We start from the raw sequence: 142,982 nt of genomic DNA on the forward strand, positions 1-142,982 counted from the left end.
CCTCCCTCCCTCTCTTCCTCCTTTTCCTTTTCCACAGCCATTTCCCTAGCAATAAAAAGCATAGCTTGGCCCTCATTGGTCACAGCTGTCACCTTAGAGCCTCAGTCTCTCCAGGGAGTCTCAAAGACCCAGGATGTGGGGAAGGGTGGGCATCCTTGTCTTCAATCCTAGCAGTTCTGCTTCCTATAAATAAGAATTTCTTATATGCCTGAACAAGACTTTAAAATCTTTTATGTGTACGGCTACGGCTGTTTCCCCTGCATGTATGTCTGTGCACCTCGTATGTGTACTTCTGTTTGTTTTGAAAGTTTAAGAAGCAAGATTCCTTGAGAACTTCCCAATTCCAACAGAATCCATGGTCAAATATTACAAACCCTGCCTACAGTCAGCACTGGGATGCTGGCTACACAGTGAGGAACTGGACTCAGACGTGACAATGACAGGATGCCAAAGGGTCCAGCAATGCAGTTAAGATTGTAGTTTAATGCATTGAGGGTTGGTTGTTTTTATTTTTGTTTTGTTGTTATTTATTAGACAGGGTCTCACTGTGTAGTTCAGGCTAATCTTAAACTTACTATCTAGAATGTTAGGATTACATTACAATGCCCAATCTAAAATCATTTTAAAATTAAAACCAAAGAACCACGATGAACAAAAATCTCAAGATTATTTAAAGACAGGATCTGCACTATTTGTTCTTCCTTTGCCTGGTGCTTTGACATGGTTGGTGTGGCCCTGCTCAAGGGACACTGTGGAGCATTCAGAATTGCCATTCACCCTGTTAGGTTCCCTGCTTCTGGGACACCACACTAGGCAGTAGAGCAAAGTGACTGATAGTACCAAGCCCATGCAGGACTCTATGTGTGTGGAGTTCCCTCTTAGCTTCCTACACAGCTTCTGCTGGGAGCAAGGAGAAAACCTGGACAGAGGGCCGGGGGTAGGGGCACGGGTAATGGGAGGTAGGAGGTGATGGTAACCTTGATGGCATATTGGAGTCATCTGGGCAGCCCCTACCTTGCCCTCTTCTCTAAGTCAGCATTCTGGATGAAGGCCTGGGAAATGGTACTTTTTGACCTTCCCTAGGTGATCATAGTGTGAAGTTGAGGCTGAGAATCACTGTTCCAGAGAGGCATGGATGCCCTTGGATCTCTGTGGCTGGCACATGTGCACAGAGGAATCAGCAGCCTCAGAGCACACCTGCTGCAGAATGCAGGCCAGGTGCTGGCAGCCTCTGCGTCTACAGGCCTCCAGCAACCCACCAGCATATAAGAGATGAGGGTTCTCTAGTTAAAGAGTCCACCTGGCCCCCAAGGACAGTGTTCTACAAGACTTGAAAAGGTCATACCTGCCCTTAGAGACAGTCAGGAGGCCAGGGATGCCATTGCAAGGTTACCATTCCCCAAAGCAAAATGCTAGGAGGAATGGAGGTGCCAGCAGGATCTTTCCAACAGCTTTCTCTTTAGGAGGGTAGCTGTTGACGGGTGGGGAGCACTAACTATCTTCAGGTAACTGCTGCCTGGTAGATTTGCTGCCCACTCAAGAGAGTGAGGGTAAAGGGGGGAGATGGGTGGGGAGAGCACTAACTATCTTCAGGTAACTGCTGCCTGGTAGATTTGCTGCCACTCAAGAGAGTGAGGGTAAAGGGGGGAGAAAAAGGAAGGGAAGTGTCTTAGTTAGGGTACTATTGCTGTGATGAAACACCATCACCAAAGCAACTTGAGGAGGAAAGGGTTTGTTTGGCTTACACTGCCACATCACTGTTCATCACTGAAGGAAGTCAGGATAGGAACTTAAACAGCAAGAACCCGGAGGCAGAAGCTGATGCAGAGGCCATGGAGGAGTGCTATGGCTTGTGTTCTATGCCTTGCTCACCCTGCTTTCTTAGAGAACTCAAGATCACCAGCCCCGGGGTGGTCCCTCCCACAATGGAATGGGCCCTCCCACAGCAATCACTAAGAAAATGCCCTACAGGCCTGCCTGCAGCCTGGTTTTATGGAGGCATTTCTCAATTGAGGCTCCCATCTCTCAGATGACTCTAGCTCATGTCAAGTTGACACAAAACCACCCAGCACAAGAGGAGTGAGGAGAGGGAAGGAGGGAACATTAACAAAAAGATGGATGAACCAGTGGGAGAAGCAAGATGACAAACCGAGTGTGTTTCAGCTCAGGCTACTCTAAGCATGGCTATCAGACACGCAGCATTGACACCACCTGGAACATGTCTACATGCAGGTTCTCTGCCCCACGGCCCCAGACCCACCGAGTCTGTATCCTAACATGATACCCAAGTGGTCTGTGTGTGTGTATATTATCATTTGGGAAGCCCTCTGGTAAAATAGCAGCACATCCTAGGTCAAGCTTGCTCTGTCCCAGTCACACACAGGACTTTATAAATCAGTGTGTAGCTGCATGGCTGTAATCCCAGCACTCAGGGGGCTAAGGCAAGAGACTCTGGAGTTCAAGGACAATCAACTGCAGAGGGAGGCCTTGAATCAAAACATCAGAACTAAATTTAAAATAGAAAAAAATAATAACAATGTCTGGATTTGAGTCTGAGCATGTCTGAAAGTTTAACTGAAGGACGAAGACTCACCCTGAATGTGGGTGGTGCCATCACCTGGACCAGCTGACCAGCTTGAGTAAGACAGGAGAAAGGAGAAAGCTAGCTGAGTGCCAGCATTTGCCTCTCTGCTTCCTGTGAATACAGAGTGGCCAGCCATCTCATGCTCACTCCTGCTACCACTGAAGGGACCAGCTCCCCATTTCAGCAGCCATAACAGCCTAACATGTACTTGCCTGACGCCTTGGTCACTAGGAGGTCAGATGCCTTCCTCGTGGCAAGGAACCAATCAGAAGTTAGATGGTGGCGCTATGCTTTACGGCTCTGGGTGTGCTTTATGGACAAGTGCACAGCAATGATGTGCAGAGCATAGCAATCGCCCTGGGAGGGCCTATGGGCCATAACAACCAGTTGACCAATCAACACAGGGCAAGCCCTCCAAGCCTGGAGGCACACCAATCCTGAGCCTGTGTGTACTCCAGACACTCCCCTTACGCTGCCCTATAAGATCTCTATGCAATGGCTTCTCGGCGTCTTTCCCAGCCATCTGCCATGGTGGGTGGATGAAAGGCTAACATGGGGTTAGCTCATTAAACAACTGCAAGAAAAGACTCATTGCTTTTGCATTGAAATGGGCCTGTTGGTGATTTGGGGATTCAGAATTTGGGCACAACACCACACCCTGAGCTGTGCCAACCACCACACTTGGTGGATTACATGCACACACTGAGGAATTTCACCCTTCTTTCTGTCAGATATTCTGGTTAAGCAATGAGAAAAATCACTGATCCCATGCTCCAATTAAACTAAATTAGAGCTTTTGAGATTCAAGCTTGGCATGATGACCCTAGGTCCCAGGTAGCCTAACGTCCATCTGGGGGTTGAGACAGAACTCTGAGCAGCTTGGGACATCTTTAGAGTGTCGGAGGACCATCACACTGACCTCAGGGCCTCAGCCCCAACAGTGAATTCTGGAATGTGTGGTGAGCCCTGCCCTTCTCACCGCCTCCGAGTGGCCTGCTTCCTGGTCTACTTTGGAGAGACAGTCATTACTCAGTGGAGCATCATGATGACTGAAGAGGCCTGATGTAACTTCTGGTACATTGTCAGCCTCTGCCCAATGTGACCCAGGACTAGGGGACTCCAGCCCAGTCAGTCTCTAGGATCAGTATGACCAGAAGCCCCCATGCTTCCTGGGTATACCAGACTACCTCATCATTCCAAAGCCCAAGCGTGCAGGAATCTGAAGTTCACAAAGAGCCCAGCTTCTGTGAAAAGCAAAAATTCCATTTAATTGAATGTTTTTTCATCCCTTCCTTCCCTCTTCCTCACCCCCCACCCCCAGAAAAAAAGCCAATCAGGAAGCCAGTCAAGATGGGAGGCTCAGGATGCACAGTTCCCAGAGAACTTCAAGGAACAGGCCTTGGGAAGAGAATCCTTTCCAGCTATCCTGGAAGGACATCAGGGGTTGGAGGAGAAAAGGAAGCCCAAGAGGATCCCGTCTAGAACAGTGGCAGACATTAGCAACACCTGGGAATGGGGAGGATGCGTGGTCAGTTTAATTTCATCTTGGTTCTTGGTCAGCTCTCCCTCTAGCCATTGTAGGTGCTCCATGGTCTGTTAGAGACACCGTCCAACTAGAAATTGATGCTTTCTCAGAACTAGAGTGGGAAGTTAGGAAGGCGACAGAGACCAGGCCAGGCAGAGGCAAGGTTGGGGAAGTGAGAACATGAAGGTAAGGGACACAGAGGTCCTTCTTGCCCTGGGGAACATGGTTCCAGGCCTCTAGCTCCAGCTGGGTCCTCCCTTGCCTGGTGATGAATACAAGTCCATGGGTGATGAGTGATTCATGGCTGGTTTCCATGTTCATGTTATATAACAAGGCATAGCTGAGGCCAGGGGTACCCAGGGAATAACCCTTTGCTTATGTTGCGGGCACCTCCGGACATCCTGCCTCCCAGAAGTCAAGGACAATTGGAGGTCAGGGCCCATGGACCAGGCCTCAGAGCCCTGGCTGATTGGCTTCTAAGCAAGGAATTCATCACAGGCTATCTTGGCAGTAGGCTGGGGTTGCATATCAGAGCCCGTACTTCAAGATCCCCTAACTCAGGGGACGGGAGTCAGCAAACCAGCTTGGAGGCTGACATGGAGGTAGCCAGAGAGCTCTGTCCACTCCTCCTTTCTACTCAGGAAAGTATAGGGGGCAGGGGTAGCCAGTCTCCTGAAGGCAACTCCAGACAGTGTGTGACCCTGGGCTGGGTGACAGAGGAAGGGTGTGTTCTGCTGATGGGTGGCCGGGAGGAGCAGGGTCAGTGGCCTGGCTGGATGAGCCTCTCCCTGAGCTCCTGTGGCATCATTATATCGCTGGGATCCATTTGTTGTCCTCATTGTAGAGGAAGGATTGCTTTCCTGGGATCTCTGGCTTGTATGTGGCTGAAGAGAAAGAAAGAAATGGCATCAAAAGAGCGGTAGCTGCAAGGTCCCAGCTCATGGGTCAGGAGGGAGGAGCTAAGTGGCTTAAGAGACTCACTCCCTCAGATGTCTCTGGTGTCCATCACATAGAAGGCACACTGCCTGGAGACTCAGCCCTACCACAAATGCCCAAGCAGTAGGCAGCTTGCCCTTCAGACCTTATCTAGCTTTAAAAGTCCTTGGCCAGTCTAGACTAGAGGCTTAAATATCTTTAAGAACAAGAAGTCTTATGAGAATCTTACAAACGCTATAGCCCTTTCCTTCTAGTACAATGTCTAGGGCTGGAACAATGGGACAGTAAAGAGCCAGCCACACAAGCATGAGGACCTGACTTTAGCTCCCCAGAGACCAGGGGAAAAGCCAGGGTGATGGCATATATCTGTCACCCTAACACTGGTGGCACCAAGACAGACAGATCCCTCAGTCTCACTGGCCAGCTGCCTGGCAGACTCAATGAGCTTTAGGTTCAGGGAGAGACCTTGCCTTCAAAATTAAAATGGAGGTGTTGAGATGACTTGGTGGCTTAAAGCACTTACTGCCAGGCCTGACAGCCTGAGTTCAGTCCCCAGGATCCATAAGTTGTCCTCCTACAGCCACACACATTATGGAATGAGAGAGAGAGAGAAAGAGAGAGAGAAAGAGAGAGAGAGAGAGAGAGGAGAGGAATGGAGGGAGGGGAAGGGGAGAGGAGTGGAAGGGAAGAGAGGAGAGAAAAATAGAGGAAAGAGGGGAAGGGAGGGGAGAAGAGGAGAGGGGAGGAGAGGGGAGGAGAAGGGAGGGGAGGGGAGGGGAGGGGAGGGGAGGCCTGTGAGATGCACACTCCAGCCAGTGCCGTCACTACCTCCCAGAGCCTCTGGTTTCTTGGACCTCTCAGCCTTGGTTTCAAATCCAAAGCCCTCTTTACATTCAAAAGAAAACATTTTAGTGATCTTGAACTGTGAGCCCATGACCTGCTAAGCCCATCTCACCCTTGTAACCTGTTTAGCAAACAACCCCATAAACTGTAGGTATTTGATGGCCTCGGAATGACAAACTGTTGCAGAAGATTTGGGGTTACAGTTCTCTGACCTGGACCGGGCAGGCTTGGTTTGGATGACAACACTGGCCACCGGCTTGTATTCGACACAAACGATGCACTGGAGATGAAATGCTTAGTGGGTCCCTCGTAGTTCACAATCTCGTACTGGCCAGGCCCAGGGAAAGGTGGCTTTGGAGGCAAAGGCAGAGGCTGGGCAGAAAAGTTCAGAAGCGTACCTTTCCTTTAGAAAAGACAAAATGGAAAGATGTCATCACAGCAGCCTTATGGGGGAAATGGTAGAGTCTAAAGAACAGGTGATACCTGCCCCCCAAGCTCACCCTGGCCAGTATCTATCCTAGCTCAGTTGCTTGTGAGCCCAGGGCCTCCAGGCCTCAGTTTTCCTTGTCTGTACAATGACAACCATACCTCACAGGCTTGTCAGGGTTGAAATGAAGTGTGGTACCTAAAACAAGGTCCTTGGGGAAGTGAGAACACAAACACATTTCTGTTATAGACGCCTACTGCCCAGTTCATTGGGAAAAGCGGGTAGCACTGATCGATCGTATGTGCTGACTGTGATCAATTGGTAGAGTCTGTTTGGAGCTCTGAGAACTGAAGCCTGAATGAAAGAGGCCTTGGTGAGCCACTCGTGATGTCTCCATGGCCAGAGAAGAGGAAGCCTCACTCTGCCTTCCAGGGATTTGCTGTTCCACAACTGACAGATTTCTATTGATGTTCCAGAACCCTGCTAGGTTCCCCTTAAGGCTGGAGGCAGGGGTGGAAAAAGCATTGGGATGGAAGCTAGAACTTCTACAGGATACTCACTGCTTATTAACTGTTGCAGACTTCCATCTTTCCTTCTGGAAATGGAGTCTATTTTGTATAGCATCTTTGTCACAAAGTTACATTAAATAAATGCTTAAGTAGGACGACCAAGCCTACTTAACAGTCTACCCATGTGTAAGTTGGGAGAGTTAAATGAGAGGGCCTTTGAGGACTGACCCCTCACCTCAACCAACAGTTAGGATGGTTACCGGGTGTCCGGGCCATCTGGGGAGTCAAGTCACTGTGCAGGGGAAGGGCTGCCTTTCACCTGAAGTAGCTTCTGGGGCCTGTCATGGAAAGGGGAGTGAGGTTCTCAGAGCACCAGCTTTGTGTGCAGCTTCAGCCAAGCACATTTAGGAGTCTAGGCTGTTCTGGACTAACACACAGATCTTGAGGGCGGGGTAGTCCACAGCTAGTGTCATCTGAATGGTGACAGTGAAGAGTGCCACTGTGGCTTGAATGTTCCCTTCCCTGCCCCCTGGCTATGTGATGTCAGGGAATCTGACCACCCCAGACCATATGCTAGGAATAACTAGGTTTCACTTCTGTGCCTAACAGGAAGTCTGTTAGAAAGGGACTTTAAAAGTCCTGAGCACGGGCTGGAGAGATGGCTCAGAGGTTGAGAGCACTGATTGTTCTTCCAGAGGTCTTGAGTTCAACTCCCAGCAACCACATGGTAGCTCACAACCATCTATAATGAGATTTGGTGCCCTCTTCTGACATGCAGGCAGACCACTGTATACATAATAAATAAACAAATCTTTAAAAAGAAAAAAAAGTCCTGAGAACAAATAAAGGCACATGTCTGTAATTCCAACACTCAGGAAGCAAAGGCAGTGAGTTTGAGGCCAGCCAGAAGAAGAAGAAGAAGAAGAAGAAGAAGAAGAAGAAGAAGAAGAAGAAGAAGAAGAAGAAGAAGAAGAAGAAGAAGAAGCAGTAGCAGCCGCCTGAGTATAAATAAAGACACATGTTTGCAATCCCAGCACTTGGGTAGCTGAAGCAGAAAGACTGCCACAAATCTGAGGCTAGCATGGACTCTATAGAGAGTGCCCAGGCAGCTGAAAACAGGAGTACAGAGATGGTGCAAACCTGCACCCTGGGAGAGGTCAGCAGGGAACCTTCAGGTAGGGAGAGGAGGAAAGGGCACTCCAGCAGTGGGCACACAGGGGCAGACATGGTAGAGAGAGTGCCAGCCTCAGGCTTTTTGTGGTATCTGGGCTCCATGACCTTCTTTGCCCCCAGGGGGCTAGGGGCCTCTGAGTAAGTCAAGATCACCACCCCTAAAGAGTGGAGCAAGTAGAAAGCACAGTAGGTGTCTGTGTGTGTGTGTGTGTGTGTGTGTGTGTGTGTGTGTGTGTGTCTGTGTGTGTGTGTCTGTGTGTGTGTGTGTGTGTCTGTGTGTGTGTGTGTGTGTGTGTGTGTGTGTGTGTGTGTGTGTGTGTGTGGTGTGTGTGTGTCTGTCTGTCTGTGTGTGTGTGTGTGTGTGTGTGTGTATGCGCATGAGTGCATACAGGAAGAAGACTAACCGGGAGGCCCCCAATAGGTGGAACAGCGGAGGTGAGTGTATAGAGACGGCACTCCTGCATGAAGGAACAGGGCGGGGCAAGGGCACGGGGCTGAGAGCAGTGCTGTTCTGGGTCTTTCTGGGAGGGAATGTGTGACTGAAAGGCCATAATCAGAGCTCCCTCTTAACTTTGCATTTACAGGGTCTGTGGGGAAGTGGGGGAGAGAATGGTGAGAAATGAGAGAACAGCCTAGAAATAATGGAAGGACAGGGCTGAAGGCAGACACTGACATCTCTTTGCCCATGTCTCAAATTCTGTGTGTGGGGATGGGGGTGGTGGCTGTGTGTGTGAAAAGAAGGTTGCAAAGAAGGTGATGGAGTCCAGACACCAAAGTCCCCCTTACCCAGGACATGATGCAATTTGGAAATCACAGAGGTCCAGTGGCCACACCCAGGATGTGTGTGACCAGCAATTCAGTGTGACCAGTGTGGGGTTGGTGGTTTAGTAACGAATGAAAACATCTATCAAGCTCCTCCTGTAGCCACATCGGGGATTAAGCACACTCCAGCTTCCAAGGGAGCCCTTTGTCAGTGGCTCAGAGATAATGGATGTCTTCACGGTCTCAGCGGGTCACTTGCGGAAGGCATCTAGGACCCCCTAGACACTCCCAGGCACAGGTTCTCTGCCTCGGGGATTCCCAGGTTTGGGAGGGATGAAAGGGCAATTTCTCACAATTCCTCTCCACATTAAAGGGCAACCGATTGCCTCTGGGGTGGAATGCAGTATCTATCTGTTCTTCAGGGTAGGGACAGTGACAGATGAGCCGCCTGGGAAGATGCATCCCACAGCGAATCGACAATCCCCGGGAACTTTAGGTGGGCCCAGCATAATTGGCCCAGCCTAATTACTGGATTGGAGCTGGGCCAAAGGGCTTGATTCTCGGGCTACTCTTGACAGGATGGCATGCCATGAAAAGCCTATGGCTTAGCGACTCCAGGAAGTGGAGGAGAGGAGTCTCTGGGTGTTCCTCCACCTGGCAGCAGGTGGCACTGGGAGGACCCCATTCTCATCTCAAAGTCTTCACCTTGCATTGCCCTGCCTCACTGAGTCACCCCCAGGATGGGTACTGAGGAACTGGAGAAGTGAAACCCTGGCTAACAGGCGCTTCACATCTTTAGACAACCTGCAAAGCCAACAAATCCTAACTTTGAGTCAGCTGGGCAGCCGAAGGCTGAGAACACCCACAATGCATTCCTCAGCCACGCCTCACAAGGCCCAAGCACTAGCCTCTAGTGTGGCACTGCTCTACAGCTGCCACTCCAGAAAGCTCCTGGGTAGGTCCTCCTCATTGAAGCTTCCAGATCTGGGCTGTGGGTTTGAGCCACCATGCAAAATCACAGCTGTATTCTATTTCAGTAGGATATAGAGCAATCTCAACTGTGATGAGTAAGAGCCAGATGCCGGAGGAGACAGACGCTTCTCCCGGTTTGAACATTAGGTAATGCATCAAAACATCACACGGTCTCCATAAATACGCACGGCTTTTATGCGTCAGCTGGGTAAAAGTAAGAACTGTTTCCAAGTTCTGCTTCATTCAGCCTGGCAGAGCCACAGAAGAGATCCTCAACTCTGCTCAGCAATGAGGCCAGGAGGGGAGGCTCCATGGAGGATAATCCCTGCCTCTAAACACAGTGCTTCCCAGGCAGACTAAGGAAAAGTTTGTGAGCAGAGGGGACTCAAGCCATCCTGAAGGAAGGAGTCTCCGACCTTTAGGGAGAGAATAGCCATGACGGTCCCCTGCCCCAGGGCTTGGGAAGGATCCTGCAGGATCCCACAATGGTACCACAGAGGGAACTCACTGGTAGCCTCCATCTAAGCCTGAGTCCCTTCTCCAGGTCCTGTTTGACTTGACAGATTCCTGAATTTCTGCCCCACGTCCTAGACTGATGGCCAGATGGTGCCCAATATCTCCAGCCCCCTGCCACATGCCCACTGCAACTGTGGCCCTGACACCTGCCTTGCCTTCCTGGAGGGGCCCAGGAATCCACACCCTCAGTCCCAACCCTGGTGGTCACCCTTCTGATGGCTGGACCTGCAAGCTGGGCTGCAACAGGACAAAGACTCAGATGGTGACAAGGTCAACCTTACGTGCCGATAGTTCCAGAAGCTCTACAGCTGTTTGAGCAATTCTTAAGTCCTGAGCACCTTTGAGTCTCTTAGATGAAAGCAACATTAGAAATGGTGTATGACGAGGCTGGGGGTGGGGGTGTGGGGCGTTCAGGGGCAAGGAGCACTTGTTCTTGCAGGGGACTGGGGTTAGGTTCCCAGCACCCACAAGACAGCTCACGACGATTATAGCTACAGTTCTAGAGGATCCATCACCCTCTTCTGGCCTCTGTGGGCACTGCAGATACACGGTAAACAAACGTACATCCAGGCAAAAACACCCGTACATATAGAATAAAAATAAAAACTTTCAGGCCAGGCGTTGGTGGCACATGCCTTTAAGGCAGAGGAAGGTGGATCTCTGTGAGTTCAAGGCCAGTCTGGTCTACCAAGTGAGTTCCAGGACAGGCTCCTAAACAATACAGAGAAACCCTGTCTCAAAAAAACTAAAAGTAGGCTGGGCATTGGTGGTGCATGCCTTTAATCCCAGCATTTGGGAGGCAGAGGCAGGTGGATCTCTATGAGTTCGAGGCCAGCCTGGTCTCCAGAGCGAGTGCCAGGATAAGTTCCAAAGCTACACAGAGAAACCCTGTCTCGAAAATCCAAAATAAATAAATAAATAAATAAATACTAAAAGTAAATAGATAAATAAATATAAAAACTTTCAAACACAATTTCTCTCTCTCTCCACCTCCCAACCCTGCTTTGATGGAGCAGGATCTGTCTATGTAGCCCAGGATGGCCTTGAATTCTCAACACTCGGGCTTCAGTCTTCAAAGTACTAGGACTGTAAGTGTGAACCAACCCATCCAGTTCTGTTCCTTTTTAAATTTGTGTTAATGTTAAGTCACCATTTGCACTTACTGTATGTCTGACAAATTTTAAATTCCAAAAGTAACCTTAAGAGGTATGAATTAAACCCATTTAACTTCACAGATGAAGGCATGAGAGCTCACAGAGTGTAAAACACACTGCCCAAGGCCAGACAGCATGCACACAGTCGAGCTGAAGTTCAGATCCAGCAGCTATCCATCAGGATACCATGATGAGTGCATCCCAGGTCCTGCATCTCCACATTATGCAAGCAGAGCAATCATGGCCCCAGGAGAAGCCAGCTTCATGGGTACCACAGAAAGATCCTAAGAGCCCAGAGTCATGTTGGCAGGATGTGAATGTGCAAACTCAGGCAAATCCCTCGGCCTTCCTGAAGCCCAGCTCCTTCCTCCAGGAAGCAAGTATGGTGATTCTACCATGGGGCAGGGGGCACATGTTCCTAAGAGATGCTTTGATGGAGCAGGATCTGTCTATGTAGCCCAGGATGGCCTTGAATTCTCAACACTCGGGCTTCAGTCTTCAAAGTACTAGGATTGTAAGTGTGAACCAACCCATCCAGTTCTGTTCCTTTTTAAATTTGTGTTAATGTTAAGTCACCATTTGCACTTACTGTATGTCTGACAGTTAAAATCATATACTCTCCAATGGCTCATTGAGCATTGTAACAAGGTAGCAGGGGCCCCTGGACTGAGTCCTGCCTAAATGGCGCCCATTCTCATTTTGTTCCTTTGAGCATCCCCTGAGCTACCTCAGAAGAAAAACCAGGACTCACGGCACGTGAGGCTTTTTCAGAATCTTGATCTGATCGTTGGGGTTGTAGTAACCAGGTCCTGGGCCTGTTGATGTCAGTTTTAATCCACGGCCAGTTTTGGATTTGAAGCAGGACACTAAGACCTTTGGCGACTGCTTCACCAGAGACTCGTTGACATTGTAATGCCCTGAACGGAGAGAAACATTGACATAGGATGAGACACTGTCTCCCCACATCAGTGAAAAGCAGCACCTGACACCAGCTCTCCCAGGCACCTCACAGCCAGCACAGTGAAAGCGTCACTTCAGTGGGTCCCAGTGGGTTCGATGGGAAGGTTGCCTCTGTGGGCTGAAAGTCAAGCCTTCCACTTGGGTAACACACTTCAGCCCGTGGACCTCACAGTAGCCTGGCCAGATGGCTCTTACTCTTCCAACCTATACCCAGGGCGCTGCAGCTCAGAGACAGGAATCAACTAGCCAGAGGACAACCATCCAACCAGACACCTAAGGAACACCCCAAACACTGGTGCAGCCCTGTACTGACACAACTCCCCCTCTGTTGAGTAAACACTCCATTTTCTGGGCACAGGGTGGTTCCAGTAGCTGAATAGTTTCTTAAATGTAATGTAATGTCAATGTCAAATAAGCAAAGGGTGTGTGTGTGTGTGTGTGTGTGTGTGTGTGTGTGTGTGTGTGTGTGTGTGTATTATACATACATGTATATGCAGGCATGCATGCCTGTGTGCACACAGAGAAAGACCAGGGATGCTCTGCCATGTTCTGTCACTTTTTGCCTCATTTCAGATCTGTCACTGACCAGGCTGGTGGCCAACAAACCCCAGCAATTCTTCTGCCTCTGCTCTCCACAACACTGAAGTTATGGGCATATGTGTGACCACACCCAACTTTTTTATAGGTAATGGGGATTTGAACTCAGATCCTTATGCCTGTACAGCAAGTATCCCTACTTGAGGAACCACCTCCCTAGCCCTAAGCAATAGATTCTTAATTTTTTTATTTTATAATTTTTAGGTATCCTTCTTTGCACATGGGCACGTGAGCTAAGTGCCCCTGGAGGGGTCAGATCTCCTGGAGTTTTCTTGGAATCCCACTCAGTTGTGAGCCACCTGAAGTGGATGCTGGGAACTTGGGTCCTCTGGAAGAGCAGCAAGTACTCTTAACCACTGAGCCATCTCTCCAGCCCTGCATAGGAGGTTCTTACTGAGATTCTACTGTGTAGAAAGCCCGTGCCCCAAGCCGGGCGTTGGTGGCACACGCCTTTAATCCCAGCACTTAGGAGGCAGAGGCAAGCGGATCTCTGTGAGTTCGAGGCCAGCCTGGTCTCCAGAGCAAGTGCCAGGACAGGCTCCAAAGCTACACAGTGAAACCCTGTCTCGAAAGCCCATGCCCCATGCTCTGTCTTAAGAAAATATATTCAAATCCACTTCACTTGTGCACAGAGTTTAAAGGGCTAGGGGGAATGGACTGAGCTGGAGGGAGAGCAGTGAGCAGCCTCACCCCCTAAATCTCACAGCTCAGGCAGTAGATACAGGTGTTGGGGAGGAGAGATATGTAGTACTGGGCAAAGGCCCCCACAGACACCTGCTCATGTTGGTCCAGCCTTCCCATCACTCACAAAGTAAGGCATTGGTCCATGAATGGAAAAGCTCCAGGCATAAAGCTGGACACACAGTGGGCCCCTCAGTGTGAACACTGGGTGAGCCTCATTGTCCAGGACCAGGCAGCATTACAGGGACTAAGCCAGCAAGGGAGGGCAAGTTCCACAATCACACTCTCCAATGCCAGAAGGCCACTTGTGTGTGGCTAGGGTTTGTTGTTTTTTTGTTGTTGTTGTTGTTGTTTGTTTGTACTTTTAGCTATTTGTATGTGTGTTTGCACCTGTGTTAACATGTGAGCACTTGTATGTGCTGGTGCATGTGGAGGCCAGAGTTCAGTCCCAAGTGTCTTCCTCGATTACTCTGCCTTTTACAATCCTTTCCATTTATTTATTTATTGCACACGTGTGTGGATTCACAGGTGTGCCACAGCACACATGTGGAGGTCAGAGGGCAACCTGAGGGAGTGGGTTCTCCATCATTTGGTCCTGAGGACTGAATTCAAGCTATCAGGCTTCACAGCACATACATTTGCCTGCTAGGCCATCTTGCCAGCCTTGCTTATATTTTTGAGGCAGGTGTCTCCCACTAAACCTAGAGTCCTTCGGCTAGATTGGCTGGCTAGCAAGGCCCGAGGATCCTCCTGTCTCTGCCTCCCCAGCTCTGGAATTACAGGAAGCTGCCACTCGTCCCGGCTTTTCCACTTGGTGGTAGACGAATGTGTCAATGCCTCAATTAGTCAATGAGCTCTCAGCAAGCTCTTTGCTAGCGGAGCCATCTCCCAGCCCCGCCCCCTTTAAAAATCAGAATCTCTTTCAACAATTCTCCTGCCTCAGCCTCCCAAATATTGGGATTACAGGTGCCACATACAAATATATTTTTAAAGATATACATGAATGGAAAAGTAACACAAAACTTGAAAGTCTATATAGACATACTCTAATAACATCCATGCACAAGCAACCATGACTGAATCAGGGCTGGGTTTGGGGGTGTTAAGAGGAGTCGTGCCAGGAAAAGAAATTCAGTAGAACTGGTGAGATCCAGAAAAGTGGGGACAATCTTAGTAGTGGTGGCCTTATAGGGGAGATAGTTCAAATTTTCAAAGCACCATGAATGTGACTTTGTTTTGTTTGGGTTTTTGTTTTAGAGATGGAGCCTCACTCTTTAGCCCTCATTGGCCCCAAACTCAAGTTAATCTTCCTGCTTCTGTCTCCTGAGAGGGTGACTTTGTTTTAAGCAGAACTTACTTTTCTATTGGAAAAGTGATGATGAGAACACCGGGTGATGCTATGGGATGTTAGTCATCTCCAGGAAAGACATCAGGGAAGAGCTGGATGTCCCCATGGGAACAAGAGGGGCACTGCTCCTGTGCTGGAGGAGCAGTTTGGTCCCCATTCTGTTCTTTGTTATAGGGGCCCCTGGGGAACCTCTTGTTGACTGTGATGCCCCATCCCAGGACTCTGTGGTGGAGCCTCTGGCTAAACCCCAAGGGTGCCAGCTTTGTTCTGCTGTATAAACAAACAAGGTGGGGACTGTGCAGGGTAGAGGGAGGCGGTGCGGTGCGTTGTGGCTGCCCTGAGCCTCCTAATTAGTGATGGTTTTGTTACTGGGCTTCAGCCTGCTCTTCTGGCTTTAATCTGGATTTGCTGAAATCTGACATGCCCTGCAATTTTCTCCACGCCCTATGCCTTCCTGCCCCTCCTCTAGGCTCTGGGGCCCAAAGCTCCAGGCTTGGCTGGGTAAGGCTGGAGGTCAGGCTGTGTGGACTCTTCTGGACCCCTCTGAACTGATCCCTGGGCTGTCCTCCAGGGACGGAAGTATGGGAGCACAGGGGTATTGCCACCTTTTGGAATACAGGAGACTAACTCAGGCAAGCTCTGATGTGATCCTAGATCCTGGTCCCAGAAAGCACCAGGGATCCAAAGGGAAGCACGGGTCTAGTCAGGTGTTTGGGGACTTAGATATGCTATTTAATGGACAGTGGCACTGGACAAGTTCTGGAACTCTTTAAGCAGCTTTCTTCTGTTCGTGAAAAACAAGACTATGGAGACAGGCAGGCAGAGCACACCCTGTGGAATAAACACTGGCGAATGCAGCCAGGACCTACGTGACGATTTAGTAAGACAGCAAAGTGACCTCTGGGGCAGCGTCACCGTCTTTCTCCCTCCCTGTCAGTAGGAAGATGCCACTTCCCCACCTGGCTGTCCAGAGCTGGTGTGCCTGACCCCAAAAGGCCATGTCAAGAAGGCTGCTTAGGTGACATGTGCAGAGCTACTGGGTCCTTATCCTCTCTGTTTTCAGTACTTTCTCTGTCTCCATCCCAACACACACACACACACCCTCCACATATCCTCTCTCTCTCTCTCTCTCCTCTCTCTCTTCTCTCTCTCTCTCTCTCTCTCACACACACACACACACACACACACATACACACACACACACACACACACACACACACACATGCACACACAAAACCAAGCTTCTTCTGAATTGGCTCCCTGTAGAGAGATGGTGCCCAGAGAAACAGAGCCAAGCTGCTGCTTACCTGGAGCTGGTACTAGCGAACAGGCCAAAGGGAAGACTCCTCTTTCTGTTTTTGACAGAAACCCAACTCGAGCGACATTGGTTTTTTGTTTGCATCTGGGCATGGAGGCCTATGTGGGAAGAAACACACTCCACAGTTCAGTGTCTACCCCTCTCTGTCTCTGTCACCCTGCCTAGACAGGTGGCAAATATGAGCCAAGCTAAAATCCATCCTTCTTTGAAGGAGAATCGGCGTGAGTTGAAAAGATGACTCTAGCTGTGCCTTACCATCTACTTAGCCCAAGTGATCTGTGACAAGCACAAATCATGCAGGCACACATGCATGGACACACACAGGCTGGAACACACACACATGCAGGCACACCAAGGTAAAGCCAGAGGAGAATGGCTAGGAGGGAAATCTGAAGACTTTGGTCTCTGGCCCCTCTTCTGCCTGGCTAAGGCTGTATGGCCCTGCTCAGGTGGTTTAATCTCTGAGTCCGAGTTCTCTCTCTCTCTCTCTCTCTCTCTCTCTCTCTCTCTCTCTCTCTGTAAAATGCATCAGACACCCGACTCTGCTTGTTTTAGAGTGTTGTTGTAGGCCGGGGAGACCATCACAAACCATCTAGAGAAAGTTGGGTTTGTTTGTTTGTTTCTTCTCAGTGCTAGGTTCTTGTGCACCATGGACCAGCTGCACCGCTGGGGAGGTGTTTTTACTGAGTTTGTGGTGTGGTGCTGTTACAATTTGTTTGCATTTCTTTTGCTGTCAGTTTTATCCTTTCCAGGACAAGTCCTCATGCCTCTCAACCTGATCCCTGGCTGCATTCTTCTCTGTGCAAACAGTGCTCTCTAAACACGGCATCTGGGGTGCACCGAGTCCTATCGCTCAAGATTATGATCAGGTCTGCCGTCACTCTCCTCTCTCTGCTTTTCTGGATGGACCAGAAGTTAAGAATTCTGGCTGATCCACGCAATATACCTATGAGAGCATCCCACGTGTTCAGAACTCTAAAAATGATGGGGGGGGAGGGTAGGGGAGGCTGGGTCTCTGGGGGCCTGAGATCATTCTTCTGTTATGCACGAATCACAAATATTTGAAGTGCCGATTTGTAGTCAGTCTCCTGTATTTGTTAGATAACAGAAGCAATAAAAATTGTGCCCAAGAACGCTGGGAATATTTGCTGAATGAGTGAAACTATTTGCTGGGGGGCTGGGACAGCTTGATTCTCCCTGATACTTCTTTCTTTGAAAAAAAAAAAAAAAACGAAGTTTCTTGAGAAATGCAGGTGGCATTTTGATTTTGTGCTGTCAGAGGTGGAGGAATGCAGCCTTTCCCAGGGTCCTGACGGTGGGTTGCATGCAGAGAACTCCCACACAAAGGCCAGATGGGCAGGCTAATTACTGGACAGGAGAGGACCAGGCCCATAGAGAAGATAATAACAGCCCCCACAGCAAAGGACTCCAAAAGAGAAGCCGGACTGAGGCCAGGCAAGTGGCTCAGGGCACAGCATGGCTAACGGGATTATGGCCTTTGGGCTCCTTGCCTGATGCCGCCACCATTGTTCTCCAGGTTGGGGGAAAGCCTCCTGCAGACAAAACAGTTCCCTGGCTTTGTTCTTTATCCAGACAGAAAATCTGTGGAAAACGGGGCATTTTTGTATACCTGTGAGTCTACAGGAAGATTTCACCATTAGACTAAGAAAACACTCAGCAGGTAAAAACAGATCAAAGCTGAGTTACTGAGGCAATATGGAGAAGAACTCCAGGTGTAGTTAAGTGGAGAATACAGGGTCCAGGGTGACTCCAAAACTTGGGAGGTAGGTAGGGGTGTGTGTGTGTGTGTGTGTGTGTGTGTGTGTGTGTGTGTGTGTGTGTGTGTGAAGACCCTGAAGGAACTATACCTGGCTCTTGGTAGCATTTGCCTTGGGAACCCACATTATAAGAGAACTGGCGCAGGGCAGCAGAGATGCTTCAGCAGTTAAGAGCACATACCGCTCTTGCAGATGACCAGAGTTCGGTACCCAGCATCCTCACCAAGTGGCTCATTACTTAATGCCTATAACTCCAGCTCCAAGGAACTGACGCCTCTGGCCTCCAAGGGCATCTACACTAAGGTACACATACTCTGACCCCCACACACATAATTTAAAAAAATAAACTTTTTAAAGAAAGAGTAGTAGAATTACAAGGAAGGAACTTCTACTCTGCTGGATTTCTACGGGATTAATTACATATTATTCAAAATATACATATATCATGTTCAGTCACCTTGAAATAGTCATGAACAAAACCCATGCACTCTATGGGGTTTGGGGAATGGCTTAGTCATTAAAAGGATTGCTGAATAAACATAATTAATAATAATAAAGGTAGACATCAATAGAGGAAGACATCTGATGCCTTCACATGCACACACACACACAGGTACACACACACACATATACAGGTACACACACACACATTCAGGTAGACACACAGGTGCACACACATACCACACACACAGGTGCACACACATCACACATGTATGTACCATGCATATATTGGCAGAAAGCATAAAGTTCTGGTCTGGACCTTGGTCATTTGCAGAGTCACAGCTGTATGGACCCAGAGGTCACTCATTTGATGACAGACATTTATCACATGTTGCTGGGCCAGGGCCCCATGGAACAGTGCAAGAATGCAGCTGTCTGCCTCGGAGGCACATATAGGACTGGAAGCATCCAGGCAAAGTTCAAGCTATATCACCCTTCTGCTGCAACCAAGGAGACCATGGAGGGTGCTCACAGAGCCAGAGCTGTGCCTGTCTCCCAGGTGGGCAGGGCCTGGCTCTGAATGCATGCAACTGTGCAGATCATTCTTGGGTCACACATTTCCTATCTCGCACAAGCCTAAACCACACTGCAGTCTGGAAGAGGTGTTCCAGAAACCTCCTCAGGTTATGTCCCACCCTTCCCAGTCTCCCTCAGGACTCCTCAGGGTACAGACAACAAAGTTCATACTCTCTCCTGGGGTCTTCAGTGACATGTTATGATCAGCACAATGAGCCCTGGAAACATGACTGATCCAAAATTAAGACAGGCGTAAGTAGCAAATGCACATCGAACTGCAAAGACTTCAAAAGAAGACAAGGGTCCTCCTGAAATATCTCTTTAATAATCTTTTATCGATATGTGACTGATGTCAAACCAAAATATATTTCAAAAGTTAATATATATAATTACAAGATGTTACAAAAGTTAATTTCACCTGTTCCTTTTTAGCTCTACACGCCACTACTAAAAATTTCTAAATGACAGCTGCCCTCCACTTACTACAGCCCCGTGCTGACCCAGCAGGCACCACCCCAGCTCTGAACACATTACAGTCCACTGGTCCACTCATATAGGGTGAGCGGGAGCTTTGTAGACAAATAAACATGACTTACAAATTGTGTTTCAAAAGAGGAACTTAAGAATGAAGTATCTGGCCAGGTGGTGGTGGCTCAAACCTTTAATCTCAGCACTCAGGAGGCAGAGGCAGGCGGATCTCTGAGTTTGAAGCCAGCCTGGTCTACAGAACGAGTTCCAGGACAGGCTCCAAAGCAATACAGAGAAACCCTGTCTTGAAAAAAAAAAATGAGGTATCTGAGACCAAAGCCCTTCGAAATGTAGCTCTTTTTGGCTCACACCTTCTGTATGGGATTGCGGATCACACCCTGGATTTCAGGGTGCTCAGAGGGGTTATGTTCTCCGTGGTTTTTACATAGCCCCTAAAGCAGGTATCCCTGATTCCATTGTATACTGGTGGCTCCACACACCCCATGATTAGCCAAGAACAGCCCACCCTCTCTTCCCTGGGTTACTGCAGATCTGTGGGCCTGGTGCTTTAGTCATTCCTCAACCTAGATTGTCCCCATGAGTATCTTCATCGAGTCTGGAAGGTGAACATGTATCCCACCCCCACCCCCAGGTACAGATCAACAATGCAAGACCTGAGAAGGCCGGAGGAGCATGGGCAAGGCACGGGACAGAGTAGAGTGGAGACCTGAGCCAAAACTTCCTGTCACGGAATAATCTTCTTATATGCTGTGAAGATGTGTTGCTGTTTTACCTTGCCTGCCTAGGCACCTTTTGACTGTTTAATAAAGAGCTGAATGGCCAATAGCTAGGCAGGACAGGATAGGTGGGACTTCCGGATCAAGAGAGGAACTCTGGGAAGAATAAAAGTGGGATTCACCAGGCAGACACAGAGGAAGTGGGGCGCACAGTACTGAGCAGAAGTACCAAGCTACATGGCAGAATATAAATGGGTTAATTTAAGTTGTAAGAGCTAGTTGGGAACAAGTCTAAGCTGAGGCTGAGCTTTTATACTTAACAAGAAGTCTCTGTCATCATTTGGGAGCTGATTAACCAAAGAAAAGTCCAACTACTGCTTCCTGCAGGCATCCTTTCCCACCCATTCCATGCTGTTCAGATGCTACCGATAACACACACACACACACACACACACACACACACACACACACACACACAAAATAACAGACACCTTGACTCCCAGCACTGAGCGGGCAGACAGGTGACTACATAGTTCCAGGACAGCCAGAGTTACATAGTGAAACCTTGCCTCAAAAAGCAAAAGCATACAAAGAAGCTGAGTTTTCCTTATTAAATTCTAAAAATCAAATGAATAAGGTCAGCAGGCGGAAATATATATATATATATATATATATATATATATATATATATATATATATAAACACTGGCAGGCTCTGCGGGAGAGATGAGTGGAAGAAGTGGGCTTCCTGCAGCTCCCTGCTGCCCTCTACCGTTGTCCAACCTTCAGATTCTTGCCTTACCCTCAGTCACCCCTCTCCATGCCCAGCTTGTAACAGTGCTCACTGGCTAACCCTCTGTGTTAAAACACTGCTTCCCCCAAGCCTCACACCCTTCCCTGAACATTGGCAACACAGCCTTTAAACATGGGCACTGGACAAAGGCAGGCGATGCCCTTACGTGGTAATGGTTTGGGGCAGGGGTTCCAGATTTGACCACTTTCATGAAGCTTGGCAGCTGGAACATGCTGGAACAGGAATTGCTGAAGTCCTTCTTGGAAACCAACTCTGAGGGGATGGTGTACGCATTGGCAGCAGGATTTTTAGAAATGATGTTGCCCAGGCGGGCAGACTAAGGAAGAAGGAAAAAAAAATCAGCATTGCCACGTGTCCCGGGGGCTGTGGAGACAGGGGGGAAGAGGGGGCCGTGCCCACAGTCCATCAATGTCTGATTGCTTGCTCGCTTGTTTGCCTGATTGTTTATTTGTTGAGACAGGGTCACCCTCTGTAGCCTAAGCTGGCCTGAAGCTCGCTGTATGGCTCAGGCTGGCCTTGGACTTGCACTGTTCCTCCTGCTTCATCCTCCCCAGTGCTGGCATGCTGGGCACTAGCCACCAGGCCCAGTTTACAAGCATTTTTTCCTTAAGAGGCAAGACTATAGCAAGTAACAGTGGTAATTGGACCTCCAGCTTTGAGGGCTTGCTCTTGGGAAATGCAAGTTCAGACTCATTCCAACTTCTGTAAACTAATTTAAAGTATTTGTCATCAGTTTGGGACGTAGAGAGAGTGATTTTCCCAGCAATGCATTTTTGCTGCAGCCTGTTCCAGGCCACTTCCACCCTGCCTCATCAGCTGTGGGTGAGCCCTGTGATAGGAAGGCTGAGACTGGTCCCAGCAGTGTCTACAGGGAGCTGCTTCAGATAGCTTAAAGGGGCAGGGCTAGTCATGAATGCCTCCCATCCCCACCAAATCACTGTTTTCATGCCAGGTGTGTGGTACAGAATTTGGGAGGCAGAGACAAGAAGACAGTGAGTTTGAAGCTAGCCTGGGCTACACAGTGAGACACTGTCTCAAAGAAAAAAAAATCACCAAGAACAGCAAACAAATCCCGGCATGCATAAAATCCCTAAAATGCTTTTGTTTCAACAGAACCAATAGCAGCCCTTCCAGAAATCGTGATAAACTATTTTCGGTTCAAAAACAAACACATTGTTTGCCATATGAATGGGGGCAAAAGCCATAGAAACTCAATGATAATATCTTCTTACCCTATGACAGCATGGCTAGTATTAGGATCTGATAAAACAAAAAAACGTTCCCATAATTTTATGGTGAAAAGCTTGGGAACACTGCCCTGGGTTTTCTCCACTCAACAGAGGTCAACACCACCCAGGCACCGGAAGTGGGGGAAGCTGGGAGTGGCCTTTACCTTCCTCTACCCCCTGCTCGAGGGCTGGGTAGAGTTGGCTCTGAATGGTGGCGTGGGATGTGGGTTTTACCATATGCAGGGACGTCCTCATCTGGACTCTAACCCAGGTTCAAATCCAAGCTCTAGCTGTAAGGCTCTTCAATGTTCTCAGCAGCAAGGACTGCGTCACTGGCAGCAGCCTTCACTTTCTGGCCGCTTCTTTACCAAGGATTTGTTGTTGCCTTTGGTTTTTACAACTTTGAGCAGCAGACATTATGGCCATTTTACAGCAGAAGAAACTCAACTGCTAATAAATCGCGGTGGACCACCGTCTTCAACAAGGCAGTCTGCCTCCACCTGGTGACCCGGATCAGATATGACATTTGAAGGAGAAATGGGTCACAGGCACAGCCCTGGAGGGACAGCAAATGTTTTCCACCCTGGCATCTTTTTTGCCTTCAGAGACTTAGTACTTTTATGTATGGGAGCGGGGCAGGGTGGGGTGGGGAGGAGAACGTTCTAAAAAACGTCTGTGATGCCAAGTTCCCTGAGGCAGTCATAATAGGATTAATGTCTGCCATGCTCACTCTCGAGCTCTGCACCCTGCATTTACCTGCCAGGCCTGCGGTCTCCAGTCAGGGGCTCACATTGGCCCTTGACAACTTCTCCCCAACACATACTAACTCCTCCAGAACCACCCCACCACTATGCAACCCAGAAAGACCACCGAAGTCCCCACCCACCTGCCTCATTTAGCTTCCTGGTCAAAGTTGTAGAAGATTCTAGAACAAAAACTTGGAGTTCCTTAATGAGGTGCATATCATTTAAACTTCCCAAAGGGTTGGGTGTTGCCCTGACAACCATCAGGAAGTGTGTAGAATTTATAGGCCCATGGACATTTTTGGCAGCCTCACCCCAATCACACTCCTCTGGGCCTTTGTGATCTTCCTCTGAGGTGGGAGACTTGAATTCCTCGAATCTCGGGAACCAGAAGTGGGGAAAAGGCCCTCTGTCCCTCAAATAGTTTGGATAGAAACTAAAGACCATGTGGAGCCTGCAGCCAGGTATTACAAACCACTTGAGGCCCCCTTCCCAAGAATAAAGAAACACAAATATTTAAAAACATAAATCTGGGGCTGGAGAGACGGCTCAGACATTCTATCACTCTCCAGAGGACCTGGATTCCATTTCTAGCATCCATATCAAGCAACTTAGACCTGCCTCTAACTCCAGTTCCCGGGGACCTGACACCCTCTGCTGGCCGGTGCAGGCTCCTGCACTCTTCTACACAGACACACACACTTCAAAACCAACCTTTGTTTTGTTTTGTTTTGTTTTGTTTTGTTTTGTTTGTTGTTTTGAGACAGGGTTTCTCTGTGTAGTCTTGGCTGTCCTGGAACTCAGTCTGTAGACCAGGCTGGCCTCAAACTCACATAGCCTCACTCTGCCTCTCAAGTGTTGGGATTAAAGGCATGTGCCACCACTGCCCAGCTTCTTTAAAACATAGGGGGCAGGAGAGATGGCTGAGTTCAATTCCCAGCAATCCCATGGTGGCTCACAACCATCTGAAATGAGATCTGGTGCCCAAGCAAGCATACATGCAGGCAGAACACTGTATAAATCTTTAAAAAAAAAGAATTTCATTAAAAAAAAACAAGAAATATAAAGCTGAAGTCTCACACCAGAGGGAGGGCAGCCCCCACATCTCCTTTCTTCTAGGTCCTTTTTTTTTTTTTTAAAGAAGTGAAAGGCCTGGTTGGATTCTACACTTCAGACCTTCCCATGCCTTCTTTCTGGATGAATAGCAAAACCATTAGAAAGTCACCACTGGTGAAGCCTGGCAGGGCCTTCACTGTGTCTCCAATCCAGCCCCTTGTTGGCACCAAGAGGAATGGTAGTACCTTGCCTGGCAGAGGAGGTCCCAGAGAGTACCTAGGTGCTTTGGGCAGTCTGAGAGTGATCAGGTGGGGACAGAGTTAGCTCATGGCCTGTTGTGCAATTTCAAAGTCTTTTGCACTGACTGCAGTTTGCCCAGAGCTGGCAGGGAGTCTCTGAGGCAACTTGGATACAGGAGGGTGCTGTGCTTGAAGTCACATCCAGGCTCCGAAGCTGAGTCAGGATGAGGTTTTCCATGGTCCTCCTCCAGCATGTGATGTGGCACTACGCTGACAGTAGCTTTGGGGTCTTTTTCCCAACTGGAAGTTAAAGGCCTGGCTATCCCATGACTTTGCTGAGGGCTCAGACACTGTGAGCCTACACTCCTGAATATTCCACACGGCTACCTCGACTCCCAACAACTGCATTCGGTGGACCTTAAATATTCCCTTTGTGTGAGAGTAATAGGAAAATTAGCCCCAATGTGAGGCATCTTATAAGTCCATACAAGAGACTGTCATAACCTTTACAGGGACAAGCAGGTACATGTGTTCTATTGATGGTGGATCCTGGCTCTGCTTTCTCTTTGCTGTTCACCACAGGTGACCTTGCTCTGGCTTGGCTCTCCCTCCTTGCTTGATTCCCTTAAAACTGAGGCCATAGCTTAGCAGTACAGCTGTGGACGCCATTCTGAGCATATACACCAAAACATAATAGAAGAAAGCTGTCTTCACCTGAGTCTGCTCGGCCTCACTGGTGCTTCCTTTATCTGTTTGACTGCAAGAACCCTCAACAAAGATAAAGTCCCATGTTGTACCATGAAGATTCCTGTACTTCACGCCCAGTGTCTGCTTCCCCCACACCCTCTGTGTGTGTGTGTGTGTGTGTGTGTGTGTGTGTGCACGCATCTTTCTCTTTAGTATCAGAGGTCTGCTCTCTCCTCCCATGTGGTTCCTAGAAATTCATTTCAGGCCATCAGCTTTGGCTGGAGCACTTCCTATCCCCCATGCCATCAAACTGTCTCCTAGTTTCTTTTTTGGTCCTTCCAATTTCCCAATGATGTGAACAACCCAGTTATAGGAAGCAAGTGATAAGAATAATTTGGGGGCAGGACACAGCAGTTTCCCTGGCGTACCTAAAAGCCTCAGGAAGACAGCTGTCTCTTGTACTCGACAACCAAGTTCTAGCTTTCCCTCTACCTCGTCCACATGCATCCGTGGAGACAAATGGCCTAGCGACACAGGCTCAGATTCATCTTTGTGAATTCACAGGAAGTGGCTGCTGTCTTAATCAGAACAGGGACCTTTGGAGAGAAAGGACCAGCCGGCCACCGTGTCATTACGCAATGGAAAGAGGGAATAACTGAGCATTTAACACCCAAGGGCTCTCACCATGGAGGGGAAAGTGCAGGTTCCTCTCTTGGAAAGAGAGGCATTGTTGAACACTGGAGACTGGTGGATGACGTTGTAGAACCCAGGGCCCGGGACGTCATCCTGAAAAGGTCAAGAATGCAGTGTCATTGGGCACGGCAGCTTCACCACACTTTTCCGACAGCTTCCATCCATTCACGCTAAGCCTCCCTCTAATCCTACAGGACAGGCTCCATCATTTTCAGGGCTGACAGCCTCGCTCCACCATCTCTCTGACTTTCCCAATCTCTATCTCAGTTACCAGTGGGAGGGGCAGGAATCCTAATCCAGGTCAGGTCTCCCAAAGCCCTTGCTCTTTCCATTAAGTCCCCATCCTGAGTTCTAAAGGAACACTGTTTGGGGGAGGTTTTGGTTTTCATGTCATTAGGGAAATGTGCCAGTGTGCATGTCAGCCTCCAAGGACTGGGTCAGCCAAGCCCAAGGTAAAGGGAGGGTGACCGATTTCATGGTAACCACACCCACCTGACTCAGCTTCCTCCTGAGGCCTCTGAGAAGGGAAACTGGGGAGTGTTTCTGTTTATAAAGCAAAATGAAACAAAAACAACCCTCATTCCAAATGAGGCCATCTTGAATTTGGAGACAAAATAAGGTAGGCCATGGGCCCCAAGGGCAACTTGAGACTGGTGTGCCAGGGAGCAGGCAGCAGAAGCCGTGTTCAGGGCTAGCTCTGCTGCTGCAAGCTACCTGAGCTTCCAGAAGCTTCCAGCTTGTTTCTGGTGCTGGTTACTAAGGGACACCAGGGCTGACAAAAGTTGGAGGAGCAAGTGGCATGAAATGAACTGATGCTTCCTTGTTGGGGCAGCTTCCCAGGTCCTGCCCGGTGCTCCAGCTTCTTAAAGCTCATCCTCATTTTCGCCATCACCCAATGAGGAAGGGATTACTGTCCCCATTTCATAAATGGGCACATGCAGATGAATTTGTCCCAAGTCCAAATGCTGAGCACGTGGTGTATGTCCTTGGAAGTAGGCATGTCACCAAAGCCACCCAAGGAAACAGAACCTGGGCCTGTGGGGCCACAGTCAATAAGCAGTAAAACCCAGATTTGAGCCCATGGACCCAGATTCCAGAGTTTTCTAGCTCCACTCAGACAAAGATACATCCTAACTCTTCTGTCCCTGCTGCCTTACGTAGGCAGAGAGCTTGAGGCACCACTCATGCCTTCCAGAACTTTCTAGTCTGGAGGGGGGGGACAAAGTGATTGAGTGATTATAAAGAATAGAGTCTGGCTTTCTGGAGCCCATTTCCAATGGTGGGATACCTTGCTGAGCATTGATACAGGGGGGAGGGGCTTGGTCCTGCCTCAACTTGGTATGCCAGACTTTGTTGACTCCCTAAGGAAGGCCTTACCCACTCTGAGGAGTGAATGGGAGGATAGGGGCAAAGGGGGATGGAAGAAAGGGAAGGAGGGGAACTGGGGTTGTTATATAAAATGAAAAATAAAATTTTTTTTAAATAAAAAAGAATAGAGGCATAGGTACTGTTAGCAGAATCTTGGGGCTGTGTGTGTGTGTGTGATGCACACTCATGAGGCAAGCAGAGGAAGAACAGAGGACACAGCCTTCCAGGCCCAGAGTCAGAAGCATGGCACTGCAGGTGCAGGAGGGAAGGACCACAGATTGGGAAGTCAGGTTCCTGTTTGCCCACTGTGCCCAGCAGCACACTGTGACTTTACAATGGCTGGCTCACTGAGTCTGCATCGGGAAACTGAGAAGATGGGGTCAAAAGAGATGATGACCCTAATGCCGTCCAGCCAGCAGAAGTCAGAGTCAGAATTTGAGCCCAGACAGTCTGATGAGAGTCTCCTAACCACAGACACCAACTGCCTCTCAGATGAGACTATATGGGATAAAAGAAAAGTCCTCCCCCAAGGCCGTGAATTGGGTAAGTCTGTGCTGGTCAGCTACATGATCTTGAGTAACTTTTACCTCACTGGGCCTCAAGGTGCTGGGATCCTACTAAGATTCCAGGGTCCCTGTCACTAGGGAAAGCTGCAGCAGGAATCACCGTGTGCCGTGTGACTGGTGATAATGATGGTAGAAGTGTCTTGCCCACGTCTATACATGTGCCTGGTGCTTGTGGAGGCCGGAAGAGGGCATTGAATACCCTACAACTGGAATTACAGACAGTTGAATTGTCATTTGGGTACTGGGAATCGAACCCAGGTCCTCTGGAAGAGCAGCCAGTGTTGTATCTGCTAAGCCAGCTCTCCAGCCTCTGTTATGTGACTCTTAGAGGTCTGAACAGTGGGCAGGGAAGATACATCTCTAGCTCCTAGTCCATCTGCACACGCCCACTGCTCTGACTCAACCTACCCAGTCAAATTAGAATGGCAAACAGCAAACAACTGTTTTTGCTTAAGTATAACCCATGAGGTATTTGGGACATACTTATGCTAAAATAGTTACATGTCTGTAGTTCTAATTTATCCAAGCATCCATGCTTTCCTTTGCTGAATCTGACAACTCTACTGGACATCCATCAGTTGGGGCAGACTACAAAATGGCTAGAGTCCCAGGCAAATGGGAATAGGGCTGTCTCTGTTTAGCCTATGGGGATGAAATCTGCTCTTGATGAAGGTCCAAAGAAAATCTCTTGGGAGAAGCATGCTGGAGCTGGCCTGTGAAGGGAACCATTAAAACCCCCACAGTGGTCACTGAAATGGGTCACCAGAGGCCTGTTTACACTGAAGAAATCACCCAAGGCTACAAGGAAGGGAAGAGTTGTATTATATAACGCCCAGAAGGACTCCACAGGTTCAGAGAACCTAGACGCAGAGGGTCCTCGTGAGGCTGCTGGACACGGGGCAGGACTCTCAGGGTGATCAGGGTAAAACCAGGTGTGAACTCAACTACCCCCTTGGTCTCGTAGATGAGACGCTTCCAAATAACCAGAATAGAAGTCACCTCAGAGCCGGGACCCACCTTGTGAGCATGGGACTGAGCAAGCAATGCTTGGTAGATGTGTTCCCCTCCTCTCATCCAATACACAGCTTGGGTGACACTTGGAGAACTCGTTGGACTGAGAGTCTCCCCAGGTACTGGAGTGAGAGATGATCCCAATCCACCTGACGTTGGGATTGGCCTGAAGAGGTCATGGGGCTGGCTTTCAGCTCCTGGGCCATATAGTATTGCCCCAGCTTATGGGGGAGGTCCTACTGCAGAACCTAGGGCCAGGCAGGGCATCCTACACTGGGGTTTCCACTTGATGTCATAAATTCTGAGTTAATCTGTAAACATAACATTGCATGGTTTCATTGCAATTTAAACTGTGGTCCCTGACTGTTTGGAGGGTAGATCTCCTGTGGAGACAGGGTCTGACCAAGTTAGTTAGTTAGCTAGTGGCTAACTAGTTTGTTTTTGAGGTGGTTTTCTCTATGGAAAGCTGGACTCAACTCACTATACAACCAAGGATGACCTTGCACTGCTGATTCTCCTGCCTCCCAAGTGCTAGGATTGCAGGCATGGGCAAGCACACTCAATTTCATCGAGATTCTACGGGCCACCATATCGGGATGGGGATTGAATGCAGGCCTTCTCCCAGGGCAACAGATACTCTAAACCACTGAGCCATTTCTCCAGCCCCATCAACAAGCAACTTAAATGATGCACACTTAGAAGACACAGGGTCCCTGTCCTACCAGCCTGTGTTCATTCAAATGGAAGGCAGCAAGTTTGGTATCATGAAATTGTCACTCCCAGGAAAAGGAGTCTAGTGTAACATTCTAATTTTAAGAGGAGGAAACTGATGCAGAGACACTAGGTGGGGTACTTACAGCTCCATAGCTTGGGAAACTGGGTGGGATGGAGCAGGAATTGGGAGACAGGGAAGAAAATGTCCAGTGGGACGCTGGACAAGGCTAGAGGTATGTCTCCTCAGGGACATAAAGTTAGCTTCACATTTGTAAATGATTACAGAGTTTATTCCTAGTAATCCAAATAGCCATTTCAGGCACAAGTCTGTGCAGGACCCTCATACTCCCAGTGGTGAGATTCCTTTACTTAAAAAAAAAGTGTGTGTGCAAGGGGTGTACATGTGAGGACAACCCGAGGGAGTCAGTTTCACGTGGATCCCAGAGACTGAACTCTGATCACTAAGTTTGCCAGGGGATACCCTGGCCCCCTGAGCCATCTCACCGGCATCCCAGGGGTGGGATCCTCTCAAGGAATACAAACTGGCTCCGAGGCTCAGGGTGGCAGCTCCGGTGAGTGCCTGCCTCTGAGCACCATGGTAAAGCTGGGCTAAGTGTGTCACAGCTCCAAGGCGAGCAGATGGCCGGGTGTGGGCTCAGTACAGGGCGTGTGCGCCTCCTGTCTTAAGAAGGGTGGCGAGGCAGGGGAGGTTTCGAATCTGTTGTTAACATGCATTGTCTCACTAAATTACTGGGTGATGCCGCGCAAGCGCATTACTTCTCCACGCTCATTCCCCCCCCCCCAGGGAAAAATGAGAATGACGGCACCGAGCATGGAAGGAGTGGATTCTCTGTGCTTAGGACATGGGGAATTATATAACTCCTCAGTAATTACACAACCTTTCAAAGGCTCAGATGAAGGTTTTCCCATCAAATGGATGCAACCACATTGGAGAATTTGGAACCAAACTTCTGAGTGGTTTCTGCCTTTATGGATGCGGCCTGCAGTTCTGGCTGGTGGCCACGAGGGTTCCCTGGGCAGGAGACATGATAGGATTTCACACGGTACTTTGAGCTCCTGGATCAGAGTCCCCAGAGCTTGCCATGTGGGATGGAGCCTCGGCAAGGAGCATTTATTGCCCTCCCTCCCTGGAGATCCATCTGTTTGCCAAGGCCTTTCCAGAAGCATGCTGACTTTCATCAACCAAATTTACAGCCGCGAAGGCCACAAAGGCAGGCGTGGTCCGGTGTGGAAAGAGCGAGAGGCTTTGGAGTGAGCTGTGCCTGGGTTGAGGTCTAATTCTTTCAACGTTGATTCAGCAAATATTTATTTAGAGCCTCTTATGTGGCAAACCCCGGGCTGTGTGAGGGAGGGTGGGTCACTTAACTGTTTAAGCCTCGGTTTCCTCTTATGTTCAATGAAGACACCAAACCCTTTTAGCATTGTTCTGGGGAGCAGTGATATGATCTAAAAATGCTGTAACACATAGTAGGGATTGGTCAGTGACAGCTACTATTCTTTTTATTGGCAACTAAGCTGCGAGCACCCTGGACATGGACAACTGACACGCTGTCATTAAAGTTGATCAATGAGAACCCACACAGCAAGTGGGGAAGAGGCAGACGGCTAAGATATGGAGAAACTAGAGGAAAAAAGAAAGATACCCGAGCAAATATTTATCATCCTAAGGAAAGCTGAGTGATTCTAAAATATGTGTATGCTATATTACTTATTGTGGGCTTACTAGAATCCTGAGGTAATGGGAGGTTAAAAGAACTTAATCCACTCTCTAGTTCCTCATTCCAGCTCACAAAGGAGGAGTGTGGCTTGGGGTGAGGGCCCTGAAAGGGGTGGAGGCTCAATGGCATACCTCACCTGTGCTCAGAACTGGGGTCCTCCCACCCCTTTTGCAGCCAGCTAGGGCAGGAGGGAGGATGGCAGGCACCTGCAGACCGCAGAAGAAGGTAACTGGGATGGCCACTGCTCCAAAGAAATGCTACTCTCGGGGTCCTACTTAAAAGAAGGGTGTGAAGTGCTTTAAGACACTGAAAGAATGCCTGTGAGTTGCTACAGCCCCCTGCTGGTGAAAAAGGAGGAGGCCAGGAATAAGTTAAAGGCTGGCAGGAAAACAACCAGAACTTTCCAGACTAGATGTAAAGAAGAGAGGATAGATAGATAATGCACAGTATGGCATTATGTTTTAGTTGCATTTATTTACTTACTTGTGTGTGTGCACATATCATGGCATACATGTGGAGATCAGAGGACAATTTTAAAAAGTATTAGCTGCTCTCCACCATTGGGGGCTCCAGAGCTCAAGCTGTCTTATCAGCCCCATAGTAATAATAAGAAATTGTTTAAGGAAAGTTATTTTATTTTTATTGTTGTTTAAGGAGATTTTTTAATGGGGGAGCTCATCACAAACACAACTTTAAATTTGTTAGAAACTTGTTTACCCACGTGTAATTATGCAATTCCCTCTGATAGATCAGAGTGGGCTGGTTTTAAATCTTCTACTACATAGGCATAGGACTTAGAAGATCTTGTGTTTTTATTCTTTTCAAATTAAAGATAATTTTGGTTACAGGGTGTGGTTGCATATGGCTTCAATTCAAATATGCAAGTGGCCAAAGGAGGAGGAACCTGAGTTCAAAGTCAGCCTGGGCTACATAGCAAGACCCCTGATTATGTTTTCCAAGCACATAGTATATGCTAAGTCCTGGGGTGAATCCCCAACACAACAAATAAGTAGATCTATCGATCGATCAATCAATCAATCAATCAATCAATCAATTTCAGGCTGTTTCTTACCATACTGACAGTGCCTCCTTGGAGGATGGTACAGTTCTTTGGGTGATACTGCCCTCTGCTGTTCAAAGAGAAACACAACAGCTAAAATTCAAAGGAATTTTGAAGACAATGTCATTTACCTTTTTGTGATAGAATCTCCTGGCTTGGCAGTTAAATCCCCTTTTTTCTGAATCTGGGATTAATGATGTTCTGCATCTATAAGGAATGGAGGCTTGAGTTGGGTATGCAGCGGTAAAACCTAAACAACAAAAATAAGACAGCCATCAGCACACAATGCTAGTGTTTGCTCAGTGTAACTGCTAGAAAATACTGTAAGAAGTCATCCTAGGCTGGGGATGTAGCTCAGCTGGTAGAGTATTTCCCTAGCATGTACAAAAGCCCTGGGTTCCATCCCCATCACCACATAATACCAGGTGTGGTGGCACACACCTGTACTTGTAACACTCAAGAACTGGAGGCTGGAGGTTTAAAAATCCAAGGTCACTCCTTGGCTACATTTAGAGTTCAAGGCCAGCCTGGAATATATGAGACATTGTCTCAAAAAAAATAACCAAACAAACAGTTATCCTAGTGAGCTAACAAAAGAGAACTCAATATAGTCAGACCTTACTAGGGGCCACAAGGTTCAGGGGGTCTGCTCGCCTTTCTGACACAAAAAGATACAACTTGTCCTTTTTCTATTTCTTCCTCTTTGATTCTGGCCAGAACAAAAGTAACTTATATTGGATGTTTAGGTTCCTTACTCTTTCTCTACAGCACACACAGGCGTGAACACACACACACACACACACACACACACACACACACACACACACACACACGCCCTGTGACCACCTGATGACATGCTGAACTCCATGGCCAGCGTGGCATTTCTCCTACTCTTCTCTGTTCTCCTGGCACCTGCTGAGATTTACACCTTGTCTGCTTGTCTGCTCTGGGGTTTTTCTTTTAAGCTCCAATAAAATTGTCCTCTTTGAATTAAAAACAAAAGTTCAATAAAGAGTCAGAGAATGGCTCAGTGGACAAGGGCTCTTATTGTCAAGCCTGACTACCCAAGTTCAATCCCCAAGAATCCTGTGGTGGAAGGAGAGAACCAACTCCCCAAAACTGTTCTGTCACCTCCACATGTACATACAAAATAAATAAGTGTGATTTTTAAAAATTAAAATAGGCACTAAAGAGATGGCTCCAAGGTTAAGAGCATTAGCTCCTTTCCCAGAAGACCCAGGTTCAGTTCCCAGCACCCACATGGCGGCTCACAGCCACCTGTAACTAAAGTTCCAGGGGATCCAACACCCTCTTCTGTCCTCTTCAAATACTACATGCACATGGTATGCAGAACCAAATATATAAAATCAATGTTTTTAAATTAAAATATACAATACAAAAGGATGAGCAAATAAAGAATGAAAAGATGGGAAAGAAAGCAAATAATAAACTAATAGACTTACACATTCATAACCACATTAAACATTAAGTGGGCTACACATTCCAGTTAAAAGACAGGAGTTGTCAGACAGGACAAGAAAGAAAGACCCAACTACATGCTGCCTACAAGAAACACATTTCAACTATAAACCTAGAAAGAAAGTAAAAAGAATGAGGGCTTGCCATAAAAATTTAGTTGTCAGAAATAAAGCAAGCAAGACCTGTTACACATTTAAAATGCAAGAACATGACTCTTGCTGGACATACGGAAATAGCTTGTTATCTTTTTGTTGTTGAAGAGACAGCCATTTTCCCATTCGTCCTCTCTTACGTTTTCTCCCATCTACACACTAGGGTCAGCAGGGCCAAAGGCAATTCATCTGATACACTCTCGAAGGATGGCCTTGTGGATAACACCCAACGTCTACTAATCCTTCCAACTGTGCTCTTATGTACCAGAGTGGACATGCTGAGATTTAAATTCACTAGACCTTTTTGTATCTTGTCACCTTGCTTGATAGGTTTGCCAGAGTCTTCATCATTTGGGGCACTGTTGTCCACATTAGCATAGCTCAGGGGCATGTTCTGTCTGTTGGAGGAAAACTTCAGCCTTGAGTTCTTCTGAACACCTGAAATAAGATAGAGCATTTGCAGGGTCCTTTCACACCATGGTCAGCTCTGTGCTAATGGTGTGTTAGGCTGAGAGAGCTTGTGGGGCAGAAACTCATCCACAAAATTCCGTGTCACCCCAGATTCCAAGCACATAGCACTGACAGAATTTAGGAGGCCACACAAGTTCACCCTCACTGCTGCATATAGCCACTGAGGCTTTAGATATTATTTTCATCATTAACCCAGCTTGGCCAAGATATAGTTTACATACAACAAAATTCTTCAGTGGTAAAGGTATGAGTCTAAGTTCTGACAATGTGGGAGGTTGTGCTCTAGACCACTGCGATTAAGACATTAGTGTTATACAAAGCCCGCAAAGGTCCCATGTGCTTTTGGCATCTGCCAATTCCTGAGCTTCCTGTCACAACAACTACCTTTCTACAACGCCACACAAATACTACCACCAGCAGATCAACTGCTACCAACACAGTCCTCCTAGGGATGATGAGACAGCTCAATGGTTAGAGCTGCTCTTGCAAAGCACTCAGGTTCACTTCCCAACAATCCACACATAGAGCAGCTCAAACCACCTGGAACTCCAGCATCAGGGAATCAGATGCCTGTTGCAGAATATTATTTTAAAGTGTGTTCCTTTTGTTTATGTTCTGGAACATTTGTTTAATGATGCAAAGATGTGTCTGATTAGATAAAATTCACCTGCAGCCAGGATGCTGGGTCAGCAACCAGCTAACAGGGAGTTGCAGAAAGAGCCAGGTGGAGAAGGAGGGGCGAGAAAAAGCTCAAGGACTTCTTGGGAGACAAGAAGAGGTGAGCTGGGTGAGCTGCTTGCCACTCGGCCTCCCTGGGAAGCAGGGTTCCACCTCAACCTTTGAATCTTGAGTTCTTTAGTGGGACAGAGATTTAAGTAAGTTTCCTTAGTAGCTTTGAAAGAGTTGGTGCTGAGTAGCGGCAGAGTTGCAGTTGCTGACTAGGATAGCCGTAGCTTAAAAGGCAGCAACAATTAACAAAGAAAACCCATAGCTGCCCTTTTCTGGCCTCCACGGGCACCTGCACTTTATATATGTGACGACACACACAACTAAAAATGTTACTCATTTAAAAAAAAAAATTCCTCATCAGCCCGCTGAGTGCTGAGAATAAAGATGTGACCCAACACATTTGGCTCTACAAAGTTTTTGTTGTTTGTTTGTTTGTTTGTTTGTTTGTTTGAGATAGGGTCTCTTTGAGTAGCTCTGGCTGTCCTGGAACTCACTCAGTAGACCAGGCTGGCCTCGAACTCAGTCCGCCTGTCTCTGACTCCCAAGTGCTGGGATTAAAGGTGAGTGCCGCCACACTGGGCTAGAATTTCTGTAATTAGTGCTACTTGGTGGTGATGTAGACTTCCACATCTATGTACATGACTATTAGATGATAGTTTTCTTCTATTTTTTTAATTTTGTCTGACTTCTTTTTTAAGCATTACAAAGGACAATGTGACAGAATGCATTCTCTCTCTCCCTGGAATTGAACTCAGGCCATCGGACTTGGCAGGAAGTACTTACCTGCCATCTTGCCTGCCCTATTTCTCTTTTAATTTCCTGGCACTGGCATTATTTCTTCCTCAAATGTTTGCTCAGATTGATATCATTTCTTCTTTCCATTCCCAAATGGAATCAAGTCCTGATGCTTCCTTGAGGGAAGGTTTTCAATAACAAAGTCCTTTTGCTTAACACACACAGGACTCTTCATGCTGCCTGTTTGCTTTTTGTTTGTTGTTTATTTATTTTGGTTTTTCTGAGACAGCATTTTTCTTTGTAGTCAGTTCTGTAGAGTAGGCTGGTCTTGAACTCAGAGATCTACCTGCCTCTACATCCCCAGTGCTGGGATAAAAGGCATGAGCCACCGCCACCTAGCTAGTCCATTTCTTCTTGAGGGAGCTTTGGTAATAAGCACCTTTCAAAGAAATTCTTCCATTTCCTCTTCAGGAGGTTCATTAGCATAAAGTTGTTGGTAATAGTCTTTGATTATCCTTGTTGGTTTTGAGACAGGGCCTCTCACTCTGTTGCTTTGCTCTGTAGACCTGTCTGCCCGTGCCCAGTGCTGGTCAGATTGTCCTTTTAATTTCTGTGGAAACGCCTCTCCTTTACAACTCACAGTAGTGATTTACATTTTATAGACTTTTGTTGGCAGGCATGACCAACCATCTTTTCAAAAGCAAACAGCTTTTCCATGACCTTTCTTTCTCTGGGTTTCACATACCTTTTTTTAACTCTTAGAAGAAAACCTGGGCCATTAAACTCAGACCTCTCCTGCCACTTAGTAAAATAACAACATTTCCTATCTTAAATATGTCCATAGGTACAGTCTTTTTTTAATGGCATTTTATATATTTTAATGTGTTACATTTTTGTTTTCCTTTCAGATTTTTTTGTTGTTGTTGTTATTGTTTTCAAGACAGGGTTTCTCTGAGTAACAGCCCTAGTTGTCCTGGATCTAGCTCCTAGACCAGGCTGGCCTTGAACTCCCGAGTGCTGGGATTAAAGGCAGGCACCATCACCACCCAGAAAAATGTGTAGCCCAGGCTGGGCTTGAACTCGTGAGTCTCCTGCCTCTGCCTCCTTCAGCAAATCCTACTGGTGTGTGCCACTATGACCGACCAGTTTTATTTTTGAAATGTAGAGGTCTGCTTTTTAATTTCCAAGCAGTTAGAGACTTCCCAGATGTCTTCCTGTTGATCCCTCTTTTTTTCCTATATTGCTGGACAGTATTTTGCACAAGTGTCAACCTGATCAAACTGCTCAGCACTGGTGTTCAAGCTTTTTATGCCCCGATTTCCGGTTTATTCAGGACTGAGGGATTTACTGATGGTCCCTGTGCCACATCGCAGTCAATTCATCTTTGTTTAGCGTTCTTACTTGTGTTCTGTGTGGGTAGGAGCACCTTAATGGCTACCCGCATAAGTATGATCTATATGCACCTTTGAAATACCTCTCTTTATCCCTGGTAATATCCTGTTCTGCCCATTTCTTATTAATATAGTCCCTCCACCTGTCTTTTGATTACTATTAATGTCTATACCTTTTCCCAGTTTTTTATTTTGAACCAACTGTGTCTTCGTATTGAAAAGTGGTTCCTTTTCTCTTTTTCACTGGAGTACAGGACTTTACACTGGACTATAACCCCAGCCCTGAATGTGTGTTCCTACTGTTTAGGTGCTGAACACTGAATCAGCACTTCGAGCATGCCAGATACATGCTTTGCCTCCGAGCTACATCCCCATCTCCTGACGCCCATGGTCACAGAGAAGAGGTTCCCTGTAATTCTGACCTTCCATCCTCTGAGACCACTGTGCCTTTTTCTTGTCTTGTTGTTTGAGACAGAGGTGTCTGTATAGTCCTGGCTAGTCTGGAACTACTTATGTAGACCAAATTGGCCTTGAACTCACATCTGTTTTATGACTCCCCCCCCCACCCCTCACCCCCCACCCCCACCAACCCACCTAATTTCTTTTGTTGTTGTTTTGTTCTATTTTAGAGACAATATTTTACTATGTAGCCCAGGCTGGCTTTGAACTTGCAGTGTCCTTCTTGTGTCACTCTCTCCAGTGTTGGGATTTCAAGAATGTGTCACCATGACCAGACAGCCTTCACTATTTTGGTTTATTTGTTTTATCTAGTTGTTTTGTTTTGTTTTGTTTTGTTTTTGACAGGATCTCACTCACTATTCTCTGTCCTGGAACTCACTATGTAGACCAGGCCAGCCTCAAACTCAGATCTACCTGTGTCTGCCTCCCAAGCACTAGGATTAAAGGTGTGTGCACCACCACACCCCAACTAGGTTCCTGCCTTGAATGCCTGCCTGGTCTTCCCTTCATGATGGTCTGTGATCAGAATGCAAACCCTTTCCTCCCCAAGTTGCTTTTGGACTTGACCTTTATCACAGTAGTAGAAAGCAGATCAGAACAATGGCATGTCCCCATAGATCCCCTGCCACCAGGGGACCCTTGCCACAGTTGTTCTGTCTTCTGCAGCTCTGACCCCTCTGACACTCACTGATCTGATTTTGATGATACCGTGGCATGATATTCTTCAGGGTTTTTGACGTTTGGGATTTGCTGCATTTCCTGAATTGGTAGGTTTATGGGTCCTATCAGATTCTGTAAACTTTTTGCATTCATCCTTCAAGCAGTTTTTTCTGCTCCCTTCTTTTCCGAGTTGACAGTTAACGTGCATTAGACCACTTGGTGTTTTCCTAAAGGTGGCTGAGAGTCCGTTTGTCTTTGAAACTCAGTCTTGTTTAATCTCTGTGTTCTGTTCAGACAATCTGAATTGTTCTACCTCTTCAGCCTCTCTGATCTAGTCTTATCTGTGAATCTCACCAATTATTTTCATTTTAATTGTATTTTTTTCATTTCTGGATGCTACATTATGGCCTGTGTGTGCTTGTGTGTATACATATGTATGCATGAATGTGAAGATCCACACTGAATGTCTTCCTCTATTGCTATCTGTGGTTATATATTGTTTATAATCTATTAAAGCTTGCCTGGAGATCAGAATGCAAAGCTAACCACAGCCACAAAGGCCAGTCAGTGGTGGCATACACCTTTAATCCCAGGACTCAGGAGACAGAAGCAGATGGGTCTTTGTTAATTCAAAGCCACCCAGGGCTACATGAGAGTCAATCAGTCTAAAAGAGAAACAGAACTCATGCCTTTAATTCCAGCACTAGAGTGGCATATAAGACAGGAGCAGGGTCTCAGAGCTGGCATTCAGCATTCAGTATTCAGCATTCAGTCCCAGGCAATTAGTCTCCAGTCTCATTGAGGACAGGATCTCCCTAGCCTTGGTAGAAGTAAGAACTCTCTGTTGGCTTGGCTGCTTTGCTTTTCTGATCTTCAGCTTGAACCCTAATATCTGTCTCTGGGTTTTTATTATTCATGTTATAGCTAACTTATTTTTTTGAGACAGTGTCTCATGCTGAAGCTGGGGCTGACCATTTGGCTTGGGAGCCCCAAGGACTCTCCTGTTCTCACCTCCACAGAGTAGAGATTCACAATTTGTGGACAGCCTGTGGAAGCTTTGTCTCCTCCCTTGAGGGTTAATCAAGCAGGACAAACCCTGGGAAGTGGGGTTACCTTAAGATAGAGTACTTTCCCTGCTAGTGCAGTCCCTACCAGCTCCCATGGGGTTCTGCTGGATCTGTCCACCCAGGGGTAATGATTTCTTCTTTTCTTTCAGATGCTGGCCAGAGCTCAAGTATGCTTTTAAACTCCCTACTGCTTCAGGCTTCCTTCATCTTTTTCTAAAGGTCCCGTCCCTGCCTTGCTGCTGATCTCTATCCCAGCTTCTCCTGCTCCTCCCTTCCTGGCAGCTGTGAGGTTTCCTGCCCGCCCACCCCGGGCTTCTCCTTTCAAACTCTAATACCTTGTCCCTGAGCTTTAGCTTGAGTTAATCCTTTGTCCTTGAGCTTCTGTTTGTGTTCGTTCTTAAATTCTTTTATTAATGAAACTGAGAACCCCTAGAAAGGACCCTGACTCCCCAAGATTCCGGGCAACACTTCACTACTGCCTTTTAATTCTTAATCAGCAGAGAAAACTAACCTGTCCCTGCACCCCTAGCAGCAGCTTTTTCTTTGTTTTTAGAAAGACCTTCCTGGTCCAGCTCCTGCAGAGATTCTGCGGGTTTGCAACGGCTGCCCTGCGGGCCTTTCTGCTGGCTCTGTCATGTCTGTCATCACTGGCACTAGGGCCACATTTTCCTGGATCTTTGTATTGGGTCTAGATAGTATGAAAGTTCCATTCTTGTGCATTTGCATTTTTCCTGTCTCGTTCTTAGTAACTTGCAGATTCATTTGACCTCTCCAAGCTTTCAAACTTTGAAAGGTTCAGAGCAGCTTTTATTCTGGAAGAAGTTCATCTTCACTAGTGAGGCATGGTTTGTTTGTTTGTTTGTTTGTTTTTCTTTTAACAGGGCCTCTTGTAGCCCTGCTGGCAGCTAAGGATATCCTTGAATTTCTGAACCTTTTGCCTCTCTCTCCTGACTGGTGGACTGCATGCATGTATGCACCAACATCCATGACCCCTGTATATGGTGCTGGGACTCATTACCAGCATTCAAGGCAAATACTCTGCCAACTGAGCCACACCCTCAGTCACTAGGCATGACACTTGTGTAGCGCCTACCTGCCCCTTATCTAACAGTGTCCCTCCATTCTGGCTTATGGGAACATGAAATGCAATCAGTTATATGACCTCAGGAGATGTCCTGCCTCCTGCTTCCTTGGATTCTTCTCAAGCTTGGGCAGGATGTTCTTCAGCCAAGACTCAAAGAGATCTCTTCAGGTTGCCAACATTTTCCCCTGCAACGCTCTCCTCTGGCATAGTTGCATTTAGATCCTATTCTTGGTTCTTTGGCTTTCGTGAACTCCAACCTCCATGACCTTATGTGAGGTGGCCTTCTATCACTGGAACAAAATCCCAAAGACTTGTACTGGCTCACAGCTTCAAGGGTCTCAGTCTCCAGTCACTGGTCCTGCTGCTCAGGGCCTGTGTCAGCCCTGCACATGACAACAGGAGCACAAGATAGTGGAAGGGGTCTCTTCACTGCACAGCATCCAGGAGGCAAAGAGGAACAGGAAAGAGCCAGGTCCCAGTATCTCCTTCAAGATCACATGCCCAGTGACACAACTTTCTTCCACTAGGCCCCACCTTCTAAAGGTTCCACAACCCCCAATACCATCAAATAAAGGTTTTACAACTTCTCCCAATACCACCAAATAAAGGTTCCACAACCCCTCAATACCACCAAAGACCAGGAACTAAGCTCTCAACACACAGGCTTTGGGGGCCATCCAAGATGCAATCTCAAATGTGCTTCAACTCCAAAAGCCAGAGTCTGTTTCCATTCCCCTCCGCTGGAGGCACATTCTGGAAACCACTCCCTCACTAAGTGAAGGGAATATCCCTCAGGGACTGCATTATTGTGCCACCTGCTGCCTGACAGCCAGAGTTTTCTAATCTCCGTAGCTGGGGCTGTTTTGTTATTTTTTTTTTTATTTGCCAATAGCATGAACACAGTTTCATCTCCAAAGCAGTTAATTTTTCATGAGCAGATTCACGATTCATTTTCCCCTTTCCCCCTAAGGAACTCACACCATCTCCAAATACTAATGAACGCAGCACTGAGTAAACAAAGGTCTATCTAGACTTTTCTTCCTCCATGCGTGCTCCTTGCTGAATTCATCTTCCCAGCAGCAATTTGTAGCCTTTTTGGGTAATCTGGGATTTTAACATTTTATTAGATTGTGGGAAACAATGGCTTGAAAACATTAAGGTATCTCAAGGCAACAATCAATAATGACCATAGAACAATGTCTTTGTGTCTCTGGAGGCAGTCAGTGTTCACTTGCCGCATTGCAGTTTTAGTAAGAATCGTTTACAGAGTTTGAGGACACTGGCTGGGGATGTAGCTCCTTTGCTAGGGCATCGCCTAACAAGCACACAGCCCTGGGTGTAATCCAAGCACTCAAGAATTAGAGACAAGAAGATCAGGAGTTCAAGGCTAGTGTGGTCTACACACTGATCTAGACCAGCTTGGACTATATGTCAAGACCGTATCTCAAAAACCAAAATGAAAGTGCTGGATAAATGGCCCAGTAGTTAAAAAGCACTGGCTGGTTTGTTATTGCTGTTTATTTTTCCCAGAGGACCTGGGTTTGATTCCAAGCATTCATATGGAGGCAGAGGTGGCTGGAACTCTGTGAGTATGAGGCCAGCCCTCCAAAGAGCATCCCATGCTGGTCAGGGCTACATAATGAGACCTGTCTTAAAAAAAAAAAAAAATGCAACAGATTTTAAAAGAATTACGCTTCTCATGAAAATTATCAGCTTTTTGGAAAACTTACGGAATTAGAAAAATGTCAAACAATACATTATCCTACCACCAAAATGTAACACTGTCAATCTTGCTTTCCAGTTTTCAGTGGAATGGCGGTGCAGTTGGTAGGGAACAGGTATAGCTTAACTCTGTACCGGATGCTGCCCAGGTGAGCCTCCTGCACTTGACGGGTGGTCACGGCCTAGAATCTAGTTTTCCAACTTAAAACATACTTCCTGGAGGTGAGTGGGAGGCACATAAGACTCAAGGAACTTTTTGAAGCCTCAGGGAATGACCCTGTAGTTTGCTTGATGAGAGTGTGTGTGTCAGGGGCCTAGATGAAACTGTAGCAGATGGCGAGTGGCCCCAAGATTCCAGTCTCACCCTTTCATTCTACAGATGGGTAAAATGAGGCCCAGAAAAAAAGGGAGACTTGCTGAGGAAGTCTAATGTTCCAGAGGGGCTCTGTTAGAGCGGGGCTCTAGGTGGTCCACCCGCGTGTGGCCCAGGACCGGTGCCCCTCAGAGTCTGAAACGGGGAGTCAGATGTCCTATCATTCATAGGGTCCAAGGGGAAGGTGAACCATAGTTAGCAGCACCTTTCAGATGGGAGCACTGAGGCATACACCCCCACCCCCACCCCAAGTGGCACCTTCTGGCCCTGGAGGCAGCACCCAATTGGGCACAGAGATTCCGCACACACGCACCCGGAGTCCGGAGGTCTCAGTCGGTGTCCCATGGAGTGCACCAAGTCCTCCTCGAGACCTCAAGGACCGCCCCTCAACAGGAGCTAGCTCCTACCTAGTGGTTCTAGCCTCCCCACGCCCAGTCGCTATGGCAACCACTGGCCTAACATTCTAGAGTCCAGTGGCAGGCAGCCGGCTAACTCTAGCCAATGGTATTCTCTGTTTCTCTAATGTGAAAAGCTGTTGGCCAATCGATAGGGCCGTTTCAAAATCAGCAGAGAAGCTACCAGAATTTTAGGGTTTAGGCGGATTATGCCAGGACCTGTGGCAGGGAAGTATTAGGGGTTTTGTTTTTGAGTTTTGGGTTTTGTTGTTGTTGTTGATGATGTTTTGGTGGCTCCTTAAAATTCTTAGAACCAAAGGCCTAGGAATTTAGCTCACTCAGAAAATCCTACCCAAGGAATAAACCTGAGTATTTGTATCCACCCACGCCTCGTGTGTGTGAAAAAGTGATGACACAACTCCTCAAGGGCAACCCTTGCGGTTTTCCAAGAGCCCCTTACCCGTTTCACCACAGTCACAGCGCCGCTTCGCAGCCATCGAACCCACCAGTGGCTCCTTTAAATTTACGGAATACGCCTTTTATTATAAACTGTCTCCGGCGCGTTCCCCTGATCGCAGCAGCTCCTGCCACCCACGCCTCAAGAAAAAAATTTCGCACCAGCCCAGCTGGTCTTTAGGCATCTCCCATAATACAATACGACAGCTCCATCCTCTCTGAAGTGCTCCCTGTCGAATCTGCCCGCCCACACCTGAGCCCCTTCCCATCGCCGAGGTCGCCCCAATGTCATTTCCTCGTAAAACCTTCGTGATCACATCTCCCTCAGAGGTTGCTGTGAGGGTCTGAACCGAATGATGGCGTGTGCAGGAAAAAGTACGCGCTGCAAGCTCCACGCGTGGGTTCATAGTCACAGCTGAACCCCTGGGAAACAGCAGCGGGGGACTAGGATGATTGACAGCCCTCCCGGGGCTGCTGAGCTGCAGGCGTGCGGTGAGAGTAAGGGTGCACCGCAGCCAACAGGTGGGACGCAGGCGCAGGGATGAAGGGTATGCATGGTCCCCGAGACACACCAGGGCTCTGCTGGGTGCGGGTATTGAAGGACTCACTACCTGATGGGAGCAGCAGGAGCAGCTCCCGGGATTGAGGCTGTTAGCACAAGTTGCGGGAACACCTGGCGGACTGCTCGAACTCAGCCCACCTGTCGGGCAGGTGGAGGTGAGCTGCCATAGCCTGGGACCCCAAACAATCTGGACTTCTGGCTGTGGCCGCTAGAGGGGACTCCTCCAGGTGAGTGCCAGGTCTCGGCCCTACGCTTCAAGCGAGCTTGGCGGCGCAGCCAACTATCTCAGGATATCCCGCCCATCCCCTCCCGACAGCCACTCGCCTGCGCAGAGGCTCCCCCAGCTTGGAACTGGCAGACAGGGTGACAAATCAAGTCTCGACCTTTGAAAGCAAAACACTGACTGCAACCCCCTGGCAACTCGGAGCTGGGAAGGGATCCAGGAGGCTGTACCTCGGGGTGGCACGGAGTGTCCCGGGTGTTTCTGCGGAACCTGGGATAGGTGGATCTAGAAGCAACGCCGCGGGTGAGTCGTGGTCAAGATTGAGGGAAGGGAGACTTGAATTCAGGATTGCTGTTTTAGGAAAAGCAACACATTTTTAGCTATCTAACCTTCCCCTAGTATAAATACGGACTCCCTTGCTGTGGCCAGCCTTGTCGATTTGGGTCCTGTTGCCTCCGATTTTTTTTTTTTCTTCCATATTTTCAAGGAGGGTGGGTACGGCCTTGCCTTAATGAAGGTGATTCTGGGCGTTACCAGATGAGGAAGTGGAAGGTACTGCCGGCTCCAGCATGCTGGAAATAGCCGGTGCCGCTCACAGATGGATGGACGTAGCCCTGTGCTTGGTACAGGAACAGAGGTGTGTCTTCCGTGCACTGGAATGTCCAGCTCAATGGGAAAGGACCCGAGATTGACACCCTTCGGTACTCAAAAGCCCGGGGAAGGGAAAGCTTGGTATGAAACCAATATTCTCTAGTCATACTAAATCGTCAGGTGGTGACAAGACCTCCCTGCGTGCACGCACGCACACCACACACACACACACACACACACACACACACACACACCCTTGTTTTTGGTTACTGCTAATTTCTAAATCGACTATTTTTCCTGGCTGTGAGGCTCAGTTTTTCTCTCTGAAAAACTTACAGATTAATGGAGTAGTTCATTTAGATGAGGCCAAGGGATTGAAGTGGAAGCAGGCACTTTGTGAATTCCCTTTCCTTTCTTGGGTCAGTGACCATGAGCTGTGACTGTGACAGTCAACACTGAGTTGGCTGTGTGCCTCTTGGACATATGTCAGTACTGGACAAGTGCTTTGAAACCAACACTAAACCGTCACCAGGCCAAAGTGTGAGCCTTATAAGGGAGTGCAACTTGCAGAGTCCACAGAGGCTTTTGGGTGACTATATGCAAAGCCAGTGAGGACCTTCCTCTCTCTGTCTTCCTGTATTCAGAGACCTGTGGGTTCCCCAGGTAGAGAGGGAAGCTGAAGCTGCTGTTTAAAAGCCAATGGACTCAAAACACACACACACACACACAGAGAGAGAGAGAGAGAGAGAGAGAGAGAGAGACAGAGACAGAGACACAGAGACACAGAGAGAGACAGAGACACAGAGACAGAGACAGAGACACAGAGAGCCAGAAGGCCTGGAGAAGGTTAGAAGGCCTGAATTCCTGCTGTCCTTCCTAGCTGGTCCCCAAGGCCTGTTTGCTTTCTCTGACATCCTGTGGGTGGGGCTGGTTATATCTGTTTGTGGTTATGAGTCCTGAATAGGCTTTTTTTTTTTTTGCCACAGTATACCAGGGGCTCTACATTTAGTCAGGATTGGGTGTATATGCAAGTCACCTTTCCAGGCTCTGAGCTAGGTCTCTAGAGGAAGCAGAGACTTAGTTGCCTTCTATCCAGGGCCCCTTCAACTCTAGGACTGGATGCAGCCCTAGGTCTCTCCCAGGTAGAAAGAGCCCTAGACCACCCTCATATTAATGATGCCAAGACAGAGATACAGACGTTTAACACAGCATTGCTTTCACACACATGCAATCCAAGGAAGAGTAATTATGCCCTCCCAGTCATTAGACAATCCTATATTCATCGGACCTTACAAGTAAGAAACATGTGACTCCATGAGTTACCACATGAGGGGGGTCTTGGGGATGAATACTGTCTCAAGTGAACACAGCAGCAATAATTTAACTTTAGGCCCTTTGACAAGGTGCAGGTCTTTGTGGCTGACCTGTACTAAGCCTGCATTTGGCATCTCCGAGGTGCTAGGCATGATGTCATCTTGTGAATTCAGTGCATTACACTGACATTCCTAGGTGTGGAACATGGGGTAGAAAGAACTAGCAACTATGGGATGCAGTGTTTTGAAGCCTGGGCCTTGGCAGAGGCTGTTTAGCACACTCTGAGCCATTGACTCTTTCTTGGGTGCATGCTTGGGAGAAAGGAATGTGTAATTATATATATGGATAAACTACATGATTAAATTGGGGAGTGGACCTTAGTGTCGTAGTGGGCCAGGGCACTTGCCGCTAAGCTTGATGAGTTGAGTTCAGTCCCCAGGATGGAAAGAACTGACTCTGCAAAGTTGTCTTCTGACTTCCACGTGTGTCCTATGTCATTCATGCATGTAAGCATACACACACACACACACACACACACACACATACACACACACACACACACACAATGAAGAATGTTAGAAAAGAAAAGCTAAATAAAGTAATGCAAGTGGTGTTTGGCACTTGCCAGCCATCTACCTTGTTCACCTTTATATGCCGTATTTCATCAGATTCTTACTACAGCCCATGGAATAGAAACATTATGAGCCATATTTTGTGGCTAAGGAAACTGACTCAAAAGCTGAGTAGCCAGGCCGGGCAGCCTGAATTCGATCCCTGAAACCCACCGTGGGAGGAGAGAACTGACTCCTCCTACAGCCTCTACAGGCACATGATGGCACACACACACACACACACACACACACACACACACACACACACACACACGTAATAAATGATTATAACATAAAATACAACACCCAGATTATGCAATAAAATCTAAATCTAAATTTTATGGTTTTGGTTGGTGCTTTGGGTGGGTTTTTTTTTTTTTTAAGCGTAAGAAGATTCACAGAACCTTTGCTATGGTGGTAGGTCTTGGTACAGATATTCTCTTCTGAGTTTGGGAGAAGTCTGAGAAACGCTGAAAACACTAGTCCAATGACATTAATAGGGTGATTGTCATCCCTGCTCCTACTTGAAGCAGCATGACTGTCTACACCTTACAGATAAGATGCTGAGTCACTCAGAGCCAAAGTGACATGGGTGTCTGGTCCAGCCTCCCAATACAGTGTCCCTCACACTATACCAGGATTTTCTTCACATTCTTTCCTTCCTAAATTGAAAACCCCGTAATTTGGGTTTGGTTTGGATTTGGTTTATATTGTTGGTTTGGTTTGCTCTAAGGAAAGACCTCATTATATAGCCCAGGCTATCCCATGGATCAGCCTCAGCCTGCCCTGAGTGCTGGGATTTTGAGCAATTGCTGCTATACCCATGATGGTTCCTATTTTATGTTCATGGGATCTACTTGTTGATTTTGGAGACCTGGAGAAGTGGATTTGGTGGTCTTTTATCTTGTCCTCGAGCTTATGGAGGAAAGGAGGGTTTAAATTAGGATGTAATAGGAGGGGGGGAGGAAATGGGATGTCTAAAGGACAAGGATAAAGCATTTTAAGGAAGAGCTCTTTATTCAGGGGTCAGAGGCTGGATAACCGTGCCTTCACGGCCCCCTTTTGCTTGGCCAGCCATGCTTTGTATGAAGAGCTTTCTCACACAATGAAGTTGGTGCTAGGTCTCATGTACATGAATTTTTCATGTCCTTCTCCACCACGCAGCGCTTGGCCAGAGTCAGAAGACACGCCCTTGCCCTTGTGCTTGGGAGAGACATACGAGCTGCCTTTCTCTCCGGGAACCTGAGGAGAAGGCTGTAAATCAACCAAGAGAGTCCAGAGAACTCATCTTGCTGAGGAAGAGACCCAGGAGGCTGCTGGAAGGAGGTGAACACAGGGAGCGATGGCTCCCAGTTTGCACCCTGCCTAGCAGCAGCCCCAGCTCCCAGCCAGGCCAGGCAGGATGTGCCACTAGACAGCCATGGATGGGGCCCACAGCGCAGGCCTGCAGCTGCAGCCACTCCCGCCCACCAGCAGCTCCATGAGCCTGAGCAGCAGCGATGGCTCCTTCTCCTACAAGGCAAGCGTTCACTTTCCTTTGGGAATTTTGTGGGTTTCTAACCAGAGGCACACAGAGGCTGAATGGTGTCACAGGTGTGCCCAGGGTCTGTATGCTGACCGATAGCAGAGACAGGCAGGTCCTCCACACCTACAGCACAGCATGGAATCCAAAGAAAAGAAGTGCTTGTTCAAAGAGATAAAAATAGGGCTGGAGTGATGGCTCAGGCAGGGGAGTGCTCTACTGGTCAAGGGTGAGGACCAGAGTTTGGATCCACAGCACCCATGTAAATGCCAAGCAATTTTGGCAGGCTGCCTATAACCCCAGCACACAGGAAGAGGAGACTCCCTGGAGCAAGCTGGCTAGCTAGACTGACCAGGTCAGCCAGCTCTGTGCTCAAGCAAAAAACCTGGCTTCAATAAGATGGACAGCAAACAATGAGTTGAAGAGCAAGTGATGAGAACTCCAAAGGCTGACCTCTGACCTCCACACACCCCTGCACCTGCACACACATGCAAATACATCACACACACACACACACACACACACACACACACACACACACACACACTGAAATAACATTCATAAAATAAATACAAATGTTGCCGGGCGTTGGTGGCGCACGCCTTTAATCCCAGCATTCTGGAGACAGAGGCAGGCGGATCTCTGTGAGTTCAAGGCCAGCCTGGTCTACAGAGCAAGTGCCAGGACAGGCTCCAGAGCTGCACAGAGAAGCCCTATCTCGAAAAACCAAAAAAGAAAAAAGAATACAAATGTTGAAAAAAATAGACAGGTAGAGACATATTTTAAATACAGAATTAAAAAGAGATATGCTTCCAGTTAGGAGGTTTGTTTGTTTATTTATTTTTTAATATTTGTTTTATGTGTATGTCTGTGCACCGTGCCTGAGGGGATCAGAAATGGTGTTTCCTCTGGATCTGGAGTTACAGATGGTCGTGAGCCAGCATGTGGCTGCTGGGAACCAAACCCAGGTCCTATAGAAGACCAGTGTGTGCTCTTAACCACTGAGCCATCTCTCCAGTCCAGAAGATTTGGGTTTTAGTTGGAGAGCTTCTCTATCTCAATCTACCGTGTCTTTTTCTAGTATTTTAAGATCTGGTGCCCCATTGTTGTGAAGGTTTCGGATCCTGGTTGTTACTTTTCCCCTTTACTGGTGGACTGCTTCCCCACGGCACTGACAGTGGAATACTTCTCCCAAAGCACACTTCCAGAATGACTGCCTGATCACCAGTTGAGCTGCTGTAGGAGAATTTGCATGACGGCTTCCCTGTGGTTGATTAGCATGTGGGATGATGTGAACTGTGAACATGACTGAATGCCGACCCTGGTGTGCATCTCAGATTATTTCCTTGGGTGTGTTTTAGATTGTTTCCTAGGAATAGGGAAAAGGTTTTAGTGTCAAACTTTGGTGTTCCTAACGAAGCATATAGAGACTGGGATCATTTTTAAAACTTGGGATTTTTTTTGTTTTTGTTTTCTGAATTGTTGGTGTCTTAGTTTCATTTCCTCTCACTGTGATAGAACTTCGGGAAGAAGCTCATAATTCCAGGTCACAGCCTGTCATAGCAGAGAAGTCACAGTGGCAGGAGCTTCAGGGAGCTGGTCATGTGACATCCATGATCAGGATCAGAAAGCAGAGAATGCATAAATGCTAGTGCTCAGCTCACTTTCTCCCATTCTCCAGGACCCAGATCCAGGGAATGGTGCCGCCCACAGTGGGCGGTTCCTCGCACGTCAGTTAACATAAGACAGTCTCTACACATGCCAACTGGCCAGCCAGATCTAGACAGTCCTCCACTGAGACTTTCTTCCCATCACATGGGAAGAACCATCACATGGGAGGGGCTGGAGAGATGGCTCAGTGGTTAAGAATGCTGACTGCTCTTGCAGAGGACTCAGGTTTAGTTCCTGGTATCCACATGGCAGATCCAGGGGAGCCCGTTCCTCTTCTGACCTTCCCCAAGCACTGCATACATGTGGTGCACATACAGACACTCCAGGGCACGCACATACACATAAAATTAAATAAATAATTTTCTTTAAGGTAGCCCTCACAGTTGAGACTGATAGCACCCTGGGCTGAAGGAGGCTTAAGGTCATCAAACACTCTGATGGATTGTTTTTATGGATTGGGGGAAATGGAGCCAAATGGTGGGAAATGCCATACTTGAGATCATGTGGCACACTGATAGGAAAAACTACGACTTATTTTTAGCTCTGTGATAAGAATCTCGACAAGTCACGAGTGTTGAGCTTTTGTTCTGCTCAGTGCTGTGCTGAGTCCTTCGCATGTATTTTCCCAGGCAATCTTGTCAGCAGCACTAAAAGTGCATACATTTTCCCTCATCTGTAGAGTGGGGTGGCAGTAACACCTGCCTCCTGGCCATTAGGAGGAGAAAATGAATGTGGCCACGTGAAGCTTGGAATAATGACCCACGTTTGATGGCTAGCTTTTTGATGGCAGCTAACAGCATTTTCATCTCCCACTTTGGCAATAAGGAAACTGAAGCATGAGGTTATGTGGTACCATGCTCTTAACCACCTCACTGGCGTCGTGGCTTCTCAGCCCTCTCTGCTTCGACATACTCCTGAGTACCCCTGTCACCCTGTAGGCCAAGGCAGGTGCTAGGGGGAGAATAAAAGGGCTATTTTCATGTTAAATCCATCCCACAAGGGAGGCTGGATACACATGTATGGGAGTCCTGAAAGTCTGCCTGAAACTGGGCTCACTGTAGAGAGAGCAAGGACTCTGACCCTGACATTTCTCAATGATTCCGCCCCACCTAGGTAGCTCCCATGCAGAGTTGGGTCTATTTCCAAGCATAATTTTCTTGCTCTCTGATCTTTCCATGGAAGCCTGTCATTTCTAGCCACCTCATGGCCACTACCGTGGAGGAGGGGTGGGTGATGGGCAGAACAGCCACAGTGAAGATCGGGAGACCTGGAGCCCAGCTCAGCTTCATCGTCACTTTTGATCTCAGACAAGTCGGGCCCTCTCTTTCGGTGCCTCAGTTTCTCTCTATATCAAATGAAGGGGTAGAGTTTGTGATGGTCCTCCCACCTGGCTGATTACCAGACATACCTGGAGAGCTCTGTCTCAGCCTTGAACACACCTCTTTGCCTGCACCTTCTCCCCTTTGTTCTCCCCTTGCAAATCTGGGTTTAGCAAACCTGGGCTAGAATCCCGGAGGCTGCCGTTTATAAAACAGCCTCAGGTGGGTCAGGCTGTCAGCCTGGGCAGCTGTGTGGATGGGTAAGCTGCATCTTCCCTGGAGTCCAGGAGAGAAATGGGGAAGACAGGTCTCCACAAGGACCTGCCATTAAGAAAAAATGTGGTGCTGGGCCTTGGGAGGCAGAGGCAGGTGGATTTCTGTGAGTGTGAGGCCAGCCTGGGCTACATACTGAGATTCAGGACCCCCCCCCCAAGAAAAAGGAAAGAGGGAGGAAGAGAGATGGCAGAGCAGAGTGCTGAAACCTTGGACTCTGACAGGCTGGCTTCAAGCCCTAACTTTGATATATCCTGAATTAAAACCTAGGAAAGTCACAGACCTGCAGGTGAGGCCAGTACCCACCCTAAAAGGTCATTAGGAGATGCTGCTGGAATGCCCAGAATGAGGAACCCCAAGCTGCATGAGTCGTGCCTTTCTGCGTGGGAAACCCTGCAATCCACCCAATTCCTTTATGACATGTTCCAGCACTTCCCAATGGGAAATACAGGTCCTTTGTCCATAGTCCATATTGTGATGCCGTAAGCATCGTAATAGCAGCTAGTGTTGAGTGTTGACTGTGTAGCAAGGACTGTGCTAATCCTCCTGAAAGCCCCAGGAAGTAGTCTGTTAACTTCATCTCACATGTAAGGAAACTGGCACAGAGAAGTCTATTAACTTGCCTGAGGTCACACAGTAAATATAGTCAGTAAAGCTGGAATTCAAAATCTACTCATCACCGGGGTCCAGGGTCCTGGCCACCATTTTGTACTATATCATGCCAGGCACTCGGCTAGGCTCCTTCTGTTCCTACCACTGGTGATGAGTGTGGGGATGGCTGCCATCACAAGGCAGGCAAAGACAGTGTCAGGGAAGTGGCCTGAAGCCAAGTTGCAGGTGTGGCAGAAGCTGGTTCATTGGAGTGCATTCTTTGGAATGCCCGCCACCCAAAGCCTGCCAGGACACAGCTTACCTGTTTACAGCTCAGAGCCCCAAGCGTTGTGGGAGATCAGTTCAACCCCCAAGTGATGGTGGTGATATTTAGGTGGAGTCTGGTGGGAGCAGACCTGAGGGGGACCTAGGCAACGGCACGTGAGCTGACTTACTTGGATGCCAATATCCACAAACAGGGATTGTCTCTCGCCTGCAGTTGCCTTCCTGGAAACACTTCACTCTCTTTCAGAGTCACAGAAGATAAACAAAACAAAACAAACAAACAAACAAAAATCCATTTGGATTAGAAAATATCAGCTTCTGGGCCCCGCACCTGTGGTAGAGCTGGTACTGGCCCTCGACAGCCCAGCACTGTGGTGCAACTGGCATCGAGAGGTGGGCACAGGAGAGCTTTAATCCCAGCACTCAGGAGGCAGAGGCAGCTGGATCTTTGTGAGTTTGAGACCAGTCTAGTCTATGGAGCAAGTTCCAAGACAACCAGAGTTTACATAGAGAAACCCTGTCTCAATAAAACAAAACAACAAACCAGCAAACAGACAAAAAGAACGATGGTAGAGGTGAGCCATAGGAGCAGACTTGGCGGCACACTCAGGAGCACAGGCAGGAGGGCCAGAGATTCAAGGTCATCCTCAGCTACATGATAAGTTTGAGGCCAGCCTGGGCTACAGGAAGCACTGTCTTTAAAGAAAATAAAAAGACATGAAGACAACAAACTACAGCAGCTGCCGGGATCATTTTAGGACTTACTACATTGTGGGATGCTTCAGCTCCCTTTTGTGTCCCCATCATCATGGGGATTGGGAGGGGGGGTTATAATCAACTTTTGTTTTAAAATCTGAAGACTGAGGCCCAGAGACTTGAGATCATCCCCCCAAAGTCACACAGCAAGGAAGTAGCAGAGGCAGGACCCCACTCAGATCTGCTTTCCTGAATCCAGACAGAGGTGCCTTTGGTCTCTCCACTGTCTCCCTGGTGCTGAGGTTGCAGGGAGCTTGCAGCCATGACAGGAAGCAGTCTGAAATCGCACCACCCCTGTCCAATGCTACCTTCCCAAGTTTCACTTTGAGGACACTTTGGCCCAGAGGTCTCACTGAGTAGATGATCAGGACTTCTGGCTTATGCCACATGAGTGGTGCCCTTTCATTCTGCAGGTGTCTCCATTTAGGTAATCAATATATGGTTATCCTAAACATAAGGCCCATTGCTACTTCTCACCCAGAAATTAAAGGGGGGCAAAGTGTCCTGGCTTGAGCTGGGCTCTGCTGGCCATGCCTGGGTATGATCTGCCCCTCTGGCCTGGTCTGGTGCCTACTCAGGTGATGTCTCTGTGAGAAGCGGTACCTGGTAGCATTTGCCTACTTATGCTATCACCTCCACTGTCTGCTGGAAAGCTGGGAGACTGGTGAGGACTGGATGAGAAGTGGCCTCAAACTTCTCACCCCTCTGAGGTGATGGGTTCTCAGGACACACGGCCCAGGAGAAGCTGTAGCCTGAGTCTCCGCCAGGCAGTGTGGACCACATGTCCCTCAGCTGGGAGCTACTTGTTCCCATTTGCACCTTAAGGGCCACGTCTGTATTCCAAGTTCCTAAGAGTGTGTTAGTCATACTCGTGATGCTTCTCACTGTAAATAGACCCCACAAGGACCAAGGATGACTCTTCATCTACTGAGGGAGCTGCTGGGGGTCCAGTGAGGAAGCCATTGGCCATGCCTCCAGAACTAGAGTCCTGTCTTGAAGCTCTGAGGTTGCAGGAGGAACTTCAGGCAGGATCCTTCTTGGCTCTGAATGCCTCCTGCCAAGCCCCGAGGGCAGCCGGTGAATGTGTGTTCAAACTGTGTAACCCCTGGGCGGTGGCAGCTGTCCGTGACTTTAAATGTTCATAAAACTAGACCATGCACCACTTCACAAGGGTTCGGGGGCATAATTAGCGCTGATGAGGCCCTTGGAGACACTCCGATCCGAGGGCATGAGTGATGTCTGGTGTTACTCACTGTGTCTGTCTGTAACCGGCTATTAAACGTTAAGATTAATGTGCCGCGCAATGGCTTTGCTGAGCAAACTCAGCTGCCTGCGTCAGCACCCGAGTGGAGGAGTACTTACACAGTGCCCCACCCCCCCTGAGTTCCTTCTCACCTTCTGAATAAACTCAAGAGAACACCCTGGAGACCATGTGGGGCCCTGCATTCTTATCATGAGGTCAGAGGTCATGCTTCCGATCCCAGACCCTTCTGTCTACACCCTGGTCAGGTTTGTATCACCTCTCCAAGATTTACTTTATTCATCTGTGAGCTTCCAGCTCTGGAGCTGAGAAGAGATTGAAGTGAAACACTACCTCTTAGGGCTGTTTTGGGGTTTTGGTTCGGTTTAGTTTGCTTTGGGGTTTTGTTTCGTTTTTTATTTATTTTGGGGTGTGGCTGGCTAGCTGGCTGGCTGTTTGTATATATGTGCACCATGTGTACTTAGGAGTCCTCAAAGATCAGAAGAGGTCTTGGGGAATCCCTGGAATGAGTTATAAATTTGTGAGCTACTTTGTGGGTGCTGGAAATCAAACCTTGGGTCCTCTGCAAGAGGACCTGAACCTCTGAGCCCTCTCTCCAGCCCCATGGGTTTTGAATTTTTTAATATTTATTTATTTAGGACAAGATCTTGTTATGTAGCCCAGGCTTGTCTCGAACTCACTGTGTAACCAAGGATGGCCCACTTACCCCAGTGCTGAGATCATAGGTGTATCCATCCCCCATCCCCAGTTCTCTGAGGGTTGTATGTGGCCCAAAGGGAATGTCTAGAGAGGGCCTCAGCCTTCACTTGTGAGCACTCTGTGAATGCCAGCCTTGACCATGGAACCCTTCACTGTGAAAGGTTGTGGGTTTTCTAGTTTTCACTTCTCCATTCCTTTTCATCAGCCTTCCCTGAAGAGGTGCTGACTTGTCTGTGTGGCAGGAGGCTTTCCCCTCCTTTAGCTCTTAACTTCCCCTCGGTACAAACAGCACCTTTTCTCATGGCCTCGTTTTTTTAGTTAACTCACCATCAAAGGACAGCATGGTCTCTGTGTGAAAGTAATAGTGGCTCAGTTACAAGTTGAACCATATGAAACTACTATATTTCTTTGTCAAAAATAGTCAGACAAGGGGACTGGGAGATGGATCAGCAATTAAGAACACTTGCTACTCTTGCAGAGGACCTGGGTTCGGTTCCCAGCACCTGCATGATGACTTATGTCCCTCTCTGGCCTATACAGACACTAGGCATGCCTATGGTGCACATACATGCATTCTGGCAAAACATTCAAGTACATACACATAAATAAAATTTAAAATGGCCATCTGGTGCTGGGGCTATAGCTTAGGTGGTGTGGTACCTGCTGACCTTTTAAAAATGATGGATGCAATGTGCCTGGCCCAAAAGTATGTTCACAGTGTGTTATGTATGTCAGTGCTGTGCTGGGGGATGGAGTAGAGGGAGGGGTGGGGGCTTCAGAGCTCCAGGAACTGGAGCTACAGGCAATTGTGAGCTGCCTCACATGGATGCTGGAACGTGAGCTCTGAGAACAACATGAACTCTTAACTGCATGGAGCCATCTCTCCAGCCCCACGGTCTTTGGTTTTTGAGATAACATCTCAAAAGGATGACCCTGAACTCTTGATCCTCCTGCCTCTACCTACTGAGTGCTGGGATGACAGGTGTGGCCACCACACCCTGCTCTTAACTGTCATTTTTATCACCTGTATTTCCTAATGATCATATCATAAATATATGTCCAGTAATTTTTCCATTTAAAAAAATCATGTGAAGGAACCTGAATCTCATGGCTAGGATGATATAAACAAGGTTTGTGTTGATTAACTAACTGGAAAATCCCCCACTGAAGCTGGCTAGTTGGGAGGTTCTTGCTGGCAAGATGGCAATGGTAGAAGCCCAAGCCTGCATTTCTCTCATCCACACTGGTTTCCACACATTGCCTTTCTGTGCAAGATGGTGGCAGATCAGTGCATCCCAGAGGCCAGAGGGGCAGGTTTAGCTCATCAAGATGAGGACAACCAAAGATAGTGTTTTCTGCATGTTTCCAACTCAGAACAATGCCCTGTGGTTCTCTAAGGAGCTGGGTGGTGCCCAGGTGGTAAGATTCCAACCTTGGGTCTGGAGGGAGGGGAGTGTGGGCCTTGTTCTGGTTTTGTTTGGGAGCAGACTGGTAGATACCACATATGTCCTGGGACCACTCACATCTGCTCTGTGACCCTTCCTTCCAGGAAAACTTGATTGGCGCTCTCTTGGCGATTTTTGGGCACCTTGTGGTCAGCATCGCCCTTAACCTGCAGGTGAGTCTCAGGTGCCAGCGCTTGTCCCAGGCAGAGGAGCAGCGCAGGTGAACCAGGTCTGCTGTCTGCTCTCTGGGGGGGACCCTGTCTGTTGCCTGAACCTCTACAGTCTTAGTCCTACTTCCCCTCCCCACACTGGCCAGGCTCCTATAGGTCAGAACCTCCAGTTTTTTTTATGTGTGCATGTGGTAAATATGTGTGTGCACACGTGTGGGCAGGTGGGCACACCTCCGTAGAAGCCAGAGATCAATGGTGGGTAACTTATTTATTTTTCAAGGCTTGGTTACTTTGAGTTATGTGTTAGCAGTGGGTGTGTGCACACAAGTACAGATGCCTACAGAGTCCAGAGGTGTCAGGTTCCCCTGGAGCTGCAGTTATTGGTGGTGCCTGAAGTGGGTGCTGAGGCCCTACCTTGGGCACTCCGGCAGAGCCACACTACCCTTAATGGCTGAGTGGTCTCTCCAAACCCACCTTTTTTTTTTTTTTTTTTTTGAGACAAGGTCTTTCATTGAACCTGGAGCCAAATGATAGCAAGACTAGCTGGCCAGCAAATCACTTCCTGTTTCTTTCTCTCCAGTGCTAGGATGACAGGCAGCCACTGCTACACTTGACTTCTTATGTGGATGGTAGGGATCCAAACTCATGCTTGTACAGCACACGCTTCTCTTAACAGTGCTCTAGCAGTGGAGTGACATTTTAACCACAGGCCCAGGTCTTGTCTCACACTGCCCATGCCTCCAGCTGCCAGGGTCATTGTGGTACCATCACCTTCAGCTCTGATTCCAGTATTGTCAATGTCTCAAGTCTCAGGGACGGGAGCTGCAGCATTTGCCATAAAGCACCCACAGTGCCTGTCCTGGTGGTGGCCACAGCTGTGCTATGAAGCAGGCTGGCAGCTTGAGGAACTTCCCCTGAGGTCCCAAGGAACTTGTGCATATGTCCTAAGAGACAAGAGTGTTCCCATGCTGGTGGCCACAACAGGAGTTAGTGGGTAAATGTCCTCTGTTAGATTTCTCAGAGGTTCTCCAAGACCCTGAGTCCTGGGCACAGTGGCACATACCTGTTATCCCCGAATTCAAGAGGTGGGGCAGGAAGATTTCAGTTTCCTTTCTTCCTTCCTTCCTTTCTTTTATTTTTATGCATGTGAATGTTTTGTCTGTCTGTATGTCTGTGTACCATGTGTGCGTCTGGTGCCTGTGGATGTCAGAAGAGGGGATTAGGTCCCCTGGAACTGGAATTACAGATGTTGTGAGCCACAATATGGGTGCTAGGAACTAAACCAGGTTCTCTATAAGAACAACATGTGCTCGGGGCTGGAGAGCTGGCTCAGAGGTTAAGAGCACTGACTGCTCTTCCAGGGGTCCTGAGTTCAATTCCCAGCAACCACATGGTGGCTCACAACCATCTACAATTCAGTCTGGTGCCCTCCTCTGTCTGGTACATAGGCAGAACACTGTATATGTAATAAATAAGTAAATCTTAGAAGAAGAAGAAGAAGAAGAAGAAGAAGAAGAAGAAGAAGAAGAAGAAGAAGAAGAAGAAGAAGAAGAAGAAGAAGAAGAAGGCTCTTAACCACTGAGCTATCTGTCCAGCCCTGAGGATTGAAATTTCAAGACCAGCTTGGGAGACATGAAACAGTGTCTCAAGAAAAGAGAGGGGCTGGAGCGATAGCCTAGTGGGTAAAGTCCTTGCCTTGCAGGCTTGAGGACCTGAGTTCAGTCCCCAGAACCTATGTAAAGACAGACAGTTGTGGGTGGTACACAGTGCTAGGGTGGCAGACAGGCGAGTCACAGGGCTCACTGGCAAGCCAGCCTACTGGTCAAGCTCAGGCCACTAAGTCATTCTGTCTAAAAAACCATGGGGAAAGATTGTTTTCTCTGCCCCCCCCACCCACACACACACAAAGAAATGCCCATTTCCAGGTCCCACCCACATGTCCTCTAAACCCAACTCAGGCCCCCATGGATGGTTTTTAAAAGTGGAATGTCAGCTTGAATTCCTTCATCAGAGCCTTTCATTTTTTCTCTCCATACATCTGGTCAAATTTTGTTCCTTCTTGGACTTCTAGAAATACTGCCATATCCGCCTGGCAGGCACCAAGGACCCCCGGGCCTACTTTAAGACCAAGACATGGTGGCTGGGACTGCTCTTGCTGCTGCTGGGCGAACTGGGCGTGTTCGCATCCTATGCCTTCGCCCCACTGTGTCTCATCGTGCCGCTCGGTGCCGTCTCTGTGATAGGTAAGTCCCAGCCTGCTCTTTACACAGGAACCATGGTCTGTGGGACCCAAGTGCCACCACAAGGCCCAGAGCACTCATGTAAGCAAACACACACACACACACACACACACACACACACACACACAAAAAAAAAAAAAAAAAAAAAAAAAAAAAAACACTCTTGGGGCCAGGCATGGTGGTGCACATCTTTCATCCCAACACTTGGGAGGCAGAAGCAGGTAGAGCTCTGCAAGTTCAAGGCCAGTCTGGTCTGCCTAGTGAGTTCCTGGACAGCCAGAGCTATGTAGAGAGACCCTGCCTCAAAAAATCAAATCAAAATAAAAAACTATTCTTGACGGCTGGAGAAGTGACTCCATAGTTAGGAGCACTGATGGGCCCAGGTTCGGTTCCTAGCATCCACATGGGAGCTCACAATGGTCTGTAGCCCCAGTCTCTGGGGATCCAGTGCCCCTCTTCTGACCTCTTCAGACCCTGCATGCATGTGATACACTGACCTATGTGCTGGTCAGACACCCATACACAAAACAATAAAGATTAAAAACAAAAAAATAACACTCTTGTGGCCATCAGTTTGAGAGGGAGTGAAGCAGGAAATGGTTTGGGGAGGAAAGGGAAGAGGGAAAGTGATGTGATGATATTTTAATTTAAAATATATTTAAAAAAATAAATGCCAATTAAAAAAAAAAAAAAACCCTTGCCATGGCAATAGCATCTGGCATCCGTGTCACTCACAGGCCCAGCTCTGAGCACTCTTTGGGACGTCCTTCTTCCTACCTTTCCAGGTAGAGACTAGTAGCACCCATTTTACAGATACATGAAGTAAGGCACATGTCACACAGCCAGGGGCAGGCAGGGATACTAGCCAGGGTCTAGTGGAGTGTCAGCTTGACCATGTTTAAAGATTCAGAACATTTTTTTTTTTTTTAGAATTGCTTTTATGGCCACTTCAAAATGAAGTTAAGCCTTGATCCGAACATCTTCACACTAACAAGGCATAGAAAACTTTCATCCGTTCACCGTCTTGCACCTCTGAGAAATACTCACTTGTGCTCGGATCTTTCCCTGTCATCCCATCCAGTCACCTTTCCACATCAGAGCACCTGAACCAACCAAAGATGAAAGAACTTCAATGTCCCAAGGTCACAGATAAAATCCAATTCTAACAGAGATAAGTAGTTGAGTGAATAGTCACCTCCTGTGCCCAGGAGCTGGAACAATGGACTCATCTTGAGTCTTTCTTTCCATTTTGCTATCACCACTCTGCCTGGCTCTCCCCTACTCTCAGGGAAACGGCAAATCTTTGCATCTTACTTCTCCTTGAATTCAAAGGTCCTCTTTACCGAAGAGAGGGCCTGTGCCTGACACATATGTGGTAACTGTGTCCCTCCTGGGCTCGGGGCAGACATTATTAATTATAACTTTCCTTCCAGCCAATCTGGTTAAACCTTAGAATTCTTTGCTCTGCAGGCAGCCACTACCAATTATAAGCAATTGGAAAATGGGAAGCTTGATTGGATTTCCGAATTGGTCTAGAAGAACCTTGCTCTGTTGCGCAGGGCTGGTGACCTGGCAGTCTGCAGAAGCAGTGCTGAGATTTTCCCATCCTCTATCTTTTCTCTTAAGTGTTGGGGATAAAACCCAGGCCCTGTGCGTTCTGGGCAAGTGCTTGCTGCTTAGCTACGAGGTCAGATCAGTATTTTTTCTTTTCCTGGTGTTTTTTTCTAAGGAGGTTTGAATGTCTCTGGTTAAGGCAAGTTCTTTGGCTGTCTCCATCTTCCCCTGTGGTCTTCTGGATTGCTTCCTGCATTCAGGCCACCATTGAGCCCCACTGATAGTTAGATTTATGTCCTTGTCTCTGTTCCGTCAAACTCTGGGGTCTCTAAAGACCTCTTGGAACCTTCATTCACAGTGGGATGAGGGACCAACACTGTAAATATTAGTCTTTGATTTTGAATAAGTAACTAACATCAAACTTAGAGGCTGAGAGCTGGGGGTGTAGAAGGATGGCCTGGTTGGTACCATGCCCTGGTTTTGATGTCCAGTGCCATAATAAATAAATAAGTAGGATGAATTGTGATAAGATTTGGGAGAGATGGCTCAGAGGTTAAGAGCACTGGCTGCTCTTCCAGAGGACCTGAGTTCAATTCCCAGCAACCACATTGTGGCTCACAACCATCTACAATGAGATCTGGTGCCGCCCGCCCTCTTTGGGCATGCAGGCATACAGGTAGCAGAACACTGTATACATAATAAATAATTAAAAAAAGATTTGGGGGGTCAGACATGAAGGTTAAGAAACTCTTTGAGCCTCCAGGGTCACTCTATGAGAAATATATTTGATATACTAACCACTCATCCATTGGCTACTTATGGCTTTTCCGTTGCTGTTCCAAGTACTTCAGTAACAACCGTTTTTATTATGAGCATTTACTGTATGCTGGATAATTTGCATATAGAATCCTATTTAATTGCCCTACAACTAAAGAAGTAGTAGTTTTCAGTGGGGTTTGTGGAGTGATCCTGAGATGGGGAGGTGAGGAGAGGAGCGATCACTGAGACGGGAGAGAAGGGCCCCCCTCAGAGTGCTGAGCTGTGTTGTATGAGTGGATCTGCGTTTCTGTGGCCATATTCAAGCCACCTGTGGCCGCCACCCGAATATATGACAGCAAGGTGGTGCAGCCCGACCCAGAACACCATCTCACAGAGTAAGAGACTATCACTCGGGAAGTAACCTCCCCTGGGTCACACAACCAGGAGAGGCAGAGCTGGCTAGTAATGGAGTCATTCATGGTGGCTTCCAGCCCTGTCCATTGGGTCGGTCTCAGGAGTTTTAAGTAAAGCTGTGACCCTGTGATGGTCAGGGAGGGACAAGCTTCGTGGGGAGGTAGGGTACAATAGAAGAAAAGCTCCAGTTCTGAGTTACCAAATGAGACTAACCGTAGCACCCACCTCTAAGGTTAAGCATCCAAAAACCACACGTGTAATTTCCCCCTGCACAGTGGACACTAAGGCCCCAGAATCACACAGAAGGCTCTGGAAGGTCTCCTCTCCCAGATGTGAGTGGCTGAGGCTGAAAGAGACCAAACCCTGAAGATCTCTTGGGGACACCTGCAAGAGGCTCCCTGCAAATGAGCCACCCAGAGGGTGTGGGTGGGTGAGCCACCCCTCTGCCTGGCAGCAACCTCACCCCTCTTCTCTGTGCTTGGCTTTTTCCAGCGAGCGCCATCATCGGAATCATATTCATCAAAGAAAAATGGAAACCTAAGGATTTTGTGAGTAAGTCTCAGATGGAGCCAGCCCGCCCCCACGGCAGCTCCTCCACCTCCCACTCCCCTTTGGGTTCCTTGTTCCTGGGAGTGAATGTTAAGTGCCCCAAGCCTGGCTACGCATCAGAATTGGCCTGTTGAAGATTAGCCTTCCTTCATTCCCTCAGTCAGTACCAGTTGAGCCTCTGTAGTTGGGATTTGTGAAAACACACCTTCCCTGACTGAGTTTTAAAGCCACGGGAGTCAAACCTAGGAGACAGGAGACCAGAAACTGCTTCACTATGAATAAAGGCTAAATTTGAGTTTGCAGCCCAGTGAACCTGCTCACAGTCCTCCAAAAGATCCCCCAGTTCAGCTAGACCTGGTCTAGCAGGTCCCCTCATCCCAAGGAAACATCTGGGTTTGCAGAGTTAAAGTATTGGCCTAGAAGTATTGCCTCACATTATTTAGAAGAAGCACAGAAGGGAGAAAGAAGATCCAAGTCCCCATGTTGAATTTTTTATAGATAATTCTAATCAACTGAGAAGGGGCTTCAGTGTTACATTAATCTCGGTCCCTCCATTGGAAACCTGGAGAGTGGGAAGAGGCGTTCCACCTAAGTCACACTGTGTTGTAGGGTGTGGCAGTAGAAGGATGGGGGGGGGTGCTGCTGTCATGGAGACTGTAGTCTGATGTGAGTACAGTGTAAGCTGGAGGGTCATAGTAAGCAAGTGAACAACTAAATAATTTTAGGTTGCAGTAAGTGCTTCAGAGTAAATATAATGCTTCTTACTTGAGGGACTAGGGAGATGGGGACACTGTGCCCAACCTGGCTAGGACTCTCTGAAGATGTGGCAGGGTGTGCCACCCAGAGAGAGCAGCAGGTGCAGATGCCCCGGGGCAGGAATAAATTTCCTGTTTGGGGGATTGGTGGCTGGCGAAACACCAGAGGCATGGAGAGCTGTACACTGTCAGGCCTTATAGGCCATGCTAAAGGAGTTGGTGTGGGAGTGACATGATGGTGGCCATCCATCCCAGAGAGTCTGAGATTGGCAGTGTGGCTCCGGCATTGACATTCTTGTCAAGTTCCCCAGAGTGAAGTCTACTAATGTCTACGACTTACTCTAGAAATGGAACTGACTAGGGAGTGAGGAATGGAGAGGCCGTGGGGGTCAGAAATGAGACCGGGGAGTAGGGAAGGGGTGGGAGGCGGTTAGATCCGTGATTCAGTAAGTGCCGTCAAATATCCACTCAGTGTCGAGGCCAGCGGTTCTCAATCTTCCTAATGCCACAACCCTTTAATACAGTTCTCATGTTGTGGTGACCCCCAACCATAAAATAATGCCATTGCTACTTCATAACTGTAATTTTGCTATTGTTATGAATTGTAATGTAAATATCTGATATGCAGAATATCTGATATGTGACCCCTATGAAAGGGTCACTCTTCCCCAGGGTCATGACCCATAGGTTGAGAACCATCTGTCTAGGCAGTAGGGTGCTCATTACTGAACTCTCCCAGCTTTCCTGTCTGTTTAAAGTTTTTAAATAGGATTTTACAGGGAGGAGACTGCCAAAGTGTTGGGGATGCACAGCCACACTTGGGATTGCAGGAGTAAACGGTAGAGTGAGCCCTGCTTAGCAGCCGTGGAGACCAGAGCTCTTCGTGCACAGTTGGCGGTGCCTAGGATAGGCCTTCCCTGCTGGACCTTCCCCGCTGGAGTTTGAGAGGACGCTAGGGAAGAGGCACCGGGCTCTTGCTCTCCGCCCTGTCCTGGGTCCTGACGCTGGTCCCCGGCAGGCCTCTGGGCAGGGTAACAACAGCGCTGAGCCTGTTCCTTGCAAGTAGATGAAGTAACTGATTGGAAAAGGATAAATCCATTTAAAAGTTGCCCGTTGGGCTGTGAAGTCTGCTTGGGGAGTTTCTGTAACCGGATTTTTCTTTGGGCCTCTAGCTCCTGAATAACAACATGGAAACTTCTTATTAATTATGAAAGCTCTGCCTCAGCTTAGACTTGTTCCACTAGCTCTTATAACTTAAACGGACCCATATTTTATTTAATCTGTGTTCTACCACTTGGCTTCCACCTCTCTCCTATTCTGTGTGCTCGACTTTTTCCACATCTCCATGGTGTCTTTTGCGCCTAGATTCCTCCTCCTCTTCCTCTCTATCCCTGGAAATCCCGCCTATCTCTCCTGCCTAGCTACTGGCCAGTTAGCTCTTTATTAAACCAATCAGAAGGCACCTTAGGCAGAGACAAATCTTTATACCATATTCAAAATATTTAAACAAATATTCCACAAGTTTTGTTTCCTTTCCAGCTTGCCCATAACAGGATTCTAGGTTTGGGACTCCCTGTAAAGTACACATTAGAAACACAGTGCAGGGGCCAGGGGGTGGGGTGGGGTGGGGTGGGGTGGGGGGGGGTGGGGTGGATAGTTCAGTGGGAGAACTTGCCCAGTGGTCACAGTTCTGGGTTCTACTCCCAGTACTAAAACAACAAAAAGTGAAATAACTCACTCCCAGAATGGCTACAAAACATTAAGTGTTAGCAAGAATACAAATAGAGCTCTTACACACTACTGGTGGGAGTATAATTTGTTACAGGCACTTTCAGAGAGCAATGTCACGGTAACTACCAAACCAAACATCACCTATCTGGTGGTCCAGGGTTTCACTATATACTTTATACCCAGTAATGATGTACACAGACAGGAATGTCCACAGCAACACAATCTACACAACTCCAGGCAGCAAACAAATGTTCAGCAGCAGAACAATGGATGCTCCGGTCGCTTTCACACAGGCTACAGATCGGCCTAACCCAGTTGGCACAGGATGCAGACAGACCTCACAAACACCATGCTGAATGATCAAAGGAACCCACAAGTCAAGTCCATAAAGAACCAAAGCAGTCGACGCCCTCAGTATTGCTCAAAGTCAGGGCCATGCCACCCTGTAGTCAGCTCCGGGAATGGAAGTTGAGGCCCTCCTGATGTCTCCTTTCCTGTCTTGGGTTCTGGGGACATGGGCACTGTGCCCCTGCTCACTGTGAGAATGTATCTAGCACTTCCTGTGCACATATGCATGTCAACTTCATTAGAGTTTTGTTAAGGTTTTGATTTTTGTTTGTTTGATTTTTGGTTTTTTGAGACAGGGTTTCTCTGTGTAGTTCTGGCTGTCCTGGAACTCACTCTGTAGACCAGGCTGGCCTAGAACTCAGAGATCTGCCTGCCTCTGCCTCCCCAGTGATGGGATTAAAAGTGTGCGCCACCACACCTTGTTGTGTTAAGATTCCTAGAATGACATTTAAAGGAGTGAATGTGCACAAAACACATGATACGCACATGTGAAGACCATGATGAACCCCCCTCCCCAATAACATCACAGGTACGATGTCACAGACCTATGATTTCATACAGGTAGCATAAATACACATACATATACATAAATATAAATAAATCTTTAAAAACTGGGCTGGAAAAAATGCCTCAGAGGTTAAGAGCATTAACAGCTCTTGCAGAAGACCCGGGATTGGTTTTCAGCACCCACATGGCAGCTCACAACCATCTGTAACTCCATGCAGGCAAAACACCAGTACAAATAAGTTTTTTAAAGGTTTTGTAGAAAATTAAATCTAGTAAGTAAATGATAAATTAAACACACACACACACACACACACACACACACACACACTGAGGGGGCCTGGAGAAATGGCTCAGTGGCTAAGAGCACTCGGTGTTCTTGCAGAGGTCCTGGGTTCAATTCCCAGTACCCACATGGTGAACCACAATTGTCTATAACTCCAGTTCCAAGAGACCTGATGCCTCTGACCTCCAAAAGCACCAGGTACTCATTAGTACACATACATGCAGGCAAATCACTCATACACATAAAAATATTCAAATAAACCTTAAACTCTTTTGAAGTAAAATACAAGCAGTACCAGGTGCCTGTCACAGACTGTTGGGTATGATCAAACGCCACAACCAAAAGCAAGTTGGAGAGCAAGGGGTTCATTTGACTTACACTTCCGCATCACTGTTCATCACTGAAGGAAGTCAGGACAGGAACTCACACGGGGCAGGAACCTGGAGGCAGGAGCTGATGCAGAGGCCGTGGAGGAGTGCTGCTTACTGGCTTGTTCCCCATGGCTTGCTCAGACTCCTTGCTTCTTTCCTTCCTTCCTTCCTTCCTTCCTTCCTTCCTTCCTTCCTTCCTTCCTTCCTTCCTCCCTTCCTTCCTCCCTTCCTTCCTTCCTTCCTTTTTGTTTGTGTTTTCTTTTTTGTTTTCCAAGGCAGGGTTTCTCTGTGGCTTTAAAGCCAGTCCTGGCACTTGCTCTTGTAGACCAGGCTGGCCTCAAACTCACAGAGATCCACCTGCCTCTGCCTCCCGAGTGCTAGGATTAAAGGTTTGTGCTGCTATCACCACCACCACCCAGCCTCAGCCTGCTTTCTTATAGAACCCAGGACTTGCCCAGGGGTGGCCCCTCCCACAGTGGACTTGGCCCTCCCCCATCGGTCACTAATTAAGAAAATGCCCTACAGGTTTTCCTGCCACCTGATCTTAAGGAGGCATTTTTCTCAATTGAGGGTCCCTCATTTCAGATGACTCTAGTTTGTGTCACATTGACATGAAACTAGCCAAGGCACAGGCAAAGGCTATCCTGACTTGCCGAGGACCCCTTTGCACCTGACCCATGCCCTAAACCCCTGACCATTCCTCCTCATTCCCCACAGGGCGCTATGTCTTGTCCTTTGTTGGATGCGGTTTGGCCATCGTGGGCACCTACCTGCTAGTGACATTTGCACCCAATAGTCATGAGAAAATGACAGGCGAGAACATCGCCAGGCACCTCGTGAGCTGGCCTTTTCTCCTGTACATGGTAAGTGAAGTCCCATCCTCCTGCTTGGGCAGGCTGAAAGATAGTCAAGTCCCAGTCACTGAACTCCAAAGCCAGCAGTAGGGATCACTAAGGCACACACAGTGTGACCACTGAGCTTGCAGGCATACCAGGTTCACATGACATGTTGGTGCCACGTCTGTCCTGGGCACCATCCAAATCCATCTACAATACACTTGGGTCTCCAGAGGGCTGTGAAGGTGTGTTCACAACCTGTATCTATTAAGGGCAGGTGGCAAAACAGAAATTCTGGGTAGTTGTCTCTGGGAGATGAAATTATGATATAGATTTTATTTCCACGTCATCTCTCTGTGTCCAAAGTTTAAACATCGTGCATCTAATTTTATTTTTATTTTTTGTGGCACTAGAGATGAAACCTAGGGCTTCGCGTATACTAGGCAAGTTTTCCCACTGAGCCATACCCTGGCCCTCTTTTTACTTCCTAAATTTTGAACCAGGAGCTCACTAAGTTGCCCAGGCTACCCTTGAACTTTGTGTAGCCCAGGCTGGCCTTAAGGTCTTGATCGTCCTGCTTCAGTTTCTCATGTAACTGAAATGGCAGGCCCATGCCAGTACATCTAGCTTTTAAAGTTTTTACGATAATGTTGTGAGCATAGGAGCGCCTTTACTTATCTGTCATTACTTACTTATCATTACTTACTTATCATTACTTATCTGTCATGTGGTGGCATGGGCAGGGAAAGATGTCCCCCCCATCAACGCCTGAAGTAGGTGGGAGAGCCGGTCTTGAGGTCGAAAGAGCGGGAGAGCTGTCCCTGCTCCTCATTAGCGGCAGCCCTTGAGAGAGTGGCCCCTGGGCCACACCTGGGCAACACAGTAGCACTGGCCCTGAAGATGCCTGTGAAGGAGAACCTACTCTGAGAATGAGAAAGTAGAACTGACCCCACCCCTTGCTCATCGGTGCAAGGGTGAACTAGCCAGGGCAGTGCTGGAGAGCGCACCCTGGTGGTGAAGAGTGGGAGAGCTGACAGTTACATGAGAAACTGAAGCAAGAGGATCAAGACCTTAAGGCCAGCCTTGAGCTACACAAAACTCAAGGCTGCCCAACTCTGCCAACTACCAGGCCCAGAACCAGGGTTCTGTGTTGGTCCACTCCAACATCTACCCTACCTGTGATCTGGAGGGTGGGGTTTGGTCCTGTGGACCCAGGGCTGCAGGATCTCCAACACAGGCCAGCAACAGGATGTCCAGGAAAAGTCCCAGTGAGGACCCTGCATCGATGTTGTAAAAGATCAGGGACCTCCAAGCAGACCAATGATTCTTTGCAATGAATGGCTGCATGTAAAAATGTATGGATAAGCCTGGTGATGGTGGCGGAAGTCCTCCTGCTTGGGTAACAAATGCTCTTTACCCACAGAATTACCCCTCTTCCAACTCCCAGCTACCTTTTATAGTTTTGTTTCTCCTACCCAGACAAAAACATTCTTATGTCCTCTCTTTAAGAATTTTGTTTTGAGCTGGGCGTTGGTGGCACACGCCTTTAATCCCAGCACTCCGGAAGCAGAGGCAGGCGGATCTCTGTGAGTTCCAGGACAGGCTCCAAAGCTACAGAGAAACCCTTTCTCGGAACCCCCTCCCCCCCCAAAAAAAAGTATGGAGAAAGGGGGTTACTTTGTGACTCACTGTGTCACTGCAACTTCCATGATGAGATTTCCCCCTTCCTTTTTTTCTCTTAAATTTTGTTTTATTTTGGGTGGGGTGGGGGTGGAGATGGGTGGGATCAGGAGGCATGATGTGAAAGACACAAAAAATAAATAAAAAGAAAGATTCTTTAAGTTTTTATGATAAAAGAGGGAGTTAAAATATGGATGCTCAGTTGTCAGAGTTCCTTCCTGCTGACGCGAAGCCCTGGGCTGGATCTCCAGCACCACATAGACCAGGTGTGGTGGCACATGCCTGTAATCCCAGCATTTGGGAGATGGCAGTAGGAGGATTGGGAGTTCAAAGCCACCCTCAGCTGCATAGGCAGTTTAAGGCCAGCTTGGACTTGGAGACCCTGCCTCAAAAGCAAACAAGCCAACAAACAAACAAAAATAATAGTTAATTAAAATTACAGTTTTTAAAGTTGAGAATTTAGACACAGCTGGTAGGAAGCCAGGGGATGGAGCCCCCAGCCAGTGTTAGATTACTTCAGATACACAAACACTGAAAAAGAGTACAGCCCTGGTGCTCAAACAACTGCTGCTGTGGGCTGGCCTCACGCCAACACAGCGCAAAATGGGTTTACGCACTGCGCATTCTCTCAACGCTTTAAGCTGTTTTCCTCATGATTTCATGGATGGAGACACTAAAACTCTGGGTGGCCAGAATGCCTTTTTGCCTCACATGGTCCAGAATACAGAGGATGGGATCCCAGGAGGCCAGGGTTGTCTGTTTGCCTCCAGCTAACAGAAACTATTTTAGCTGAACCTGACCCCAAAATGGGCTTCTCACTAAGAGATAGTATGTTAGTGATCAACCAGCAGACAATAGGGCATAGGTTTTCTTTATTCAGATACACCAGCCAAGCACAAGCCAAAGCGAGGAGGAGGGAGCCGGGACCAGGGCCAGCAGAAGGAGAGAAGAGCGTCCATGTGTCCACGGTCCTCTTGAGAAGCCTATCCTATGTCACCTTAGACTTCCCCTCACCCCGCCCTCATGGGCGTGTTCCGGCACACCTGTCCGGGTTACCTGGGACGGGGCTAGAGTGTCTCCCTACAATAGTAGGCCTCAAATCCTGTGGGTGCTGTGTGGCCTTGGACAAGTTTCATTCCTTCTCTGTGAAATAGTAAAGTGACTACACTTGGGGTTGTTGGGGTGCAGCATGAGACTGTGAATAAGTACAAAAGATGCTCCTTGGAGGGCTCCGTGGCTTCACGAGGCCTGACAGTGAGACAGTGCCACTGGCTGAAAGAATTGAATCAAGTTCAAGGAATACATGTCTAGGGGGTTCCCTGCATTCTGGGAATTGTGGGTATGGAAAGTCACTGAGCTCATCTCACAGCTCCTGTCTCTCCCGAGATGCTCACACATGCATGGTCATCTTAGGGTTTAACACAGGTGCTATGCTAACATTCACTGGCGAATCACAAAGAGTCATTTCAGGCAATAGCTGAAAACTGGGGTGCCCCCACTCCAGCACACACAGCCTCGGGAGTGCTACTTAGTCAGCCTGAGTATACACGATGGGGTATCCACCAGTAACCACATGGATGGCGTGTGACTCCTTCCTAAAACATGAGGCTCGCTTTCAGACTGACAACTAGGTAAGACACACTCCCTGGCTTGGAGAGCAGGACACAGCGGACATGGAAGAGTTTGAGTTAATGGCCTCCAGTTACAGGGACATTTTAAGATCTCTCATTTGGGGGTAGCATTTTGTTGTTTTTGCTGTTGTTTTGATTTGGTTTGGATTGTTGTTCCTGGATATGGATCCCTGAGCCTGGAATGTCTCTGATAAGTGCTCTGCCATTTGTCTGTACCAGCCACTTTTTACTTTCTTATTTTGAGATAGGACCTAAGTTTATCAAGTCAAGGCTGGCCTTGAACTCACTATGCAGTCTAAGCCAGCCCTGAACTCTCACTTCTCGTATAGTCACCTCCCAAGTGTGCCTCTGGGCCCAACAGTTGCCTTCCCCTTTCTCTACACACACACACACACACACACACACACACACACACACACACACACACACACACTCACACACACACACTCACACACACACACTCTCACACACACACACACATACACACACACACACTCACACTAAGGCTTGGTTGGGACAGAGGACACATGTTGAATTCCTGACTAAATGCCTGGTGATCTCTGATGTCCTCTGCAGCTGGTGGCGATTGTCCTGTTCTGCCTGCTCCTATACTTCTACAAGGAGAAGAACGCCAACAGCATCGTCGTGATTCTCCTCCTGGTGGCCTTGCTTGGTAAGCGGTTTCTGGGTGATGGGGTTTGTCACCCCCAGTAGCCCTGCACATGGTTGGTGCATGGAAGCACACAGGAGCTTCATGAGGTTAGTTCAAGGTGGTCACTCCACAGGTGGCCACAGGGAGCAGGGCCCCAGCTGACAGAGGTGGATCCTGGCATTTCTCACACTCTGGCTCAAATCTCAAGTCTTCCAAGTGTCTAGAACTGAGGGCCCAAGTGGTGACTCAGAGAGGTCCATCTTCAGTGAGAGAAAAGTGAGCAAACACATGGACCACAGCCACATAAGTGTGGACAGTGACCCAACAGAAGGAAGGAAGGAAGTAGGGTAAGCTAGGTGAGGTCAGAGGTCACCTCAGAGCAACCCCTGAGCTGTCCAGCAGTATCCTCAAAGGGCTGAATGGACAGAGGGCAGGGATGGAGCTGGAACAGACAAGTTTTCCTTCCTTTAAAAGGATGGATGCTGAGTGGGGAGAGGGCCCTCAGACTGAGGTAAGGATGCTGCTTGTCACCCAGTGTCCAGTGGAGCAGGAGCAAGGGCTAGCCGTCTGGTGTCTCTCCATTACACAACACTCCAAAATGGACAAGGAAAATACACCAACATTGTTTAACAGACATGGCAGAGACACCCACATGTTCTTCCTCCCATCCACCTTGGTAAGAGCCCCCCAAACCACACAGATATGTGTCACTGAAGACAGGCTGGCATTATTTTGACCTACTTTTTAAAACAGCCTTCTTGAGATAGAAGCCTATGCTACGTGGTTCAACTGCTCAAGGTAAACCATTGCGTAGGGTTTACTATAGTCACAGACTCACCCAGCCACAATCTAATCATAGAACATTTTCATCCCCCAAATAAACCCTGTACTCAGTACCGGTGACTCCCATTCCCCTCTTCCTAGCCCCAGGCAACCACTAACCTACCTTCTGTGTATGAACATTGTGAACATCTTCTATAACTGGAATTATATTCTAATATGGCTCTTTGTTTATTTGTATTGAGACTGGGTCCCTGGTAGCCCAGACTGACCTTGAAATCGCTGTGTTGCCACCTTGAATTTCTCATGCTCCTGCTGGCACCTCCTGAATGCTGTTTAGGCAGTGCTGGGGACTAAGCCCAGGGCTTTGTGCATGCTAGGCAAGCCCTCTCTCAACTGAGCTGCATCTTCTGTAGACAGCTAGCCTTGAACTCTTGATCCTCCTGCCTCAGCCTCCTGCGTGCTGGGATTCCAGGTGTATACTACACACCTGGCCCCATGAAGCCTTTTTGTAACTGGCTTGTTTGTACATAACATTCTTAGTGTGCCCAAGTTGCAGCCAGTCCCCTGTCCTGTTGTGTCTTTGAGGTGGCTAGGACCTGAGTCATCAGCATCTCCTCCCTTTCTTCATGGCCCACCTGCTATTTGGTGGCGTGGACAGTATGGTGATGCACACCTGACTTCAGTGGCTACCGGTGCCTGCAAACTAGTGCAATGGCCCAAGAAGAAAGTTCATGAGGTAGCTGACAGAGGAGGAGGAAAACAATTCAGTCAGGGCTGTGGCTTCTTCTGTCTCTTACTCCAGTTGTTTTTTTCTAACTCTGGTTTGACAGGGGATATGACACTTTGCAAGCTGAAGCCACTAGGAGGTTAGCAATGGGTCTTCGTAGTGAGGTGGCCATGACAGTCATGGGATGTACAGGAAGAAAACAGAGCTTATACCGTTTTCCTTCCATCTTTTAAGTAGTTACATTTCCTGTACATGTTTTATGCCATATGTGCATGTGCCTGTCATATAAATGCATTGTTACATAGTTATAATTTTGAAGTAAATAAAAATATGTTGGATTTGATTTGCATATGCATAAAGGTACATAACACTAGAAGCTTCTTAGAGTAAAGAAATATATGGCAGGAGCTTGAGAGATGGCTCAGTCAATATAGAGCTTGGAGGCCTGGATTTGGATCCCCAGAACCCACATAAAAAGCCAGGCACAGAGTGTGCGCCTGTAATCCTGGCACTAGGAAGCAGAGATAGGAGCATCCCCTGGGCTTACTAGCCAGCCAATCTGGCCAAATGGATGAGCTCCATGTTCAGTAAGAATTCTGGAGAGAGAGAGAGAGAGAGAGAGAGAGAGAGAGAGAGAGAGAGAGAGAGAGAACACCAAACAACTGGAAGATACCCTGTGTCAAATCTGGCCTCTGTGTACACTCATTGACACACACATACACACCAAAACAATCAGGTTTTTTAAAATATTTACTTTTTTATGTATACGTGGGGGGCAGATATGTGTGTATGATTGCCATGAAAGCCAAAAAGGTGTCACATCCCCAGAATCTGGACTTACAGGTGTGGGTGATAGGAATTGAACTCAGGTCCCATAAAAGAGCAGCAAGTATTTTTAACCACTGAGCCATCTCTCCAGTCCCTAAACCCACAGGAAATACATGTGACTGAGTATTATGAAGCCCCAATTCCTGAGTTCTTTCCTCACTTATATTATCCTGGGATTATCATGAAGTTGGTACTCAGGGAAATTTGTGTATCCGTTCAAAAAGCTCACTCCCATGTAGTCTGGGGACAGAAACCTGAAGTTGCTACCCATTAGGGTACAGTGAGGTGACACTTGGAAATAGCTGTGGGTACCTCCTATCCCTGCCTTTGACTTGTCAGCCCAGATCTGGGAGTCTTGAGCAAGGTAGACCTATCCAATGGTGTCTTCTTACCACAGGAATTCATGACCCTCCCACCTCTGCCCCCAGGTCCTTTGAGGCTCTGACACCTTACGTTCTCTGCTTGCTCTCCACAGGTTCCATGACAGTGGTGACAGTCAAGGCTGTGTCAGGGATGCTGGTGCTGTCCATCCAGGGCAACCTGCAGCTGGACTACCCCATCTTCTACGTGATGTTTGTGTGCATGGTGGCCTCTGCCATCTACCAGGCCACGTGCGTTGCATTTCTTCCTCTGCATTCTGAAGTAGTCAGGGAGCCAGAACATACAGGTAGCCAGTAAGAATCAGGATGGAGATGAGCTCCTGGGGGGAGGGGAGATCCCACACACTCACCTCCCTGCCTCAAAGTACGAGAAACAGTCTCACCTCCTGTCATCTGCCCTGTGGGAACTTGAAGAGAAGCCATGCCGTCTCCTAGGAGGCGCTTGCTTGTCTCCTTAGAGAAACAGGGCTGTCATTTCCTGTCCTTGAGAACTCTGCCCCGATCCTCACACAGAAAAGAGTACACGCTCATGTCTACCGCTGAGTATGAAGCTTTGCAATCCTGCCCGCTCTGAGTCCTAAAGCCCTCCCTGCCGGGGACTGGGAGGGAGTGGCACCCTAAGAATATGGGAGGTGACAATCTGAGTCAGTCAGCCAGAAAGATTCAAAATGGCGGGTGAGGCTGAGCCACTCTGAAGGTCAGGTTCCTAGGTCTAGCCTGGGCTCAGCACCCACCAGCCATCTGACCTTGAGGGCCATGCTGGGAGCCCCCATCTTCTGTTTACCTATGCTCACAGGGGCAGCTGAAGATGAGGATGGTACTGTCTGTCCCATGGTGGGAGGCAGAGGGAGATCATAGCTGGGAAGTGACAGTTTGAGAGCTGAACCTGGGCATCAGGCTCCCAGTCTGGGCCCCTCTGCATCTGCTCCACCAAGACCCACCGGGCTACTCTCTGCAGCTGAGACCCATAGGTCTGCCTGAAGTGCCTCAGCGTGGGGTCCACACACGCCACCAGCTTTGTCACTACTATCCTTTTAACTATTATGACATTTAGCCTCCTCCCATGATACCCTGACAGCCCTCCCAAGGGAGAAAACCCCCGCCAAGTACACAGGTTCTGTGCTGAGGGATCAGGGTCACACAGGCAGCCAGGGACTCCTGCCACCTCTTAGGAACTTCTGGTCTCCCAGTCAGGACAGTCCCCCGGCACCCAGAGCCACAGTCCACCTCACAGCCCTCAGAGACACAGCTCAGGCACAGATGGTTAGCTTAGCGGTTAGTGTCCCTGTGAGCAGCTGTGCAGTGCTGACTGGGATGTCAATGGAGAATCAGACAGAGGATCGGTTCCCACATGAAGGTGGTGTCTGCCACAGACAGATCCCCTTTCTTTCTCCAGGTCATTGCAGTAACCACTAAAATATGCTTCTAATGTTTAAAAAATTGCAATATTGGGCTGGATGTGACAAACCCCATGAGAGTGTCCTGGGATGAGTGCGGACCCAGTGAGGGGATCAGGGCTGAGGAGAAGGGCGTGGCCATGGCCAGAGTCACACAGTCAGAGGCATGCTGCCTCGGTCTGTGGGCCAATCTCAGACCCCAAATCTTGGGATGCACAGCACTCTGTGTAGGGAGAGGCCATTCGTACAGACCTAGAAACCCCTATGCCTTGTCTTGTACCCCAATTTCCACTCTTAGCCCTCAGCCCCCTGACCCAAGTACCTGTGTGTTGCAGGTTTTTGAGTCAAGCCTCTCAGATCTATGACTCCTCCTTGATCGCCAGTGTAGGCTACATCCTGTCCACCACAGCAGCCATCACAGCAGGTGAGAGTAGTCCCTCATTGGGTTTCTGTCTCCTGCCTAAGCATTGTCCCTGGGTGGGGGTGGGGGTAGGGCCTGCCTCTCACCTAACTCTACTTTGCGGCTCTGCCTATGGAGGCCGTGGGATTTAGAGATGGAGGCTTGCGTTCCAGAAGATATATGCCGACACTGTGGCTCAGGGAATAATCACTTGCTTTCTCGGAGCTGCCCTTTTACATCCTTCATAACATTTCCTCTCTAGAATTCAATATGTACAAGCCAAACATCCCCTGTTCCTCCTGCTCGTGGGTCCTGGGCAGGGGCTTCTTCAACTGATTTGGTCATTTGGGTTAGGATGTGGTTCAGTTGGTAGAATTCTGGCCTAGTGTGCACAGAACCCCGGGTTCCATCCTCCACGCTGCGTTAACCAGGTCTGGCTCTCCGTATGCATCATTCCAGTACTTGGGAATTAGAAGAAGGAAAATGAGAAGTTCAAAGTCATTTTTGTCTACATAAGGAGTTTGAGGCCTGCCTGGTCTGCATGAGACCCCGTCAAAAATAGCGGGGGGGGGGGGGGGGGGGGAGATGAAGGAACAAACAAACAAACCGGGGATGGTGGCTTGAGCCTGTAATCCCAGCACTTGGGAAGCTGAGGCGGGAAAATTATCACGTCCTGTGGTTAATGATAGGAGATGCGATTGAAGTATGTGTGAGACCCTTACTGTTTGGAGCAGTTTAGAGTTATCCCAAAAGTTTGTTTGTTTGTTTGTTTGAATATGGGGATATAAAGAGCCTGAGAGGGCAGTTGGAGAAGACTATCTGCCTTCATCCATGTTAGTTCTAGTGTTTTGGCTCACTTTGGTACCTTGCAAGGAAGAGCAAATAGCCCAGCCTACCCGGGGTGGGCAGTCTGGAAATGGTCATGATCTCTTCTCTCCCTTGCTGCTGCGCAGGTGCGATCTTCTACCTGGACTTCCTTGGGGAGGAAGCGCTGCACATCTGCATGTTTGCACTGGGGTGAGTCACACCCCATCTAGCCAGGCCCTGTCCCTGCCCTTTTCTTCAGCCTTGGACCCGGAGCTGGGAGAGCTGCTAGCTGCAGGGTGCTGGCTGGCCCCAAAAGTGAAAAACTTGTTCCCCCAAAGGCCTGCAGCCTTCTCTCTTCTTGTCATTCCTGGTAAATATAACTTGCAGGGAGAGAAGCCAGGAGGTAGGGCCTCTGGGCATGGTGGGCATGAAGAGAAGAGGCACCAAGTCCTCCTGGGAGCTGGGCTGGGGTGCGTTTTGGTACAGTTCCTGCCTGGCATGCTGGGTTCCGTCCCCAGCTCCGAATGAAACCAGGCATTGTGGCACACACTTCTAATCCCGGCACTCATGAGGTAGAACTTACCCACAGAACCTTCTAGAGCAGTGATCCTCAAACCTGTGGATCAGGACCCCTTTCCCAGGGGTTGAATGTCAGATCTCCGGTATATCAGATCTTTACATTATGAGTCATAATAGTAGCAAAATTACAGTTCTGAAGTAGCGACAAAATCATTTTATGGTTGGGGTTCCCACAACATGAGGAACTTTATTAAAGGGTCGCAGCATTATGAAGGTTGAGAACCACTGCTCTAAAGGGCTAGAAATCTTTTGGTCTTAATCTGGGAGAGGAACATAGGCACAAGTAATATAAACAAACTGTTCATCTTTTTTCCTGGGATTCATGCATTACTGCCTGTAAATTGCACCTTGATTTTAAGAAGTTGCTTGTTTACATAAACTGAAAGAAAAGAAAAGCCAAGTGGGGTGGAGCATACCTTTCTTTAATCCTGGCTCTGGGGGTGGCAACAGAGACAGAGATAGAGAGAGAGCACTTGAAAAGTAACCAGCTCCTGAGGGCGTTGAACTAGGAGGCACAGGGACTTCCTAGTTTTCATTTTCATTTTGCTAGACTTTTATACCAACTGAATTCAAATCATAAAGATTTTTTTTTAGAGCCAGGCAGTGGTGGCACATACCTTTAATCCCAGCACTAAGGAGACAGGCAAGTTTGAGGCCAGCCGCATCTATAGAGCGAGTTACAGGACAGAGAAGGTTACACAAAGAAACCCGTCTCAAAAAAAAAACAAAATATATGGTTGGGGAGTGGGGACAGGAGAAGGGGAGGGAGGGGGAACTGGGGTTGGTATGTAAAATGAAAAATAAATTTTTTTTCTCTTTTTATTATTATTATTATTATTATTATTATTATTATTATTATTATTATTAATTCAAGTTAGGGAACAGGCTTGTTTCACATGTACTTCCCCTCTCCCTCTCCCTCCCCTCACCCCCATTCCTTCTCCCCCACCTCCAACCTACCCCCCACCCCGAAAAATAAATTTGTAGAAAAAATTTAGAAAAATAAATGTTTTAGTTTTAAAAAAAATATGGCTTTTTAAAAGGCCTGCTTTTGAAGCTGGGCAGTGGTAGCACATACCTTTATAATCCCAGTACTCGGGAGATAGAGGCAGGCGGATCTTTGTGAGTTCGAGGTCAGCCTGGTCTACAGAGCAAGTTCCAGGACTACCTCCAAAGCAACACAGAGAAAACCTGTCTCAAAAAACCAAAATAAAATAAAATAAATTTTTTTAAAAAATTAAAAAATGAAAGGCCTGCTTTTGAGAACACTGGCTGTAAGGAAGTGGACGCGCCACACGCTGCAAGCATTTTCCCGGAGAGTCTAGACAACTCAGAACCCAGTTGGTAGAGACTGTGGGTGTGTAGTCCCTGTCCCCTGCCTCCGCCCCCAGGCTGTTGTTATGCATAGTGTCTGTTCCTTGCTGGTTGCAAGCCCCATGTTCTTAGTCATCCCTTTAGCGGGCCCTTAGCCACTTGCCCATGAGTCCCCCTCCTTGTGGTTGCTCCAGGTCTCATTTCTCCTCCTCTCCTGTCTCCTGTCTCAGGTGCCTCATCGCCTTCTTAGGTGTGTTCTTAATCACGAGAAACAGGAAGAAGGCCATTCCATTCGAGCCCTATATTTCCATGGACGCCATGCCAGGTAACAATGCCCCTTCCCGAACCCCTGTGCCCTGCTGGCTGCCCTTGTAGAGTGACTGCTACTTGGTGTTGGAAATGCAGAGCAGGATAGCTGTGCTGTGACGTGAGTTCTTGCCCTGTTTTTTGTTGGTTTGTATCGCTTTTAATCTCTTCTTTCAAATGAGGAGGTGACAGCTGAGGCACCTCCGTCAGCCTTGAGAACCCCTTGCCAGTTCTTAGGTCTTTTGAAAAGCCCAAATTACACCGTATGTGGTTCCAATCATCAGTACCAGGCCCCAAGCCTGCAAACAGAAACAGAGTGATCAGACAGAGAGGAAGAAAAGTAACATGAATGAATCCAACACTATAACCTTGATCCTGCACCATCGTACTTTCCCAGGGAATTGAGGGCTTGCACTGAGAAAGCAAGCTCAAATGGTGTTTAGCCTTGAAAACACTTAGCAGTCAGCCAAATACAAGGTGATAGGGAGGAGTGGGGCTTGTGAGCTAGGAAAACTGAGTAGGACAGTTAAGAAGACTGGGTTAGCCTGGGTTAGATTAGCTGATACAAATTCTTCAGGCTACTAATGCCCACTAACATTACCACTTGAACCCCAAAAGTCATCTTTATATTAAATATATAAGATGGGACTCTCTCTGCCGCCATTACCAGGGCATCCCCCAACAAGACGATACCCGTAGGTTAGTGAAGAATGAAGACAGAAACCAACTCTGGAGACAGTTTCAGGAGCAGCATCTGCTTTATCGAATGTGAGCAACCACTTACTCAGTAGAATCCTACTGTGATTGCTCAGCACACTCTCGGATTGGACAGTGAGCGCTCACACCACCAGGGTCTCTATGCGGAAAAAGCACATTAAAGATGATGTGGGGAGTGCAGACGTGTCCCCAGGCCAGCTACCGGCTACTCGAGCTACTTCAGAATTCAGTGTTCTGACTTTAGGAGCGTCCTTACTTAAAAGTGCAGTGTGCTTTTCCTTCTGCATTTTCCACAGCCTAGTCCCCCATTCTCCAGTCACATAATCTGTGAACAAAGCATGAACACATATGTCAGCCACATAAAATGCTCCCTCATCGAGAGCAGTTCTTAAACGTTCATAGTGGCATGCACCTATAATCCCAGCATTTGGGAGGCTGAGGCAGGAGGATCATGAGTTTGAGACCAGCCTAGGCTACGTAGCAGCATGACCCAGCTTTTAGGTCTTGATGCCATGACCCAAGTGTGTTCTCAGGACTGGTTGATGTGCTCCCGTGTCGAGTGGCCCCAGCTGCAACCGCTTACTGGTTTGTTTGTTTGTTTTATCTTGCTCTACTAAGCTGCCATCTGCCCTGCTTGCTGTGGCCAGCCTGCCTGAGTAGGAGTAGAGAAAGAACCCCATGTCAGCATTTTCATTTGACCCGACTCAGCCACGTGTGGATAATCGCAGAGTGGCTGAGTGGGGCTGAGGTTTCTCCTGGCAGCTCAGGGCTCGGGCTGTAAGTGCGTGGACTGTGTTAACGTCGAACCTGGCTGCTCAGATGCCTCTTCTGCTTACTTCCTTGTTTCTCGGCTGTGTTCCGGATAGATGAGGGCGCTGGATAGCTGAATCCCAGATAGGTGAGGTGTCAACTCTGTGTGCGAGTATGTGTATGTCCCCGTGTGTCTGTGTGTTTACAATCTGTGTGTCTGTCCATACACATGTTCCTGTGTGCATACATACAGATGTATTTCTCTCATGGGAAGTAGGGGGTGATATCAGCTGATCCGAGATACCAGGATTCCATGACCAGTTTGCGGGCGTGGCTCTTGTACCTCATGACCAGTAGGAAATGAGGTGTTGAAGATTGGAGACCTGGTCCTGTTGCAGTTGAGACAATCCTACTGGACTCATAGAGTTCACACGGCCTGACTCAGATGCAAACTCTGCCACCTTCCCCCGTATGACATGTCGAGGCCTCTCATCCTCACGTATAAACAGGGACCCCTCATCTCTGGGTTATGGGGTGCATGTGTGTCAAGGCTTTGGCACAGTGCCTGGGATGTAGTAGATGCCTGATTGACTTTGCCTTTGATTCATTTTTCTTTAAAAACTTTGAAGTTTTGGGGTTGGGTAGATGGCTCAGTGCATAAAATGTTTGCTATGCAACTATGAGAACCCACCTGCAGATCCCCAGCACCCACTCCCATAAAAGCACGGCCCAGCAGCAGGTATCTATAGTGTTAGTGCTCAAAGGGGCAATATAACTAATCAGAGAGCTCAAGGTTCAGTGAAAGACCCTGGCTCAAAAAAAATCTAAAGCAGAGAGTAGTCGAGGAAGACACTCAACACCAATCTCCAGCCTCCACATGCACACAGGGCACATTTGTACACACACACACACACTCACACACACACACACACTCAGTGTTTCAGCACTTGACTGGCCTGCTCATCAATAGAGACACTTCTTTAGTCACTTGGTTTCTCTGGTCATGTATCTGGCTGTTTGGTATGATGTCTTCAGATTCCAGGACTTCAGGATACATCACAGTTGGAGGGGCTTTAGGAAAGATGGATAAAGAGAAAGCAGCAGTGGGCCTCCACTGGCTCTGTTGTCCTTAGCCCAACAGAAACCATTTCTCACAGTAACCACAGTAGAGCCATGCCCATCTGCATGGGTGTCTACATAGACAGGAATACTCTGTTACCATGTCTGAACACAGACCCAGCATGAACATTGTCCAAACCATAGAGAGCAGAGGTGCTGTTCCTAACCCGGCTTGAGTGTCCGTCAGTACTGGCTTATACCACAGCCTGAGCCCTGTCCAGTCTTCTAAAAGAGAATCAGTAAGGTCCTCGAGGACAGGAGTACCCCATTTCCTAACAGTGTCAAATCCTGAACCCTCCTCAGGCCCCCCAACCCAAACCTAAGAGCCCTAATAGATACCCCTAACACTCCATGTTCTACAGTGCAAATCCATACCCATCACACTCATGGGGACTGGTGGCATAAAGCTGGAGCCACTGACAAAATTCAAAGCTATGCAATGCTCAGTAAACTGACTCTCCCCTGAGCAGTAGACACCCTTACCTGCCCTGCCACACCCCATGAGTTCCAAACGATAGACTTTATTTTTATAGACAGGGTCTTATGTAACCCAGGCTAGCCATGGGCTCTCTATATGACAGAGGATTGCCTTGAACTTGTAAACCTCCTGTTTCTGCCTCCCAAATGCTAGAATTACAGGTGTGTGCCATCATGCCCAATTTTATGTGGTACTTGGGATCCAGACCAAAGCTTTGTGTGTGCTGGGGGGGGGGGATCTGTCCAAGCACAGACATAGACTCTTAAACTAGTCCTTGAATCTGTGTCACATGGAGGCTGGAGGCCTTCCCCAGCTGACATGTTAAAGCTGCAGCTCTCCCACTAGACCCCAGCTGCTCTTTGGTTGTATGTCCTTGGTCATGCTACTGTGCCTCGTGGAACCTGTTTTATTATCCAGGAAGTGAGGGTACTAGTTTATCTCTGTCCTAGGGTTGTTTAGGGATTAAGTTCAGTCTATAGGGAGGCCACATACCACTCAGTTAAGAACATAGGCTTCAGAGTTTAAACACCCTTTCGTTTATCCCTGCCACTGCCTCTCAACAGCTGTGAGTCTAAGTTGTTTCCAGTTGTCTCTATTCCTTCTTCTGCATGGCCTTAAGGTTCAGATGAGACAAACTTGGATGAACATTTGAAAGAGCATATGTTGTTGTCTAAATACCAGCACACCTCAGCCACCGCCAATACTGCTGGTGTTGGTCCCTAGCTGTGTTGTGTTAGTCCAGTGCACAGAGTATGCCAGGCAGTGAGAGGCCAACTGTTACCATCCTTTCACAGCAGACACTTAGTTAGCAGACATTTAGTTAGGGAAAGAGTTGGCCCCCAAGTGATCTCCTGGAGGATTGTAGAAAAAGGTCACAGGAACTGAAGATTAAATTCTCTAAGCCAGGGAAAGGGGTGCATGCCCAGAACCCTGGCATTTAGGAAGCAGAGGCAGTTAATTCAAGGCCATCCTGATGTGCCTAAAAAGTTCCAGGTCATCCAGGGTTATAAAGTAAGAGTCTGTCTCTAAAAACAGTAATAGCACAACAACAACAAAGCTGGATCTTTATTTCCCCTGAATGGAGATGGAAATCACACCTCACCCTGCATGTAGATATGGAATATTAAGGTCAAAGGTCAAACACTCCCTCCAGCTATCACAATGCTTCTCTTGTTGCTGGGTCTCCAGGATGCAAAAGTTGCCCTCTTTCCTCAATGCTAAGAAAGCTTCCTGGATCCCTGAGTTAATTCAACAGCAAAGTGGCATCTACCACGTCGTCCAGGGTTCGGTGTTCTGTCCTATCCAGCTGTTACTCAGGATGCAAACACATTCCTTCCTCCCATGTAAATATGAGCATTTCCTCTTAACTCTCAAGTGTCTGGGGAATCAGTACTGCACTTGATCAGCCCCTGGGCTCTGGGTGGTCTGTGGTGGGAGAGAGGAAAGTGCAGCCTCCCTTTCTATGTGATGACCGGGGACATGGATGTCATTTCAGGTATGCAGGACATGCATGCAAAAGGGACAACGGTCCAGCCTGACCTCAAAGCTTCTTTTTCCTATGGGGCCTTGGAAAACAATGACAACATTTCTGAGATCTACACCCCGGCCACACTGCCCGTCATGCAGGAGGAGCATAGCTCCAGAAGCACCCCTGGGGTTCCCTACCGTGTCCTGGAGCACAACAAGAAAGAATGATCTGCCTCCCTTAATAACTGCCCACAGACCACCCGTGGTTCCACCCTTTGTCCAACCTGCCTTTCAAGTGTCCTGGTTTTAAACTGAGAACCCTGCAAGATGATCTCGGGAGGCCCTTGTCTCTGACAGAGAAGCCGTTGGATGACTGTGGCCTTGGAAATTTCAACTAGTTGGGGAGTGTCCCAGGTGAGCTATGTGGCAGGTTAGCCCAGTGGGGGTTGAAGCCATTTTACCTCCTTGGATGGTCAGTGAGTATCAGGTAGTGATTGCAGCTACCATATATTCCTTAGTGTGAAAGCAAGAGAGAGTCCGTCTGCTCCCTCTTTGCAAATCCAGCTAAAGGCTGGAGCCCTTCCCAGTCAGTCTTCCTTCACCCAACATGCCTGCCTCGGCTCTGCCTGCTTCACTCATGAGTCTATAGCTCTGAAGACTTTGGTGCCCCTTTTGCCAAGCCCAGCAGGGCCAACCCTGAGTGGAACAAGCTGTCACCTGCACCTTGGTGGTGTACATGGGTCTTCTGTGAAGACCTGGTGGTGAGTTTCTGCTGGGCCTGTTCTGAAAACTGGCTTGGCTCCAGTCCTGTGAAGATTATTTCATTGCTTCCTCCCTCCAAAGAAGTCAAGAGAATGGGGGGGGGGCACAATGGGAGTGGTGGGGAGTTGAGATTCAGCCCTCTCTGTTTCAAACTGGTGAGAAAGGTTCCTAGTGACTCTCCTGTCCCGGTGTCCTCCTGTCCCTGTGTCCTCCCATCCTGGTGACTCTCCTGTCCTGTGTCCACCCATCCTGGTGACTCTCCTGTCCCGGTGTCCTCCTGTCTCTGTGTCCTCCTGTCCCTGTGTCCTCCCATCCTGGTGACTCTCCTGTCCTGTGTCCACCCATCCTGGTGACTCTCCTGTCCCTGTGTCCTCCTGTCCCTGTGACTCTCCTGCCCCAGTGACTCTCCTGTCCTTGTGTCCTCCTGCCCCTATGATTCTCCTGTCCCGGTGACTCTCCCGTCCAGCTTCACAGAGGACATGCTGAGGTCCGAGTAAGACAAGCTACTCTGTCTCGGGCACATCTGGCTCCTGGGAAGAGTCCTCATGAAGACCAGCTTCCATCTCCTTCCTTCCTTCCTTCCTTCCTTTCCTTTTAGACCCACTAGCTAAGCTTCATCTGCTGTTTCCCATCTTTGGGCCACCGGGGTCTCCAGCCCCCAGCTGGGTCCAGGAGGAGCAGGCATTTTCACACACAGGTCTGCAGCTTTCTTCCTGTCTGTTTCATCATTAGCTCCCCCACCCACCCCTGACTCTGCACCAATGTGCACATTTGAGATTGGCAGGCAAAGGCTTGCAGGCTTTTATGGGCATCAGAATTCCATAGGGGTTTGTTTAAAATGAGGTTCCTCACTCCAACTGTAGTGACCTGGTTCAGGGGACCTGGAGTGGACCCCAACAGTCTGCATCATTAGTGGGCATCACAAGAAATCTTGAGTCCCAGAACCCAGAGAGCATACTCCCTCAGAAACCTTCTCACGGGTCACTAAATCCAGAGTGGCTACACATCCCTGCCACAAGGTTCAAACCTCCAGTTTCTTACCCTCTCTGGGTTCTGTAGGCAAGCCAGATGGCCTCATAGGACCTGCAGCAGTCCCTACCCAGTGAGCACCACTCTAAGGTGACAGTGTTAATAGGTCAGTGTTGATAGGCCATTCCCATCCCAGCTCTTCACACTCAAACAGTGCTCTGACTTCAGGACTTTGCCATCTGCTACAGAGCCTATGACCACTTCTGTATTTCATCTTGACCATGTCTGTATTGTGGCTTACATGCCTGAGATAGAGATGGCAGCAGAGAAATGGCTCTTCAGCTCAGCCCAGCAACACCTAAGGGGGCTTTTACCATGTGTTTAGCCTACAAAGCTACACAGGTAATTCTGCTCTCCAGGCCTACAGTGGGAGACACAGTCTTGGGTGGGGCAGACTGTGCCACAGAAAAGCACAGAGTCACAGAGGCCCTACTGGGGCTGGTCCCTGAACTCAAAAGGTGTTTAGAATTGGAGGTAATTTTCATGCATTCATGGATGGTGGCAGATATAGCTAAGATAGAGAGTAGGTGATCCTCACGCCCTGCTCCTGAGGACAGGGCAGCTTTGCAAAGTCAGAAATTGGAGCCAGGGTTGTCAAAGAGTCTCAAAAGACAAGCAATGTGACAGGCGTTGGTGGGGCACACCTTTAATCCCAGCACTCGGGAAGCAGAGGCAAGCAGATCTATATTAGTTCAAGGCCAGCCTGGTCTACAGAGTGAGTTCCAAGACAGCCAGAGCTACGCAGAGAAGCCATATCCCAAAATACCAAAAGAAAAAAGAAGACACGCCATGGAAGTCAAGTATAGTGCTTCACACCTGTGATCCCAGCACTTGGGAGACTATTTTCCTCCAGAAGGATTGTCACATGTTTTAGGCTAACTTGGACTACCATGTGAGACCCTGTCTCAAAACAGGATTAGCAGTGGAGGCAGACTCTGACAGGCTTGAATAGCTGTCAGAGGCGTGTAACCTAGAGAGTGTGGGAGCTACTGAAGATTCATGAGGAAGAGAGTAACAGTCAGAACCTATTGGAAAGGAGACCCTGTTCTACGGAGGGATGGGGAGAGATGGACCCTTCATGGTCAGGGTCCAGGCCCCTAAGAACAAAGCATTAAAATCAGATTTTTCTTCTGTTCCAATAGTGCCTGTCAGTTGCCTGGCGGGGGGGGGGGGTAGTCTGAAGCTGACCAGGATCAGGAAGTGGGAAGAAGCGAGCGGGGAGGCTGAGCATGGCAAACCCAGGTGGGCACCCATCATTTGGGCATGGTATGTGTGCCCAGCCTCCCTCTGCCCCTTCCCTCCCTCTTCTGTTTAGCCCTGACTGTTGCCACTCCTGGCTCTGACAGCGCCTACCCACCCCCACCCCCACTCTTACCCATCCTCACCCTGCAGATAGGCATTCAATGCGTAGCTCAGGCTGGTCTTGAAATCTCAGTCCTCCTGCCTCAGCCTCCGGAGTGCTGGGATGGCTGTATACCACCTTCTCCAGCTCCCATCTGAACTCTCCTGGCAACACAAAATGCCACACCGCTGCCTGTCTCCCAACCACGAGGCACCTCCAGCAGGTCATCAACCATAGGCTAATCTCCATTTGTTCTCTGGTCCTCCTCTCCCACCCCTACTGCGGCTCTCCGTTCCGCAACCTGGGGTTCTGGGTCCCTGATTAAACATTAGGACACACGTTCTTGCAGACTGCTGCTTCAGAAGAGGGGTGCCCTTACCCCACATTGCAGCCTGATGACACCCTCACTTTCAGCACCAGGGTTTGGGGGATCAGTGCGGAACTGAGCGCTGGGTGGGAGAAGAGCTCAGGGTTGCCTTTCCTGTGGACCCAGACAGCCCGAGGGTACCATGCGAACGGATGCACGTGGTCATCAGAGGAGGACTGGGCCCTGCCCACTCTGCAGTCTTGCAGATTTCAAATGTGACCCAACCCTGACACGGAAGCGCCCTATAAATGAAGTCACTCTAGAATATAGTCTATAGATGCTTATATTTTGTTAACATCAAAACTAATACAGCATGTGTTAGTTCACAAAAATGTGTGTACTGTGTGCAGATAACATTATAAAGCGGTATTTAATTAAAATTCTAAGCAGTAACTTGGAGTTCAAGTCCTGTGTTTGGCAAATAAATACTTCAGCAACCATCTAGTAGAATGGTCCATATCAGTTCTGCCTAGTCATCCACACATAGTTACTGAGCACTCTAAGCAAGGCTGGTGGGACTGTAGCATAGATAATAAAAACCTAGAGACAGATATGGGGGTTAAAGCTGAAGGTCAGAGAAGTAAAGTGGCCAGCCACTAGAGAGTTCTGTCCTCTCCCAATGCTCAGACCAAAGGGGCAATCCTGTCCTCAGACTACACTACATTGCACCTAATTTCAGACTGCCCTCAGCTCCTGTCTCTTCCCGCCTCATATTCCTCTCAAGTGCTGGGATTAAAGATGTGGGCACCACCGACACCCGGCTCTACTGTGGGTTATTAAATCTCTAAACACACCAAGCAGAAGGTTATCTGGTAAACATACAGGGAGTACAGGTCAAGAGACAGAATCCTCTTTCTCATTGTGATGTCAGGATGTGTCATTCCTGGAACAGGCTGTTCTGTGAAGGCCGCTGGTGAGGATGATGGGAGGCCGAGAGGTGTTTTTGCATTCAATGCAGTGGCTGCATCTTAAACCACAGCTGTCATAACAGGCAAATGCAGCTCTGCAGCTATCCAGCAGTGGTTCAGCCACACAGGCCACAGCCAGGCCGGCATTCTGTTCTGTCAGGCACTGGTTCTATCATGGCCGCTAAAGGAAACTTCATCTAAAACTCTATCCTTCTTATAGGCTCAGGTGAAATCCAGCTAGCTCAGAGAGGCTGAACAGCAAGCAGCTAACCTTCTCTCCTTGCTGTGTCTCCGGAAAAAAGGAGCCATCCTGCTCAGCCCTCCCTACGTTTAGTCCCTCCCTCCCACTTCCTGTCAGGTACTTGCTGACTCAGCCTCCTGACCCCAGGTTAATTTGATTTAATCATACACAGGTAACATGTCTTTGCATCGTTAACAAAAGCATCAGAAACAAATGTAACACGCCTTTATCCAGTTAAAATAATATTCCACAACAGAGTGGCCCTGAGAACAGTACCCTGCCTTCTCCAGGGAACCTAAGACAGAAGTCTCAACGTTGCTCTCTAGAAATGTCCATACCCTCGACTCTCGGGTTACTTTCTAGTTAGAAACAAGTAAAACCGCAAAGCCCTCGTTTAACTCTCCTGAGCTTGCTTGATCATAACACAAAAGTACCAGAAATACAGCTGGGCTGTTATCCCCTGTGCTAACCTTCCGACCACACAATACCAGCCATGCCTGCTTCCCAGGACATTCAGGAAGCTGGGGAACCGTGTCTCATTACAGTGCCAGAAAGTTACTAAATACATTTGTAGGGAGACACCGTAACCACGCCTCCTAAGGGCTGGCTACAGGTGTGCTTGACCACGCCTGTCAGGGCCGTCCCTCTTGTAACTCCCTCCGCCCCGCACTGGAGAGTTTAAATCTTCCGCAGGCCTTTCTGCAGGTTTTACTGCTCCAGGCAGCAATTTGCACCATCATTTACTGCTAGCCAGCTAGCGTTTGCCAGCCGCCCTCAGCTGCAACCAAAACAGACTTGCCTTTTCTTGGGGGGGGGGGGGGGAGGAGATTAGTTTCTGTGGCCTGTAGCCGCTAGCAGAAAAACCGCGCCTCTGCGGTCGCCGCTTTCAGCTTGCTCAAATCTAGCTCAAATCTAGCTGTGTGTGCATGCCTGCGGCCTGAAATCCAGAGCTGCCTGGCTGGCACAACCGCCCGCTTGCAGCTTTTATCCACAGAAAACGCTCACCCACGTGTCCCCGCCACATAGCGACCGACCCTGAAGCTGTGCTTCCCCGGCTTCAGCCCAGCCGAGAGCCCCTGCCCGGCTACACCCATCAAGCTTGGTCTCCACCAGGTACAGTCCAAAAGTTTTCCCATACCTAGTATTTTTCAGAAATTTCAGGTCCTGCTCAAAAATAAATGCAACTGCGCCACCTGCTGGTCAAAAGTGGTTACTATATCTGGAGATGACGCCTCTGGTAAATAATGGTCGAATTTCTATCATCTTTCCCAATTGGTAACCTTTTCAATTCTTATGTAAATTCAATGTTCGAGGAAGAGGTTGACCTGCTGAATATTGGCCTATATGCCTTATTAGCCGTGAATGTGTTAATATACATATTGTCATTAGCCAGAAGCCTCAGGAACAGGGATAAGGCTAATTTCACCACCTGCCTACAGGACATGCAAGCTTTACGTAATGAGGTTTTGGAAACCAGATTGACCCATGATACGTTTATGCAGCATGTAGAACAGAAGCTAGATGATAGGCTTTGCTCTATGTTTTATATGATACGGGCAGATCTGTCTACTACCCAAGCTGAAATGCAGCGCATTTATAATAAGATAAACGCAGAGAGATGCTCCATTTCAGAGGCGTTAGAGGCTAGGCAGTCAGAGGACCATAATGAATTAAAGAATATATGTAACCAACTGGAAACTCAGATAGTCTCTCTGTCTATAGTTTGGATACTAAGATGCAAGATACCCAGGATAGATTTAAACAATTAGATCAACTTGAAACTCATATAGCCTCTCTGTCCTATAGTTTGGTTACTAAGATGCAAGATACCCAGGATAGGTTTCAGCAATTGGATAATGCCATTATCTCAATGGCTAAAAAATGCAAGGGGTAGATGATAGAGTTGAATCTAAGTTTCAAAGCTTGCAAGATGAATTACAGAACAGGGCTGACACATTAGAAAGGTCCATCAAGTCGATTGCTGAGGCAAATTATGACCTCAAGGCTAAACTTCAATTCCTGGATGGTGGTTTCCATGCCACCAGATGCTAGCTAGAGACGAACTTATTAAACACCTAGAAAACCGTATAGAAGAGCAGTCACAGCAATTCACGGATTTGCCATCATGCCTAGAATCTTTTATGATTAAGGAGATTGAAACTTTTCGTGAGCATATCATTGCTAGACTCAAGGATCATTGGGAGGATTCGAAGACAAAATCACTCCAATCCGAGGCACCTATTCCACCCAGGTATCTTGATCATTCTGAAGTCATTACGCCTACACCATTGGTCTACCCACCAAAAATGGTAGAAAAGCCACCAACTAAAAAAACACCCCAAGCCACCAACTAAAAAAACACCCCCAGGGACAGGTGTCTTGTGTATGGCAACCTATACAGCTGAAGGATCTTAAGCATATTAAAGAATCAGTTATCAGTTATGTGAGTTCGAGACCAGCCTAGGCTACAAGAGCTAGGTCCAGAGGACAATCTCAAAGCCACAGGAAACCCTGTCTCAAAAACCAAAAAAAAAAAAAAAAAAATCAGTTGTCTCATATGGTCTTCATAGCCCATATGTAAAACAGCTATTACACTCATGGGCAACCTTTAACAGGGTGACACCCACAGATTGGGTAGCACTGGTTTCAGCTGTACTTGAGAATTCTTGTCAAATCCAGTGGAAGTCATTAATAAGGGAGGAAGGGAAGCTTCTTGAATGTCAAGCCATTAAGGACGGTTATGACACTCCTCTGGAGAAGATTCTGGGTGAGGGTATTTATACTGACCCACAGGTTCAGGCTGAATATGATGACCATATACTGTCCCTATGCAAGAAAGCAGCACTAAACACCTGGGATAAGTTTCGTGAGCCAGGGGAACGACTGGAAGCTTATACTAAAATAGAACAGGGACCAACAGAACTATTCCAGGACTTCTTAGACCAGTTGACCAGGGCGGTAGAATTACAAGTAACAGATCCGGCAGTAAGATATTCGATTGTGTATACAATAGCTTATGACAAAGCAAACCCAATATGCAAAAGAATACTTTTGCCTTTAAAAATCAGATCAGCGCCAGGTGTTGGTGGTGCATGCCTTTAATCCCAGCACTCGGAAGGCAGAGGCAGGTGGATCTCTGTGAGTTCAAGGTCAGCCTGGTCTCCAGAGCGAGTGCTAGGATAGGCTCCAAAGCTACACAGAGAAACCCTGACTCGAAAAACCAAAAACCAAAACAAAACAAAACAAAACAAAAATCAGATCAGCTCCGCTAAAAGAATAGGTTTTGCATACAGCCCACATTGACTATAATGTGCAAGATGCTGGAGTCTGGGCAGGAGAAGCTATCCCAAGAGGTTTCAAAAGGCAGCAGGAGATTAAGAGTTCCAGAGATGATGACGGAAGGGCTTGGGAAGGAGAAACACCTTACAGGGATCGACATAGGTACCAAGAGGCCAGGGTTCATCACTACTATGAACCGGGACCTCATGTAGGAAGAACCCACTCCAGAAGACCATGAAAGCGTCAGGAACCTAGATGTTTCAGCTGTGGCAGAATGGGACATATTAAGAGAAATTGTAGACATTGGAATTTTAACAATGCCTCATACAAAAGGCCACCACCTTCGGGATTATGTAGAAGATGTGGTCAGGGCAGACACTGGACCAGCGAATGTAGATCGACCAGAGACATACAAGGAAACCCTTTATAATCGGTGTGCTAGAATCCTCAGAATTTCATTAAAAACACCATGTAAATAGCAAAGGTTTAAAAAAAGATTTTTCCATCACATGGCAACAAGTCAAGGAGATAGTAAAAACTGCCCTACCTGTTCATTCTTTAATCAAGTTCCATTACCAGCAGGCAGTAATCCCAAGGGTATACATAGAAATTAAATTTGGCAAATGTATGTGTTCACTTTCCAGAATTTGGAAATTTAAAATATGTACACCATACTATAGACACATTTTCAGAGTTTCAATGGGCCACTGCTCTTAGCTCTGAAAAGGCCGATTCTGTTATCACACATATTAGAGGTAATGGCCATTATGGGTATACCTGCACAAATAAAAACTTGACAATGATCCAGCAAATGTCTCCAGCAAATTGGAACAGTTTTTCAAATATTGTAACATCAAGCATGTGACCGGGATACCACACAATCCTACAGGACAGGTAGTGGTTGAGAGATCTAATAGAACACTAAAGGAGATGCTCCATAAACAGACTGGGGGAATAAAACCCCCAAATATAGGTTGCATAATGCTTTATTGACACTAAACTTTCTTAATGCCAATGAAAAGGGACAAACAGCTGCAGAAAGACACTGGACACTGGAAAAAACTGCTGAACTGAATCAACCGGTATACTTCAAAGATGTACTAACCTCAGTATGGAAACCTGGATATGTGTTACATTGGGGTAGGAGTTTTGCATTGGTTTCCACAGGAGAAGAAAAACTGTGGATACCATCAAAGTTGATCAAGATTAGAGTTGAAAAAGACAAACCTCTCGACAAGGACAAGTGACAGGTATTTACTGAGGTATATCTCATAAACTAAATAGAAACCTCCCAAAGGAAAGGGAAGTGTTTTTGTTTCTATCTTCACAGGAAAACTCATCTCAGGAAGTCCAAGAACACTACATGGGTAGATGCTTAAGGAAAAGAAGGTAGCTATAACCATCAAACAAGAGGAACGTGCCATACAGTAAACTTTACAGCTGTCTCTCAAATAACTCTATTTCTCTTCATTTCCTAGTCCCTATTCAAGTAAATCAACACTGGATTTAGAGTTGAATTTGGCTTTCCTCCCCTAAAATCCAAGCATGTTGTTAACTAAACTTTAGAGTTTCTGTATTATATCAAGAAGCCAATTGATGTAATACAGAATAAATGAAGAATTTGAGGACTATCTTTTGTCTTTTCTTGGCTCTTTCTTTCAAGGTCTACACCCTCTCATAATTGTTATTCTCCCATGGTTGCCTTTCCCAGCATACATACATATGCAAGCAAACATTTCTCTGCTAACACTTATGTTTGAGTCCCATACAGCCAATGAAGACCCGCCTGACGACAATCCCTGGATGCTCTGAAAAAGGAATTGGGCCATACCTCCTAGACTGCACTAGATTCAACTTACTCTGTTTGAACTGACACTTCCGACCAGAGCCTCGAGTACTGACTTCAATCAAGTTGAGGATTTCAACCTAGATCTTCAATCAAGCAAATCCCATCTAACATGGACTGGATATAACCCATTAGAGACTTTCACTATACTAATATTTTCTTCCCACAGGACCCCACAAGGCTACCATCGTCCCATTTCAGCGGGAAGTAACTTGGAAGATGCTACGCCCCCGTTCCCCGTTATTGTTTATTTTAGGGTAGTGTAAGCCTAGTTAGGAATGACCTTCCTATTGTTTAGGGTTGGGATTGGAAGGAGGTGTTCAGGTTGGACACCCTTTCCACATGACTTTAGGGCTTAGCTGGAATAGACATAGTTAAGATGTGCAATAGCAGATTATTGTATCTTCTTGTATTTCATCTTTATGACTGTTAATTTTGGATATTTTACACTATTAAGTTTTAATCCTTTTTTAGACTAAAAGGGGAATTGTAGGGAGACACTGTAACCATGCCTCCTAAGGGCTAGCTACAGGTGTGCTTGACCACGCCTGTCAGGGGTGGTCAAGGGGAGGTCAGGATAGGTTCTTAAAGGACTGCAGACAGGTGGGGACCCCTTCTCTCTGGCCTCCCTGCCTTGCTGCCTTTAGGCACACTCTGGCTTGCGCTTGGCTGAATAAAGGTATTTTGAATCTATAAGCCTTCTCCATCGCCTTCATACATTCTATCAAAATGTTCAAGTATGGTGTCCAGAGAGAAGGCTTAGGGTTTAAGAGCACTTACTACTCTTGCAGAGGACCTGGGTTTGGTTTCCAGCACCCACATAGCAGTTCACACTCATATGTAATTCCAATTCCAAAGGATCCAACACCCTCTTCTGGCTTCTGAGAGCACTGCACACGTGTGGTGCACAGATATAATACAGGCAAATACCCATCCATACACATAAAAATAATTTAATGTTCAAGTTGGGCTGGGGATGCAGCTTGTTTGGTAGGGTATTTGCCTAGCAAGCTCTAAGCCCTGGGTTTTGTGCCTAGCTCCACATAAAGTAAACATGTTGGCTACACCTGTAATCCCAGTGCTAGGAAGGTAGAGGCAAGAGGATCAGGAGTCAGGGTTATCTACAGCTATATAGCAAGTTCCAGGCCAGTCTGAAATACAAGAGACTCTGTCATAAGGAAGGATGTGAGTTCAGGGCCAATGAGAGTGCTGTCACCAAGCCAGACAACCTGAGTTCAATCCTTGGGGCCAACACAGTGGAAAGAGAGGACCAATTCCCAAAAGTTGTCCTCTCTCTCTCTCTTTCTCTCTCTCTTCTCTCTCTCTCTCTCTCTCTCTCTCTCTCTCTCTCTCTCTCTCTCACACACACACACACACACACACACACACAAACAAATGTAAAACAAAAGTTCAAGTTATAGGTCACTTTTCCCGAGTGAGCATCTCTGCAGATGGCATGCGCCGTGTGTCTTTCTGTGACTTGCCCATGCCCTGCCCATTCTTCGGTTCTTGGTCTCTTATGATTGAAAGTGTTCTTTGAATTGATTAACTCTGTCCTTGTGGCATGAACCACAAGTATTTCCCCCTAGTTTGTTATTTACTTTTGATTTGCTCAGTGCAATGGTTATTCTTTGTTGTCAGTGAGTACATCTGCTGGCAGCCTATATAAAGGCCATGGAAGAAGGAAGCTTGCTCTCTTTGCCTGCTTACACTTGCTCTCACTGGCAAGTCCACTCCTTCACTGACATTGGAGTCTACTTATTCAGCATTCTGGCATATACTGAAGAGCATCTGAGAAACCTGGCCTTGTGTGGACTGAACAACTGTTGGATTCTTGGACTTTCCTTTGGTAGACAGCCATTGCTGGACTAGCTGGACCAGGGCTTGTAAGTCACCACTCTAGTAAATCCTGTATATGTGGATATATATATGCCACCAGCAGATGGTGTGGCCCAGATTAAAGGTGGATCTCAGAAGACCCTGGTTAAAAATGGATCTTTCCTCTTTAAATGATTTAATTAAGAAAAAAGTCTCTCCCAGGTGTACACAGACATCTGGGTTTTAGTTATTTCCAAATGTACTCATAATATATATATGTATGTAGAGAGAGAGATATAATATATATGTAGAGAGAGAGAGAGAGAGAGAGAGGTGTATGTATAGATGTGTGTATGTATAGAAAGGGGTAGAGGGAAAGAGAAAGAGATTTTCATTCTATCAGCTATGTTCCTCTACAAAACCCCAACTAATACACCCAGGTATTTTTCTGCTTTTGTTAGTGTTTTGTTGTTGTTTTGCCAAACATGGTTACTTAAACCTGAATCCCAGCATTAAGGAAGCTGGGGTAGGAGATGATTGCGGCCACTCTGGGCTACATAGTGAGTTCCAGGCCAGCCTGGGTTACAATAACATCCTAGCTTGAAACAACAATGAAGAGAATCTCTTTTCTCCCATTTTATGTATATAATTGAATTATAGCTATATAGTTGTTAATATACCATTAGTGTCTCATGGCTTCTGAACTTTGACTCATCATTTAAAAGATCTGTGAGAGTCATTGTTTATCTTGATGTCCAGTGCAAGCTGTGGATCTGAATGTGGTCCATGGAGATGACCACCAAGATATCGTAATGAAGTTCTGCCCTAGAAATCTTAATGCCATGTGCATATCATTCTAAGTGTATCTTGGGGACCCTGACCTGAAGCTAAATCTAATTGGTCTTAATAATAAAAATCTGGAGTCAGATATTAGGGGGTAAAAGCTGGAAGATCAGAGAAGTAAAACAGCGGGCCACTAAAGTTCTTACCTTTATGGAATCCTTGAACAAGAAAGGGTTGAGCTCCTGTCTCCTTCTGCCTTATATTCCAATCTCCACTCAGCCTTATCACTTCCTGTATCCACCTCCCCAGTGCTGGGATTAAAGGCGTGTGATTCCAAGTGCTAAAATAAAAGATGTGAGCTCTGTTTCTCTTTTAGACTGGTTAAATCTTATGTAGCCCAGTGTGGCCTTGAACTCCTGATCTTCTTGCTTCCACCTCCCAAGTGGTAGAGGATTAAAGGTGCCTGGCCTCTATGGTTAACTAGTGGCTAAATCTACCCTCTGATCTTCAGGAAAGCTTTATTTGTTAGAGCACAAACAAAATATCACCACACTGACTGACCTGTGGCCCATCATACATGGCAACATACCATCTAAATTACTGAGGCTTTCCAGCATGCTTTAATGGTTGCTAGGAAAAAGTCTTGTCACTTGAGCAAAGGCTTGTGAGTTTCTTAGTTATGCTTCTCCTTTATGTGACAAAATATTGAGTTGAGACTGATTTGGATTACACAGAGTTCAAGGTCAGCCTGTACATACAGAACACCCCCCCCCCGCCAAAAAATGGAATTGACCATATGATCCTAGAATTCTATTTCTGGGTTTATACTGGAAAAGCTGAAAATAGGATTGTTTTTTAAAAGATTTTGTTGGAGCCAGGCTTTGGTGGCACACACCTTTAATCCCAGCACTAGGGAGGCAGAGGCAGGTGGATCTCTGTGAGTTTGAGAACGGCCTGGTCTACAAGAGCTAGTTCCAGGACAGCCTCCAAAGCCACAGAAAAACCCTGTCTCAAAAAAAAAAAAAAAAAAAAAAAAAAAAAAAAAAAAACCTGTGAGGAACCGAATATCTCTGTTATGGAATATTTTGGGTCCAAGGATCTGGCTGCCATTGGTGCCAGGAAGGTCCCGGTCACCATTGTATTGTTAATTAACACTAGGCTGTTACTGTTTACCTTGGCCCAAGGTGATATGCCTCCTAATTTGCATCTCTGTAGCTTAAGCCTTGAATAGGCCCTCACCTGGGCGGAGGAGAGAGAGGTACCAGCAACTTGGGAGGACAGAAGGTTAGGATCGAAGAGGCGATGGGCGAGAGGAGAGAGGAGAACAAAGAGAGAAATGGTTAATGCCTTAACCATTAGCAGGATGGTTAAGAGACACCAGAAAAGATGGCTAATAAAGAAATGACTCTAGTTCCACAACATGGAACTGAGAGCTCTCTGAAGATGACTTGATGCCTGTGTTTGGTCTTTATCGCCATTGGGTTCCTCGAAGCTTCCAGGTCCACACACCCCCACTCAGGTAGAACCTCATGGACTAAGGCTGAGACATGCTGGGCCACGACAAAAACAAAAACAAAACAAAACAACAACAACAACAACAACAACAAAAAAGATTTTTTTGGGACTGGAAAGATGGCACAGCAGTTAAAACATGGCTGGACACATATATGGTTCCATGTGTATAAGGTTCCCTGGAGTGTTGATATTCATAGAGGCAGAAAGTAGATGACAACTGGAAGGGGGATAAAACTTGTTCTAGTTTCATTCTGTTGCTGTGATAAAACAGTCTGACCAAAGGCCACTAAGGGAAGGAAGGGGTTTGTTTCCTCCTACACTTGCAGTCACAGTGGGGGAAATCAAGATGATTGCTTTCTGTTCCATGAATTACCTCCAACCAGGAAACTCACAGCCAAAAAGAACAGCAGAAATTATGGACGATGCTGCTTGCTGGCTCAGTTGCAGCCTCATGCTTAGCTAGCTTCTTCTGTAGCCATTTACCTAGGAATAGTACACCCACAGTGGGCTGGGCCTTCCTACACTAACTGATAATCAAGACAATCCCCCACAGACATGCCCACAGGCCAATCTGATCTAAGCAATTCCTTGACTGAGGCTGCTTCTCAGATGACTGACTCTATGTAGGAGGTCCAGAGGGCCTCATGCTCACCAACAGGCTGATGGGACCAGGCTGGCCAGAAACTTCTGCCTATACAAGCACTAGGAGAACCTAGAATGTTGGCACCCATGGCTGTTCCTTTAAGGAAAGGAATGCATAACCTATTATCATCCCAGAAGGCTGGGAGCAGATGTGTATTCTAGCCTGTTGACCTTTACACTATCCATGTAAAGAGTTTTTTGTAAAGTCACATCTAATCTTTATTTAGTTTACTTGCTTCCTTAAACAGATTTATATGTGCTTTATTGTGCACGAAGGGTTGAGTGCCTAAAATTAACAACTTGGGATCAGACTCCCCAAGTTTGAACCAACACTGGCTAATTAGTTGCATTGAGTCAAACTACCTTCTTGCCTCCTACAGATCATCACTCTGCTGGCTTGTGTCATGTGCCAAACTGATAATTAAAACCATGATACAACTCAATTCATAGAGCAATTGCATGTGTAGCATGCACAGAGCCCTAGCAATACATAAACCAAGTGACTTAAAATACTTAAAGGTCAGCTGGGCAATGGTTACAAACGCCTTTAGTCCCAGCACTCGGGAGACAGAGGCAGGCAGATCTCCGTGAGTTCGAGTCCAGCTTGATATATAGACAGCTAGTTCCAGAACAGCCAGGGCTGTTCCAGAGAAGCCCTGCATGGAAAAACAAAAAACAAAACAAACAACTTTAAAGGTCTTTAGGGCTGGAGTGCAGCTCAGTGGTATATCGTACACAATGCCCTGGGTTCCATCCCCAGCACCAAAACCAAATAACAAAATTAACAGGTAAATAAATATTCCCTGCCGGTACCATCACCTATTGGCTCAAACTGAGCCAATCTCACATTTCCCATTTATTTATTTTATGCATGTGTGTGCATATATATGTGGTCGCTTTGATGCCACAGCATATTTGGGACCCGAGGACAACCTTCAAGAGTTAGTTCTCTCCTTTCACCTTGTGGGCTCTAGAGATCAAACTCAGGTCACCAGGCTCTGCAGTAGGCACTTTTAACTCAGGACACCAGGCTCTGCAGCAGGCACTTTTATCTGCTGCACATTATCACGGGCTCTAAATCTCATATATTTTTAATCCTAGATCCCCTCATTTTAACAGAGATAACAGTGGTACCTTCTGCACCAGACGGTTTTGAGACTCTATTAACTGTTTCTGGGAGTTTCTAGAATAATATAACCTCTTATTTTAAAGCTGGGTGAATATTAACTTAAAACTTTTTAACTTAAAAAAAGAGTCCTGGATAATTTTGAGGCTTGGATGTGGAAATATAGCTTTTTCAGGGTGTTTGGGATGGCAGGGGCCAGGTGAAATTCCATCCTGTCATGTGAAGCTATATGACACAGGATTGGGTTCACATGCTTGAGCCTCAGAGACATACATGACACAGGATTGGGTCCACATGTTTGAACCTCAGAGACAGCTTAATCAATTGCAACAGTTCACTTGTCTTCTGCTTACTTACTTTTTCTTGGACAGTATCTCATATATCTGAGGCTAGCTGTGAACACAATGTGGAGCCAAGAATGACCTTGAACTTCTGATCCTCTTGCCTCCACCTCCTAAGCATTGAGATGCCAGGAGTGTTCCATCATGCCTGGCTGTTAAAACTTTCCTGAAAGTGTCTGGAAATATGAATACCCTGACATCCCATCTAGAGAATAAAACTACACTTTTATAAACAGTTTCTATTCACAGATAACTAAAAGTAGGATGCAACCTAGCTAGGCATGATGGGAAAGGCAGGTGGACCTTCATAAGTTTGAGGCCAACTAGGACTATATATAGAGTTCCGGGCTAGCCAGGACTATATAGTAACACCCTGGTTTTTTTTTTCTAAAAAAAAGAACATAAACAACCTGAAAATATATGTAATATGATGTATGTACACATACATATGCATATGTAGTTGTATTTATATGAAGCACTGGGAAAAATGGGTTCTTTCTTAACGTGTGTGTGCGTGTACACATGTACCCGCCATTGCACACAATATAGCTGTAGAGGTTAGGAGTCAGCTCTTGACTTCCATCTTGCTGTGGCTGGGTTGCCCTTGCTTCAAGTGAATTCTCCTGTCTCTGCTGCCCATCTCACTAAGGGGTTCTGGACAACAGATGGGCACTACCGCATCCAACTTTTTACATGGATTCTGGGAATCCACTCACTCAGGCTTATGCAGCAAGGCCTTTGACCTGTTCAGCCATCTTTCCAGCATGATTCTTAAAAGTCACTGGAAAAAAAAATAATGAATGAAATGAGATAATTCACACTTGTAATCCCAGCACTCTAGAGCCAGAGGCAGAAGAAGGATTGCCTTGAGTTTGAGGCCAGTCTAAATGATACAGTAAGCTCCAACAAAACATAAAACAAAAATTTGAGCGTTACATGCCGAAGGGACAGCCCAGTGGGTAAGGGTGTTTGCCACTAAGCCTGGTGACCTGAGTTCAATTCCTGGAACTCACATGATAGAAAGAGAAAATTGACTCCTTTAAGTTGTCCTCTGTCCTACACAGAGAAGGTATATGCACAGAATTGTGTAATCAAAAATTCAAAGTCAAAGTGAAAGGTACAAAAGCAGTAGCATAAAAAATTACAAATCATCAAAAAAGAAAATAAATCAGAGGATAATGGTGCACACTTCTAATCTCAGCACTGGGGAGTCGGAAAAGGAAGACTGCAAGTTCAAGCCAGCCTGGGCCACACCGTGAGACTCTACCTTAAAAAAAGAAAATTAAAACCTTTGGGGGAGATTTAAAAAGGGGGCGGAGATTGTGAGGCCTGGAGAGATTGCTCAGCAGTTAGGAGCACTTGCTGCTCTTGCAGAGGACCCAGAAGGGTTCCTAGCAACCACATGGCAGTTCATAACTATCTGTAACTCCAGTTCTAGGATATTTGATGACTTCTTCTGGCCTCCACAGGTACCTGCATGCATATGGTACACATATATACTCAGATAGACACACACACTTGTTGTGGGACATTTTGATCAAGCTCTGACAACAACCAAGACTGCCCAATAAAGTTATACTTCACGGCAAGTGACTAGCTGACCAGAATCAGCCATAGAGAATCCAGCAATTTGGATAGAGAAGACACACCGGGAGGAAAGTGGGGGGACTGGAGTTTGACTTTCCTCTTGGTTCTGGGACAAGGGAAGAGATGTGTCTTTACGGCATCTCCAGCCAAAAAGCAAAGTCAGCTAGTTGCTACTCAGCTTCTCTGAGCTAGCAGGTTTTCACCCCAGCCTTTGACTTCTGAGCCTTAATGATAAATAGAACGATAGACAATTTAAATCTATGTTACAGTCTCAGCCAAGCCAGGGCTGTGGGACCAGGCCGCAACCTAAGTGGTCAGTGGGGCACTGACTGAAGAGGCAGATGACAATTTAAAATATCCATAAATTCATGTGCAGTTGCTAAGCCAACAGAAAAATATCATACTGTGGTGGTTTGAATAAGAATGGCTCCCAAAGACTCACAGATTTCAATGCTTGGTCGCCAGGGAGTCACACTATTAGGAGGTATGGCCTTGGTGTAGGTGTGGCCTTTTTAGAGGAAGTGTGTCACTGGGGTGGGCTTTGAGGTTTCAGAAGCTCAAGCCAGCCCCAGGGTGTCTCTCTTCCTGCTGGCTGCTGAATGCTCAGCTACCTCTCCAGCGCCACGCTTACCTTCTTGTTGCCATTCTTCCTGCCATGATGATAATAATGGACTAAGCCTCTGAATCTGCAAACTAGCCCCAATTAAATGTTTTCATTTATAAGAGTTGTCATGATCATGGTTTCTTCGTAGCTACAGAACATTGACTAAGACACATACACATAAAATACAATCTTTCTTAAAAATGAGCACCACAGCCAGGTGGTAGCGCCACACCTTTAACCCCAGCACTCGGGAGGCAGAGGCAGGAAAATCTATGAATTCGAGGCCAGCCTGGTCTACAGAGTGAGTTCCAGGACAGCCAGGGATACACAGAGAAACCCGGTCTTGGAAAAGGGGGGGAAGGGAGGGGGAGAGAAGGAGGGAGGGAAGAGAGGGAGGGAGAGAGGGGGGGAGGGAAGGAAAGGAAAGGAAAGAAAAGAAAAGAAAAGAAAAGAAAAAAGATTTCAACAGGGAAAGCACAGAAAGAAACTTTCTAGCAAATGCAGGGTGTTGTATTCAATCAAACCACACTAATAACTCAGTAAGAGAATCTACAATAGACTTGGACAGTTTCCCATAAGGAGCAGGTAGAGATGGGGTCGTCCAAACCTGTGATCCAGACACCATGTTGCTGCTGTAGTTTGCTTTCTGCCTGTACAATACAAACAGGAAAGCCTCTTCAACGCCTGCCTGTCTGTGCTATGAGGGCTGTGGTAAGGTACACAAGGAGAATGTGGGAAGGGTGGGTCCTGCAAGCCTCCTACAATGGGTTCATCATTTCCTAAGTTTGTGCATCTCCATACTCTCTGGCCTGCTGCCCTCTTCTGGAAGTCTGAAACAAACATGGATGCAATAATGTACCAAGTACTCATTGAATGGTTAATTGTACAAGAGAAAGTTTGCAAGAAACCTCAATTCACCAATTAGCTAAATAATTGCACAGGGTAAAGTTTTAGATCATTATTTTAAAACATTTTAAAGTAATTTTTGAAATACAAGGAAATACTTACTGGCATTAAGCAAATAGATGGGAGATCCAAATTGAATGATCTCATAAGCAAATCTAGTTATAAAAAGGAAGTATACCAAAATACTGAAGAATGGGTTGTAGCTGATTTTAATTTTCTTATTATCATTTGCTTTCATATTATAAAGGCCAAGTCCAATTATTCTGTTTGTTTGTTTGTTTGTTTTTAAGACAGGGCTTCTCTCTGTAGCCTGAACTGTCCTGGACTCGCTCTGTAGACCAGACTGACCACAAGCTCAGAAATCCGCCTGCCTCTGCCTCCCAAGTGCTGGCATTAAAGGCATGTGTCACTATGTCATGTCCAGCTGCCAAGTACAATTTTTATAATGAGAACATTTAAAATATACCAAATCTACAGGACTCATCACCCAACCAACATTGAAAGTGATGCCTTTAAGAAACCACAGGATAACAGGCCTCGTGATATGATACAAGTTCGTCGGATAAAGGTGCTTGCCGACAAGGCTGACAACCTGAGTTTGATTCCCAGGTCCCACAGCATGGAAAGAATCAACTCCTGAAAGTTAACATCTGCTTTTCACACAGCTGCACACATGGGATATGCACACAAAGGTTTTATGTGTCAAAATAAATGTTTGTTTTTTTTTTCCTAATCTCTGGATCACTTTGTGGCTCCTGATGGGGAAATGGCTGATTTACCAGGAAAAAAAAATAGATACAAGATATGTTACCAGGGAGACAGGTTCATTTCAGGACTCCATCTAGAGTGGATTTAAACGGGTAGCACAGGCAGGTACTGACCCGAGTGCAGCCCCCAGCTCTCCGCTTCCTTTCTCAGTGTGATCTCTGATGAGCCCATCTCTCTCACTAACAGCAGCAGAGGGCTCCTGCCTCCACTTCCCTTTCACGGTGGTGGAGCCCTCATTCTCTACCAGCACCAGATACCGTTACAGGAGCTAGGGCACAGCATCAAACAGACTAGTCCTGCACCTGTAAACGTGCTCTAGACCCCTAATCTTTGGGAGCCAATATGCCACATGCAACTGCCATCTTCAGAGTTATTTTCCGATCCATAATGGCTGCTGCAACCCCAGCCATTGTGTTCACATTGCAGGCTAGTTGGGGGGGGGGGGAATAGCAAAAGGCAAAGAGTATGCCTTATAATTAAGACAAGTTCCTTTAGCTCATAGCTTACCAGGTAATTTCTTTAACTTGGAGACTGGGGATGTAGCTCGCTTGGTAGTGTTTGCTTAGCATATACAAAGCCCTGAGTTCCATCCCCAGAAAGTCGAAGTCAGGTGTGGTAGTACATGTGTACACACACACACACACACACACACACATACACACACACACACACACACACACGCACGCACGTAATCTCAGCAGTGCACAAGAGGAGGATCAAAAGTTCAAAGCCATCTGGGGGAGAAGGAATGGGGGTGGGGGGAGGGAGAGGGAGAGGGAAAGTACATGTGAAAATATTAATAATTTAATAAAAAAATGCAAAAAAAAAAAGTTCAAAGCCATCATCGGCTACACGGAAGGTTCACAGCCAGTCTGAGCCAGAAACTCTGTCTTAAGAAAAAAGAGAAAGAGGGGTGGGAGAAAAAAAGAAAAGCTTGGTTCTGTTAGTTGAGAGCACTAAGGCAGGTCAGCAGAGATGTTCAAAATGCCTTTGTTAATCACTCAGCTGATGGATATACTAAACACTTCCAACTTGGAAATAATATGAATGAGTAAACATGTCCAGAGAATTCTTAGACAAGTCTCTTTAAAAAAAAAAAAAAAAGTGTGGCCAGGTAGCACTCAGAATGTAGAAGCAGGCCTGGTTACAGAGTGAGTTCCAGGACAGCCAGGGCAGAGAAACCCTGTCTCAAAAACCCAAAATATAAAATTAAGTAAAAAACTTTTTAAAAGTGTGTGTGTGTGTGTGTGTGTGTGCTTGCTTGTATGTTATCTACAGGTATACATGCACAGGTGTGCACGTATCTGGGAAGGATTAGGGACATCAAAGTCTTCCTCAGTCACTTTCCACTTTATTCATTAAGGCAGGGACTCCCAGGTGAACTCAGAGCCTGCCTGACACAGCTAATCCAGCTTGCCAGCTTGTTCCAGAGATCTGTCTCAGTCTTCTGCTGCAGTCACAGGTAAATGCCACGCCCTCTCAACATTTACATGAGTGCTAGGGATCTGAACAGGAATCTCATACTTGGGCAATAGACATTTTATTCACAGAACCATCTCCTTACCCCTTTTCCTTTCTTTTTGGGGGGAAGTGGGACAGAGTTGGACATTCCTCTTCAGTATATACCCAGGAGTAGAATTTCTGGATAACAGGCTAGGTGTACATTTGGTTGATAAAGTGGCAAACCATCTCTGGAAACAGCCACAGGCCTTTATATTCCCCAGGAGACCCATCAAGGATGCTTTCAGTGTATTGACTGATTAATCCATGCACGTCGGATGTGAAAGTCGGAAATGAGATCGAATGTCTGGAAACTTTCCTGCAGGAGCCACGCCACTCAGGACCCAACGTATAAGCTAACAGGCTGTCCTTGAGTTTTGTGGGACAGGGAACGCTTATCAACCTTAGGCCTGGTTTCAATGGATCAAGCGATCATTTTCTCTCTGCCTGTAACTCAAACCATGGAGATGAGGCGAGGAGCCTCAGAAATGGGAGTCTGCGCCAAGCTCATTCATAACAAACATTCCTTAGACACAGTGCCCGTCGCCTTGCCAGACACAATGAGGAGGATGAAGGATGTGGAAGATTCCATTCCTGTTCTCAATTTCTTGCTCTTGTTCACAACACAGGCAGCAACAACTCTTCCTTTGCCCGGAAGGCAGGCACACAGTTCTGACGGCTGACTTTTGACCTTTGACCTTTGTGTTTTATCTGTGTAATAGCCCTGGCTGTCCTGGAACTCGCTTTGTAGACCAGGCTGGCCTTGAACTCTTCTATTCATTTTTTTTTTTTTTTTGGACGGGTAGTCATGTGGAGGTCAAGGAACAATTGCGGGAGTTGGTTCTCTCCTTCCACCATGTTGGTCCCTGGTTGGGAGCAAGCACCCTCAGCCCCTGAACCCGGCTGCCGGCTAGCTGAGCAGATTCCTTCTAGCGGGAGCTGAGACAAGAAGATCTCCAGCTCTGTGCCTGTCATCTAGCCTATCAGCTGAAGGAAGGCACAGCTCCCCGCCAGGCTGGTCTCAGCAACAGTAATTAAACTAACCCGCAGTGATGCCAGCCAGCCTCGGTGCTACCACGGGTGGAGACCTCGACTAGACATGATTGGTGCCCCATTGTCTCCAAGGGAGACACGCAAGACTGTGCAAGGAAAGGCAAACGCAAACATCATTAATATTGTACGTCTGTGCAGGCTGCAATGGAGGGAGGAGACACACCTGCTGACACCCACAGCTCGGCGACGTCACTGTCGCCTCTGCTGGGCGGAGGGGGCTGCGGGGCGCGGTCCGGCACATCCGGCTGGCGGGTTCCCGGGAGGTTCCCGGGTAAAGGTTCCTAGTATCCTCGCTAGCTGTTCCTGTCACTGTCGTGTGGGGCCCGCAAGAAGCGAGAGGAGAGGTTTCAGGGTGGCGGCGGATACGTAGGGGTCGTCCAAGGTCCCGTTTTAGAGGTCACATACAGCCTTTGCCTCAGGGCTCCCGCCCAAGCCCTTCACAGCCTGTACCCGAGAGCCAGGAAGAGCGGGCGAGAGCGCGCGCGCGCAGAGCCTGCCCCGCCCCCTGGGGCCCCGCCCACCACAAGGACTCCCGCCCACCGAGCTGCCAGCCCCTCCCACCTGTCTGTGCGCCTGCGCAGCGCGCCCGGTAGGCGCGAGGAACCGAGGGAGGGCGCGAGGCGCGCGGGTCCGGGAGCGCGCGCGCGACGCCAGCAACCTTGCTCGGGCCCAAGTCACCGCCCGCGTCCCCGGCTGAGGCAGCCGGCGTCGAGGGCGTGGCGGCTCCCCGCGGCCCCGGGCGGAGGGGGTCTGTCGGCTCCAGGCCGCGCTCGTCGCCCCCGGGCCTCTCCCCTCGAGCGCACAGGTGAGTCTCCCCTTCGCAGGGCGGGGCCGGCGCGCGGCCGCTCGGAACAGGTTTGCAGCGGCGCTGGCTGATGGATCCCCAGGACCCCTGAAAGTTACAGCAGCCCCAGCCGCAGCAGCAGCTGCCCGGAGCCCCCTAGACGCTGCTAAGGGCCAGCTGCCTGGTCCCCAGGGTCTTCCCCGGACGCTTCGGGGTGACATCCTACAAAACACTACTCGCCAAGTCCTTCCTCCACCACCGATTTCTCCAACAGCTGTACGACTTTTTGAAAGGTGGCAGGGCCAACCTGCCCCCAGGGCAGGAAAGGTGTGGCCAGTAAGACAGGGATGGCAGCAGGTGGAAGCCCCAGTCTCCTCCCCGCTTTTCCCTCCCCCAGGATGCAGGAATAATCATCAGCGCATCTCTGCGTCCCTGGCTTCTGGAAACTTGTGTCCGCCTCCCAAACCGACGCACCTTCAATATCAGTCTGTTTCCAGGTTGCCCGGTTCCAGCTTCCGTGTGAAATCTCATCATCCCCTCAGGGGATTAAGATTCTAGCGGCTCACGTCTGTGTTTCAGATTCAAACCAGGATTATTTAGCGTGATATTGTAGTGTACGAAGGGTTTAAGAATCAAAACATATTCACCTCCCCTTACTGAAAGCTATCTAGTACAACACATTTACCTGAACTTTTCGTAGAAGTCTTTCGCCTTCTGTTTGGCCAGAGAAGTAATTTCATCTGTAGCTGTAATTAAAGATTACTTAAAAATCTTATTCTAAGGACTGGGTGTGGCACATGTTTATAATCTCAGCACTTGGGAGGCTGGGCTGGATTACAAAACAAGGCCCTGTCCAAAAACAACAACAACAACAATAAAAAACCAAAAACCCCCAAAACCCTTACTTTATCACTATGCCATTACCTCTGGTCTGATATATAAAACTGTAAAGCAATGTTTGGCCCTAAATGATGGCTCAGCAGGTAAAGACACTTGCTGCAAAGCTTGACAACTGGAGTTTGTGGGTCCCAGGAGAGAACCAGCTCCTCCTGCAAGTTGCCCTCCACATGAGTGTTGCTGTGGCCACAGGCAAACACACATACATACATTAAATAAATAAATACATATATTCTAACAAAATATTGGGGCTGGAGGGCTGGCTCGGCTGTTAAGAGCACTTACTGCTTTAGTAGAGGCCTGGGGTTGGATTCCCGGCACCCATATGACAGCTCATAGCAGTCTGTACAGTTCCAGGTGGTCCCACCCTTCTTCATACCTCTGAGGGCCCATACATGTACCTGATACACAAACATACACCCACAGGCACACACCTACATGTAAATAAATAAGTAAAAAGCCGGAATTTAAAAATATAGTAGTCTTGGAGTCTAGATGTTCATGCAGCATATAGAGTTGTTCTTTTTGATCAGAATTTCATGTTAGTGGTCTGATAGACTGTGGATATAGGAGGGTTATGAAAAAATTAGTGTCCTGTTAGTCTTTGCTATAGTTTTACATTTTACCTCCTTGGCAACTGGTTTCCAAGAAAAGAGGTTTTAGGGGATTTTTTTCTTTACTATTTAATCATGATATGTTTTAAGGTTTTAAAAGCTTATATAGTCTTAGGCTAAACAAATGAGAAGCAATGCTGCATGCTGTTACAGGAAATAAGAATCCAAAAATGAGGAGAGGTGAGGAAAAACAGTGTGACTTAGAACTCTGTTCACCTGACCCTGCACAGTGGCTGCAGGATTTGATGAAGCATTTGACTTAGTCCTAAAGACCTACAGAGAGCTCAACTCGTAGCTCAATGGTAAAACACTTGACCAGCATGCTTGAGGTCCTAGGTTCAATCCCCAGTATTAGAAGAGGAAAAAAAGTCCTTCAGCCATTGAGTGAGGGTGTATCACCCTGAAGAGATTATGTTTAGGGAAGATGACTTATATGCAACAAAGCAAATAGCATCAGTTTTTCTCCAAAGCCTTACATTTATTGCTTTCATTTTGTCTTTCTCATACTAATAGGTAGAACAAGAATATCGATGACGATAGGAACAGTGATAGATTATCAATAAAATGGTGTGACTTGAGGTCCTAGAAACACTCACAGAAATGTAATTTTTAGGTTTTTAAAGGCTTATTTTTTGTGCACGAATGTTTTGTCTATATATATGTATATATACATGTACCCCATGTATGCCTGGTGCCCTCAGAAGGCATCAGTATCCTGGAACTATTGATGGTTATGAGCTCCCATGTGGGTGCTGGGAACTGAACCCAGGTCTTCTGCAAGAGCCATCTTTCTAGCCCCAGAATATAACTTTTAAAAAGATTTATTTTTTTAAATTGTGTCTGTGTATGAGTATATGCACATGTCACAGGTATCCATGGAGGCCAGGAGAGGACATTGTACCCCCTGGAGCTGGAGTTGCAGGTAGGAGCTAGGAACCAAACTCTGGTCCCTCTGCAAAAGCAGAACATGCTCTTAACTGCATCTTTCCAGTCCCCAAATCTAATCTTTATAACCTATTTTACACTAATGTTCCACCAACTTTATTATGCCGATTTTTGTTTCTCATTACTACTTTGGGGGGAAAAAAAGAGTAGAATTCTACCTGCCAATGATTGATAAGAAGCAATGGAAGATACAGGAATCATGGTAGACTTCAGAACCCTGATCGTGGCAGTTCTGAATAGTCTTGGAAAATTTAGTCTGAACTAGAAATTCAAATAAAGTACACATTTGCTTCTGGTATTTTTGTAGCCATTTTGCTCATTTCAAACAAATTTGGTTAAGATATTAAAATGTTCTCCAAATTGGGAAGCAGAATTTGTTTTTAATTCTAGAGGAGAAAGAATTCGCCTTTTCCTTATATCCTGAGGTAGCTTGGCATTCAGCCTTGATGGATTAGTTTTGTCCCAAGGCTGGTGCCTTGGAGGTTTCCCACTCATTTAATGTTTCTATGAAGAAATCATTCACCAGAAGCCGGCCAGGGCTAAGCCCCGATCAGGCACAGACTGAGATTGCAACAATTCCAGTAATCAGGAACAGAACCTCCATGCCGGGAATGGAACCCAGTGTCTCCTGATGCCAGGCAAGGGGTACAGCACTGAGCCGTAGCCCCCCTCTATATTGTTTGTTGCCTTAATGAAACCAAGTTAGCTTTAAGTAGCTGCTAGGTTACCATGTGTGATATCCATGCATATGTCTCTTTTCAGTTTTAACTGCATTTAGAATGTCAGGAAATTCTGAAGTGATTAACAATGTTGACTCCAAAAAAAAAAAAAAAAAAACAACAAAAAACCTCATTGTGTGTTTTTAGCAAGATAGCCAACATCTGTCAAGTAATGGCTGATACCATATGCATTTCATTGTGACATAAATTTCTAAAGGCTCGTACAAAGGCCTAGTGGCACTTTTCTTTAAAATCTGTTTTCACACTCCGGGCATTGGTGGCACACGCCTTTAATCCCAGCACTCGGAAGGCAGAGGCAGGGGGATCTCTGTGAGTTCGAGACCAGCCTGGTCTCCAGAGCTAGTGCCAGGAGAGGCTCCAAAGCTACACAGAGAAACCCTGTCTCAAAAAAAATCTGTTTTCACACTAGAGGCATGGTAGCCCATGTCTTTAATCCCAGACCTTGGCAGACAGAGGCTGGTGGATCTCCACGAGTTCTAGGCCAGCCTAGTTACATAGAGAGTGAGTGCCAGACCAGTTCTAGGCAGGCAGAGCTCCTTCAGGGACACGAGGAGGGAAGAACATCAGCCTACTTTCTCGATACATATGTGCAGCACCGACAATCAAAACCATGGCCTTGATAGTGCTAAGCCCACACTCTATACTGGGCTACAGCCCTGGCCTCCAGTCATGATAATTATTACTGTTATTACTGTTTCAAGATTCTTCCTCCAATATGACAAAGAATAAGATAAAAATAGAGCATAGGAAACAGCCCTTGGCTTGACTTAGAATGTTATACATTCATTTCCTGTTTTTCTACCTTCAACTTGGGGTAACTTTCTTTTGATATAGCTTCAAAAACAAATGATAAAAATGGGCTTAGGCGTGGTAGCTCATGTCTATAATCAAGAACCTGAGACAGGAGAATTGCCGTGAGTTTGAAGTCAGCTTGGGATACATAGAGAGTTCCAGGCCTGCCTGGGTTAATACTATCTCTGAAAAAAATTTTAAAAAAATAAAATAAAAAACCACATCTTAGGTGGACATGGTGGCACATGCCTTTAATCTCAGCACCCGGGAGGCAGAGGCAGGTGGATCTCTGTGAGTTTCAGGCCAGCCTGGTCTACAGAGTGAGTTCTAGGACAACCAGGGCTACACAAAGAAAGAAACTCTGCCTCAGAAACCCGAAAGAGATTGCCCAGGGGTTAAGAGCCCTGACTGCTCTTCCAGAGGACCTGGGTTTAATTCCCAGCACCCACATAGTAGCTCACAACTGTCTATAACTCCAGTTTCAGGGGACCCAACATTTATGGTAAAAACAACAATGCACATTTTTTAAAAAAAAGACAAAAACCAACACATCTTTACATGCAGATACCAGACTGCCTTTTAACTTTAACATTCTTTCTCCAAACTATTAAAAAGTAAAATATAGTACATATACTCCCAAATCAGCATGTGAGAGCAAGATCGATTTCTTACACAGTAACAAAACCCACCCATTTAACAATGATAAAATACTATTGCCTATTTTAGCCCCTATTCAAATTTTGTTAATTATCCCAACAGTGGCCACACAATGATTTTTCCTTCAGAATTACTTATTTATTGTGGCACTAAGGATTGAACCCAGGACCTCATACATACTAGCTCTACCACTGCTCTGTTTCCCAGCCTCCTTTTTACCTGTGTTTTGAGACAAAGAGAGACATGGTGTCATTAAGTTGCCCCTCCTGGCTGTAAATACTTGCTTTAGCCTAGGCAGACCTTGAGCTTTGGATCCCCTTGCCTCTCCCTGAAGAAAGCCATAGTGAGACACACCCTCCTGGGGACCCCCCTCAGACCAGAAAGTTCTGACACAGCAACTAAAAGAATCAGCTAAAAATTGTCAGACCTGTGGGCAGCCAAGGGGCAGCTCAGAATCTCTCAGGCGCATGATATATTTTCAGCACTTCCCATTCTGTGCTGTGAGATTCAGCCCTCGTTTCCCCATTGCTTTGATGCCCCGTCCTTCATGGCTTAGGAGCAATTGTGTGACATGCACCATGGTACTGTCACATGGGGGACCCAGAGAAGCAGGAAACCAAATTGAGAACTAAGAACTAAAGGCTCCCGAGTGGGCAGTACTAGAACTCAGACCCAAGTATAAAGAGTGGCTGAGAAAAATGAGTCTACAGGGAGAGACTGGGAGTGAATAAGGGTGCATCGGGGTGCACTGCAAATGGTGAGTTCTGGTGCTTAGGAAGCCTTCGTTGTCAGTATCAAGCAGAGTTGAAGCCAAAAGAGAATGGCAGCTGCCTGGGAGACTAAACTCTGGAAGGAGTGGAGTGGAGGAAATAAGGTAGGTGAGCCCACTGTGCAGGGAGTGGGTAGGAAGAGTGGCAGGTGGATGAAGGCAAGGTGGAACTCGTGTGCCGAGGAAGAGGGCACGTGGTGGCCATCCAATACAAAAAGACTCGTGTGCACAGGAAGAGGAACAGGTGGAGAAGTGGATAGCTTAGTACATAGTAGGATGAGGCCCTGTTGGGGAGTGTGACTGGTGTCCCCCAGTGTCTGGCAATAGGTGCCCAGAATATTGGCAGAAACAAGTATAGATGCTATTTTTTAAGATTGTCTTGAGTGGTGTAGAATAATGGGAAACTCTACTATTTTTATCCCATAGTTAACATTAACCAGTAGGAAATGTATCCTATGTAAGAGAATCTGTACCCTTGTGTCCTTTGAAATGAAAGGGCAACTCAAAAGTGGCAGTCCTAATAATCATGATCACTCAGAGTGTCTGTCACTCGGGTCTTCTTCAGGTCCACATCACCATCTTGAAATAAGTCATCTCCAAAGGGATGATGCATGCATGAGTGTGGTGTGGTTCCCTGAGGAGCCAGGCACAGGTACATTCTGCCCCAGTATTTTACAGAGGGACAGTGTCAGCTCTGAGCCTCTGACTTGACGTGCACAATGCCCAAAAGGTGAGAAGTGTGTCCTCTGGGTTGTCTTCCAGCTTTCGTTGTGTGCTCCTCACACTTGCAGTGCATGTGGGAACTTGGGGACCTAAGCAACTTTATTTATTCTGCTCAGAAAAAAAACCCACACTGGGTAAGAAAGGCAGAGCCTCACAGACAGCGTTTAAGGGTGCAGATGGCGAACAGACCGTGTGGGTGTGATTCTGCTGGGCCACTTCCAGTGTTTTCCACCTAAAACCCAAAACAAATATGGGAAGGCCACTCTGCTTCCCACTTACCCTCTCTCTGCTTGTAAACCAAAGTACATATTGATGCCATCATGTCACATTATCCTTTTCTTTCCTTTTCACTAGGAAGCGCTGGCTTTTTTGCTTCTTCATATTTCATTGCCCCATGAAATCTGCTAAGCAAACTAGATTTATAGATAGAAAATTCATTTGTGAGAGCTGGAGCTGACTTAAATGCTGATTGATCTTTCCTGGATAAAGTCATTTTGCTTGATGAATTGCTGTCTTGAGAAATAGATTGACTGTAAAATGATAAGGCCTTCAATTTTTTTCTCTGTTGTTTCCTTTTTTTTTTTAAGCCTTAAGTGTCTGGCAGATATCCTAGAACTTTACCCACAGAGATGCTACGAGACACCATGAAATCTTGGAATGACAGCCAGTCAGATCTCTGTAGCAGTGACCAGGAGGAGGAGGAGGAGATGGTCTTCGGTGAAAATGAAGACGAATTAGAAGAGATGATGGATCTAAGTGACCTGCCCACCTCACTTTTTGCTTGCAGTGTCCATGAAGCAGTGTTTGAAGTCCAAGAGCAGAAGGTGGGTCTGCACTCTTACTGTGGGAAGCATAGATAGCTTTGGGTAAACAGGTCCAAGGGCCTAAGACATGAAATACACAGAGTGTGGGCCACACTGGACCCCGCCCCTCACTGTGTCTTAGGAGAGGCTCCGTCCGCACTGACAGGTGTGCTTCAGAGTCAACCCTCCCACACTCCTCTAGAGAAGCATTGTCTTTAGTGAACTTTCAATCGAGGCTCATTAAATGTGCTTTTATTTACTTATTCATTAAGTTTTAGAGACTGTAATTGAAGAAAAGCTTTTTTGTTGTTTTTTTTTTGTTTGTTTGTTTGTTTTGAGACAGGGTTTCTCTGTGGCTTTGGAGGCTGTCCTGGAACTAGCTCTTGCAGACCAGGCTAGTCTTGAACTCACAGAAATCCACCTACCTCTGCCTCCCGAGTGCTGGGATTAAAGGCGTGCGCCACCAACGGCCGGGTTTGAAGAAGAGCTTTTTTTAATGTTTTAGTCAAAGATAGTAAATATATATAATATGATTCATTATAAATTTTATTTGTGTACATAATGTTTCTGCTATATACACCCTGTCATCCTCTTTGGTACCTTTCACACCTTCACTAATTCCTCCTTTACCCAGCACGCTACTGTTGTTTGAGACAAGGAAGGCCTGGGATTGGCTGTGTGGCTCAGGCTGGCCTGTAATTGGCTATGTGGCTCAGGCTGGCCTACCATTTGCCGTGTGACTTAGACTGGCCTGAAATTAGCTGTGTGGTTCAGGCTGGCCTACCATTTGCTGTGTGACTTAGACTGGCCTGGATTGGCTGTGTGGCTCAGGCTGACCCTGTGTGCCTCAGGCTGGCCTGGAACTTTCAGAGATCCTCCCAGCTCTAACTCCTGAATGCTGAGGTATGTCACAGGGATATCTCACCGCACCCAGCCTCCAAGCACCTGATTTTTTTGCTTGGCTTCTTTGTGCATTCACTTAAGAAGGAATTCAGCTTTTTCCTGTGGCTTATTACATGTGGACTATTAGGACTAATTATTAGCTCGTTGTTAACATTTCTGGTATTATTTCTATGGTTTGGAAGGAAAAATAAGATTTTTTTAAGTTATTGATTTACAACTGTGTGTGTGTGTGTGTGTGGTGTGTGTGTGTGTGTGTGTGTGTGTGTGTGTGTGTGTGTGTGTGTGTCTGTATCATCGTGATCTCTTAAAAGCCTACATACCTTTTTTTCTTTCATTGAGGCATAGTCTCACTGTGTAATCTAGGCTGCCACCTGGGCAGTCCTCTTCAGCCCCAAGCACTGGTAATACAGGTAGAAACCACCATTCCTGACTTGGTCCTTAAATGTTAGTATATACACTAAGAATTTTCCTTTCGGTGAGACCCATTCTCACTCTGTAGCCCAGACTGGACTTCCTTCAGTGTCTTTCAGGGGCAGAGCTGGATACATGCTCAAACACCTGCAGCAAAGGCTACATGCCGGTTAGGTTCAGGGATAGAGTGTGAGCTGTGCAGCCTCTGTGTCATAGTGTACCGTCTTGTAGTGGGGCTGATGGGTCACTGAAAGAATTGAGTTAGTCTCTCTAGGAACATTGGAAGTCCATTGAGGTTTCAGCAGACAAGTTCACACAGCCAGGTTCAATAGGTCTCTCAGAAGGACATGTGGCATTGGGGAGGAGCTGTGAGAGTTAGAATTTTAGCAGAGAAAACAAAGGATGTTTTAGCCAGGGGAAACCAGATATCCTAAGCAACCTAATTAGGACAAAGTATGGCAGGAGAGAGAGTAACAAGCATTCTGTATGGTTGACACACAGGCGATAAGTGCCCATGTCAAGAACACTTGACCCGGAGGTGGATGTTGGGCACCCTGGCGCCAAGCGGAAGAGCTGGCCCTTCTGCAGGATGAAGTCCCGAGGACTTCTGAGCAAAGGGTGGCAGTCCAAACTGTACTGGGCATGAGTGTGGTAGGGAGGTTCAGGGTCCTGCTGAAGATGAGAGCTACGTACAGCAGGGGCCGGTGGAACATGGCCATTCACAGAGGGTTTCTTTGCAGGTCATTTTATTTCACAAATACTGTTTCTTTGCCCAGTTGTTATCGTAAGAAAGCACAGGTATTACCTCTGTATCTGTCAGTGCATGTAGCATCCCTGAGTTCAAACAGTCGATGATGGAAAATGTTCTGTTAAGAAATTGTATCTAGCCGGGCGTTGGTGGCACAGGCCTTTAATCCCAGCACTCAGGAGGCAGAGGCAGGAGGGTCTCTGTGAGTTGGAGACCAGCCTGGTCTACACAGCAAGTTCCAGGCCAGCCACAAGGGCTGCATAGTGAGACCCTGTCTCAGGAAGAAAAAGGAAAAAATAATAAGTTGTTTCTTTGCTGAATATTTACAGATCTCTGTCATTCTTAAGCAATGTGGTATAAAAACTGCTTACAATGTATTCCGTGTAGATCATCTAGAGGTCATTTAGTGTATCTGGAGAAGGGTGCTGGTTCTTGGCAAATACTGCCCTGTTTATACCCGGCACTTACTGTACAAGCATTTTGGTATCTGAGAGGACCACTTTATCTTAAAATTACATTTTTAAGATAATTTTATCTTAAAATTACAAATTCTTGGGGGGCAGTAAAATGGTTCACTGGAGACAGGGGCTTGCCACTCAGTGATGCTGTTCTAACTCTAATGCTTTTATTGTCTTTATAGTCAAAACACTATTAAAACTTGTCTAATATTTGAATCTTTCTTTATTTTAGTTATTTATTTATTTTGGATTTTCAAGACAATGTTTTTCTGTGTAATAGCCTTGGCTGTCCTGGAACTCGTTCTGTAGACCAGGCTGACGTCAAATTCGCAGAAATCTGCCTCTGCCTCCCAAGTGCTAGGATTAAAGGTGTGTGCCACCACTGCCTGGCTTAATATTTGAACATTTTAAAGGCCAGTCTAAAGATATTATAATTCCAGCATTCAGGAGGCAGAGGCAAGTGGATCTGCCAGGATAACACAGTGAGAGACACTCTCAGAACAAGACAGTGAGTGGTAAATCGGCTTTATTTACATGAACTCATCATATGTACAGGTGCTGTTTCTGAGAAATTTCTATAGTATAAGGATGCAGAGAAGTTATAAACAAAAGTTAGGAAGCTGCTAGACCTAGTGGCACCCTGTAACCAGCTCTCCCAGAACTAGAGGAGGAGGAACAGGAATTCAATGCTGTCTTCAGCTACTAGCAAGTTAGAGGCTGACCTGGACTGCATGAGAGCCTAATGTCATAAAATAAAAATAAAGAACAAAAGGTAGGAGAGGTTTCTCTGTGTTTTATTGTGTGTACATGCTAAGGGAGGTGTTTGGGTTCTAAGAGGACAAAGTTGTAGGAGATCTCACCCAGTGTGTCAGACTTACGCAGCAAACAAATGCCTAGCACTATGAAGAAAGCAGGGGAAGGACTGCCCCAAATGCCAGATATGTTCCTCTGGTGGAGGAACAGCACAGCTGCCTTCCTTGGTGACTCTGTGACAGCAGCATTCCTGTTCTATATGGAGATGTGCGCTATGTTTTATACATCATATTATTGTATGACCTCTGAGTCTGCAGTATTTAACAAAGCCAGTTGATGGGGGAGGTCCTTCTGTGTATATGTTTGTCTTATTGGTTGATAAAGTACTGTTGACCAGAAGGAAAGCAAAATAGGTGGAGTCAAGGAGGATTCTGGGAAATGTAGTAAGAGATCCAGGCAGGAAGTGACATAGCAGGCAGACTCAGAATATAAGCAGGGACAAGAAGGAAATTGTCCTCTTGCTCTTCCTCTTCTTCCTGTTCTCTCTTCTCTACAGAGCCGCCATGTGATCCCAGGAATAGGATGCCAGCAGAAGGCATCCTCGATAAGATAAGTCTTATAAAATATATAGATTTATGATAATTCAGACTGAGCTAGCATATAAGAAATCCTAGTCAATTGGCCAGCAGTATTGTAAACTAATATAAGACTCTATGTGTTATTCTGGCACCTGCATCGCAGCGGGGCTCGGGCAGCTGGAATAAAGATTTATCATTACAGCCAGCCATTTTCAGTCAGTGCAGACTGCAGATATGAGCCTGAGTCACACACTCTCCACCCTGAATACCTTCAAGAAAGGCAACTCTTTTTTTTTATTGTTTGAAAGGCAACTCTTTATGGAGGAAAAGTACTGCACTGCATAGGGCGTTTCACTCAGTCACTTCTCTTTAGCAGGCTTCCTGTTAATAGAGTAATTAGTTCTTTGTTCCCACTTCTCTCTGCCTTGCTGTTCTCCTTACAGGAGAGGTTTGAAGCTCTGTTCACCCTCTATGATGACCAGGTCACGTTCCAGTTGTTCAAGAGCTTTCGAAGAGTGAGGATCAACTTCAGCAAGCCCGAGGCTGCAGCGAGAGCTCGGATAGAGCTCCATGAGAGTGACTTCCACGGCCAGAAACTGAAGCTTTACTTTGCACAGGTACAGTGTGCGATGTGGCCGCAGGTCCCCACAGTTACTTCACACAGGTACAGTGTGTTCCGTGGTCACTGGTCCCCACAGCTGCTTCTCCATCACAGCTCTTCACAGCTCTCCTAGTGTTGGGTTGGACATTTGTGAAATCAATATTTCCAAGAGCAGACGATGTCATGTTTTCTCTTACTTTATACATACACAATTTCATTTATCTTAGGAGCATATTAAGCCTCTGTCTTTGTTTTGCTGAGACTAATAGTTAAGGGATTCATTTTTCTGACAGATTTGCTCAGGGCTCTGCAAAGGTTAAGCCCTGACACTTCAAGGGTAGTGGAGTAAATGTTCTCTGCATCTAAAATGGCACTTAGGATGTGACATTCGTGGGAAAATAGAGAAAAAAATCTTTAAGGACCATCAAGATGGCTCAGTGGGCAAGAGGTGCTTGCCACTAACTTGATGACTTGACGACCTGAGTTTGATCTCTGCCACCTGTACCTACATGGTGAAAGGAAAGAGCCGACCTGTGTCTTCTGACCACTACACAAGCAGTTTTGTCTCTTCTAAGACTGGAACTCAGTAGTGTGTTAGTCAGCTGTTCCCACTGAATCAGTTAAGGTTACTGTGAAGAAATACCATGGCCAAAAGCAACTTGGAGACAAAAGGTTTATTTGGTTTACATATCTTGAATCTTGAATTCCACTGAGATAAGTCAAGGCAAGGACTCAACCTTGGCAGGAACCTGAAGGCAGGAGCTGATACAGAGGCCATGGAGGGGTGCTGCTAATTGGTTTGCTCTTTGTGGCTTGTTTGGCCTACATTCTTATAGAACCCAGGACCACTAGCCCAGGGTGGTACCACACATGGTGGTCTGGGCCCTCCCACATCAATCACTAACTAAGAAAGCATTCTACAGGCGTGCCTGCATCTGATCTTACAGAGGTGTTTTCTCAGTTGAGGCTCCCTTCTCTCAGTGATGAAAGCTTGTGTCAAGTGACATAAAACTAGCCAGCACACCCACTGTAACAAATGCCTGAGGTGATCAGCTGTAAAGAGAAAAGTCTTGGCTCATGGTTTAGAGGATCCATCCATATAGGATCTTCCCTTCTTTTGGGCCTGCAGAGGGGCAGCACATGAAGGCAGAGCAAAACTGTTCACCTCATTCATGGGAAACAGGAAGAGTAAGAGACTGGGGTCCCACTGTGCCTTAGGGTATGCTCCCAGTGACTAACGACCTCCCTGTCTCCTAAGGCTCCCACTTTCACCCTTTCACCCCTCGGGAGCAAGACTGCTCTACATAGACCCTAAGGGGCACTTAGAGCTCAGGTCCCAGCCACAGTTACTGCAGAGCGCTTCTTTGTCCATCTGTTTATACATTTATTCTTTCACTCAACTCATCTTGAGCGAGGATCCAGTGTGTTTGCCCCGTGCTGTGAGCCAGGTGGACCTCGTTCACCTCCTGGAAGATACAAACGTCTCAGAGACACCCCTCTACGAAAGTAACAGTTGCCATAAAGATGAAATGAAGGTGCACTTGCAAAGTGCTCATGGCCATGTCCTCCTTGCAGGTTCAGGTGTCCGGGGAGGCTCGGGACAAGTCCTACTTACTGCCACCACAGCCCACCAAGCAGTTCCTCATCTCTCCTCCAGCCTCCCCTCCAGTCGGGTGGAAGCAGAGTGAAGACGCAATGCCTGTGATCAACTATGACTTACTCTGTGCTGTCTCCAAGCTTGGGCCAGGTAACTGGTTCTGCTTTTGCTCTTACTGTCCCCAAGAGCTTTGTGTATTGGAGACAGTGTCCAATAGTGGGTGTGGAGCCCGGCAACAGTGGCACTGTCCAGTAGACACTGCAGTCACACCAGACTGGGCCCACACTCTTAACTGCGTTTTCCAAAGCCGTGGTCCTCAGCCAGTTGCTGAGCATAGGTGTCGGGGTTAGCTAACATGTGCAGCATGATAATTTTCACAGGAAGGAGTGACTACAGGGGGTTAGCAAACATACTTGCTGTTCTCTCTGTACAGCCCAGTGCAGATGGAAGCTGTGTTATTTAGTGATGGTACCCTGCTACCCCTTCCAAAGTTTCTCTTCCTTTTTTTTTCTTTTTCATCTCTTGCTTTCCTTCTTTACTTGCTATCTCTCTCATCATTTTAATAATATGAGGAGCTGATTGCCCACTGTTGAGGACAGTGTGTCTCTTTAGGGGACTTCAGAAACATTTGAGAAACAGCTTTACACTTGTGGACATTTGAACTTTGTCAGACATCAGGTCCTATGCTAGAAACTGCTGCCTGGAACCTAGCCGGTGCCTCCCATGGGACTCCAAACCTTTATGAATGTAGCTAACCCACCTCAGTTTTTTGTTGAACAACAATTAGCATTTATATTAGCATTTTTTAAAATTTTTTATTTAAATTAGAAACAAGATTGTTTTACATGTCAATCCCCATTCCCTTTCCCTCCCCTCCTCCCCTACTCCCACTAACACACTACCTATCCAAAGCCATTTCTGCTCCCCAGGGAGAGTGAGGCCTTCCATGGGGGATCTCCAGAGTCTGTCATATCCTTTGGGATAGGGCCTAGGCCCTCCCCCATGTGTCTAGGCTGAGGGAGTAACCCTCTATGTGAAATGGGTTACTCCCAAAATCCACTCCTACACTAGGGATAAGTACTGATCTAATACAAGAGGCCCATATATTTCTGAGGCCCCCTCACTGACACCCACATTCATGACGTCTAGATCAGTTCCATGCTGGCTTCCCAGTGATCAGTCTGGGTGCCAAGAGCTCCCTCTTGTTCAGGTCTGCTGTTTCTGTGGGTTTCACCAGTGTGGTCTTGACCCCTTTGCTCATCACACCTCCTCCTCTGCAACTGGATTCCAGTTCAGTTCAGTTCAGTTTTTAGCTGTAGGTATCTGCTTCTACTTTCATCAGCTGCTGGATGAAGGCTCTAGGATGGTATATAAGTTAGTCGTCAATCTCGTTATCAGGGGAGAGTATTTAAGGTAACCTCTCCACTGTTGCTTAGATGGTTAGTTGGTATCATCCTTATGGATCTCTGGACATTTCCCTAGTGCCTGATTTCACTTTAAACCTATACTGGCTCCCTCTTTGATGGTACCTCTTATTTTGCTCTCCTCTATTCTTCCCCCTACACAGCCTTCCTGCTCCCTTATGTCCTCCTCACCCCTCCTCTTCTCCCCTTCTCATTCTCCTAACTCCCTCTCCCCTCCCCCCATGCTCCCAATTTGCTCAGGAGATCTTGCCCCTTTCCCCTTCTCTGAGGGATCATGTATATCTCTTTTAGAGTCCTCCTTGTTGCCCAGCTTCTCTGGCGGTGGTAATCGCCCTTTATAGACTGGTAATCCTTTGCTCTATGTGTAAAATATATTAACATTGTAATTAGTATTTATGTAATCTAATCAGTGGGTTCCCATCTTAGTGAGCATAAAACCAAAGTAAACATAGAACATAAGAGTGGAGCTACTGCAAAGCAAGGCCTCCCCTGAATGAAGGAGGCTTGTGTATATTCAAAAGTGGCAGGCCCATTCCTGAGCATGCTCAGTTTAAAGTCATGGAGATTAACATGATGGGCAGGATGGGGTTGTGAATTGGGTAGTTTCAGGGTGTGCTAATAGGAGTCTTCCCTGAAGGTGCCTCGGTGCTTAGCAGCCATGCTTAGATCTTAACTCCCAAGCCCAAGGTAGAAAAGAACAGTGTCTTTAACAAATGGAACTTCTGCGGGGCATGGTAGCACTTACCTTTAACAACACTTGGGAGGCAGAGGCAGAGGCAGACAGCTCACTGGGAGTTCCAGGCCAGCCTGTCTGCATAGTAAAACCCCATCGAGAGGAAAAGGGGGAAATTTTTCAATACCAAACAAGCTAAGCCTCTGATGCAAGATAGAGAGATTTTACAGACTTTAATCAACAAGCTCACGTGGCAGCAACACATGCCTACAATCCTAGCACTTGAGAGACTGGATGAGAAAAATCAAAGAGTTCAAGACCAGCCTCAGCCTCAGTTACAGCAACAAGTTTCTGATTTCATGAGACTCAGTCTCCAAAAAAATGAAAGAAAGGAAGGAAGGAAGGAAGGAAGGAAGGAAGGAAGGAAGGAAGGAAGGAAGGAAGGAAGGAAGGAGAGGTCATCAGCTGTTAGATGAATTAGTGGGAGAGGAAGTTGGGAGATAAAATAAATGACTTCTTTGCACTGACAGTAAGGCCCCTTCCTGTGCTTTCCTCGGCAGGGGAGAAATATGAACTGCATGCAGGAACCGAGTCCACCCCCAGTGTGGTTGTGCATGTCTGTGAAAGTGAAACTGAAGAGGAAGAAGACACAAAAAACCCAAAACAAAAAATCACTCAGACCCGGCGCCCGGAAGCTCCCACGGCCGCGCTGAGTGAGCAGCTGGACTGTGCACTGTGAACCCAGCCACTGCACCCGTGCCTCCTGCTGCTACTGCTGCACCGGCACTAGAGCACAGCCAGGAGATGCCACTGCATCCATCTGGCAGCTGGGCTAGCTTTGCCAGGCCAGAACATGAGGTGAAATAGCAGATGTGGCCAGCTGTTTGAAATTTTGAACAATGTTCTAAATGGCACTTTAAGTGACAAGGTTAGCCCCCACTGTATGGCATCTGACTCCTCCCTGAGAAACATTAGTTCCCCTGAATGTATAGCTCGTTGGGTACCAAAGGCCAGAACTAGAATCACCCAGTACACTACCATTTTTACAGATGTTAAAAATTAGTCTTACAATTACAGTAATTTGGTGTGGGTGTTTTTTTGTACTGGTGTGGTAGTGTCTATAACAAATACATTGAGCAAAGGCTGAATGTTACTCAATATACATGGTATTTTTTGGCAGGAAAAGAAACCTTAGGTACAAAATCATTTGTGGAGGCCATTTTTCTCCAGTATTTTTCACTAGCCTTGGGGATGAAATGCCAAATGAATGAGATTATCAGATTCAAACGGCATATGCAGATCTGCACTTGACTCTGCTCCATATCCCTCTTACGGTTGGTGGGGGTGGCGCCCAGCGCCCCCCTGCACAGTGCCGCCTCCCCTGCACAGTGCCGCCCTTCCAGGCCTGGGCTCTGTAGACAGGATGTGTCACCTGGAAGCTTGGCTGGTAAGGATACGGAGTTGCAGCCTGTGGAGCGGCAGCTCTTCGGTTAATCTCTTGACCACCCTAGTGCTGGCTTGTCGCTGCTTGAGTTGTTCTGCGCTGTGTGTAGATTTGTGGATAATAGTCACAATCTTAAATTGTAGAAAATAATGATAAGACTTTCTGAAGACCACTTTAAATTCAGGGGAGTTGCTTCATTTTTTTTGTTGTCTTTGAAGACAAGGGTTTCACTTTGTAGCTAGCTGGCCTAACAAACATCCTCTGTGATTAGACTCCCAAGTGCTAGGAATTCAGGGGATGAGCCACCATGCACTTCAAATTTTTCCATTCAAGTATTTCAGCTATTTAGAAAGAAAAAAAAAACAGTACTATTTTTTTTTTTTTTGAAACAAGTTCTCACACTGTAGCCCAGGCTGGCCTTGAGTTCAAGACCATTCTCCTTCCTCAGCCTCTTGAGTCCTGGGATGGAGGTGTAGGCCCCTGCATGCAGTTCATGTTTCCCTCTGTAATGAAATTTTCCACCTGGGCTTGCAGTTGAGATTCAGATAGACCTGTCTCTTACACTTGAAGATGTGTTGAAGTTCCGTGTGTCAGTGCAGCATCACTAATGGGCAGGGGCTACAGTCCCTCTTGCTGAAGGCTCTCCTGCCAAAGAGTGCTATGCTCAGGCAGGTCAGCTGATCCCACTCAGTGTGCCCTTTTATTTTATACATGGCAAGTATCCAGAGATGGCTGGTACATATGAAGGGACTAGACCTAGAACTAAGAACCGAACATGGCAGCTCCAGTAAAAATAGAAAAATGGAGAAATTGAAGCTGTGATGGCCATGTTCTTTGGGTGACAGGTTAGTGCTGAGTGTCTTTTGCGGTAGAATTGATTTCTGAAGATTTAAACTGTATTGCACATGCAAATGTCTTCTAACTTGTTGAAATAGGGTCTCATATAGCTCTGGTTGACATCAGACGTGCTACATCTCAAGGATGACCTTGAACTCCTGCTCCTGCCTCTATCTCCTAAGTGCTAGGGTTGCAGGTGTGCACCACCACACCTAACAACAGCAACAAAAGAAAGAGTTGTCCCTTCCCTCAGATGCTGTCAGCCCTCAGATGCTGAACTCTGTGTGTGTTTGCTGTTGGGAACCCTCTGTTGATTCAATTGAAGATTACGATTCCGTCCACACTGGTTTTCTGGATCCAAATCCTCATCTGTCGGCTTAACTGACAGGCTCTCCTTTGCAGCCAGCTTGACTTTGCAGTTTTGAGCTAAGCAATTAGTTTCTTTTTGTTGCAGGACAGACCCTACCTGCCAGCAAGCAAGTAGATTTTCATCAGTTGGAAATTTTTTGTGCTCCTCATTATGCAATACAGTTCCTAATTTTCCTAAGTGATCAAAACCCAATTTTTAAGTTTGTCTTGGCTTTCATTTTCCAGTGCCAACTTAAGAACATCTCTCTCTTTCTTTTATCTTTTCTCTCAAGACAGGGTTTCTGTTTTAGCTCTGGCTATCCTGGAACTTACTCTGTAGACCAGGCTGACCTTGAACTCACAGAGATCCATCTGCCTTTGCCTCCTGAGCATCGGGAGTAAAGGTGTGCATCACCACCACCTGGCCTAGTCCTTTTTTAAATCAAGAAGTGCAAACTACTCATCTCTTTAATTTTTTTGAGATATTAAATTGAGTATTATGAGGGGGTGTGCAAGGATAAGGGAAGTCATTAAACTTTCCTGAATAGCAAATAATTAACATTTTCCTCTTTTCTGGTATATTATTTCCATAAGACACACTCTAGAAGAAAAAATACCCATCTACCTTTTAATGAAGTCAATTAAAATATCCAGGTGTCTGTTTTTATGCCCAGTCCATGTAGGCATTTTATAGCAAATGAGTCCCATTCTTTTGTTTATTTGTGAAAAGGTCTCGGGTAGCGCAGGTAGAGCTGGTCTCAGAGTTACTGTGTGGCCAAGGATAATCTTGAATTCCTGATCCTACTGCACCCACCTCCGAAGCTCAGACCTATAGATGTTACAGATATGTACCACAGTGAGCAGCTTACCCTTTATCTTCTTTCCGGTTCTCATAGTGGATTTATGCATTTTTTTCTTTCAAATGGAATGTTTTGTTTTGTTTTTGGAGACAGGGTTTCTCTGTGTAACAGCCCTGGCTGTCCTGGAACTCACTCTGTAGACCAGGCTGGCTCACAGAGATCTGCCTGTCTCTGCTGGGATTAAAGGCGTGCACCATGCCCAGCTGAATTATTTCTTAGAATTAACTCTACTAGGAGATTCTGGCATCCCCCTTTGAAATCCCCCTGCTGCTTTTTGGGAGCTCTTTGTCACTTTTCCTTAAGAAATCTGCCATTTGTTCTACAGAAAGAAAGAAACTAAAAGTAACTTTGGCTTCTTCAGAAATCAGAACCTCTCTATGGGAAGCAAGCTCTGAGGAGTGTGAGGAAAGAGAACAGGGCTTTGTGTTAGAGAAAACCCTGTGGAGGGTAATGAAGCCATGACACTTAGTAGGACTGGCCAACAGGACTGCAGTAGTTTGGCTCATAGATTCTAGATTTTTCCAGTGACTCACCTGGACAACCAAAGATGGATCCACATAGAGAGGTGGAGAGACAGAAGGGGCTGAGGACAGCCCCTCACCCTGGAGAGCTGAAAGTCAGGTAATCTTACTGTGCCCCTCAAACATCATGAAGGGGCCAGGTGTGCCGGAATGTACTTGTAATCCCAGCACTCGGGAGGTGGTGGCAGAGAGTCAGGAGTTCAAGATTGTCTTCAGCTAAATAGTGAATTTAAGGCCAGCCTGGGCTACATGAGGGTATCTCAAAAAGGTGGAGAGGATTACACAGAGAAGACTTTAGGTTCCACATAAAGGTTTACATAGATCATTTTGGCCACTAAATGGGCAGTTTGAGTTGAGGGGACACCAGGGGACAGGTCAGGAGCAGTTTGTCCCGTAAGGGGACAGCTCTTTGCCATCTTCATGAATAGAGACTAGTGAGGTTTAAAGGTTTATTTTTATTTATGTGTCGGTGTACATGTGCGCGTATGGGTGTCCACAAAGGCCAAAACGGGGCCTTGGGTCTCCGGGAACTGGAGACAGTAGTGAGGTGCCTGAAGTGAGTACTAGGGACTGAACTCTCGTCCTCAAGAGCCTGAAGCACTCTTAACCTGCTGAGCCAACTCCCCAGCCCCCTCCTGCCTTTCTAAAATGTCATGATTATGGATGGCCATGGTGGGAACACCTTTAATCTTAGCACTGCAGGTGGATCTCTGAATTCAGTGCCAGCCTGGGCTACACAGTGAGACGCTGTCTAAAAAAGCAAATCAGACCAAACAAACAAAAGTCATGATTATCAAGTGAAATGCTTTAACTATCTTACAATTAGTGTGGCTGACCTGGCACCAGACTTACATGGGAGTGCACAGCACAGTGGGGACTGTGGTTGGGCTTCCCTGTCCTTCCATGTCTTTTCATTGCATTGAGCTCTAAAATATGGAAGATGCTTCTCCCTGTCACACAGAGAAGAGCAGGAGGCCCAGCGGCGACTTGGGAGCTTTTAATCAGCTTGATCGTGGCTTATGTTTTTACACCATTGAGCTGTGGGGTTAGAATCTGCTTACATAATGTTACCGTGGTCACTAGCGGTTGTGTTAGCACTTTATGTGGGCTTCCCTGGATAGTCACATTCGTGCAGTTAAAATGTAAACAGTCATAAGAGGACCTGGGAAGAGAATGAGGCCATGTGCATGCTGTGGGAGGGCCCTCTCCCTCTGTGCTTGGAAAATCAAGTTCTATTCAAGACTAACGATGGACGTGGGCTTTATATTTTATGTAAACTAATTTGTAGACTTGAGGATTTATTTTTTAAAAGGAAGGCTTTATGTATGGCTATCAATGGAAGCGTATGTGATTCTTTGGTGCCTGGGGTTCATGCCTGCCAGCCTCCCCTCTCTTCTGTAGAGCCCTGGCCTTCACCTGTCACACAGGTGCTTGGTCACCTTTCCTCCTCTGTCTGTGTTTCTTAATACATCTGTGTTAAAGGAAACAACTGGGTGTGCTGGAACAGGCCTGTGATCTCAGCTTTCAGGAGGTCGAGACAAAAGGATTGAGAGACTGAGACTAGCCTGGGATACAAGCAAAACCCTGTCTCAAAGGGGATGGGAGGGTGCTTTCCTTTTCTTGGTGTGACAGTATAGAGGAACAGCAATCCTGGGAAAATAATTTGCTTCTAACCAAGAAGTCCATGGGAAGAGTAAGGTGTGTGGACCCTGACCAACCACATGACAAGTGACTGTTGGTGTTTTACACTCCCCTTGGAGTGTGGGTCTCCAGAGCTATCCTCATCCTCTGTGTGCCCATTTCCTTCACCCTTGAGCAGAGCAAATGTGATAGTTGAGAGTCCGGGTTACCAAATGTAGTCAAGCATGGTGACATATGCCTGTCATCCCAGCGCTTGGAAGGCAAAGATAGAAGGATTGTTGCAAGTTTAAGGAGTAGCCTGGGCTATGTATCAGACCCTATCTCAACAACAGAAGGGTAACTGGGTGTACACACAGCCCAGGAGCAGATAAGAGCAACCGTTGGGTTTCTGGCCAGGACTGGGAACTTGTCCTGTTCCCTGTAAGGTTTCTGGTCAAGGCTGAGAAGTGACCTCGGGGAACTGAATAAGCAGAGGAGCCCTGCTAACTTAGATCTGTGCTTTCCCTCAGAACCCTGCAAGTCTTGAAGAGGGTCCCATGACCCTTGGAGCTCTCACCTGGCCCTGACTGGGTGTGCTTCCTTGTCACAAGGAGGGTTTATTTCCTATCTATGCAGATAATTCGTGTTTTTCTGTCTTGTTCCCTGTTGGTCTCCAGTCTTCCTAAGTCAGATTGAGGACTAAGGAGAGACAACAGGTGTCAGTCCTGTGGCTATGCCACACCCTCTGCTTTCAGCCCCTGAGTATTTATTCCTGTCCCTTGTAAACCATTTGTATCTTTGAAGCGTGAGAAAGCCTTCACTGCCATTGCACTTTGTTCTTCATAACCAAACCTGCGGCTGGATTTATGCCTGCATCTGGACATGTCTGTAATCTCCCTGGTCCTGCTGTGCACTGTAGTGAATACTCGATGCACTTGTGAAAATGGTCAGTGATTTTCGTCCGTGTGTCCCATGTTTGACACACTAGTGCTTCACATGACGGACCATATAGTTCATTATCAGCTTCAGCTGTCCTGTGTTCTGAGGATCTCTAAACATTCCTTGTCCTGTGAGGTGACAGACGCAAAATGTAATTTGGAAGACACTTTGCAGTTACCTGTAACAAGTTGTTTTGATGTTGAAACTAATAAAGAGTTGTTTTTTTAATCAGCTCATTGAGCAGAGTTCTTTGTGTGCGGTCTCTACAATATGTGTGATAGAACTGATCTGGCAATAACATAACATAAAGGAAAGTCAAACCCACATTTGACCTGTGAAGAAGAGGCCTGCTGGACATTAGTGTTGCTGTGCCACACACAGTCCAAGTGTCACCAACAGCAGAAAACCACTATAGGTTCACTCTTCCAGGGAAAGCTCTGCCCGCTGTACTCCTTAGCAAAAAATGATTTATTGCTGGGAAAAAAATAGTAGCTCCACATTCCAGTAATGAGACCAGAAATAACTGTTGCATTATAATTATGTTGTTGTTTTGTTTTTAATACAAGGTCTCAGCCCAGACTGCCCTCACACTCCTGGATTGGCCTTGAATTCCTTCCTAATCCCCCCTTCCTCTACCTCAAAGGCAGTGGGTGGATTACAGGAGTATCCTAATATGCACTGCTGCTAATACTTTTATTTGTTTGTTTGTTTATTTATGTGGGTATTTTGTCTGCATGAATGTCTATGTACCACATGCCTGGTGCCTTCAGAGGCCAGAAGAGGGCATTGGATCTCCTGGGACTGGAGTTACAGACCATGGTGAGTGTGGGTGTTGGGAATTGAACCTGGGTCCTCGGGAAGATTATCTAGTGCTTTTAACCACTGAGCCATCTCTCAAGCCCTTGATACTTATTTTCAGCTATACAAGTCTGCTCTTTTTAAGTTATTTAACTGTGCTTATTTATTGTTTTGCATTTAGGACTAAGTCTCATGTTGCAAGTAGCCGAGGCTGGCCTCAAACTCACTATGAAGCTGAAGATGACTGAACTGCTGACCCCACCTGCCAGTTGCTGGGGTGACAGATGTGTACAGCCATGCTCAGCTTCCTGCTCTGTTCATATAAAATCTTACATGATATATAATTTATTTTAGTAATTAAGGACTAGAGAAATGGTTCACTGATTAAGAGCACTGGCAGCTCTTCCAGAGGACCCAGGTTCCATTCCCAGCCACCCACATGGCAGCTCACAACCATCTGTAACTCCAGTTCCAGGGGATCCAGTGCCTTCTGGCCTCGGGCACTGCACACACATGGTGTACAGACACTCAATGTGGGCAAAACACCCATGCACATAAATAATAAATCTTTAAAAGTGCCACTTTCACATCAGCCTCTCCAGACTGTTCTTTGGAGCTGCCACCGGGTGGCACTGCGCTTCCAGGCTGGGACCTTGGGCTCTGCCTGCAGCTCTAAATTAACTTGGGGATCAGGCTGGGAGAGTATCTCAATTGGTTTAATGCTTGTCTAGCATGCCCTGGGCCCCAGATTCAATCCCCAGCATCCGGGTGATACCCCCAAGTCCTTACCATCAACATCAAATTTCACTGTGTTGCAAAGGATCCCTTGTGTAAAACAGTAAGATGAACAAACACTAACAACAACAACAAAAAACAAAACAAAACACAAGACTAGAGGTCTGAGGTGTGACTTGACTGGTAGAGTACTTTCCTAACTTTCACAAGACCCTGTTGGATCCCCTGCACACATTAAAACCAAGCAAGATGATACAGGCCTATAATCGTAGCACTTGGGAGGAAGGAGAATCAGAAGTTCGAGGGCACCCTCAGCTACAAAGCCAGTTCGACATCAGCCTGGGCTACAGGGAGATATGTCTCAAAATAGCAAAACAATGTAGGATAGGGACAGACACGATAGTACACACATCTAACATCTAAAATCTCAGTTCTTTGGATTTGGAGTCAGGAGGCTCAGGAGTTCAAAGTCATCCTCAACTATGTACTTGCTTGAGGCAAGCCTGGGCTATGTGAGTGAAGTCCTGCTTCTAAAAACCATGAAGCAAAAAGCACAGGACAGAAAATACAAGAATGAAAGTCTAACTTCAGAAGTCACCCTCCTGAACACAGGCTGACTTAAAAGCTCGTCGGTGTGTTCAGCCCCAGATGCAGCCATTAGTGTCTACCAGTGATGAGCGAGCAGGAACTTTCCCATCAGGGCACCCGTGCACATGTATGGCGGGCTGAGCAAGCCAGATACAAGCTGACAGTGAAAACAGCTGAGTGGGCAGCATGATGACCCATGCTTGTAATCACAGCACTTGGGAGTTCAAGGTCATCCTAATGCTTGTAGCAAAAGTGGGCAAAGTGGGTCACGTCCATGACAACTGTATTGGGAAAGCAAATCAGACAATAATGGGTCTTGTGCAAACAGATAAGCAGAGAACTACTGTTTAATACCCTTGGATATCTCGAGAACCATATGCCATGAACCGAGAAGACTGAGTTACTCTTAGGTCTTACCCAGCCTTCCTATGGGCCCTAAGAAGCCATTAACACAGGGATGGAGAGATGGCTCAGTGAATGAAAATGCTTGCTGCCAAGCCGACGACCGGAGTTCCACCCCCAGAACCCACGGTGGACGGAGAGAACTGACCCACGCATACCTGCTATGGCATGTATGTGTATGTACACAAACAATAATAATAAACATTTTTAATAATAATAAACACTTTAAATCGTAAAAAAAAGTGTGTGTGTGTGTGTTATATGCACGTGGAGGTCAGAGGACAGCTCTCTGGAAGGTTCTCCTTTATGTGGGCTCCTGAGATTGAGCTCAGCCTTGCCAGCTAAGCCAACTCACTGGTCTAAAATAACATAAATGTTGTCAGAACTATTAATATACCCTGCCTTGCCACTGTGTTAAGGCGAGTTAACAATTGCATGTTATTTTCTCTATTTCTGCTGTAAGAAAATATTTTTGCTGTGATATGTTTAGATGAAATCAAGGTTTTCTTGGTGACATTTGTACCTTTTATTTGAGGATCAGCGTTTCAGAAAAGTGCCCAGGGGTACTCGGTCTGTGGCCAGGTGGATATATACAAGTTTTCTTTTTCAACTAAGAATTCTTCATTGAATGTACTCCAAATGGGTGGGAAAGCATACAATCTCTCATTCTTCTCTGTGTGGTTGGATTCGAGTCACAATTTCCATCCAGTGCAGAGAAGTAACCAGACTAAGTCTCTCTTGGCCCAGCACCATCTTCCTTTGGTATCTTTGTTTTTTTTTTTTTTTTTTTTTTTTTTTTTTTTTGGTTTTCCGTTTTTCGAGACAGGGTTTCTCTGTGTAGCTTTGGAGCCTATCCTGGCACTCGCTCTGGAGACCAGCCTGGCCTTGAACTCACAGAGATTTGCCTGCCTCTGCCTCCCGAGTGCTGGGATTAAAGGCGTGTGCCACCAACACCCATCGAGAAAGATGAACTCTGAATAATTTTTTTTTGTTTGTTTTTGTTTTTGTTTTTGTTTTCGAGACAGGGTTTCTCTGTGGCTTTGGAGGCTGTCCTGGAACTAGCTCTTGTAGATCGGGCTGGTCTCGAACTCACAGACATCCACCTGCCTCTGCCTCCCAAGTGCTGGGATTAAAGGCTTGTGCCACCAACGCCCGGCCTTTGGTATCTTTTGAACATCTGAAATCTTTAATGGAAAGCTAGCTGATCTTTTGTGCTTCTGGATTCTGTTGAGCTTTTTCCCCGGAAGAGTAAATGAGAGTCCGTTGCTTTCTCAGAGCTTGTCTTCATAAAGGTCTCTCATGAGCTGTGTTTTCTGGTGCTGTGTTGCTGATTTCCTGGGCCACTCTAGTCATTTCTGAAATGATTTGTTCTATCTCATTAGAAGTTTCTAGTAATAGCTGGCAAGGCTAGAAGGGAGAGTGGTCTCTGCAACTGAGAAGCAGCCTTTGGGTGTGAAATGATTGATTCACTGGTTCAAGGCTCACTAGTAAGATCCCCTGAGAAACGGCATGCAAGCACACACACACACACACACACACACACACACACACACACACACACACACACAGAGGGGGCGCTGCCCTTCTGCTCAGACTGGACCCTGAGTTACCCAAATAAAAATAGAGTAGCCAAATGTCTCCTCCTCCAGAGAAATTTGCTAGATTTGCTATGTATTCATGTTGGAGAAAATTAATAAAAATCCATTATGGCATATTAGCCATCTTCTGCAACCCAACTGATGCCCCAAGTTCTGCAGCTAATAACAGTACAACGCAGTCACCTTAAACCTCACAGAGCCTTGGTTAGTGCCTGGCCCACTGTCCACTCTTGGCAGCCCTCTGCTACAGTGAACTCACATATGCTAAGTGACTTAGGCTTGTGCCTTCCGGAAAAGGCGACTTCCTGTCCCGGGGAACAAGATTAACAAAGGTACAGGAAGGCACAGCATTTTCCAGGTGGTAACTGGCTCTGCAGAATCTGCCTTCTTTCTGAGAACAGCATTCAGACATCAAGCAGGCTTCATCGGGGTTCCTCAGCAGCCACAGCTCCCTGCTGCTTCTTGAGTCTGTGCAGGGTTCCTCAGTTCCTTCGCCTTAAAGAAAAGCTTTTGAGAAAGTCTGAGATGGAGGCAGGTGTGCCAGGCAGTGATGGTGCATGCCTCGATCCCAGCACTCCAAAGGCAGAAATAGGTGGATCTCTGAATTCAAGCCAGTAAGGTCTATATAGTAAGTTCCAGGCCAGCCAAAGCTACACAGTGAGACCCTGTTGACCCCCACCCCACTCCCCAAAAGCAGAAAATTAGAAGAAAAAAATCTAACCACTGACCACTGAAGGTCAAAAACACCCTATGAATCTCCATATTGGGGCAGAAGAGATGGCTTAGTGGATAAGAGAGCTTGCTGCTCCGCATGAGAACTGGAGTTGAGATCCCAGCACCTCGGAGCAAGCTGGGTGTGGGCTGCACACCTGTAACTTCAACACTGAAAGGGGAAAAGATAGGGGGGACCCAGGGACTTGCTAGCTGCCAGCCTAACCAATAGACTCAAACTACCAATTCAGCGAGAGACTCTGCCTCAAAGGAACAGGCAGAGAGTGACAGAGGCAGACAGCTTTTCTAATACTCAGACCCTTTTCAAATAACCACACAGACACACAGACACACACACACACACACACACACACACACACACACACACACACACAATCACCACCACCACCACCACCACCTCACAGTTAATGGGTAGGGAAATAGCACTTCTGGAATTTTTATTTAAGACTGTGAGAAGTGGCCACAGAAGAGCTGACTCTAAAGGCTACCACACTACACTAAGAAATACATTAAAAAGAATAATAGAAACCAGACTTGAGAGGACTGTGACAGCAGGGTGGGGAGGCAGAAAGGACAACCTGAAGCTAAAAAGTGGGGCTGGAGGGATGGCTGAGTGGTTAAGAACACTTTCTTGCAGCACACCGACATGGCTGGTCACAACCGTCATCCCTCCAGCTCCAGGGGTGGTGTAGAGCTTGTTTAAAGCTTTATTTATTTATTTATTTATTTATTTATTTATTTATTTAGTTAGTTAGTTAGTTAGTTAGTTACAGTGTTCCACCTACATGTCTGCCTGCAGGCCAGGAGAGGGCAGCAGATCTCCTTACAATGGTTGTGAACACCATATGGTTACTGGGAATCAAATTCAGGACCTCTGGAAGAGCAGCCAGTGCTCTTAACCATTGAGCGATCTCTCCAGCCCATAGAATATTATTTTAAGATGTGTTACATTTGTTAATGCTGTGGAACATTTGTTTATGTTGTTTTGTTTAACTCTGTGAACTTTGCCTTTCTAAAATACCTGATTGGTCTAATAAAGAGCTGAATGGCCAATAGCAAGGCAGAATCTGACACCAGAACAATATACACTAAGAAAATAAATAAAATATTTTATTTTCTAGGTCTGGAGAGATGGCTCAGAGGTTAAGAGCACTGGCTGCTCTTCCAGAGGTCCTGAGTTCAATTCCCAGCAACCACATGGTGGTTCACAACCATCCGTTACAAGATCTGGTGCCTTTTTCTGGTGTGCAGATATACATGGAAGCAGAATGTTATTATTTATATATACATATATATATATTATATATACATATATATATATTAAAATCTTTAAAAAACATTTTATTTTCTCTGGCACCATACCCCCAAAAATCTTTATTTCTTTTTATTTAATCTTCAAAGAAATGGAGGCAAAATGCCCTAAATAACTAATTAAGTAAACCAAAGGTCAAGGTTGCTCAGAGTAATATCACAAAGGTTTTACAGTCTTGAGAAAAATAGTATTACTGTGTAAAGTGAAAGAGGCCTGATTCAAAATAGGTATAAATAATATAGTCACAATTAGTTGGGTATGGTGGTTCACATTTGTAATTGTGATACTTATAGTGTAAAAGCAGGATGGTAAGGAGTTCAGAGTCAGCCTTGGACTATATGAGACCCTGTTGTTGGTTGTTTTTACTCTTTACTCTTTTGGGGGAACCTGCCACCCAACTCCCAAATAAGCCACATGGGGTCTTATTATTTCTTATGGCAGATTTTCTGCCCTGGCCTTGATCATTAAAACATCTGTGCTTTGCACTTGACAAACAGCAAAGGGAACAATCTTAAAAATAAATCTAGGGTCTGGAGAGCTGGCTCAGCAGTTAAGAGTACCTGTTGCTCTTGCAAAGGACCAGGGTTTGGTTCTCAGCACCCACCCATAAGGCAGTTCACAACCATTGGGTCCAGGGAACCCAATGCCCTCTTCTGATCTCCATGGACCAGGCATACATGCAAGAAAGACACCCATACACATAAAATAAAATAAATCTTACCCAAAACTTTTAGCATATCTTCTTTTTACTGTCAGTGTTACAGTCGGGGGTCCTGCGATCTACTCACTGCAGGCCTAGCACCTGTTCTATGTAGTCAGACTTTGTAGTCAGACTTTTTCATTGGGACCGTCAGCTCCCCAGTGACAACATGGAGACTTATTATTAATTATGAAAGCTCAGGCTATAGCTCAGGCTTGTCTCCCTAGCTCTTATAACTTAACTCAATCCATTTCTGTTCATCTAGGGCTTTTATTTATTTTTTATTTTTATTTTTTATTTTTTTATTTTTTGGTTTTTCGAGACAGGGTTTCTCTGTGTAGTTTTGGAGCCTATCCTGGAACTAGCTCTTGTAGACCATGCTGGTCTTGAACTCACAGAGATCAGCCTGCCTCTGCCTCCCAAGTGCTGGGATAAAAGGTGTGCACCACCACCACCCGGCTCAACTCAGGGCTTTTACCTCTCCTCCTGATCCCTTGCTTCCTCTGCATCCAGCTGCCACTTTGCCTTTCTTCTTCCCAGAGCTCTGTGTCCATAAGTCCCACTATACTTCCTGCCTAGCTATTGACCCTTTAGCTTTTTATTAAACCAGAAGTGTACACATCTTCACAGTGTACAAAAAGATTATTATTCCACAACAGTCTCATACCAGGTGGCCACTCATTTTGTGGACAACTTTTGATGTGTGAGGTTATTTTTTCCTGGGATAGGTCCTCCATGCTCTGGCATCTGCACAAGAGACCTAGAAGCCAGGGATGGTGCCGTGTGAGCTGTTCCACAGTCACAGTTCTCTCTGAATTTGAACTCAACTAACCTTGTGGAGCAGGGAAGAGAGAAGGACAGAGAGTCCTACAGTGACCGGGCCAGTGAGTAGCCAGGATTCTGTCTTACATAGCCTGGAGTCTAAGCCATTCTTACCTTCAGTTGCCTGGGACCTAAGTAGATTCTAGGGCAAAAAGCAGCCAAATCTAGGAACCCAGGAGTTTTAAGCACTCTGTACAGACATGGTTTTCTCACTGGGTACCCTAGGTGGAGCAGTTCTGGGCAAAAGAAAAGTTGTGCCACATCAGGAGTGGTCCCCAACATCCCTCAGCCTGATGCTGCTCCCCCAAAACAGCTCTTTTAACACCTCCTAGGCGGGGGTTAAATATAATCAGAGCACTTGGAAGACATAAGCAGGATAATTGCCATGAGTTCAAGGCCAGCCTGGGTTATAGAGCGAGTTCCAAGATAGCCTCAGCTACAAACTAGAGCTTTGTTAATCAGTAAAAGAATCATTTTTGGAGGTGAAGATGGTGTGGTGGGAAAATTAATACAAAGAAAAATGTTTACTCATGGGCTTCTAAGGAAAGCATGTAACTTGTGATCTAAATGTGATTTCTTATGTAAATATTTTAGTTTTGTGACTTATGAGGTAATCTTTTCTTTTATAGAAATCTTTGTATTAGGCTATAGAAAGGGGATAAGAGAAAAATAGATAGGAGAAGGAAAAGAGAAGGGAAAAAATATCAGGAAAGAAATAGAAGGGAAACAACTTGGAAGGAAAGGAACAGAGAAGAGAAAGAACAGAGTACAGAGAACACCAGCAGAGAGGAAAACAAAATGAGGAATGAAGCTTTGGCCTTCAGATAAAGATCCCGTGGGTGTCTGTGAGTCTGCTTCAATAGTTTGCCTGTCCACGTCTCCTCTCCAGTTTCTCTGATCTGCTGAAAGCCTGCTGGGGGCTGGGCCCCTTGATGGCAAAAAAAAAATTTGTTTGAGTACTTGGGGAAAAGAGAAAGCAAAGCCAGTTGTTGCCCTCCAGGAGCCCACAGAAGCCGTGGATGCAAACATCCATCTGAGGTCAACAGAGATTCAGGACAGATGGGGCACTGCTGTGTAATCACAGTTGCAGGACAGAAAACAGAACTGTGGGCCCCCTTTGTGGACAGGTCACAGTCTTGTTGCCCGTGTTTGAGGAACAGGAGTGGCTCTGGGGCATGGATGTGAGGAAGGTGGAGGGGGGGGCTGGGAAGGGAGGCCCAGAAAGTGATATCTGGGGTGACTCCACCCAGACTGCAGCAAAAGGTCAAAAGGTCAGGTCTCGGCATCAGTGATGTCTCTGCCCAGGACTCTGTCCCCCAAGAGCTGCTGGATCTCAACCTCCTTGTCTAAGGCTTCCCCTGGCTCTGACCCGTCCACAGTGATAGGTGGTTTTTTGTTTTGTTTTGTTTTTGGCTAAGTCCAAAGCTCTAGGGCCAGGCTCTTGGGGTGACTTTGAGCAAGTTTAAGACCTGCCTTAAGCCTGGGTTCTTCAGGTACAAATTGCAGTAGCAGCACCTACCCCACGGAATTGTCCAGACAGGTAAGGGAACTGTGTTTACAGTTCCTATACCTTTTATTTCTTGTATGTATGTATGTATGTATGTATTTTGACAGGCTCTAAGTAGCTGAGAGCGGCCTTGAACTTTGATTCCCCTGCCTCCACCTACTGAGTGCAGGGATTATAGTCTTACACCCAAACAACTCTACACCTGGCTTCTAGGGTGCTAGGGATGGAACCCCAACTTTTGTGCATTCCAAGCAAGCACTCTACCAACTGAGCTGCAGCCCCATCCCAGAGCCATCAGATTTTTCTCCCTCAAATGAGAGAAACATCCCAGCCTGCAGGAAGGTAGGAAGATGTGTGAGAGGCGGGGGTATCCTGGAGGGGTTCAGTCACACCTGGTGACTCACTGAGTGTGGGAAAGTTCAGGCTTGAGCCCTGGATGCCAGCCGGTGGGCAGGTGGCTCCCTTTTTATAGCCTCAATTCTAGTCACATATTAATTAACATTGCCTAATCTCAAGCTAGGACTGTCTGTCCCTGCCCCAGAGGCCTGCTTCTCTGTGGCCTCTGGAAAGGTCTTTCAATGTGTGCCCAGGAGATACTCATTAAAAAAAAAAAAAAGTATACGTGCATTCCCGGGTGCCTGTGGGGGCCAGAGAGGGAGTTAGAATTTGAATTACAAATGGCTATGAGTGGCCATGTAGGAGCTGTGACACAAACCCAGGTCCTCTGGAAGAGCAGCCAGTGCTCTGAGTAGTTGAGCCACCCCCTCAAACTTCTCCCAAGGGATTCTTAAAATAAATGATTTTTTTTTTTTTGAGACAGGGTCTCTCTATGTAGCCCTGGCTGCCTGGAACTTTCTATGTAGACTAGACTGGCCTCCAACTCGTAGTGATCTTCCTGGCTCTATCTCCCGAGTGCTGGAATTAAATGTGTGTGCCACCATCCCCAGCTTTAAAAAAATTATTTGATTTATTTGTTGTGTGTGGACAGGTCAAGTGTGTGCACATGGAGTCAAAGCACAATTTGTGGGAGCAGTTTCCTACGTCCACCATGTGGGCTCCAAGGATCAGGCCATCAGCCTTAGTCACAAGCCCCTTTACCTGATGAGCCATCTTGCCAGTCCAAGCATCCAGGAGAATCTGAGGTTCTAAAGGACAAGTAGGGTGATGGGGGAGGTCCTTCTGTATATATGTTTCTCTTATTGGTTGATGAATAAAACATTGTTTGGCCAATAGAGGCAGGAAGATAGGCAGGACTAGGAGACAAGGAGAATTCTGGGAAAGGTAGGCAGAGAGAGACCATGGAGAGACACCATGTAGCAGAGGAAGGAGTAACGGGTCCAGACCCTTCTCTGGTAAGATAAGACCACATGGAAATACATAGATTTATAGAAATGGGTTAATAATTAAGACAGAGCTAGCCAGTAAGAAGCCCTAGTCATCGGCCAATAGTTTTATAACTAATATAGCATCTGTGTGTTTATTTGGGGCTGAAAATAGGCGGGACCTGGCAGGAAAGAAGGCCACTGGGGTCAAGGACAGTCAAGTTCACCTCATCAGTCATTTCCCTCTGGGCCACCGCCTCCACCTTGGGCCTTTGGAACCATTACATATGTTTTCCATTGAAGGGGATTCCATTTACAACACTTTACTGTTTTCATTTGCGCTGCTCAGTACTGTCCAACAGAGTAACACCGTGGACTCCTTCATTCACCACAAAACTTTGGGGTGGGGAAGCAGGCAGACACCATCTCCAGGTCCTCGTCATCCCCCTCCAGAGCACTCACCTCCCACACAGGTGTCATCGCCCTGTTTATTTTTGTTGGTTTCCTATAGTGGAGTACCAGCTTCAACAGAGACTGTTGACTCTCATGTTCATCACTGGCACTTAACAGGCACTCCATGACTGTTGATGGAATGAATGAATGATGGAAGAGGGCACTAAAGCCCAGAGAGGCTGAGAGAGCTGACAGATGTAACACAGCATTCAGGTAGAGAAGCTGCTTGTACGTGGATGTTTCTCTCCCACCTGCCAGTTCCCAAATAACCACTCAGAGGCTTAATAATGATTACAAATGGTTGGCCAATAGCTCAGGCTTGTTACTAGCTAACTCTTACATTTTAAGTTAGCCCATATTAATTATCGATGCTTTGCCACATGGCCTGGTACCTTTTCTCAGTCCAGCATGTCCATATTGCTTCTCTGTGTCTGCCTGCAACTCCCTGGCTCCGCCCCCCCCCCAGCATTCTCCCTAACTCTGGCTGTCTCACTCAATTTCTTTCTACCTAGCTATCAGCCAATCAGTTTTTTATTAGCAATAACAGCAACACATTTTCACAGTATACAGGATTATTCCACAGCAGCTGCTGAATTGCATCTGTTGTGTGTCCTTTTTTACTTGGGGTCCCAAGTGGTACCCAGATTCAGCAACCTGGGTGACTTTGGATGAACTAACTGCAGCCAAGAAGAGCACTTAGAATTCTCTAGATGTAACCACAGGTCCTCAAGGTGAGGGGGCCACCTTGGCAGATGGCTTAGAGGCTAATCATAATTTATAGATTCTTATTTTCATTGCAGGAATAGACATTTTTTCCTTCTAATTTACTTTCAAATTATTGCACAAAATCCTAAAATGTAGCATAAAAAATGAGGAAGCTGTTGGAAGATTGCCTGGGCTGGTTGGAATGGTGATGAAAATCAAACTTACCAGCAGGAAGAGTCTAAGACACTACACAATCCACCTGCCAATCATACATGAAAAGATAGAGGCCCAGAGAGATCACATGGTTCATCGGGGCACCACCCTTTGGCTCCTCACCCTTCCCCTGGGCCAGAGAAATGGCTCTGCAAGCCTTGACCTGAAGCCGGTACCTAGGAGAGAGCCAACTCCACTGAGTTACCTCCTGACCTCCACAGGTATGTTGTAACAGGCACATGCTATATACACACTCACACACACACACACACACACACACACACACACACACACACACACACAAATAACAATAATAAATATTTATTGAAAGATTTTGTCTATTAGAGTTATTCATTTTACTTTTGTGTGTTTTGCCTGCATGTTTGTATACCATGTGCATTCCTGGTGCTCACAGAGGTCAGAAAAGGGCATCAGGTATAACTGGCTGTTTCTCTCCCACCCACCAGTTTCCTAATAATCACTCTGAGGCTTAATGTTAATTATAACTGTTTGACCAATGGCTCAGACATATTACTAACTAGCTCTCACAATTAAATTAACCCATTTCTACTAATCTGTGTATTGTCACGTGGCCATACTTTAATGCTCTGGCATTTTACTCCTCCAGCAGCTACATGGAGTCTCCCTCACTCCACGTTCTTTCGCTCTGTATTTTTGCTTAGATTCCCCACCTGACTCTATTCTGTCTGGCTTTTGGCCAAATCAGCTTCTTTATTAACCAGAGGTAATAAAACATTCACAGCATACAGAAGGGCATCCTACATCAGTCAGATTCCCTAGATCTGGAGTTATGGGTGGTTACAAAACACCATGTGGGTGCTGGGAATTGAACCCAAGTCCTGCGCAAGAGCAAGTGCTCTTAACCTCTAAGCCATCTCTGCACCTTTAAATAATAAGAAAGAAAGAGAGAAAGGAAGGAAGAAAGAAAGAAAGGAGGGAGGGAGGGAGGGAGGGAAGGAGGGAGGGAGGAAGGATGGACCACAGCCTGAGTTTTTCTGCCTCTGCTGTTACCTCCACCTCCTGTGTGAGGTTTATAATTGATTTTGAAAGGACTTCCATGCTTTCTGGTACTAGATTAATCAGTGTACACTTGGGTTTCCCCACATCTGATTGTCTGTGCTGACTCCCCACTGAGACTACATTTTAATCCTTCATGACATGTGGCTGGTTTCCCCAGCAACCATCTTCAAAGCCATAAACAGCAGACCTGGGCTTTGGGAGAAGAGAGGCTGGGCAATCCTGACTCCGGATAAAAACCTCAGTGCTGGGCTGGGGATGTGGCTCAGTGGGGAGACTGCTTGCCTAGTGTGCACAAAGTCCTGGGTTCCAACACCAAACAAGCCAGGCAAGTTCAAGACCAGCCGGGATCCACGAGACAAAACATCCCAGTGCTCAGAGGGTGCTACACTAGGAAGGAGCCTGCTGCATCTGGGGACTTTACACTGAAAAAGGACATCTCTTCTCCTCCTCCTCCTCTTCCTCCTCCTCCTCCTCCTCCTCCCTCCTCCTTCACCTCCTCCTCCTCCCCCCTTTCTCTCCTCTTCCTCTTCCTTCTTTTTCGTTTGTTTGGGGTTTTTTGTTTTGTTTTGAGAGAGGGTCTCACTATGTAGCCCAGACTGACCTAAAACTCACTATGCAAGCCAAAATAGTCTGGGTTTTGTTTCTCCTCCTGCCTCGGTCTCTAGCTCTGGTATCATAGCCATCAAAAACTATGCCAAATACTGGAGTTTTTGTCTTTGCTTTTGATTTTTGGAAATGGGGTCTCACTGTGCAGCAGCCTTGGCTGGAACTCACCATTTAGACAGGCTGGTCTCAAACTCACAGAGATCCACCTGCTTTGTCACCCGCAAGTATTTCTATACGGCATGCACACAACTCCAAGCTTGTTTCCCAGCTCTCTAGTACAGACTCCAGGTGTGTTCCCCCGGGGAAGACTAGAGTAGTCCTGGAAAGCCTCTTAATGGCCAGAAGGAGGGTCAAGATCCTAACCCTGTGGCTCAATAGTGAGCCCCTGTCTAGTGTGCACCAGGCCATGGGATTCTTGTCCCAGAAGACCCCCAAAGCTGGGGACATGAACTGGTGCATCAGTGACCAAGCCACCACATAGCCGCCTTAGAACAGCCCCAATCCCCTGTCTGTCTTCCTCCAGCTAAGTCTCAGCCCCAACCCACTCCCCTTCACCCTCCCACCCAAATCACTTCCCAGCTGGGCTCTTTCTATCCCTTCCACCAGCTCCAGGGATCTACTGAGAACACAGACCTTGCTGCTCCTCACCCTCCTCTCCTGGCTTTCTACCATACTTAGAGGAAAGTCTGAACTCCTCCTTCTGGCAGGCTAAGAGCTCACCACATCTGACCTCAGCATTGCCCTCACAGCCTCCACCTGAGTGACCTCAGTGGTTATGGATGCTGCACACACAGGACCCAGCAGCATCGTCCTGCCAGTCCCAGCTTGCTCCTCTGTGCCCCTACAGATGGTGTTTGCCTGTCCCTGATGGGGAATGTCCTTCCATGTTCTGTGAATATATGTTTCTCTTATTGGTTGATGAATAAAGCCATTTTGGCCAATGGACAGGCAGGATGTAGCCAAGCAGGAAATATAGGTAGAGCTACCAGACTAGTAGATTCTGGGAAGAGGAATGTACAGAGTGGGACTCACTAGTTGCCAGGAGACACCATGTAGCTACTGGGAAGGTAGAACGCCCGGGCATTCTCCAGTAAGCCAAGACCACATGGAAATACACCGATTAATACAAGTGGCTTAATATTTAAGGGAGAGCTAGCCAGTAAGAAACCTGAGCCATCAGCCAAACAGTTTATAATTAGTATAATCCTCTGTGAGTTTATTTGTAACTAATTGGCTACGGGCCAGAAACTTTCATCTACATGTCCTCTCTTGTGGAGGGAGCCACTGCCTGCCCTCCCACCTGGAACTCTCTGAGGCAGACATTACTCTTCCCTTCACAAAACTTCTTGGGTTGTGTCTTATTTAGGGTTACTATTGCTGTGAAGAGACCTCATGACCAAGACAACTCCCGTAAGGGAACACATTTGATTGGGGCTGGCTTACATACAGATCAGTGGTTCAATCCCTTATTGTCATGGCAGGTGGCGTGCAGGCAGACATGGTGCTGGAGAAGGAGCTAAGAGTCCTACATCTTGATCCTC

At 47.0% G+C, this 142,982-nt stretch overlaps 3 protein-coding genes across 5 annotated transcripts; 2 read left to right on the forward strand and 1 right to left on the reverse strand.

Moving 5' to 3' along the window:
• Window positions 1–3,900: 3,900 nt before the first annotated feature.
• Window positions 3,901–35,844, reverse strand: Stpg1 (sperm tail PG-rich repeat containing 1). Its single transcript, XM_035438638.1, has 9 exons — window positions 35,838–35,844; window positions 34,155–34,292; window positions 32,355–32,473; window positions 25,757–25,858; window positions 21,264–21,434; window positions 16,295–16,403; window positions 12,153–12,318; window positions 6,101–6,291; window positions 3,901–4,993 (listed from the first exon to the last, which is right to left on the reverse strand). Exons 1-9 carry the CDS (start codon window positions 35,842–35,844, stop codon window positions 4,917–4,919), a joined length of 1,080 nt encoding a protein of 359 aa, XP_035294529.1. The 3' UTR covers window positions 3,901–4,916.
• Window positions 35,845–44,308: 8,464 nt separating this feature from the next.
• Window positions 44,309–86,991, forward strand: Nipal3 (NIPA like domain containing 3). 3 transcript variants are annotated; one of them, XM_027399687.2, is made up of 13 exons: window positions 44,309–44,484; window positions 47,862–48,216; window positions 56,624–56,692; window positions 58,761–58,932; window positions 62,149–62,208; window positions 66,918–67,063; window positions 70,924–71,020; window positions 73,813–73,948; window positions 75,450–75,538; window positions 76,468–76,531; window positions 78,445–78,539; window positions 80,104–80,135; window positions 83,080–83,213. In XM_027399687.2, exons 2-12 carry the CDS (start codon window positions 48,118–48,120, stop codon window positions 80,118–80,120), a joined length of 1,044 nt encoding a protein of 347 aa, XP_027255488.1. In that variant the 5' UTR covers window positions 44,309–44,484; window positions 47,862–48,117; the 3' UTR covers window positions 80,121–80,135; window positions 83,080–83,213. The 3 variants fall into 3 exon arrangements, with proteins under 3 accessions (XP_027255488.1, XP_027255487.1, XP_027255489.1); XM_027399686.2 differs by lacking the exon at window positions 80,104–80,135 and having other exon boundaries at window positions 44,311–44,484; window positions 83,080–86,991; XM_027399688.2 differs by lacking the exons at window positions 44,309–44,484; window positions 47,862–48,216; window positions 56,624–56,692; window positions 80,104–80,135 and adding an exon at window positions 59,860–60,071 and having other exon boundaries at window positions 58,796–58,932; window positions 83,080–86,991.
• Window positions 86,992–106,053: 19,062 nt separating this feature from the next.
• Window positions 106,054–128,139, forward strand: Rcan3 (RCAN family member 3). The gene is made up of 5 exons (XM_027399685.2): window positions 106,054–106,273; window positions 112,977–113,213; window positions 117,487–117,660; window positions 119,220–119,391; window positions 121,899–128,139. Exons 2-5 carry the CDS (start codon window positions 113,019–113,021, stop codon window positions 122,075–122,077), a joined length of 720 nt encoding a protein of 239 aa, XP_027255486.1. The 5' UTR covers window positions 106,054–106,273; window positions 112,977–113,018; the 3' UTR covers window positions 122,078–128,139.
• Window positions 128,140–142,982: the final 14,843 nt, after the last annotated feature.

This window comes from Cricetulus griseus, chromosome 2, assembly GCF_003668045.3.
Source record: "Cricetulus griseus strain 17A/GY chromosome 2, alternate assembly CriGri-PICRH-1.0, whole genome shotgun sequence".
Lineage (NCBI taxonomy): Eukaryota > Metazoa > Chordata > Mammalia > Rodentia > Cricetidae > Cricetulus > Cricetulus griseus.

Excerpts from the sequence above, each read along its gene's own strand:
- Rcan3 (XM_027399685.2), top strand. The coding sequence starts at position 113,019 with ATGCTACGAGACACCATGAAATCTTGGAATGACAGCCAGTCAGATCTC. Across the intron at positions 113,214-117,486 it reads TTGAAGTCCAAGAGCAGAAG|GAGAGGTTTGAAGCTCTGTT; the intron begins GTGGGTCTGCAC and ends TTCTCCTTACAG. Across the intron at positions 117,661-119,219 it reads TGAAGCTTTACTTTGCACAG|GTTCAGGTGTCCGGGGAGGC; the intron begins GTACAGTGTGCG and ends TCCTCCTTGCAG.
- Nipal3 (XM_027399686.2), top strand. The coding sequence starts at position 48,118 with ATGGATGGGGCCCACAGCGCAGGCCTGCAGCTGCAGCCACTCCCGCCC. Across the intron at positions 48,217-56,623 it reads ATGGCTCCTTCTCCTACAAG|GAAAACTTGATTGGCGCTCT; the intron begins GCAAGCGTTCAC and ends CCTTCCTTCCAG. Across the intron at positions 67,064-70,923 it reads GGCCTTTTCTCCTGTACATG|CTGGTGGCGATTGTCCTGTT; the intron begins GTAAGTGAAGTC and ends TGTCCTCTGCAG.
- Stpg1 (XM_035438638.1), bottom strand. Across the intron at positions 21,435-25,756 it reads CCTGCACTTTCCCCTCCATG|TCTGCCCGCCTGGGCAACAT; the intron begins GTGAGAGCCCTT and ends CTTCTTCCTTAG. Across the intron at positions 6,292-12,152 it reads CTGAAAAAGCCTCACGTGCC|GAAAGGTACGCTTCTGAACT; the intron begins GTGAGTCCTGGT and ends TCTTTTCTAAAG.